This window comes from Macrobrachium nipponense, chromosome 4 (assembly GCF_015104395.2).
Source record: "Macrobrachium nipponense isolate FS-2020 chromosome 4, ASM1510439v2, whole genome shotgun sequence".
Classification (NCBI taxonomy): Eukaryota; Metazoa; Arthropoda; class Malacostraca; order Decapoda; family Palaemonidae; genus Macrobrachium; species Macrobrachium nipponense.
In genome coordinates this window covers 99,473,203-99,605,702 of record NC_061100.1, presented here as the reverse complement: position 1 = coordinate 99,605,702, position 132,500 = coordinate 99,473,203, and the positions used below count along the sequence as shown (strand labels likewise).

The following is a 132,500-nucleotide window of genomic DNA, read 5'->3' as shown; positions in this document are numbered from 1 at the left end:
ATATATATATATATATATAATCTACGTATGTATGTATGTACATTCACCGACATATATTGGAATTCTCTAAGTCCCTACTTGTTCCATGATCTGTACAATCTCCAATGCCATACTTAATCAAGAAGGTACCTATAGATTTTTCCAAATTTGTTTTCCTTTTTTCTTTTTTCTTTTTTTTCTTTTTTTTTTTGTAATCAAGCTGGTTCCAAATAAGTATATTACCTCTTATGTATCAGTGACCTGTGTTTTAAATTACTATTTTTTTTTACAGAAATGATTTCACTAAGCAATTATTTCAAAGTTTCGAGAATGCTATGAAGAAGTTGGAAACTTACATAATAGCACCGTAGCAAAGGAAGCCATTCGTCCAATATATGTTTAATTATAATAACTGAATCTTTCAAGAACTGATTTCATTTTCCTGAACTGGAGAACGAATTGGATTCTGTCGAAGTGGTCCTCAGTAATTTCCACTTGAAGGTGTGGTAAATTAATCTTCATTGCAGGTAGAGCGAAAACTAATTACTGGGTAAACCTGATATTTTCTACACGAAGATGCTGGTCTATAACATTATTATTATTTACTATTATTATTGTTATTATTATCATTATTATTCATAAGAAGATGAACCCAATTCATATGGAACAATCCCACCAGAGGGGCCACTGACTTGAAATTCCAGCTTCCAAAGAATATTAAGATGTTCATTAAAAAGAAGCAACAGAAGGTACAGGGAATCACAGATAAATGAAGAAATTAATGACAAAATGAATAAAAATTTAAGTGAGGTATTAGAATAAAAGGAGAATTATATTAGGGTGGTTAAACGTTGCACCTTCCCAATTGCACGACATCTGTTAACTAATTTATTATTATGATTTGTTTTGTTTATGAGCGAGATCACTTTCTTTCTGCATTTCCCATTACCTCCTCTTACTTCTTCCTAATGAACACCTTATTAATATTCTTTGGAAGTTTGAATTTCAATTCAATAGCCCTTTTGTGGCGGGTTTGTTTCCATATGAACAGAGTTCATCTTCTGAATAATAATAATAATAATAATAATAATAATAATAATAATGGGGTAGGGTCCAGCTATGGGTTAAATAGCAAAACTCAGCAATGATGGAAAGAAATGATGGAATAAACGACAACGACGTAAATGGAACCTCTGGCAACAGAGGAGCTTCGTCCGGCAACCAGGTATTCAACCCAATTGTAGGGGAAGACGGTCAGGTACTTGGAGGTCGTCATCCAGCAACTGATCACCACAACGACAGTAATGAACAGCCTGAGATTGGAGCTACAGAGGCAAAAAGGAAGAAATGGACAAGAGAAGAAAATAAGGAAATATGGAGATGCTACATCAGAAGCAACCCGACGGGAGAGAGGATAGAAGAAGATTGGTCAACATCTGGAATGAGAGGAATACACCCCCCAAACAGAGCAGAGGCTGGCAGACCAAGTAAGGAACATAAAGAAAAAGAACTGGCTCTCCCCAACAGAAAGAGAAGAACTGGAAAGGGAAATGTCACACGACAACGAATTACACGAAGACGAACTGAGAGACGATGCCACAGAAGACGACAGGGAGGATGAGGTATCAAACAACGACACACGAAGAAACACCGACGAAGTAACAGAGAGGACGGAATGGGTAGAAAAGATTAGACAATGGATGGAGCCAGATACAGAGAGAACAAAGATCCCCTCCATGAAAGCCTACAACACCAAGAAATTAAGGGAGAAAACAAGTGAGGTCAATGAAATAATGGGCCTAATACACACCACCAGTATCACAGAAACAAATAACTTGACATATGCAGGAGCAAGATTAGTAGCAGAACTGATGGGGATTCGAACACCAACACCACCGTCACAACCAACCCAACAGAAACCAAAAGAGCAACCTCCTTGGAAAAGGCGCCTGGAAAAGCAAATCATGGTGATGAGATCTGACTTGAGTAAACTGAAAGAGATGGCAGAAAAAAGGCTAAGAAGCAAGAAAACAAGGGAGGACTCAACGAGAAATACAAAGTACAAGAGAGGGGACTAAAACAACACAGTAGAAGATGTAAAACAGAGGCTTAAGGCCAAAGCACACAAGATCCAACGGTACATGAACAGGAATAAGGGATACCAACAGAACAAACTATTCGGAACCAACCAGAAAAGACTATACAGCCAACTAAGAGGGGAAGACAACCACCCAGAAATTCCTGAAGCCGAATCAAGTAAGAGACTCTGGGAAAACATATGGAGCAATCCGGTATCACACAACAAACATGCAACATGGCTCCAGGAAGTCAAGGAAGAAGAAACAGGGAGAATAAAACAAAGATTCACAGACATCACGACAGACACAGTCAGATACCAACTAAAGAAAATGCCAAACTGGAAAGCCCAGGTCCCGATGAAGTCCATGGATACTGGCTCAAAAAACTTCAAGGCCCTACACCCACGAATAGCAGAACAACTCCAGCATTGTATCTCAAATCACCAAGCACCCAAATGGATGACCACAGGAAGAACATCCTTAGTACAAAAAGACAAGAGTAAGGGAAATATAGCCAGTAACTACAGGCCTATCACCTGCCTACCAATAATGTGGAAGTTACTAACAGGTATCATCAGTGAAAGGCTATACAACTACCTAGAGGAGAAAAACACCATCCCCCACCAACAGAAAGGCTGCAGAAGGAAGTGTAGGGGCACAAAAGACCAGCTCCTGATAGACAAAATGGTAATGAAGAACAGTAGGAGAAGGAAAACCAACCTAAGCATGTCATGGATAGACTATAAGAAAGCCTTCGACATGATACCACACACATGGCTAATAGAATGCCTGAAAATATATGGGGCAGAGGAAAATACCATCAGCTTCCTCAAAAATACAATGCGCAACTGGAATACAATACTTACAAGCTCTGGAAAAAGACTAGCAGAGGTTAATATCAGGAGAGGGATCTTCCAAGGGCGACTCACTGTCCCCACTACTCTTCGTAGTAGCCATGATTCCCATGACAAAAGTACTACAGAAGATGGATGCCGGGTACCAACTCAAGAAAAGAGGCAACAAAATCAACCATCTGATGTTCATGGACGACATCAAGCTGTATGGTAAGAGCATCAAGGAAATAGATACCCTAATCCAGACTGTAAGGATTGTATCTGGGGACATCAGGATGGAGTTTGGAATAGAAAAATGCGCCTTAGTCAACATACAAAAAGGCAAAGTAACGAGAACTGAAGGGATAAAGCTACCAGATGGGAGCAACATCAAACACATAGATGAGACAGGATACAAATACCTGGGAATAATGGAAGGAGGAGATATAAAACACCAAGAGATGAAGGACACGATCAGGAAAGAATATATGCAGAGACTCAAGGCGATACTCAAGTCAAAACTCAACGCCGGAAATATGATAAAAGTCCATAAACAACATGGGCAGTGCCAGTAATCAGATACAGCGCATGGAATAGTGGAATGGACGAAGGCAGAACTCCGCAGCATAGATCAGAAAAACCAGGAAACAAATGACAATACACAAAGCACTACACCCAAGAGCAAATACGGACAGACTATACATAACACGAAAGGAAGGAGGGAGAGGACTCTAAGTATAGAGGACTGCGTCAACATCGAAAACAGAGCACTGGGGCAATATCTGAAAACCAGTGAAGACGAGTGGCTAAAGAGTGCATGGGAAGAAGGACTAATAAAAGTAGACGAAGACCCAGAAATATCAGAGACAGGAGAAAGACAGAAGAACAGAGGACTGGCACAACAAACCAATGCACGGACAATACATGAGACAGACTAAAGAACTAGCCAGCGATGACAATTGGCAATGGCTACAGAGGGGAGAGCTAAAGAAGGAAACTGAAGGAATGATAACAGCGGCACAAGATCAGGCCCTAAGAACCAGATATGTTCAAAGTATGATAGACGGAAATAACATCTCTCCCATATGTAGGAAGTGCAATACGAAAAATGAAACCATAAACCACATAGCAAGTGAATGCCCGGCACTTGCACAGAACCAGTACAAAAAGAGGCATGACTCAGTGGCAAAAGCCCTCCACTGGAGCCTGTGCAAGAAACATCAGCTACCTTGCAGTAATAAGTGGTACGAGCACCAACCTGAAGGAGTGATAGAAAACGATCAGGCAAAGATCCTCTGGGACTATGGTATCAGAACGGATAGGGTGATACGTGCAAACAGACCAGACGTGACGTTGATTGACAAAGTCAAGAAGAAAGTATCACTCATTGATGTCGCAATACCATGGGACACCAGAGTTGAAGAGAAAGAGAGGGAAAAAATGGATAAGTATCAAGATCTGAAAATAGAAATAAGAAGGATATGGGATATGCCAGTGGAAATCGTACCCATAATCATAGGAGCACTAGGCACGATCCCAAGATCCCTGAAAAGGAATCTGGAAAAACTAGAGGCTGAAGTAGTTCCGGGCCTCATGCAGAAGAGTGTGATCCTAGAAACGGCACACATAGTAAGAAAAGTGATGGACTCCTAAGGAGGCAGGATGCAACCCGGAACCACACACTATAAATACCACCCAGTCGAATTGGAGGACTGTGATAGAGCAAAAAAAAAAAAAAAAATAAACTAATAAAAATAATAATAATTAATAATTAATAATAATTACAGTGAAAACTGTACCGATAATCATAGGGACACTAGGCACGATCCCAAGATCCCTGAAAAGGAACCTGAAAAAACTGGACGCCGAAGTATAGCTCCAGGACTCGTGCAGAAGAGTAGTGTGCTCCTGGAAACAGTGCACATAGTAAGAAAAGTGATGGACTCCTAAGGAGCCAGGATGGAACCCGGAACCAACACCCCCCACCCCCCCCCACCCAACACTATAACAACCACCAAGTCGAATAGGATGACTGTGATAGACCAAAAGAAAAAAATGTTAATAATACGATTAGAATTGCCTGAGGCGTCGTCTCTCATCTTTAAAAGAGAGAGAGAGAGAGAGAGAGAGAGAGAGAGAGAGAGAGAGAACCCAAACGACCCTCTTACGGGAGAAAGACGACCCATCTCAAGACACTCTCCCGAAAAATAAAAAAGGAGATAGAAATAAGTATCTGAGCATTTGGAAAAATGCGTTATAATAGCAGAGGTTCAGGGTATTCCAGAGCCATTCCAGTCGGCTCCTCCCTAACATTAGAGAGTCTCTGGAATGAGCCTTTGTGTGCATTAGGGGCCTCTGGATCCTAATGGGTCTGTGAGGGAGGGGAGGAGGCTGGGAGATCCCCAGATTCCAAGATTCCAAGGTTCCTAGATTCCCAGATTCCAGGATTCACAGATTCCAAGTTTTCCAGATTTCAAGATATCAAGATTACAAAATTACCAGATTCCAATATTTCCAGATTCAAAGATTCCCAGATTCCAAGATTCTAAGATTTCAAGATTCTCAGATTCCAAGATTCCCAGATTCCAAGATTCCAAGATTCCAAGATTCATTCCCGCTGCTTCTGCTGCTGCAATGGCGGAGTTGCTGTAGGAATCGTGCACATGCACACTTTTGTACTATATAACAATATACATCATGTGTGCAAGTGTAGATATGTATATCTTATCAAAAATAGAGTACGTTTTATAAACAGTTTTACACCTTAGGCATAATAACATGTGGTACAAACACACACACACACACACACACACTTTTGTATATAGCGTAATATACATCATGCGTAGGTATATATATGTATCTCATCAAAAATGGGAAAAAAATTTTATATGATTGTACTTCCTAGTCATTACAACATGTGGTACACATATATAACACATATACACAATTTTGCACATTGTGTGATATATGGTGTATAGTGTATGTGTCGTATATCTGCCTGTGTTATCAAAATTGGGAAAGAATTGGTTTTATGTACGAAATACCTTTCCTAGTAATAAATACCTACAAAGGTATAATTACAGACAATAAGCAAGGATGTGAGATGGCAAAGATTTAACGTAAATGCAAAATTATCTCGAATATAGAAAAAAATAAAAAGGTATTAAAAGCTTGAAAAGAAGAAAGAGAAAATGTGAGTAATGAACATTGGCTTAATATTGCTACTTTTTTTCTTTGGATTTTTTTTTCTTTTTTATCATTCTCCCACTCCTCTTTTTGTAGACCTGTTCAAGGAGCTACTTTTACCCTTCTGTCGTCAAGTTTTGGAAATGCCTCCCCCTCCGGGCCTGGGCTGGTAAAGGGCGTGAGGTGGGAAGCCCCCCTTCACTCGAGAGAGATCTCCCATCTCTTCTGGAGACGAAGGTGAAGGCGTTGCAACTCCTTACGAGTTCCAAAACTTTTCAAGATGCTCAAACTCGCAAGAGAGTCATTGATACTTCTAAAGAACATCGTTTGCGCTTTTTGACTCGACTGTTAATGTCTTTGTTTATGTATTGTTTCTGGATATTAACTTACGTTTATTTTAGTCTACGTAGGTCTCACTCCTTCTCAAGAAGTTTGTCTTGCCTTTAGTTAAAATCTGACACTCTTTTAGTGTCGTGAAACCGTCCGTGCAATGAAAACATACAGTGACTATTAACGGTAATAGACGAAGCAGAAGGAATAAACATAATACGAAAATCCTACGTAGAAGCAGAGAATAGCAAACAACTAATGGTGATTTCTAATCTTTCCCACTTATTCCCGCATCCTCAGATCCTTCCCACCCTCCCTCTCATATACTGAGTGTCCTTAATCTCTCTCTTTCTTTTTTTGTTGTTGTTTTTTTAATTCAGCCCCTTTATTATCCTCTTTACCTGAATTTTCCTTATTCCGAATAATCCTTAAATGTGACAACTGAAAATATGTTTACGTTTTACAAGTCTCTTTTGAATTCTGTTTAAGTCTGTTCAAGTCTTAAGTCTGTCTTTCCTTAATCTCACTTTGGTTCTGTGGTGTCTTCAGAGGCTTAACACGAAATGCTCTGCTAATTAATTGTTTTTTTATCATTCATTATATAAGGGGTCGGTCTTAGGAAAAATTAACTTTTATATTATTATTATTATTATTATTATTATTATTATTATTATTATTATTATTATTCAGGGGATGAACTTTTTCCACAGAGACCAAATCCGCCACAGGGCCCACTGACTTGAAATTCCAGCTTCCAAAGATTTTTTTTTTTTTTTTTTTTTTTTTTTTTTTGCTCTATCACAGTCCTCCAATTCGGCTTGGTGGTATTTATATTAGTGTGGGGTCCTGGGTTGCATCCTGCCTCCTTAGGAGTCCATCACTTTTCTTACTATGTGCGCCGTTTCTAGGGTCACACTCTTCTGTATGAGTCCTGGAGCTACTTCAGCCTCTAGTTTTTCCAGATTCCTTTTCAGGGGTCTTGGGATCGTGCCTAGTGCTCTTATGATTATGGGTACAATTTCCACTGGCATATCCCATATCCTTCTTATTTCTATTTTCAGATCTTGATACTTATCCATTTTTTCTCTCTCTTTCTCTTCAACTCTGGTGTCCCATGGTATTGCGACATCAATGAGTGATACTTTCTTCTTGACTTTGTCAATCAACGTCACGTCTGGTCTATTTGCACGTATCACCCTATCTGTTCTGATACCATAGTCCCAGAGGAACTTTGCCTGATAGTTTTCTATCACTCCTTCAGGTTGGTGTTCGTACCACTTATTACTGCAAGGTAGCTGGTGTTTCTTGCACAGGCTCAGTGGAGGGCTTTTGCCACTGAATCATGCCTCTTTTTGTACTGGTTCTGTGCAAGTGCCGGGCATTCGCTTGCTATGTGGTTTATGGTTTCATTTTTCGTATTGCACTTCCTACATATGGGAGAGATGTTATTTCCGTCTATCGTTCTTTGAACATATCTGCTTCTTAGGGCCTGATCTTGTGCCGCTGTTATCATTCCTTCAGTTTCCTTCTTTAGATCTCCCCTCTGTAGCCATTGCCACGTGTCATCGCTGGCTAGTTCTTTAGGCTGTCTCATGTATTGTCCGTACATTGGTTTGTTGTGCCAGTCCTCTGTTCTGTTTGTCGTTCTCCTGTCTCTGTATATTTCTGGGTCTTCGTCTACTTTTATTGGTCCTTCTTCCCATGCACTCTTTAGCCGCTCGTCTCCACTGGTTTGCAGATATTGCCCCAGTGCACTGTTCTCGATGTTGACGCAGTCCTCTATACTTAGTAGTCCTCTCCCTCCTTCCTTTCGTGTTTGCTCTTGGGTGTAGTGCTTTGTGCATTGTCATATGTTTCCTGGTTTTCTGATCTATGCTGCGGAGATCTGCCTTCGTCCATTCCACTATTCCTGCGCTGTATCTGATTACTGGCACTGCCCATGTGTTTATGGCTTTTATCATATTTCCAGGGTTGAGTTTTGACTTGAGTATCGCCTTGAGTCTCTGCATATATTCTTTCCTGATCGTGTCCTTCATCTCTTGGTGTTTTATCCCCTCCTTCCATTATTCCCAGGTATTTGTATCCAGTCTCATCTATTGTTTGATGTTGTTCCCATCTGGTAGCTTCATCCCTTCAGTTCTTGTTACTTTGCCCTTTTGTATGTTGACTAAGGCGCATTTTTCTATTCCCAACTCCATCCTGATGTCCCCCAGATACAATTCTTACAGTATGAATTAGGGTATCTATTTCCTTGATGCTCTTACCATACAGCTTGATGTCGTCCATGAACATCAGATGATTAATTCTGTTGCCTCTTTTCTTGAGTTGGTACCCAGCATCCATCTTCTGTAGTACTTTTGTCATGGGAATCATGTTTGGTATGTGATACCGGATTGCTCCATATGTTTTCCCAGAGTCTCTTACTTGGTTCGGCTTCAGGAATTTCTTGGTGGTTGTCTTCCCCTCTTAGTTGGCTGTATAGTCTTTTCTGGTTAGTTCCGAATAGTTTGTTCTGTTGGTATCCCTTATTCCTTTTATATTATTATTATTATTATTATTATTATATTATTATTTTTTATTATTATTATTATTATTATTATTAATCAGAAGACGAACCTATTCCAGATGAAATAAACCCACCACAGGAGCCATCGACTTGAAATTCCAGCTTCCAAAGAACATGGATCAAAATTCCTGGAAGATAGCTGGAATCAATTTCACTATAGTGAACTCGAAAGGGTCTGTGAATTTGGGGGTATTTTTATTGTTTTTTCGTTTTTAATTCATTGTAGAGGAGATTTTATTTATATTTTTGTATTAGCATATATATATATATATATATGTATATATATATATATATATATATATTATATATATATATATATATATATATCATATATATAGTATATATACGTTTTCTTTCCCGGCGTTGCCAATAAACTACCAAAATGAACCCATAAACACAAAGGGTCAATAGCACCCAATGTAATGAGTCAGGTCGGACCTGGGATCTTATCTCGGTGGTAAATGGGCGACTTTGCGTTCGTGGTTTGCAAACTCGACAGCTAAGCGACTTTCTGATGGCCTGACGTTATAAAAAAAAAGCGTCTAAAGTTAGTCCCAACGACTTGACGGTTTTGTATAATCGCTCTGGGGCGAAATTTGGGAATTGCGATAAACTGCAGAGATTAACTGCACTGCTATCAAAATTAAAACTTTTTTATTATCATTATAAACTGCAGAAACTAAGTGCATTGCTATAAAAATTAACAGATCTTTTATTGTCATCATAAACTGCAGAAACTAACTGCATTGCTTTCAAAATTAAAACTTTTTTATTATCATTATAAACTGCAGAAACTAAGTGCATTGCTATAAAAATTAACAGTTCTTTTATTGTCATTATAAACTGCAAAGATTAGCTGCATTGCTATCAAAATTAAAACATTTTATTATCATTATAAACTGCAGAGACTAACTGCATTGCTTTCAAAATTAACATTTTTTTTTATTATTATAATTATAAACTGCAGAGACTAACTGCATTGCTATCAAAATTAAGAGTTTTCTCATTATCATTGTAAACATTAAAAGTTTTTTATTATCATTATAAACTGCAAAGATTAACTGCATTGCTATCAAAATTAAAAGTTTTTTATTATCATTATAAACATTAAAAGTTTTTTATTATCATTATAAACTGCACAGAGACTGCGGGCATTGCTATCATAATTAACAGTTTTTTTATTATCATTATAAACTGTAGAGACTACCTGCATTGCTATCAACATTATCAGCTTTTTTATTATCATTATAAACCGCAGAGACTACGTGCATTGCTATCAAAATATTAACAGTTTTTTTATTATCATTGTACACTGCAGGCTAACTGCATTGCTACCACAACTGACACTTTCGCTATTATCATTTCTGGAATTGAAAGTGAAACTCTTAGAATAACAGATGTTTTTATGTATGTTTTTCGAAAGTCCTTCAAACTGTTTTTTTTTTTTTTTGTGGATTTGAATCTTTCTCTTCTCGAAAGCATCATTGTCTTGGCTTTCTTTTCTTATTAATCCCTCAAATGTCGTTTATTCATGCAGATTTAATTCATCTATACTTGTTTCTGAATTTTTACATGCGTTTTGATATACTTTTATGGACTTTCAATTTTTCCTTTGAAGCGAATCTGTATTCTGTTCGGGGGAAGTTTGTGTTAACGAGATGTTTGGGCTGCATATAAGATTATTTAAGCAATGAGGAATAATAACAGTTAAAACTCACCCTGAGAGGATTAAACCACGGCAGCAACCAGTCGTTAAAACCTGGGGATTATTTCTCTTGTAAAGCTGACAGACCTGTTAAGGAGGAGTTGTTTAGTTAAACCACGAACGTATAAACCTTCTGTTTACAACCAAGATACGAGGAAGGGGGCGTTGTGTGGGGTTTTGGGGGGGTCAAGTCCCACACACTTCTGATAATGGATGTTCATAACCCTTTCTGTTTACGGGGCCATTTCGCCCGCCGGAAGTGGCACTCGAGTGCCCAAAAAAGGTCGAGTAACGGCTCTCTTTTTTTGGGGGGGTGGTCTCCTTTTGGCCCAAGTCTGCATTCCGTCCCGCTGAGTCTCCAGGGAGAGGTCGACGGGAGGGGGAATCTCGTGTCTTATATGCGCCCAGGCCAGAGGGAGACGAGATGAGGAATGGAATTGTCGGGGAAAGGGTTGGGAGCCAAAGGAATCAATGGAAGCGAGGGAACACAGGGGAAAGAAACCTTCCCAGAGCGTGATTTCTGAGGATATTCGAGGAATGCTCATTTAGGAATACACTTCATTTGTCTACTTTTTTTTGTATATTTTTCTTTATGCAGTTCCCGTGTAATGAACACTATTTTTTTAATTCATGATATTCAAGTCTATGGCCTCTGTGGTGAGCTAGTGCCGTATGAATAGGGTTCATTATCTGGATAATAATAATAATAATAATAATAATAATAATAATAATAATAATAATAATAATAATAATAATAATAATAATAATAATAATAATAATAATAATAATAATAATAATAATAAGTGTACTTAGGAAGCAGACCCTCTCTCAAGCATCTTTATTAAAAGTATAATGGCTACCTCAGCAGCGTTACTACGCTTGTAGAGATTCTTCTCTCTATTTTTACGATTAGCGGCTTTTTCCGTGCTACTTAATTAAACAGGCTAGTAGAGCGTCAGTTATTATTATTATTATTATTATTTTTATTTTGTTCTAAGGGGTCGACCCCTTAGATTATATACTCTCGCGATAGAGAATTTTTCCCAACTAATCGTTATTATTATTATTATTTTTGCACGAGGATAAAGATTTCCTTTTTTTAGTTCCTTTGCATGAAGTGAGAAATTCAACAATTTTCCTCTGAGCCACCGCCCGCCACCCACCCCCCCCTACCCCCCCCTCCTCTCTCTCTCTCTGTGTCCATTAAATGAAGCAATCCCCATTCTATCACGCTCTTCTTTTACGAAGTAGAGCATTATCTTTTCCCTGAAGTCTTTGCCAAATCCTCTTTGGTAGACAAAAATGGAAACATCACCTCTCCTTTCAAGGTAAAGCATTTATTTACTTGAATCTATTTGTCACTACCTCTTCACTCTCATCTTCCATCATCAACATTTCTCTTCGCACGAGAAACATTACTTCTACCTTGAGATGAAGCAAAACCTTTCCTTGTGGGTACTTCGTGAGCTATCTAGTCATGAGATGCAACATTCACCTTTTTTCGTTTGAGTAATTCGTCATAAAGTCTCTCTTTGATTCAGGTGGAATATTGCAATTTTTAATGTGAGATATTCGTTCGTACCCAACCTTCGAATGTGGGAGAAACATTACTTTTTCCTTGGAGCTCTATGTCATTCGAGAGACATTATGTTTTCCTTGGAACTCTGCCTCGTTATCTCTCTTTGCTTTAGGTGGAATTTTGTCTCCTTGAGATCTAATCATTAACTCTCTTTGAGTTGAGTGGAAACATTATACATAATGTGAGACTTTCGTTCATAGCCTCTCTTTGTATAGGGGAAGAAACATTACTTTTTCTTTGAGGATGGGGAACCATTATTTTTTATTTTTTTATTTATTTTTTTTTTTTTTATTGATGTCGGGAGAAACATTATTTTTTCTTCGAGGTTAGAGAACCATTACTTTTCCTTGAAGTTGGAGAAACATTACTTTACCCTTGAGGATGTAGAACCATTACTTTTTCTTTGAAACATTATTTTTTCTTTGAAGCTGGAGAAACATTACTTTTTTTGATGTTGGGAGAAACATTATTTTTCCGTGGAGGTTAGAGAACATTACTTTGCCTTTGAAGTTGGAGAAACATTACTTTTCCTTTCAGGTTAGAGAACCATTACTTTTCCCTTGTGGTTGAAGAAACATTATTTTTCTTTTGAAGTTGGAGAGGCATTACTTTTTTTTTTTTTTTTTTTTTGAGGTTGGAGAACCATTACTTTGTTGAGGTGGGAGAAACACTACTTATCATCTGAGCTCTGCGTCATAATCTCTGCTTCTCTTCCTCTTCCTCTTCCTATTCATCTTCATCTTTTTCTTCTTCTTCTTCTTCTGAAAAGCAACAGCGAACCGAGAATAAAGCCCCCAAAAAAAAAGCTTTTCCCTCTCTATGTTTCCCCTCGCCTTCCTTTCTCGCGCATTTGTTGCTCGCTTCTTCCTCTTCTTTTTTTTCATTGCAATTCCCTCAGTCTCTCCCCTCTCTCATTGTTTGCCTCTCCCAACATCAATTAATTCCTTACCCAACAATGCTTGGGCGTGATTCCCCCTTCGGATGCAACAAGCAGGGAGCAGGCAGGATGTATATATACTATTATATACTTCTTCGATCCTTTGTTGCTCCCACAACCCAGTTTGGGCTTCACGTCGCATTTGCTGCAACCCTCGCTATCGTCCTCTGTTATGGTTCTCCTTTAGCTTTTCATGAAGTCTACAGGACCTTTTACTCTGTGTTTGTGTAAGTGCATGTGGAGTTCTTGTTATTTAACCCTTCTTTTTTTGCACTTTCTGTTTACAAAGTATTTTCGTCTAACTTCTTGTGGATATGAGCCAATTTGTTTTGCTTGTAAGTTATAATTCCCAATCTTACATTTTTATTTATAGTGGTATGTGTGTATGTGTGTATTCCTTGTTATTTAACCCTCCTCTTTTGGACTTTCTGTTCACAAAGTATTTTCGACTAACTTCTTATGGATATGAGCCCATTTGTTTTGCTTGTAAGTTATAATTCCCAGTCTTTCATTTTTATTTTCATTGGTGTGTGTGTGTGTGTGTGTGTGTGTGTGTGTGTATTCCTTGTTATTAAACCTTCCTTTTTTATTTTCTTTTTTTGCACTTTCTGTTTACAAAGTATTTTTGTCCTACTTCTTGTGGATAAGCGCCAATTTCTTTTGGTTACAGTTGTAATTCCCAGTCTTTCATTTTTATTTTCAGTGGTGTGTGTGTGTGTGTATGTGTGTGTACGTGTGTGTATATGTGTATGCATAAAGATATAATACAACACGGCTGTTCCATCCTTGAGTAAAATTGGTATGAGGTTTTTCTGTCCTGAGTTGAGGAAACAGAATTTTTTCTTTGATTTTCTAACAAACGAATACAAAAAATAGTGTTATTTTTTCTGGCTTGAGTAGAGAAAATGAATATTTATATAAAAAAACACACATTTTTATCTGTCCAGACGATAAAAGAAATAATGTTTTGTCTCTTGCTTTCCTGTCGCTGGTTAAAAATCCCGTGTCTTCTTTGAGTTTTTCTTGGCGATGCAAATAAAAATAAAAAGCGGGCTCTCTCTCTCTCTCTCTCTCTCTCTCTCTCTCTCTCTCTCTCTCTCGACGTCTTCTTCAAACGTCTTCTATAAACGTCTTATCTGACGCGAGAAACGACTGCATTTTTATCAGACTCAAGTCGTGGTCTCATCATCTTCTTCTTCTTCTTCTTCATCTTCTTTTCATTCTTCGTGGGACAAAATAAACCTTGCACATGAAAAGCAAGGACTTCAATAACATCTCCCCTTAACGTGGAGGTTTCTCTCATTATATTCCGACGGGAATGTGAGTTGCAAATGTGGTTGCTTTTTTTAAGATTTCAGTGCATTCTTGTATGTATTTGAGTTTCTTGAGTGTTTTTCTATTTTCTTTAATCGTTTTATTTTTATTTTTTTAAGGAAACTGACTTTTCTTCAGAATCTGTGTCGATCTTAGGAAATTCGCACATACATAAGCATTGCCCACCCTGTGAATTTCTGAATCCTTGCATTTCTTAGAAATTTCTGCCTTTCTTAAATATCTCTGTATCTCTTGAATATCTCAACATTTCTAAGATATTTATGCATTTCATAGAAATTTTTTCATTTCATAGACTTTTCTGCATTCTTTAGAAATCTCTGCATTTCTTAGAAATCTTTGAATATCTAAGGAATCTTTGGATCTCTGGGACATCTTTTTATTTCGTAGAAATCTCTGCATTGCTTAGAGATCTCTGCATTTGTTAAACATCTCTACATTTCTAAGAAACTTCTGCATTTCTTAGAAATCTATGCCTTTCTAAGAAATCTATGCATTTCCTAGAAATCTCTGTATTTCTTAGAGATCTCTGCATTTCTTAGAGATCTCTGGATTGCTTGTAGATCTCTGCATTTGTTAAACATCTCTGCATTACTAAGAAATCTCTACATTTCCTAGAAATCTCTGCATTTCTTAGAGATCTCTGCATTTGTTAAACATCTGCATTTGTAAGAAAACTGCATTTCTTAAACAATTCTGCCTTCTAAGAAGTTTTTGCATTTCTTAGAAATCTCTGCATTTTCTAGAAATCTCTGAACTTCCACGTAAGCTTTGCTTATCCCAGGAATCTTTCCATCGCTTCAGAATGTCTGAATTCCCTGCACTTCTCGCCTACCCTTATCGGGTCTCAATTCCAGCCGCCTGGAACAACGTATCTCATTCCAGTCCGGTCCTCCCAGTCGGTTCCAGTACACCTCACCTCCGCACCCAATCTCCATCCAATTACCGGGAAATGAAGGAGATGAGAGAAAAAGAAAGGGAAAAAAGAGTTGTTTTGTAATACTGGCCCCGAAATGAGAACCGGAGCTGGAATCTCGTGAAATTACGGCGTGAAAATAGCTGTCACTCATTGGAACACGGGATCTAATTCCAGTCTTCTTTCCGGGGTCATAATAACTTTTCGCCTGGAATGTATCGTCCGCCCATTCCGGCGTGTAATGAATTTGCAGTCTCTCTCTCTCTCTCTCTCTCTCTCTCTCTCTCTCTCTTTTAGGCAATTGAAATGTTTTAGGAACTAACCGCCTCTCTCTCTCTCTCTCTCTCTCTCTCTCTCTCTCTCTCTCTCTCTCTCTCTCTAGACGAATTGAAAAGTTTTAGGGACTAACACTATCTCTCTCTCTCTCTCTCTCTCTCTCTCTCTCTCTCTCTCTCTCTCTCTCTCGAATAATATCAGTAAACTGAAACCTTTTCTTCTTAAGTAATAATAAATAATAATAATAATAATAATAATAATAATAATAATAATATAATAATAATAATAATAATAATAAATTTTTGCTTACGTAATATAAAAAGAAAAATTCAAGCCTCGCAAGAAAAAAAATTTAAAAAAGGAAATAGACTTAAAAACAGATGGTAATCACGTGACGGAATCTCTGTTTTTAGAAGGCCATAACCAGTGTTGGGTTTCGGTAATCGGGCCACACTTGGGCCAGGCCAAATATTTTGGTAGCACCGCCCTACGGGTCCTTAGCTGAGAGGAGAGACACGTCGTCTCCGTCCGCTTTGCTCTCTTTGGTTACCTCTGGAGAGAGAGAGAGAGAGAGAGAGAGAGGTGGGGAAGGGAAAAACAAAGAGGGGAAAGAGAGAGATTTGGTAGTTAAGACAGGGAAGTAGGGAGACAACAGAGAGAGAGAGAATAAGAGAGAAATAGAGAGAGAGAGAGTGAGTGAGAGAGAAGGAGGAGAGACACAAAGAGGAGAGTGAGAGAGAGATTGGGGGAAAGGCAGGGAAGTAGGGAGACAACAGAGAGAGACAGAGACAGAGAATTAGAGAGAAAGAGAGAGAGAGAGAAGGAGGGGAGAGACAAAGAGAGGAGAGAGAGATTGGGGGGGGAAAGGTAGGGTAGTAGGGAGACAACAGAGAGAGAGAGAGAAATAAAAAAAAGAGAATTACACACACAGGAAAGAAGAAAGGGGAGAACCCAAAGAGGGGACACAGATAGAGAAGGAGGGAGAAAGGCGGGGTAAAGGAAAGGGACAGGTAAGTAGAGAGATCAACGAGAGAGAGGAGAAGAATTATCCAGAGAATGAATATCCATGGGTAAACTTTTGCCTTATCTTTTCCAATAGCGATCTACTCTTTTATTATTATTATTATCATTCCATTCTTGTAAATAATTTCGTACAAAGACGTTTTAGAACGAGAAAGAAACATAGATAATAGAGCGTTTAGGAGAATAACATTAAATAAAAGAATAAACAGCAAATAATAAACAAATAAAACGTCCTGGGAAATATTAGAGGAAAATAAAAAAAATTTTCGTTGATAACTGAAGCAAAGCTTCTTCCTAAATTAAAAGGCTCATGAAGACATGATTAACAGAAAACGGTCAAAATATTTGGATCGTGTCAAAATTGGTTGTGGACTATTTTTTTTTTTTTTTCATATGATGCTGTTGGATTGCAACATAATGACAGAATATATATATATATATATATATATATATATATATATATATATATATATATATATATATATATATCGGTAGTAAGAAAGCAAGAAACTATCAACCAATGCGATGATGACTAATGCAAGATCAAATCCGTGAAAAAGTTGCATGTCGGGTGTAACGAGGTCACCTGATCGGAGGAGGAGGAGGAAGAGGAAGGAGAGGGGGGTGTTGGTTGAGGGGTAAGGGGTGGAACTCCCTCCTTCAGATTTATGTCCGTGTCCAAAGCATAAACCCTCAGGAAAGGGATCTGAAGAGGTATACAGAGAACTGGAAGAGAGGGTAGTACCTCACCTTGAGGCAATACGCACCCACATATAATTTCTCATATTTCCGTCCTTGAGACAAACTTTTTTTTTTTTCTTTTTTTTTTTCTGTCTGGAAGAGGACCAAGGAGATGAGACGTCGAGGAGGACGAGTAATTAACCGTCCTGCTTGTCTGCTCTCAAGTGCTACATCTGTCTGGAGGAATTCTTCAAGGTTTTCCGTAATAATAAAGATTTCTTGTGTGTTCCATCACATTTTCAACTTTAAAATTTGTAGCTTGACGTTTGTGAATACGACAAATATGTCACGGCGATTATATATATATATATTAGATCTATATATTATAATATAATTATATTTTTTTTTATATATATATAATTATATATTATATACATATATATATATATATATATAGATATAAATAATCTATATATATATATATATATATATATATATAAACTATTATATAATATATATTTATAATATATATATATACTATAATATATATATATATATATATATATATATATATATATATCATATATATATATATATATATATATATATATATATACAATATATATTATCTGAATATATATATAATAATAAAATATATGTAAAGCCAATACATACATACTGACATACATATATGTGTGTGTGTAATTGTAATAACCACAATGGCCTCTTACACAAGTATCTGGTAAAAATGACCAGTAGATTCTCTAGAGAGAGAGAGAGAGAGAGAGAGACCATTTCTGACACACCGTATCCCATTTAAACGTCAAAATGCGTTGCATCTCAAACAAAGAGTGGCCAAGAACAAGAAAAACAAGAGAAGAATGCTAGGAAACGAAGAATAACAGCCCAAGAAATAATGCCGAAGAAAGGCTGTAACCTGATATATATTACGCCAGAAACTTTGCTTAATGCTGCGACAGAGAAAATATATATAACACATGTCTAGACACACGGTCGAATGACGCGTGGCTTCTCTGAGAGCAGAACAGGAATTACACTCGAGACTGACACTTGAAGAATTTTGAATCAGGGTGTTACAGTATTTATTCACTCTTTAAGATGTTGCTGTATAAATAGTCACTGACGAAGGTGTCCATTGATTAGTGAAAGAGGTGTCTGAGATGACATGGAATTATATAGATTCTCCTACTCAAGTGGTTCTTTTTATATAGATATATTTATTCATATGTTGTTATAATAGAAACATTTAGAATACTGAAAGGCATACCAAAGTAGACAGTAACCTATTTACATTAGACGAAACCCAGACAAGAAATAATGGATGGAAACTAGAACTGAAGAGATACAACACTTCCCATTGTGGGAATTTATTTACATACAAGATATGTGAAACATGGAATAAACTGCCACCAGAAGTTGTAAACAGCAACAGTGTGGAAGAGTTTAAAAGAAAGCTAAACAAAATCATTAGGACACTGTGAATGCACAGTAAAATCTGCTTCTACAGTGAGCACACGATGTCTCCTCTTAGGATGAACTAACGACTCTTTGAGACATCCTAATCCTTGTAACTCCTTGTAAATCCTCGTAACATGATGATGGAACATAGTATATATAAATATATATATGTAATATAAAAAGAGGAATGTATTAAGACAATATGTTTCAGACACCGTTGTAATGTGAATTGCTATGACATTTCTTAGAATGTAGAAGTCATCGATTTAGCTTCTCCTTGGAGATAGTGCTCGAAGTGACAAGCTTAAGGAATGCTGACATATCTTGTTGGGTGGCGTGATGCCGTGTCTCTATGGGCGCTTGATACAGAGGTGCCTTATGAAACTGGTTATGAGTAGTTATGGACAGTTTCTGGGCGTGAACAATGTGTGTGAGTTCGTGCGTGTGTCCGAGCTTTTTCCCTACATAACGAGATGTAAGGTAACCAAGGTGAGAGATCATTACTGAGGCAGCAGAAGCCATTTTGCAAAAGTACTTTTTGATAGTGTTGTGAATACTGCGTTGAATGGGTAAGCATACTTATTTTTGGCCAAAAGTGTGGCTTGTCTGTATTTTGAATATTTATTTCAGAGATGTTCTATTTCATATGATCTTATGATTTTAATTTATAATCGTGTGCTTATCGAGGTGTTCTCTTGTCTTTTTATAGGCGATTCTGAGAAAGGGGAACTGATCTGAGAAAGGGGAACTGACTTAATTGATATGGGAACTTAACTAATGTTCCATGGTGTACTAGACTGTTGTGACTTTTCCAGTTAATGTAGGAGAAATGTGGAGTGGGTTATTTGAGTTCAATCTTTCACTTAATCATTTTGTTAAGAACCTGAGTTTATTTAGTTAATACTTTGCTTTTAAATAAATGTTATTTTTGTAAGTTCACGAGTCTGACTTAATGGCCTTAGGTAATGGAGTAGGGGGGGGGGTGTGTTGTGTAGTGAGAGAGAGAGACCTTACAAACCTTACAGACCTTACATCTTGTTCGGATTGCCCCAGGTCCCTCAGTGTGAGGCACCTCTAATGTCTACCAGAGAGATGCTAGTGCATCTTCCGGTATATTTTGCATCTTCCAATCTTGGATGGTCTGGGACACAGCTGAGATATTTGTCGAGCTTATTCTTAAACACATCTACGCTCACTCCTGATATATTCCTCAGATGAGCTGGCAACGCATTGAATAGACGCTGCATTGTCGATGCTGGTGCGTAGTGGATTAATGTCCTGTGTGCTTCCCTTATTTTTCCTGTTATAGCTTTGGGCACTATTAATCTACCTCTGCTTGCTCTTTCTGATATTTTTAGCTCCATGATGCTTTCGGCAATTCCTTCTATCTGTTTCCATGCCTGGATTATCATGTAGCATTCTCTTCTCCTTTCTAGACTATATAATTTTAAGGATTGTAGTCTTTCCCAGTAGTCAAGATCCTTAACTTCTTCTATTCTAGCTGTAAAGGACCTTTGTACACTCTCTATTTGTGCAATATCCTTTTGATAGTGTGGGTACCATATCATATTGCAATATTCAAGTGGACTACGAACATATGTTTTATAAAGCATAATCATGTGTTCAGCTTTTCTTGTTTTGAAGTGCCATAACAACATTCCCTTTTTTGCTTTACATTTTGCCAATAGAATTGCTATTTGATCATTGCATAACATGTTCCTATTCAACATCACACCAAGGTCTTTAACTGCTTCCTTATTTGTGATTGTCTCATTATTAGGTCCCCTATATGCATATAGCTTTCCTTCTCGGTCTCCATAATTTAGTGATTCAAATTTATCAGAGTTAAGGTCTGTTTGTAGTGCGTTCTTATCTTCATCACAAGTAATTTCTCTACTTATTCTTGTGTCATCGGCGAAACTACTCACTACCGAGTCCTTAACATTACTATCTATGTCTTCAATCATAATAACACACAGTAATGCAGCTAACACCGTACCTTGTGGCACACCAGATAATACCTCAGCTTCAATGATTTCTCATCGTTTGCAATAACTATCTGTTTTCTTATGTAAAAATTCTTTTAACCATCTTCCTACTTTATCCACTATATTATGTTTTCTAATTTTCTTCGCTAGTATATTATGATCTACCTTGTAAAAAGCTTTTGCAAAGTCTAGATAAACCACATCTGTTTCATTTTCGCTTCTCATATTTTTGTATATGTTCTCACGATGGACTAACACTTGGGTTTGTGTATTTTTTCCGGGTACAAAACCATGTTGTCCTATGTTAAACAAATTATTTTTTATTAAATGTTTCATAATATTTTTCTTCATTACCTTTTCATACACTTCCATAATATGTGATGTTAGACTCACAGGCCTATAATTACTTGCCTCTAGTCTTGATCCACTTTTGAAAGTAGGGATAACATATGCTAATTTGTGCTCATCATAAATCTTGCCTGTATCTACACTTTGTCTTAATAATATTGCAAGTGGCTTTGCAATAGAATGAACTACTTTCTTTAACAAAATAGCAGGGACACCACCAGGCCCAGCTGCAGCACTATTTTTAATTTCATTAATAGCCTGCACAATATCAGTTTCATTAATATCTATGTATGCTAAATATTCACTATTTTCATCCCTTACTTCTATATCATTATCTTCATTATCAATTCTAGGGGTGAATTCTCTCTTATATCGTTCTGCCAATATGTTGCATATTTCCTTTTTTTCATTCGTTAATCTCCCTTCAATTCTTAGAAGGCCTATTTCTATTCTTCTTTTATTCATCTTTTTTGCATACGAGTACAATAGTTTGGGGTTTTGCTTGATATTTACGGGGGTTTTTTCTTCCAAGTCCCGTTTTTCATTTTCTTATGATTGTATAATCTTTTGTTCTGCATTCTCTATCTTACTTTTTAGTTCGATCACTTTCCATGCATTTTTTCTTTAGGCAAGACCTTTTTTCCACTTTCTGATTTTCTGGAACAAGATCCTTCTGTCTCTTGGTATACATGACTGATGTTTACTTTTCTTCTTCGGTATATATTTATCCACTATTTTCTCTAATGTTTTATATAATATCTCCGTATTGACCTTTATGTCATCACTTACGAAAATGTTATCCCAATCTTTGTTTAATTCTTCATTTATTTCTGACCATTTTATATGTTTACTGTAGAAGTTGTATTTTCCATATCCCTCCCACTTTTTCATTTCTTGTTTATCTCTGTTTTCACTTGCTTTGGAATGGACTTTTAATTCTATGACATTATGGTCTGAAATACTCGCATATTAACTATTATTTCTTTTACATAATTCACCTCGTTCACAAATATTAGGTCTAAAGTATTTTCCTTTCTTGTTGGCAGGTGATTTATTTGTTGAATGTTGTATTCTAGTAGCATATCTAATAGCTTTTCGAATTGCCTCTTATCTTCTGCACTACTATTACTCTCTTTTTTATATGTATAAATACAACCACAATCTCCTATTCATTCTTTCCAGTCTACGAAAGGAAAGTTAAAGTCTCCAGATAGGAGAATAGTCCAGTCCTTGTGATTTCTACATATATCATCCAATTTTTCTATCATTGTGTCAAACTCTTTAGTATTAGGGGGTCTATATATTACTATGTTCATTAATTTTTCAGATTCAAATTCTACCGCTATTAGTTCACATTCTGAGTTACTATATTTCTCATATATTTTTCCTTGTTTTTTGTCTTTCCCATATATCGTAGTTCCCCCTTGATTCCTATTTTCTCTATCTGATCTATAAGTTTGGAACCCTTTTATTTGATCGTCATTACCAGTATCTTGGGAATACCAGGTTTCACTTATATTCATTATATCTATTTTCTTTTCAATTTGGGTTAGTTCTTCTAATTACTCTATTTTCCTTTTTGAGTTACTCGTAACTAAACCCTGTGCATTCATCACTATGATGGTTTGCATGTTATCTCCTTCATTTAATATGGGTAATAATAAGGATTTTCCCATGTCTCTTTCCTGTTCTGGTATGTTGTTCTTTTCTTCATTTCCAGAAATTCTGACATTGAAAAATCCAACTTTTCCATAATATTTGATCTTCCTTCATCATAATTATTCATTTTGTGTCTGAATCTGCAATTTCCTCCATATCTGCAATATCCCCTAGCATCATACATACAGTATTTATCTCTTGAGCTGTAATATCTTGGAGCTGATGCTTGGAAATTCTTTGCTGACACTCCATATCGTGGTGATAGCTTGCTTTTTTCCTACACCTCATGTTCTTTGTTCCTCTCTTTATTTGTTTCTTTCCTATTTTGGATTATATTATTTAATTGATTATTTAATTGATTTTGATTCATGGCTACAGAGAGAGAGAGATGTGGAGAGAGAGAGAGAGAGAGAGAGAGAGAGAGAGAGAGAGAGAGATGGATGAAGAGAGAGAGAGAGAGAGAGAGGGGGGTGCTGGTTTTGGTGTTGGAGTGAGAGGAAATGGATGTTGGATATTGCCAGTGTCTTAGACGCACGATCCATTGCTACCTTTTTTAAAATAGAAGAACCGAGATTTAGAATCTACGGTTAAAGTTTGGTGGGTAGTGGTGTTTGAACCATATTATGCCTTTTGTGAGATTAATGGCAGCTTAAAGAGGCTATTTTGAGAGATTGGTTGTGGAAATGGGCTAAGATTTCATATGTTAGGTGACAGGGGATAAGAATTTTTGAGCTTTTGATCTGGTACTGAGAGGGAAAATTCAATTAGCGTCAGCATTCTTCTATCATGAGGTGCCCTCAAGGGTCTGTCTCGCTCAGTTGATATCTTGTGAGTGCGCGTTTACCAAGTGTTTTCTTGTTCGAGTATCGAGTCGTTTTCTGTGATAGCCCTAGAGTTTTCCTTTTTTTATTGGTTCAGTAGATAATTGCTTGGAGTCTACGTGAGTCGCAGATGTTACAGCTGTCACGGGAACAGTAAACAGTGCCATTGACTTTTTTTACCCCTTTTGGACGTTAGCCATCGCTAACGTAAGTTTTATTTTTATCATGGGCGAATTTGAATTTATTTTTTTTCTCCAGACAGTTTGTGTAGATTTTTTATTATCTCAGTTCATGACTTGGAATCATTGTTAGGGAATGCATTTATAATTTCAGCCGTTTGGTGCTGCAGAGAGATTTAGGGGAGAATTTTTGCCTCTTTTGGATGTCTACATGATGGTACTACATTTTTTTTTCTTTATATTTATGTTCCAGAAATTGTTGGCCTCTTGCACAGTACCTTTGTTGTATTTGTGGCAAGTTTGCCAGAGATAGGAAACTTGATTAAGTTTCTGGTGCCCAGTGCCATAGTAGATATGGGGAAGCCTTTGTTTAGACACTTCGGATTTGTAGTTTTGTTGTGATGAGTTACGCCACATTGATGATGTTTTTCTAGAATTTTCTGGGCAATTTTATTTGCCAAGTTTTTGCCCTTCTCAGCAGTTATGCTAAACAGCGAGTTTATAGTTTCTGACTGTAACATTGAGCTCTTTAGAGATGCTTTTCGAGGTTATTTTGCTGGAGAATTAGAGATATAATATTTTGGCCATATGATATTTTATTTTGTTGGAGATAGTTCAGAGTTTAGGCCTCTGGTGGTAAGAGCTATGTTTAGTTCAATTATTTTTGCAGTTATTTTGGTGCAAATGGAAACCCTTTTGAGAGGAGAAATGTGGTAACGTTTTCAAGTGTATCAGCGAGATCCTTTGAGTGCATTTCTCGGGGAAGGAGTTTCATTTTTGATTACCCTGCTGGGAGTGTAATAATATGTTTTTTTTTATACATGGTTTTTATTCCACATGTGGTTATTGGTGAAATAGGGGGGAATATGGTGATGTGTGATTATTGGTGAAATAGAGGGGAATATTTTTATTGCCTGGGTGCTATTATTAAGTGGGTGGCATTAATCTTTGGTGGTGAATTTTTTGGTGGTTATAATTTTTGGTGATGATATGGGGTTTTACAAGCCAAAAGAGGGGTATTGGGGTTCTTTTGGTGTGGTGGCTCATAAGGGGCGAGTGGCACTAGTACATTATGGTTTTATGGAGGTGTTGCATTTTTATATTCACCTGTGGTTATTTTTGGCGGCATATAATTGCTGAATTGTGGTTTACTGTGGTTTATCCCGTATAGGTGATAATTTGTTTTATTTAATTGAGTAATGTCATGGGGGAGTTATGTCTTTTAAGACAATTTTTGGGCAACCTTGGTGATATCCTGGAGATAATTTTGTGAAATGTGCTTATATGGTGTTAGTATAAAATATTTGGAGAATAATGGTTAGTATAAAATAATTGGAGAATAATGGTTTTCTGAAGCTGCAAGTCTGACTAGACAAATCTATACTGCCGTTCAAAGCACCTGAGGTGTTCACAGGTGGATTTTTGCTGATTATGCTGTGATGAGTCCGGTTGCTGACTTTTTTCCTATGGTGTTGATTACTTGGAGTTTTGCACTATTCTGGGAGAAGTTGATTTTGGCATTCCATGGAGATGTACTATTTAAGGGGTTTCCCGGTCGTTTCTGATCAATGAAATTGTTGCGATATCAAATTCTGTAATGATACATACTGCATTTAGTGGGTAAAACGTTGGATTATATATATTATATATATTATGTGGATTCTGTAATGAGGAAAAAAGTTCACTTATTATTATTGTTTTTTTTTTCCTACGAGATTTGTCGTAATTGGGGTTGAGCTTCATAGCGTTTCTATTTTAGACAGGAGATATAATTTGTTGGGGTATGTAAGTTAGATGGAAGGGTGTTTGGCATTATATTTCATGGAGATTAATTATGTAAACAGTAAAAGGGTTTTGCTGTTAGGCAGTAAAAGGGTTCTTACTGATTTTGTGGGTTACTGAAATGTCAGAGCTTAAGAGAACATTTTTGGTGATAATTTGGGGCTAGTTCTGTTTCGCTTTTTTTTTCAGGCTCATTTTTCTTTTTCTTTTTTTTCTGTACTTGTGAAAGTGGTGAGTTTGAAATGTGATGACAGTAGTCTGTAGAGTTTTTGTGCTGATATATGTATGGGGGTTGGCGAGCTTTTTTTTAATATTATTGGAGAATTTAATGTTTTCTTTACAGGGTTATAATAGTGATTTATGATTTAGCGATCTTATGAAGTTCCTTCGCGAGTTGTAGTTAGAAATTAATTCAGTGGTTATATTAATGGGGTTGGTTGGAAAACTTTCAGTTAGTATTTCTTAGAATTGTGAGGTCATTATTTGAGAGATGTATGTCTAGGGTTAATTCTTTATCAATTAGCCGATGACATGACTGACATTCTGAAACACCATAAACATCGTTCCCCTACACCTTCAGCAAGACGTCCTTCAACTACTACAAAGGTATATGTTGGCCACATGCGAGAGTTTCTACGAGTCTACGGGGTTCTACGGCGCTTTTGGACTACGGAAGTCGTCAGTTTTCTTCCACTGGGAGACATTTTGCCTTTCTACAGCGTGTTTCACGAGTCTGTGCAGTTGCAGTTGCAGACACACGGGCGAATCGAAAATTCAAGATGAAAAAATGTTTCTACATTCAACTGTTATTATAGCCCGGATACAGGCTGTTCAAGATAATGTGTGATAGACATTGTACTGCCAAAGACGTGCAGTTATTTTTTTATTATGGTGTTTTTTGAGCCGGCCAATGTGTTTTTTTATGCATATGAGCTGTTTTGTGTAAGCTATGGCTAGGCAGGTGCTAGCATTCTTGGGTGGCCGAGCATCTGTTATATAAAAAGAGGAATGTATTAAGACAATATGTTTCAGACACCATAGTAATGTGATGTGCTGTGACATTTCTTAGAATGTAAAAGTCATCAATTGAGCTTCTCCTTAGAGACAGTGCTCTAGGTGACAAGCTTAAGGAATGCTGACATATCTTGTTGGGTGGTGTGATGTCCTGTCGCTATGGGCGCTTGATACAGAGGTGCCTTATGAAACTGGTTATGGGCAGTTTCTGGGCGTGAACAATGTGTGTGAGTTTGTGCGTGTGTGTGCGAACTTTTTCCCTACATAACGAGATGTAAGGTAACCAAGGTGAGAGATCATTACTGAAGCGGCAGAAGATGGCTTCTGCAGAAGTACTTTTTGATAGTGTTGTGAATACTGCGTTGAATGGGTAAGCATACTTATTTTTGGCCAAAAGTGTGGCTTGTCTGTATTTTGAATATTTATTTCAGAGATGTTCTATTTCATATGATCTTATGATTTTAATTTATAATCTTGTGCTTATAGAGGTGTTCTCTTGTCTTTTTATAGGCGATTCTGAGAAAAGAAACTGATCTGAGAAAGGGGAACTGACTTAATTGATATGGGAACTTAACAAATTTTCCATGGTGTACTAGACTGTTGTGACTTTTCCAGTTTCATGACTAAGATAATGTTGGTTATTGTAGGAGAAATATGGAGTGGGTTATTTGAGTTCAATCTTTCACTTAATCATTTTGTTAAGAACCTGAGTTTATTTAGTTAATACTTTGCTTTTAAATAAATGATATTTTTGTCATTTCACGAGTCTGATTTAATGGCCTTAGGTAATGGAGGGGTGTGTGTGTTCTGTAGTAAGAGAGAGAAGAGAGAGAGAGATGGATGAAAAGAGAGAGAGAGAGAGAGAGAGAGAGAGAGAGAGAGAGAGAGAGAGGGTGTTGGTGTTGGTGTTGGAGTGAGAAGAAATGGGTGTTGGATATTGCCAGTGTCTTAGACGCACAATCCATTGCTACCTTTTCTAAAATAGAAGAACCGAGATTTAGAATCTACGGTTAAATAAATATCTTTATGAATGCATGAATTTTAGCACATCATCATGATTCATATACGAGCATTATGCTTCAAATAGTCCATTAATATCCAATTCGCTCTGCCTCAAAAATAATAATAACTTTTTTTTATTTGATAATGTGTCGTCTTGTGGGCTAGAACCACGGAAGACAAGAACTCATGACTCCGGTGATGTGCTTTAGTCCTCACAGCCATGAAGGGAGGTATTATATATATATATCAAATTACCATGACATCTTTTGTACTCACAAATGTTAAGATACAAATCTCTTTGGACATCCAAGGTGCTCTGCCTCAGGAACAACACCAAAGGGGAATTATAACTGACTAGCGATTCGCCACCTGGGAGATTCGAACTCCAAACAGTGACAACCTCCAACATCGGTAAACGAGTACTTTTACCACTTGGCCGTCAAGAGACTTGTGAATTATATGATGCTGGATTATAGAGGGTGAATAGTTGAAGAAGAGGATGTCGGAAAGAATTTCATGGACACGGCCCGAAAAGTACACAAGAAACAGAAAGTAGGGAGATCTTCAGCTACTTTTTGTAGGTTCTTTTGAAAAGAGAGGAAGGGGAAAGCAATGGAAAGTATGAATAGCTGTTACTACGAGTCAACACTTTCGCCCTGAGAAATTAAGATCCTTCCCCGTCGCTGAATAACCACTGGTTCCGTGCAACGTAAAAACACCATACAAGCAAGACAAACAAACAAACCAGAGCAAAAAGGGAGGGCGAGAGATAGAGAAACAGATCCAACATCTTGGTTTCTGAGGGAAATAAGAAGAAGGAGAAGGAGAAGAAGAAGAAGAAGGAGAAGGAGAAGGAGAAGGAGAAGGAGAAGAAGAAGGAGAAGGAGAAGAAGAAGAAGAAGAAGGAGAAGGAGAAGGACAAGGAGAAGTAGGAGAAAGAGGAGAAGTAGGAGAAGGAGAAGGAGAACGACAAGAAGAAGAAGAAGGACAAGAAGAAGGAGAAGGAAAAGAATGAGAAGAAGAAGAAGAAGGAGAAAGACAAGAAGAAGGAGAAGGAGAAGAAGAAGAAATGACAAAAAGACCCAACTTTGGAAAAGAGGCACTGACCACCATTTGAGAGGAAGATGAAAGAGAGAAATAAAGAGAAAAAAAGAAGAAAGAGATACTACCCCAACACACAGACGTCGGGAGTAGGGTGGGCTGTTTGAAGCCATTGTCGAAGGAGTGCAATAAAAAGCTACCTCAACAATCCCTCAGGAGTCCTTCAGCGACAAAGGATTCCTTCCTTCCGGAGAAGGAGTGTTTGTTTTCAGGATCCCCCCTCCCCCATCCCCCACACCCCAAAGAATAGAGGGGAAACATGGCGGCTCTCAGCGTTTGTTTTTTTTTCTGTGTTCTGGATTACTTATAGGAGCACTAGAGAGAGAGAGAGAGAGAAATAACCGTAACTATAGAATCTTAAAAGCTGTAATAGTCTCCACATACAATTAAAAAAAAACTCGTATACATCATTTTATCGATAAAAGCAGTTTTAGCAGTAGTGAGAGGTTATTTTTATAAATAGGAATAGAAAATACTTATATATGATTTTTATCAATCACAGAAATTTTAGCATATACTTCTATATAGGAATAAAAAATACTTATACCAGTTTTATCAGTAATAGAAATTGTAAAGTTATTGAGAGACTATTTCCTTATAGGAATAGAAAATACTTATATATCAATTTTATCAAGCAGTATTGAGAGACTATAGCCATATAGGCGTAGAAAATATTTGATAGTTTTATCCACCACAGAAATTTTATTAGTAGTGAGAAACTTTTTTTCATATACGAATAGAAAATACTTATAAATCAGTTTTATCAAGCACAGCAGTTTTAGCAGTATTGAGAAACCATTTTCATATAGAAGTAGAAAATACTTATCAGTTTTATCAATAATAAAAATGTTATTAGTGGTGAGAGACTATTTTCGTATAGGAGTATAAAATGTTTATATCAATTTTATCAGTTTTAGCAGTATTAAGAAACTACTTTCATAAATGCGTAGGTGTAACCTTTTACAAAAACATTCATTTAGATATTGAAAAACCATAATTGTTGCTGAAATAGGGCTGGATATTTTCATTTTCCATTTTGAATAAAACAAAAACAGAAATCCAGTTGGTTTTTTCATCCGGGTGAATACCAAAATTCGATGATAATTCCAGCTAGATTCCAAGTCTCCATTCCCATTGGACGTACTCAAACGTGATTCTCATTATGTCGAATGAATTATTCCAACTTTCCCGTCAACCATGGAGGTAGTTTTCTCATCTAGGTGAATATAGAAATATGATGGCAGTTCCAGATAGATTCCAAGCAACCATTCCCGTGGAACATGCTCAAACGTGATTCCCACTACGTCGAATGAATTATTCCAACATTTCAGTTGACCATGGAAATAATTTTCTCATCAAGGTGAATATAAAAATATGAAGGTAATTCAAGATAGATTCCAAGTATATATTCCCATTTAACGTACTCAAACCTGATTCCCATTACGTCGAATAAATTATTCCAACATTCCCGTCAACTATAGAGGTAGTTTTCTCATATGGATTAATACCAAAATATGATGGTAATTCCAGATAGATTCCAAGTATTCCGACTGAAAGTACTCAAACGTGATTCCCATTACGTTGACCAGATTATTCCAACATTCCCGTCAACTATGGAGGTAGTTTTTTCATATGGATGGATATCAAAATATGATGGTGATTCCAGATAGATTCCAAGTCTCCATTCCCACTGAGCGTACTCAGACGGGATTCCCATTACGCCGAGTAGATTATTCCAACATTCCCGTCAACTATGGAGACGGTTTTCTCATCTACGTGAATATAAAAATATGATGGTAATTCCAGATTGATTCCAAGTATCCATTGAAGGGACTCAAACGTGATTCCCACTACGTCGAAATGAATTGTTCCAACATTCCCGTCGACCATGAAGGTAGATTTTTCATCTAGGTGAATATAAAAATATGATGGTAGTTCCAGATAGATTCCAAGTCTCCATTCCCACTGAGCGTACTCTAACGGGATTCCAATTACGTCGAATAGATTATTCCAACATTCCCGTCAACTATGGAGGTAGTTTTCTCATATGGATTAATACCAAAATATGATGGTAATTCCAGACAGATTCCAAGTATCCATTCCAATTGAGTGTACTCAGACGTGATTCCCATTACGTCGAATGTATTATTCCAACATTCCCGTCGACTATGGAGGCAGTTTTTTAATCTAGATGAATATGGAAATATGATGGTAATTCCAGATAGACTCCAAGTATACATTCCCATTGACTGTATTCAAACGTGGTTCCTATTACGTAGAATAAGTTATTCCAGCATTCCCGTTGACCATGGAGACAGCTTCTCATCTACGTGAATATAAAAATATGACGGTAATTCCAGATAGATTCTAAGTTATCTGGCGTCGCAACTACCTGGGTCCCTGACGCCGAGAAATTTATGTAAAAAAAAAAAATTTTAAGCAGTTTTTCCATATACTTTCCCCAGGGGTTCGTCGGGGGGGGGGCCCGGTCTTGGGGGAGTCTCGAACATCAACACAACTTCCTCCGATCGTCTGAAGCGTCGAGGACACAACTATTCCGAACAAACAGAGACACGATTCGTTTTCGATTCGACGAGTTCATCGGCAAACTCTCCATCATAGCGCCAAAAAAAAAAAAAAAAAATCTCTTTCCATCATTCCTACATCATCTAAGTCAACACCCTTCCTCGCCTGTCAGAGATTGTGCCTATTTACTAACGCGCGAAGGGGGGCGAATTTCCCCCTTATCCCTCAACAGCCCCCCACGTCCATCTACCCGTCTTTCCAGAGCCCGAGAGACCTTTATATATCCGTCCGTCTTTCAATCGCTTTCCGATGCTGCGACGCAAGATAATCAAGGCACTCAATCACCTTCTGATGGGAAGTGGTGAAAACAATCTAGGTAGACGTTTCTTCTTCTTGTTTCCTATAATGATCGAAGGTCTTCTTCTGTCTAGAATAGCTGCCATATTCGATATTATTCCTTCGCGGGATTTGGGAAATTATCTTTTTTTTTTTTTAGCCTAGTAATCCAACTGTAATGTCTCGGCTGATATCATTATTCATGAGATGAAGAACCCATATTATTATTATTATTATTATTATTATTATTATTATTATTATTATTATTATTATTATTCACAAGATCAATGTGATTAAACTTCAGTGATCTGTCTCTGTAAAAGAAGGGTCCTGGAAAATCAAATCCCACGCTATTCCAGTCATCCATTGAACCATGGAAAAAGGAATTGCTTTCCGGCAAACGCCGCGAAGCTAGGAATATTCCAGGTTCCAAAAATAAATTTTGATAAATGTCCATTTCCTGTGACTTAGCTCTAGAATGGGCGTAATTTATTCCATGGCCCTTACACGGTTATACCTGATATTCGTCTTGCAGAGCGGGAAAAGAAATGGGTACCATTCGTCTCTCTCTCTCTCTCTCTCTCTCTCTCTTCTCTCTCTCTCTCTTCGCTGTTGTCTGTTTTTCTCTTTTTCTCTCTCTATTACTCTCTTCATGTTTTCTCATGTCTACTTATTACTACTCTCTCTCTCTTTCTATCTCTCTCTCTCATTTTCTTTGTCTCTCCCTCTGTCTGTCAGTCTGTCTACCTGTTTGTTCTGACTATCTCTCTCTCCTCTCTCTCTCTCTCTCTCTCTCTCTCTCTCTCTCTCTCTCTCTTCGCTGTCTGTCTGTATATCTGTCTCTCTCTCTCCTTCTCTTTTTCTCTTTTTCTCTCTCTATTACCTCTCTGTTTCTATGTCTCATTATACTCTCTCTCTCTCTCTCTCTCTCTCTCGCTCTCTCTCTCTCTCTCTCTCTCTCGTAGTAGCCATCTTGCTTGGTGAGACGTTCCCGCGTGAAGTCAGATTAATCAACAGATATCACAAGTTTAACATACGACTAGAATTTGAGAAATATCTAGAAGTGTTCGTGAACTATCGGTGATAAGATTAGTGTGAAAATAGTAGGATAAAGCGTCTTATAAGTTAGTTTATCAAGTGTAATACTGTAAATCAGAACAAGATGGCAGTAAGTTCCAACTGCGGGAAGAAATGGCGTAATTTAGCTTGCTTGGCGGATTCGCAATACGATGAGGTAGCAGGAAGGGAAACTGGCATTTCTCATCTATGAAATCAGCAACAGTCCTAACCAAAAAGATACAAAAAGCATTGATAGATATATTAGAAGGATATAATCCTTCAAACTGGAACAAATCTAAAATGAAAAACAAAAACATCTTGAAAATAATTGAAGAAGTTCCAAATAAAATCCAAGTGGTCAAGAGACTCATAAAGAAAATATACATAAACCAACATATTCCGACAAAGAAAATGAATAAGGTGAATCTTGTGAATATCCTAATTGATGCATTAGGAAAAAGAATGCCAAAAGCATGCAAACTGTGTAAGGTTGGTATAGCATAGTCAGTCCACAAAACCTAATCAGAAAAATGTGCTGCATGCAACATTCCAACCCATCCACAGTGTGCTGAGGTAATGCAAGATTTGAGAAAAGATACAAGAATTTTTTGTTCAACATGTCTATCATGGATAGACAATGTTATTAAATCAAGATTGAATGTACAAATAGCTTTTGAGAGAAGAAGAAAGAGAGGAAGAAGAAGAAAGAAGAAGAAGAGGAAAACGGAAGAGAAGTAAACAAAAATGAAATGACAGAAAAAAAATAAGGAAAACAAAGAACAAGATAAAAGTATGGATGCAGAGATACTCATTGATACTACATATGAGGCAATAAAGCAGCATACCTACGAAGAATAAATTACGATATGACAACAGAAAAGCAAATCCCGAAGAGGCTCTACCCAGATCTACACAATGACGGGAAAAGAGGAAAAAATAGACAAGAAAGACAAAATCTGCAACCTTTTGAAAAGAGGGAATTGCAGATTTGGAGAAAGATAGTTACTACAAACATCCTAAGGTATGTCACAACTATGAAATATATGGTAAATGTGCATACCTAGATGGCTATGGGGATGATTGCAGAGATCTAGCATCCAAAATATGCAAAAACCTAAAAGAAGGAAAAGGATGTAAGTTCGACAAAAAATGCAAATATATGCACCCTGTAGCCATGAATCATAATCAAATAAATAACCAACCAAGTAATAAAATCCAAAATAAGAAAGAAACAAATAAAGAGAGAAATCAAGAATATCAGGTAAAAGAGAAAAGCAAACCACCAATGAGATATGCAGAGGTGTCAGCAAAAAAATTTCAAAGCATCAGCTCCGAAATTCTACTCAAGAGATAATAACTGTATTTATTATGCAAGAGGATATTGCAGAAACGGAGAAAAATTGCAGATTCAGACACAAAATGAATAATTATATGATGAAGAACGATCAAAATATTATGAAAAGTTGGATTTTTTAATGTCAGAATTTCTGGAAATGGAAAAAAAAAGAACAACATACCAGAACAGGAAAGAGACATGGGAAAATCCTTATTACTACCATTATTAAATGAAGGAGAAAAACACGCAAACTATCATAGTGATGAATGCGCAGGGTTTAGTTACGAGTAACTCAAAAAGAAAAATAGAGTACTTAGAAGAACTTAATAACCAACCCAAATTGAAAAGAAAATAGATATAATGAATATAAGTGAAACTGGTATTCCCAAGAGACTGGAATGATGATCAAATAAAAGGGTTCCAAACTTATAGATCAGATAGAAAAAATAGGAATCAAGAGGGGGGGAACCGCAATATATGGGAAAGACAAAAAACAAGAAGGAAAAATATATGAGAAATATAGTAACTCAGAATGTGAACTAATAGCGGTTAGAATTTGAATCTGAAAAATTAATGAACATAGTAATATATAGACCTCCTAATACTAAAGAGTTTGACTTAATAATTGAAAAATTGGATGATATATGTAGAAATCACAAGGACTGGACTATTCTTCTATCTGGTGACTTCAACTTTCCTTTCGTAGAATGGAAAAGAACGAATAGGAGATTGTGGTTGTACTTATACATATAAAAAAGAGAGTAATAGTAGTGCAGAAGATAAGAGGCAATTTGAAAAGCTATTAGAATATGCTACTAGAATACAACATTCAACAAATAAATCACCTGCCAACAAGAAAGGAAAATACTTTAGACCTAGTATTTGTGAACGAGATGAAATATGTTAAAGAAATAATAGTTTATAATGCGAGTATTTCAGACCATAATGTCATAGAATTAACAGTTCATTCCAAAGCAAGTGAAATCAGAGTTAAGCAAGAAATGAAAAAGTGGGAAGGATATGGAAAATACAACTTCTACAGTAAAAATATAAAATGGTCAGAAATAAATGAAGAATTAAACAAAGATTGGGATAACATTTTCGTAAAAAGTGAAGTGAGACATATAGGGTAAATACGGAGATATTATATAAAATATTGGAGAAAATAGTGGATAAATATATACCGAAGAAGAAAAGTAAACATCATTCATGCATACCAAGAGACAGAAGGATCTTGTTCCAGAAAATCAGAAAGTGGAAAAAAGGTCTTGCAAAAGAAAAAAATGCATGGAAAGTTATTAGAACTAAAAAGTAAGATAGAAAATGCAGAACAAAAGATTATACAATCAAAAGAAAATGAAAAACGGGACTTGGAAGAAAAAACCCTATTAAATATCAAGCAAAACCCCAAACTATTATACTCATATGCGAAGAAGATGAATAAAAGAAGAATAGAAATAGGCCCTCTGAGAATTGAAGGGAGATTAACGAATGAAAAAAAGGAAATTTGCAACATACTGGCAGAACGATATAAGAGAGAATTCACCCCTAGAATAGATAATGAAGATAATGATATAGAAGTAAGGGACGAAAATAGTGAATATTTAGCTGACATAGAAATTAATGAAGCTGATATTGTGCAGGCAATTAATGAAATTAAAAATGGAGCTGCTGCAAGGGAGCCGGATGGAGTCCCTGCTATTTTGTTAAAGAAAGTAGTTCATTCTATCGCAAAGCCACTTGCAATATTATTAAGACAAAGTGTAGATACAGGCAAGATTTATGATGAGCAACAAATTAGCATATATCACCCCTACTTTCAAAAGTGGATCAAGACTAGAGGCAAGTAATTATTAGGCCTGTGAGTCTAACATCACATATTATGAAAGTGTATGAAAGGGTAATGAAGAAAAATATTATGAAACATTTAATAAAAAATAATTTGTTTAATATAGGACAACACGGTTTCGTACCCGGAAAAAGTACACAAACCCAACTGTTAGTCCACCGTGAGAACATATTCAAAAATATGAAAAGCGGAAATGAAACAGATGTGGTTTATCTAGACTTTGCAAAAGCTTTTGACAAAGTAGACCATAATATATTAGCAAAGAAAATTAGAAAACACATATCGTAGATAAAGTAGGAAGATGGTTAAAAGAATTTTTACACAACAGAAACAGATAGTTATTGCAAACGATGAGAAAATCGGATGAAACCAAGGTAATATCCGGTGTGCCACAGGTACGGTGTTAGCTGCAATACTGTTTGTTATTATGATTGAAGACATAGACAGTAATGTTAAGGATTCGGTAGTGAGTAGTTTCGCTGATGACACAAGAATAAGTAGAGAAATTACATTGTGATGAAGATAGGAACGCTCTACAAAGAGACCTTAACAAAGTATATGATTGGGCAGAGGAAAATAGGATGGTATTTAACTCTGATAAATTTGAATCAATAAATTATGGAGACAGAGAAGGAAAGCTATATGCATATAGGGGACCTAATAATGAGACAATCACAAATAAGGAAGCAGTTAAAGACCTTGGTGTGATGATGAATAGGAACATGTTATGCAATGATCAAATAGCAATTCTTTTGGCAAAATGTAAAGCAAAAACTGGGAATGTTGTTACGGCACTTCAAAACAAGAAAAGCTGACATGATTATGCTTTATAAAACATATGTTCGTAGTCCACTTGAATATTGCAATATGATATGGTACCCACACTATCAAAAGGATATTGCAACAATAGAGAGTACAAAAGGTCCTTTACAGCTAGAATAGAAGAAGTTAAGGACTTAGACTACTGGGAAAGACTACAATCCTTAAAATTATATAGTCTAGAAAGGAGAAGAGAACGCTACATGATAATTCAGGCATGGAAACAGATAGAAGGAATAACAGAAAATATCATGGAACTAAAAATATCAGAAAGAGCAAGCAGAGGTAGATTAATAGTGCCCAAACTATACCAGGAAAAATAAAAAGGAAAGACACAGGGACATTAATCCACTACGCACCAGCATCGATAAGCAGCGTCTATTCAATGCGTTGCCAGCTCATCTGAGGACTATATCAGGAGTGAGCGTAGATGTGTTTAAGAATAAGCTCGACAAATATCTAAACTGCATCCCAGACCATCCAAGATTGGAAGATGCAAAATATACCGGAAGATGTACTAGCAACTCTCTGGTAGACATTAGAGGTGCCTCACACTGAGGGACCTGGGGCAACCCGAACGAACTGTAAGGTCTGTAAGGTGTAAGGTAAGGTAAGGTCTCTCTCTCTCTTCCTTCGCTGTCTGTCTGTATATCTGTGTGTGTGTGTGTCTCTCTCTTTCTCTCTCTCTCTCTCTCTCTCTCTCTCTCTCTCTCCCTTCGCTGTCAGTTTGTATATCTGTCTCTCTCTTCCTTCGCTGCCTGTCTGTATATCTGTGTGTGTGTGTGTCTCTCTCTCCTTCTCTTTCTCTCTCTCTCTCTCTCTCTCCCCCTCCCTCCCTTCGCTGTCAATTTGTATATCTGTCTCTCTCTCCCTCCCTCCCTTCGCTGTCAGTTTGTATATCTGTCTTTCTGTCTCTCTCTCCTTATCTCTCTCTCTCTCCCTCCCTCCCTTCGCTGTCAGTTTGTATATCTGTCTCTCTCTCTCTCTCTCTCCTTTTCTCTCTCTCTCTCCCTCCCTCCCTTCGCTGTCAGTATATCTCTCTGTCTCTTCTCTCTCTCTCTCTCTCTCCCTCCCTCCCTTCGCTGTCAGTTTGTCTCTCTCTCTCTCTCTCTCTCTCTCTCTCTCCTGCCACACGATCCGCAAAAGAATATTCATACCTGGAACCTTCCAGAAGGAAGTAGAATTTGTCATTTGTTTTTCGCTTTATTTTTCATTTTTTTCTCTCTCTCTCTCTCTTTCTGTGTCCCCACTGGAACTTGATCCAGTTTCCCCAATTTGCGCCGCTTCCCACAAAGCCCTGGAGGGTCGTTTTCCAGGCTCGGATTTTGATCCGTCCCCAGGACCTGTCCTTACGACACAGACTTGTTGAGATTTTCACAGCAAACAGCAGCGCTGCAACAGTGGAACATAATTACGGATTGTATACAGACACACATACATACATACATTATATATATATATATATATATATATATATATATATCATATATATATATATATATATATATATATATAATATATAATACTTCAGGGGCGGGGGTACCATGATAACATTAGTAGATTGCCATAGTTTATTAAAAAAACGTTTAGCACACAATTCTCGGTGCATCATCAGTCTGTGAACAATATAAGTAAATACATTATAAAAAGGAATTCACAAAATTACAAGGTAATTAAAAATTAATGGTTAAAAAGAAAGCAGAAGTTAAAAGTTAAAAAAAATACGTTTAAAACACAGTAAAAAAAGAGAGAGAGAACTAAGACACCAAACCATCCAAGGCAAAAGACGAAGAAGGAATAGCAAAAACCTGACGTCCCAAACAAAAAGTCAAGTTATGCCAATACAGAGGGGATAAGCCGTGGTGTGATTGTTCAAAGAGGGAAACTAGCCTTTTGATAAGTAATGACTCCAGAGTAGTTAGATGATCTGGTCCTTTGTATATCCAATAATAGAGAAGTGCTGTTTCAAGACTCTTATTTGCATATAGCAGCATGATTTTTAATGTTAGAAAAAAACTCTGGTTGCTTAATTCTCTGGCCTGTACGAAAACTGAAACCCATGTGGCTGCAATATCTCACTTGCAATAGCCTACGAGTAGATCCGATGTAAGAGCCCGGACATCCAGGGCATGTGAATTGTATACAACATTAGATCTCATGAAGGATTGCAAGCGATCTTTCCAGCTGACGAAATGAACCTATCCTGCATGGATTATTAGAAATAAGTTTTAACTGAAGACAGGGAATTTCTTAGTTCAATGATCTGTTTTAGTCTGCGTGAGAATTGTATCAAACACAAAAGGGATGGAAGCAAAGAACAGTTTCTTAGGAACATCAACAAAAAGTTGGGCAACGGTGGCTGGAGAAATTTGGTTTAAAAGTTTATTGATAACTCTAAGTACTACGTCTTTGGGATAGGAATTTTTCTGAAAAAAACCTAATAAAAATTCTATTTCATTATGGAAAGTTGGCCAGTTAGACGAATATTTAATTTAAGCTCTATGGACAAGAGTATAAATGGTATTTAATTTGAAGGTTCTTTGGCATGAACTATAATAGTTGTTAGCTAAAACCTGTATAGGTCTTTTTTCTATAGACAGCTGTGGTGAATTCAGAATTACTTCTTGTAATATTGATATCAAGAAATGGCAAACTGTCTCTGTTCTCCACCTCCATCGTAAATTGAATATTTGGGTGCTGCTGATTAATTATATTCCAGAAACTGTGTGCTTTGCCAAGGGTACTTAAAAAAAGAGCAAAAGTGTCGTCTACATATCTCCTGTAGTATGCTGGTTTAAAGAAGGACTCACATTGATTTAAAAATTTTGTTTACCAAGTCACACATAAAAAAATTTGCAAAAATGGGGCCTAGAGGGGATCCCATAGCAACTCCATCGACCTGCGAATAGAGTTGCTGGTTAAAAACAAACATGGAGTCTTGCACAGCAAGTTCCAGAAATTGTTTAAAAATAGGCCCTATTAAAACCGTAAAACAGAGTGTCATTGCTGATCAAAAACTTGTTTAAAATAATATCAATTGTTTCATTTAATGGTACATTAGTGAAAAGTGATTCAACATCGTAAACTGACCATAAAATAGTCACTATCCTGGTTGATAATTTGTTGTTGAAAGTCGTACCGTTTTTGTTTTTTTAATGTATATTCATTAATACTACATTCAGAGAGTAAACCAGCTAAATACTTAGAGATCGAGAACGATGGGCTATTGTAGGCGGCCATAATAGGTCTGACAGGGGTATTGGTTTATGTATTTTTGGTAGACCATATAAAATACTAAAGGAAGAACCCGTTACAAAAAGTTTTTGATAGGTAGCATCTCATCTATAATATTATCATTTTTTATTTTTCTTAGGAATCTATTAATTCTATCTTCTCGTTTATATACTATATCCAGAAAGTTAGGATCACCATGGGATTGGAATTTGGTAGTGTCAGTTAAAATGTTTTCAATTTTGCCGATATAATCATTCTTATTCAGTATAACTACTCCCTTGCCTTTGTCAGGCTTGCAAATCACTATGTCATCTCGTTTTCAGGGCGGGCCAAGAGTATCTCCAAATCGTTTTTTCTAAAAAAATAGTGTCCAGGTTGTTCTTAAATTGGAATAAGTTTTATGTATCAGAGCAGACATTTTCTGTTGTAAGTTACCTGTATCTTTACCACATCAAGTTTAATAAGTCTTTGAACAGCACCTCAAATGGAAGGAAAATCTGGCATAGTTCGGTCTAAAAGAAGGTAAACAAAAATCTAAACCAAACGAAAGTAAGAACTCCTCTCTCTTAGATAAAATGTAATTGGACATGTTAAAAATGCAGTAATTTCTTTGATAAAAATCAGGAATGACAACGCCAAGGTTTTGAAGTTTGTTTTGATGCCGTTCACATACAGACGAGATAAAATCATTGACAAATTTATAAAAGAGTCTTTGGTACAATAATCGATCCAAGAGCGATAAATCAGCAAACAGTGCTTTCTTAAGTTGTTCGACTGTTGACGTAAGTCTTCGAATGGACGCATTCTTGGTGTCAATTTCATTCCTAAGTAAGGTCTTCAATGCTTCTTTGTAAAATTCGGTGTTGTAGAGGGAAGATCTATAGAGCCTGAATCTAACGAACTTCGGGACGACATCATTCAATTCGCAATACTGAAGAAAATCAAGGTCACATTTCGCTTTCTCAAGCCGAAGGGTCGCCTTCTCCAGTCTGCGAGAAGTAGTTAAGGTAACAGCTGGATATCGATGTCTCAGTAGTTGGGCAAAGTGGTGAATTCCTCGAAGGCGAAGGCGAAAGGCGAACAGAAGGACGAAGAAAAGTTGCTGTATCATCTTCGGTGGAATATGGAGTCTCCAGTCGGCGTAGATAACAATACTTCAGGGGGTACCATGATACATTAGTAGATTGCCATAGTTTATTAAAAAACGTTTCGCACACAATTCTCGGTGCATCATCAGTCTGTGAACAATATAAGTAAATACATTATAAAAAGGAATCTATTAATTCTATCTTCTCGTTTATATATATCCAGAAAGTTAGGATCACCATGGGATTGGAATTTGGTAGTGTCAGTTAAAATGTTTTCAATTTTGCCGATATAATCATTCTTATTCAGTATAACTACTCCCTTGCCTTTGTCAGGCTTGCAAATCACTATGTCATCTCGTTTTTTCAGGGCCAAGAGTATCTCCAAATCGTTTTTTCTAAAAAATGGTGTCCAGGTTGTTCTTAAATTGGAATAAGTTTTATGTATCAGAGCAGAGAATTAAGCAACCAGAGTTTTCTAACATTAAAAATCATGCTGCTATATGCAAAATAGAGGTCTTGAAACAGCACTTCTCTATTATTGGATATACAAAGGACCCAGATCATCTAACTACTCTGGAGTCATTACTTATCAAAAGGCTAGTTCCCTCTTTGAACAATCACACCACGGCTTCCCCTCTGTATTTGGCATAACTGACTTTTTGTTTGGGACGTCAGGTTTTGCTATTCCTTCTTCGTCTTTTGTCTTGGATGGTTGGTGTCTTAGTTCTCTCTCTCTTTTTTTACTGTGTTTTAACGTATTTTTTTAACTCAACTTCTGCTTTTCTTTTTAACCATTAATTTTTAATTACCTTGTAATTTTGTGAATTCTTTTTATAATGTATTACTTATATTTGTTCACAGACTGATGATGCACCGAGAATTGTGTGCGAAACGTTTTTTAATAAATTATGGCAATCTACTAATGTATCATTGGTACCCCCTGAAGTATTGTTATCTACGCCGACTGGAGACTCTATATATATATATATATATATATATTATATATATATAAATATATATATATTTGCCCTACTCTTCAGCAAAAGATATTCTCATTCATCTCAGCTTCAACTAGGTAGTGATAAGATATACCTCCAGCTACTCTTATTTATGATTAAAACTATACAGGATTACGGGCAGTGAAATAAAAATCTACGATTTGCTTCTTAATGCAGTCTTTAATAATACTATTTTTTTTTGGGGGGGGGAAGTGGGGTGGGAGCCATATTGTATCTGAACATCCTACGCTAAAAAAGACAATAAGAATTAATTATTTTTTTAGTTTTTTCAGAAAGTTAGATATCTTTTTTTTCTGCATTTCCCTTCACCTCCTCTACTTCTTTTTAATGAACACCTCATTAATATTCTTTGGAAGCTTGAATTTCGAGTCAATGGCCCCTTTGGTGGTCTTATTCCATATGAATAGGGTCCTCAATAATAATAATAATAATAATAATAATAACAATAATAATAAGTCCTATTGAAGGAGATTGCAGCAATCTCCTTCAATAGAACATGTTTGAAAGAGGGTCTTCTACCTAAATACAATAATAATAATAATAATAATAATAATAATAATAATAATAATAATAATAATAATAATAATATGTGGCGCCGTGGCAGAGTGGGTTAGGCCGTCAATTGACTGGTTGAGCAACATTAGGGCTGGTCAGTCGTTGGACGGGTGACCGCTCTCCTCAGTCTACTCAGCTGTAAATGAGTACCTATACGTGATGGGGTAGGGTCCAGCTATGGGTTAAATAGCAAAACTCAGCAATGATGGAAAGAAATGAAGGATTAAACGACAACGACGTAAAAGGAACCTTTGGCATCAGAGGAGCTTCGTCCGGCAGCCAGGTATTCAACCCAATTGAAGGGGAAGACGGTCAGGTACTTGGAGGTCGTCATCCAGCAACTGACCACCACAACGACAGTAACCAGCAACCAGAGACTGGAGCTACAGAAGCAAACCAGAGGAAGAAATGGACAAGAGAAGAAAATAAGGAAATATGGAGATGCTACGGAGAGAGGATATAGAAGAAGGTTGGTCAACATCTGGAATGAGAGAAATAACACCCCCCAAACAGAGCAGAGGCTGGCAGACCAAGTAAGGAACATAAAGAAAAAGAACTGGCTCTCTCCAACAGAAAGAGAGGAATTGGAAAGGGAACAATGCACGGACAATACATGAGACAGACTAAAGAACTAGCCAGCGATGACACATGGCAATGGCTACTGAGGGGAGAGCTCAAGAAGGAAACTGAAGGAATGATAACAGCGGCACAAGATCAGGCCCTAAGAACCAGATATGTTCAAAGAACGATAAATGGAAATAACATCTCTCCCATATGTAGGAAGCGCAATACGAAAAATGAAACCATAAACCACATAGCAAGCGAATGTCTGGCATTTGCACAGAACCAGTACAAAAAGAGGCATGATTCAGTAGCAAAAGCCTTCCGCTTGAGCCTGTGCAAGAAACATCAGCTACCTTGCAGTAATAAGTGGTACGAACACCAACCTGAGGGAGTGATAGAAAACGATCAGGCAAAGTTCTTCTGGGACTGTGGTATCAGAACAGATAGGGTGATAAAGTCAAGAAGAAAGTATCACTCATTGATGTCGGTCGCAATACCATGGGACACCAGAGTTGAAGAGAAAGAGAGGGAAAAAATGGATAAGTATCAAGATCTGAAAATAGAAATAAGAAGGATATGGGATATGCCAGTGGAAATTGTACCCATAATCATAAGAGCACTAGGCACGATCCCAAGACCCCTGAAAAGGAATCTGGAAAAACTAGAGGCTGAAGTAGCTCCAGGACTCATACAGAAGAGTGTGATCCTAGAAACGGCGCACATAATAAGAAAAGTGATGGACTCCTAAGGAGGCAGGATGCAACACGGAACCCCACACTATAAATATCACGCAGTCGAATTAGAGGACTGTGATAGAGCAAAAAAAATAAATAAATAATAATAATAATAATAATAATAATAATAATAATAATATAATAATAATAATAATAATAATAATAATAATAATATAACTGTTGAATAAAATGGCAGAATTCAGCGAATTAATCTTTAATATTATCTTTTCTATTGTTCTTATTACTCGCTCCTCTGACTCAGTAATAAGAATTAAAAATTAGAAAAGGTAATATAAGATTAATTCGCTGAATTCAGCCATTTCATTCAACAGAATTTGTTTAAAAGAGGGTCTTCTTCCAATAATAATAATAATAATAATAATAATAATAATAATAATAATAATAATGAATTTATCTCATAAAACTAATGCAATATTTATGTTCCTCTATTTCTCCTGGTATAGGATAACGCATCCTTGCACTCCTGTGATCCACGTGACACCTCCTTCGTTATATCCACGCCCCTCGGTTACGTCCGTCTGTCAAGGAGGAGCGGGAGAGTCGGGGGGGGGGGGGGGGGGGGGGGGGGGAATGGAGACACGACTCCTCAGGACCTCGTTAGCGTTTATTTTGATTCCCGATTCTTCTTCTTGTCTCCCAGTGATGGGAAAAAAACTGACTCGAAACTTGGACTTCTCTCTGACTTGTGGCAATTACCTGCCTGTCTTGACAATTCTCAATGTATTTACATGCGTTTTTACATACATTTTTATTCCTTATTTATAAATTCCTTAATTTATCTTCTTCTGAAAACTGGCATGTGGCCATTGGCATCTGTTCTTAACAATTTCTCAATGTATTGACCATACGATTACATACATATTTATTCATTTATTTAATAAGTTCCCTGATTTATCTGTTTTCTCATAACTGGCATTGTGGCAACTGGGCATCTGTCTTGACAATTCGCTTTGTAATTCAATCATTTACTTACAATTTTATTTATCTATTAAGTCATTTTTAATTTACCCGCTTTCCGGTCTTCTAATGGATGACCTCTACCTGTGTTTCCTATGACTTTTTGTTAATTCTTTCGAATGAGCGCCTTAATATTCTTTGGAAGCTTGAATTTCGAGTCAATGGTCCCTTTGGTGGGCTTGTTCCATATGAATGGGTCATCTGAATAATACTAATAATAATAATAATAATAATAATAATAATAATAATAATAATAATAATAATAATATGATCGGCGGGCTTGTTCCATAAGAATGTGATCCTTTATCTTCTGAATAATAATAAAAATAATAATAATAATAATAATATAATAATGATAATAACTAATCATAATAATAAATAATAATAATAAAATAAAATAATAATAATAATAATAATAATAATAATAATAAATAAATAAATAAATAAATATATAACTGATAATAATAATAATAATAATAATAATAATAATAATAATAATAATAATAATAATAATAATAGAGTCTTCCAATTTGAATAGTTTATATCATCTTCTGAATAATAATAATAATAATTATTCATATGAATAGGGTTCATCTTCTGAATAATAATAATAATAATAATAATAATAATAATAATAATAATAATAATAATAATAATAATAATAATAATATCGGCGGGCTTGTTCCATAAGAATGTGATCCTTTATTCTTCTGAATAATAATAAAAATAATTAATAATAATAATAATAATAATTGAATAAGAATAACTCATAATAATAAATAATAAAATAATAATTAATAATAATAATTAATAATAATAATAATAATAATAATAAATAAATAAATAAATATATAATGATAATAACTAATAATAATAATAATAATTAATAATAATAATAATAATAATAATAATAATAATAATAGAGTCTTCCATTTGAATAGTTTATATCATCTTCTGAATAATAATAATAATAATAATAATAATAATAATAATAATAATAATAATAATAATAATGATAATAATAATAATAATAATAGAGGCTTCCATTTGAATAGGGTTTATCATCTTCTGAATAATAATAATAATAATAATAATAATAATAATAATAATAATAATAATAATAATGATAGGGGCTTCCTTTTGAATAGGGTTCATCTGAATATGAATAACTAATAATAAGAAAATAATAATAATAATAATAATAGAGTTCTTCATCTGAATAAAAATGACTGCTGAGACATTATTTCTGTAAGCAGTTTCACTACAGTTGGATTACTAAGCTGAAAAAAAAAATAATAATTTCCCTAATCCCACGAAGGAAATATCGAATATCGCCGCCATTCTAGACAAGCGAAGACCGTCGATCATTATAGCAAACAAGAAGAAGAAATGTCTACATAGATTGCTTTCACCACTTCCCATCAGAAGGTGATTGAGTGCCTTGATGATCTGGCGTCGCAGCGTCGGGCAAGCGACGGAAAGACAGACGGACGGATATGTAAAGGTCTCTTGGTGTCTGACAAGACGGGTGGATGGGCGTGTGGGGGCGCTGTTGTTGGAGGGGGAGAGGGGGGGGGGGGAAGGGGGGGGGGGGGAAGTTCGTCCCCCTCCCCTCGTTAGTAGATAGGCACAATCTCTGACAGGCGAGGAAGGGTGTTGACTCAGATGATGTGGGAATGATGGAGATTTTTTTTTATGGCGCTATGATGGAGTTTGCCGATGAACTTTTCGAATAGAAAACGAATCGTGTCTGTTTGTTCGGAATAGTTATGTCCTCGACATCAGATGCACGGTTGAAGTGATTCTACTATAGATAAACTATCGAAGGTATTCATCCTCGAGAATTCCAGCCATTTCTCTCCTGTATAAAAAGACGTTTTCTGCAGAGTATGTCACCTTGGGGATTTCAAAGAAGTTATCTTTGATAATAATGAGAATTCATAGAGTTCCAAGATTCCGGAACTGTCCCCACCCCCCCCCACAACCACCTTCCCTCCAACCCCCCTCCCACAGGATATTGAAGACATCAAATTCCAAGATTCCAGGAATGACGACGAGTTTGAGATGTAACGTTCACAACTCTTCAGTGACGATGGCAAACTATCTCAGGTGAGAAAGGGACTGGAAAATGATCTTTTTTTCATATATACGAAAATTCTAGTTATTCATTAGGTTACTCGATTGTTTATTTGTTTATACATATGTATACATATATATATAGATACACATACATATAAATATATGCTCATTAAATATCTATCAGCTTGCTTTAATTTCTAGTGTCATAGAAAAAAACTACTACGGTTCACTTTTCACAAAGGAAAAACCACCCGTCCCTGTCAACCGTATCCCAGGTCATATACGCACATACGCATGCACAAACCCCCACCCACCTACAGGGCACCCAGCTACACAAACACGCAGAATCACACACATGCACAAACACAAAACCTCACTCATTTTTACAGGACCATTCTCTCAGTTTACACAAACGTACATAATCACTCACATACTCACACACACACAAGCACACCTATAGGATCATCCTCTTGGTTTGCACAAACATACACAATCACACATGCCCACACAAACCCTCGCCCATCTACAGGACCATCAAGACAGTTTAGACAAACGTACACAATCACACATACACACAAGAACCCTCGAATGCCTACAGGACCGCGTAACATTCTCAGTGGGTCCTCCAAATGCGCCTCTCCATGCTCGTTAAGTACTAGAAGTGAATAATACGTCATAAAACGTGGAGAATTTACACAAATTGAAAAAAAAAATGGTTTTATCAGAGCTGCGTTCAAGCCAGTTTACACAAACGTACACAATCACACATGCATACAAACAAGCACGACCCAAAAGCAAGAGTTTTTAGTGATTCGTGTAAGTTAGCTCCTCTGTCGCTAGAGGGTTTTCCTTAAAGTAAACACTCTCGTCCTTTCTCTTTTTCCTCTCCCTCCTTCAGCGTCCTTTGTTGGGCAGAGGACTCCTCTAGGAGGAAGAGGAGGAGGAGCAAATAGAAGCGTCCCCAAAGGACCTCCTTAGGGAACGCCTTTCAAAGGCGTCTCTGTGACCCTTTTGGATAAACGTCTCTCTCTTTGAAGATGGTCTCCGAAGTCCATCTGTTCTTTCTGAAGACGTCAATGTTATTTTTTTTACTTTTATCGATTGCTCGGGGAGTAAGCCTGAAAACTACTTTGTTGTTGTTGTTGTTGTTGTCGTTGTTGTTGTTATGCTCGTTGGTGGGGGTAGGAAGGCCCTATGGAAGGGTCTAAAATGGTCTGAAAAAGGTGTTTCGCGTTATGTTAAAGATACAGAAATTATAGGATACGATAATTATGATTTATTTATTAGAATGAAAATGTAATAGATAAATAATGTGTATGCTAAACAGTACAAAACAATTATTTCTAATAAAATATAGCATATTTATTTTAATTCACGTGCCCCGATTAAGCAGGAGGACAGATCATGCCTTGTTTTTGTACATATTAGTTTTCATATTTTCATAGAATTTTTCCATATCGTTGACTTGAAAATTCCTATCTTTGTCATCATGGTAAATCTTAATCCCTTTTCTAGGAAAAATACTTGTAAATTGTGACCATTGAAGTTTAAAGGTTGTGAAATGAAACTATAACGAAATTCATAACCCATAGGTTGTAAACAAGGTAAACAGATGGGGAAAAAAAGTTGTGAAAAATGCAAAACACCGAAATAAATATGGATTTTTATGAACAAGACACTGAAAAAAACATAAGTGATTTGAAACATGAGTTGATTTTTGGTAATAATAATAATAATAATAATAATAATAATAATAATAATAATAATAATAATAATAATAATAATAATAATAATAATAATAATAATAATAATAATAATAATAAAACTTCAAGGCCCTATACCCACGAATAGCAGAAAACTCCAGCATTGTATCTCAAATCACCATGCACCCAAATGGATGACCAAAGGAAGAACATCCTTAGTGCAAAAAGACAAGAGTAAGGGAAATATAGCCAGTAACTATAGGCCTATCACCTGCCTACCAATAATGTGGAAGCTACTAACAGGTATCATCAGTGAAAGGCTATACAACTACCTAGAGGAGACAAACACCATCCCCCACCAACAGAAAGGCTGCAGAAGGAAGTGTAGGGGCACAAAAGACCAGCTCCTGATAGACAAAATGGTAATGAAGAACAGTAGGAGAAGGAAAACCAACCTAAGCATGGCATGGACAGACTATAAGAAAGCCTTCGACATGATACCACACATGCTAATAAATGCCTGAAAATATATGGGGGCAAAGGAAAACCTCAAAAATACAATGCGAACTGGAATACAATACTTACAAGCTCTGGAATAAGACTAGCAGAGGTTAATATCGGGAGAGGGATCTTCCAGGGTGACTCACTGTCCCCACTACTCTTCGTAGTAGCCATGATTCCCATGACAAAAGTACTACAGAAGATGGATGCCGGGTACCAACTCGAAAAAAGAGGCAACAGAATCAACCATCTGATGTTCATGGACGGCATCAAGCTGTATGGTAAGAGCATCAAGGAAATAGATACCCTAATCCAGACTGTAAGGATTGTATCTGGGGACATCAGGATGGAGTTTGGAATAGAAAAATGCGCCTTAGTCAACATACAAAAAGGCAAAGTAACAAGAACTGAAGGGATAAAGCTACCAGATGGGAGCAACATCAAACACATAGATGAGACTGGATACAAATACCTGGGAATAATGGAAGGAGGGGATATAAAACACCAAGAGATGAAGGTCACGATCAGGAAAGAATATATGCAGAGACTCAAGGCGATAGTCAAGTTAAAACTCAACGCCGGAAATATGGCAAAAGCCATAAACACATGGGCAGTGCCAGTAATCAGATACAGCGCAGGAATAGTGGAATGGACGAAGGCAGAACTTCGCAGCATAGATCAGAAAACCAGGAAACATATGACAATACACAAAGCACTACATCCAAGAGCAAATACGGATAGACTATACATAACACTAAAGAAAGGAGGGAGAGGACTACTAAGCATAGAGGATTGCGTCAACATCGAGAACAGAGCCCTGGGGCAATATATGAAAACCAGTGAAGACGAGTGGCTAAAGAGTGCATGGGAAGAAGGACTAATAAAAGTAGACGAAGACCCATAAATATACAGAGACAGGAGAATGACAAACAGGACAGAGGACTGGCACAACAAACCAATGCACGGACAATATATGAGACAGACAAAGGAACTACCCAGCGATGACACATGGCAATGGCTACAGAGGGGAGAGCTAAAGAAGGAAACTGAAGGAATGATAACAGCGGCACAAGATCAGGCCCTAAGAACCAGATATGTTCAAAGAACGATAGACGGAAATAACATCTCTCCCATATGTAGGAAGTGCAATACGAAAAATGAAACCATAAACCACATAGCAAGCGAATGCCCGGCACTTGCACAGAACCAGTACAAAAAGAGGCATGATTCAGTGGCAAAAGCCCTCCGCTGGAGCCTGTGCAAGAAACACCAGCTACCTTGCAGTAATAAGTGGTACGAACACCAACCTGAGGGAGTGATAAAAAACGATCAGGCAAAGATCCTCTGGGACTATGGTATCAGAACAGATAGGGTGATACGTGCAAACAGACCAGACCTGACGTTGATTGACAAGGTCAAGAAAAAAGTATCACTCATTGATGTCGCAATACCATGGGACACCAGAGTTGAAGAGAAAGAGAGGGAAAAAATGGATAAGTATCAAGATCTGAAAATAGAAATAAGAAGGATATGGGATATGCCAGTGGAAATTGTACCCATAATCATAGGAGCACTAGGCACGATCCCAAGATCCCTGAAAAGAAATCTAGAAAAACTAGAGGCTGAAGTAGCTCCAGGACTCATGCAGAAGAGTGTGATCCTAGAAACGGCACACATAGTAAGAAAAGTGATGGACTCCTAAGGAGGCAGGTTGCAACCTGGAACCCCACACTATAAATATCACCCAGTCGAATTGGAGGACTGTGATAGAGCAAAAAAAATATACATATATAAAAAGAATAAAATGAAATAAAAATAATAATAATAACAAATAAATAGATAAATAAAAATATAATATAGTATATAATATAATAATAATGATAGCAATAATAATAATAATGAATAAATAAATAGATAAATAAAATAATATATATAATATAACATAATATATATAATATAATATAATATATAATAATAATAATAATAATAATATAATATATAATATAATATAATATATACTATGATGATAATAATAATAATAATAATAATAATAATAATAAACCTTCAGGCGTTTCGTAAACCCAATGTTCCTGTTTCACAAGTCCTTGTCAAAGATCGTATAACTCAAATGGCACTTTTATTCCACCAGTTGCGTCCCCTATACGTCGTCCAACTCCACACCCCCCTTATCCCCCTCCTTTCGCCACCAACCCCCCATCCCCACCCCCAGCCGTTTTTTTGGCAACGTATTGCCACAACAGCCATAGTGCTTTAAGTCTCTGCGTTTTTTTTATGTTTTTTTTTTTTAATCATCTGATGCGACATTCAGTGTTTAACTTCGTCGTAGCTTTGGTGGCCTGTCTACTGGTGAGGAAGTTTTTTTTCCTCACCTGCCAGCGAGAAAAACTTCAAACTTCCTTCCCCTTTCCCTCGAGTGATTCAGGAAGTTTTTTCCTCACCTGACGAAGAGGAGGAACCTATTACGTTTATAAGTCTTCGCGGGAAACAAAAAAATTACGAAGACGTCGGAATTTAATTAATGTTTCGTTAAAAATGAGAGAGCAACGTACTTACATCACCCTGCTCTCTCTCTCTCTCTCTCTCTCTCTCTCTCTCTCTCTCTCTCTCTCAGAGCTGTTCATTTTCCCTCCATTTTCGGGACTTGTAAAATCATTTACGTAGACTCCAAAGATAAACTTTTCCAATATTCCATCTCAGTAGGTGGAGAGAGAGAGAGAGAGAGAGAGAGAGTAGAGAGAGAGAGAGAGAGAGAGAGAGAGAGAGAGAGGCTGACTTAATCAACACTGAAAATCAACTTTCAATTCTCGTTTCCAGAGATAAACTTTTTTTTTAATTTTGTAACTGTGATGAGTCCTGGATAAAAAATAATTAGTTTTTGTCTTTCATTTTGTTTGGGTATGAATGTGTATGTATGTATATAATTATTAGTGTATATATATATTATATATATATATATATATATATATATAATATATATATATACATACTATATATATATATGATTATAATCACTTTAGCACGTGATTCATCTATCACACATATCCACAGGTGAAAAATAAGAGACAGGGTGTAGGTCCTGACCGGTTTCGGCTTTATTTTCAAGCCATTGACAAAGGACTGATACATAGTATTAGAATTCACGAGTATATATACTACAAAGACAGTACACGAACATGCACACAACCGTTGAGACTGCAGATCCTCCCACAGGCAGGTGTCAAGGTAGGAGTGGCTTTCAAAAAATCATTTGGCTAAAATTTACAATAAATTCTCAAGGGATACTACCGCTTAGGGTACAAGTCCACACCTGACAGGTGTCAGGGAGGCGGGGTTGAACATTTCATTACCACTACTGCCCCCTTTACTGTGTTTACAAATATAATAATCCTATTTTTCATATATCTCTACAGCCTACCTTAAAATTTAAGCAGTTTACAAATTTCTTTTGATATTAAAGGATCAAGTTTATACATTCCTTGACTGATGTTCATATTATTGTTGTAACTTTCTTTTATAAAACTAGATTCAATGATATTCCTTTCCAATGCATTATTAGAACACACCAGCTTTTTTGCCCCTTCCCAGTTAATAGCGTGATTGTTCTCACTAACATGTACAAATATACCACTATTTCCCTGTGCATATCTCACACATTGTTTATGTTGTTCTATTCCTTTTTCCAGTGCTTTCCCCGTTTGACCAATGTAAAAGTTGTCACAAGACTTACACGGGATTTTATATACACATCCTTTAGCATTGTCGGGGAAGTTCTTAATAAGTACCTGTTTCATTGTGTTATTGTTTTTAAAAACTACATTAACACCAAAATTCTTCAGTTGTGTGTATGTTCGTCAGTACTGTCTTTGTATATACTCGTGAATTCTAATACTATGTATCAGTCCTTTGTCAATGGCTTGAAAATAAAGCCGAAACCGGTCAGGACCTACACCCTGTCTCTTATTTTTCACCTGTGGATATGTTTGACATATATATATATATAAATGACAACACCGACCTACTAATGCTAAAAATACTCTCTTTATTACGAATTGTAAACCACAACCAATAATATATACCTTTATGAACAAACATTTTTAGATAGATATTTACAAGGCAGCCACTCTCTCTCTCTCTCTCTCTCTCTCTCTCTCTCTCTCTCTCTCTCTCTCTCTCTCTTCAAGAACTAATTTGGCTAAGGCTTATCTTGAGCCCACGTCAAAAACATATTCAAAACATGTTGAAAACATGTTTACTACTTGGGCAGGTCGTAAACATTGTCTACAATATTTTGTTCTTATTATTTATTTATTTATTTTGAAGATGTTTTGATAATAATAATAATAATAATAATAATAATAATAATAATAATAATAATAATAATAATAATAATAATAATAATATAATATAATAATAATAATAATTATTATATTAATAATAATAATAATATTGAAAAGTGTATATATATACGTATATATATATATATATATATATATATATATATATATATATACTGAATTAGGCATTTTTGAGACAACCCATTATCTACCACCGCTTTATAAATTATGGAGACGTGCAAGACTGGATTTACTTTGAAATATATTTAATTTGACGTCACGCTGGTTAAAGTGTTTATTTGACGGGTTATTTGTTAGTTTAGCAGAGAATTGGTTAATTACACAGCTTTATGTTAATATCCTAGTCCATTTGATAATTTCACAGTTCACCGGCTAATTTCAAAGCTTTGTGTTAGTATCAGAGTTTATTTGTTAATATCACAGCTTTTTGTTAATTTAGCAGTTTACTTGTTAATTTCATAGCTTTTTGTTGTTAATTTCACAGCATATTTGTTGATATCAAAGCTTATTTGTTAATTTCGCAGCTTTTTTATTAATATCACAGTTTATTTGTTAATTTCACAGCTTTTTGTTAATTTCGCAGCTCATTTGTTAATTTAACAGCTTTTGGTTAATATCACTGTTTATTTGTTAATTTCACAGGTTTTTGTTGTTAATTTACCGGCTTATTTGTTAATACCACAGTTTATTTGTTAATATCACAGCCTTTTTGTTAATATCACAGCTTTTTTGTTAATTTCACAGCTTATTTAAGCCTGTAACAAATTTAACACGAGAACGCCTTCTGGCATGTTATAAGTCTAGCCAGAGAAGTTACGGGCTACTTTGGAACAAGAGCCTGTGCTGGCACAAGGTTTACTGAAACTAGAAGAAAAAGATAGAAAATCCAATAAATTGGTTTTATTTATGTGAAATATCTCTCCAATTAGCTGACTTTCTCTTTAAACAAACATTAGGCTTAAAGAAACCTACTATACTCTGTTTTTTTCCATCTGTCCATACGCCTGTGGTGTCTTTGCATGGTAACACTGCGTCCCGGGCTTTAAATATTTACGCTATGTGTAAGTTTTAGGTAAATAAAAGGATATCTGGGTGTACATTTACAAATGAAAAGTGTTCTAATAATTTACTGTATGCGAATTACACAGTTAATATTCGAAATAGGATATTATTATTATTGTTGAGTGTAAACTGAATGTAACTATCTAAAGCAAAACACAGTGCTACCATACGCACACACCACAGGCGGATGGACAGATGGAAAAAAACAGAGTATAGTAGGTGTCTTTAGGCCTAAAGTATAGCTATACCTATTTAAGAAGATATAACTTCACAAAAAAGATTAATAGTCGTTTAAGAAGAATAATAGTCGTTTAAGACACAAGAAAAGCGACTAAATATACAGAGAATGATATTATTTTAACTTCTTTAACTTCTAATCAAGAAGATATAGTTTTATATATATACGTCGGTGTCCGGAGGAGATAATCGTAGTACTAGCAGTAAGTCTAAAAGGATCTAGTTCCTCTGCTTTCGAGGCTGTTAGAGAGAGAGAGAGAGAGATAGAGAGAGAGATTTAATAATAATAATACGCATTACCATTCGTGATTGTTATTCAGTCTTATGAAAGGGTTAAAGGAGCCTTAGGCCTAGCTCTGGCAGGCTTCCGCAGAGCAGACTGTCTAGAGGTGGAGAAAAAAAATATAAGCAATAAAGGAGAGAGAGAGAGAGAGAGAGAGAGAGAGAGAGAGAGAGATTATAACATTACCTCTGTTTTCTGCCCACCAAGATTATTTTCTCTTTCAGGCACATTATTATTATTATTATTATTATTATTATTATTATTATTATTATTATTATTATTATTATTATTATTATTATTATTATTAGATTGTTTCTTACACTTCCTCGTTTCTCCGGACAACAGGAGACAATTTCGGTTTTATTATTATCATTATTATTATTATTATTATTATTATGCATCCCAGGCCTAAGTACTAATACTATACTCTATTTTTTTTTCCATCTGTCCATCCGCCTGTGGTGTCTTTGCATGGTAACACTGCGTCCCGGGCTTTAAATATTTACGCTATGTGTAAGTTTTAGGTAAATAAAAGGATATCTGGGTGTACATTTGCAAATGAAAAGTGTTCTAATAATTTACTGTATGCGAATTACACAGTTAATATTCGAAATAGGATATTATTATTATTGTTGAGTGTACACTGAATGTAACTATCTAAAAGCAAAACACAGTGTTACCATACGCACACACCACAGGCGGGTGGACAGATGAAAAAAAAAACAGAGTATAGTGATATTTTTTGTGGACTATATATTTGTAGTACTAGTTTTACGTTGGCTCTCTCTCTCTCTCTCTCTCTCTCACACACACACACACACACACCACACACACACACAATATAATGCAGCTAAGGCACAAAGGAACATCTTACGGGTAAAAGATTCTCTCTCTCTCTCTCTCTCTCTCTCTCTCTCTCTTCTCTCCTTCAACCCAGGAATCGGGATATACTTAGTAACTGTATGTGTCTTGGTGCATGTAGTACATTTTTCTAACTGTGATTTCTGCCTACTCCCTTGCGAGCTTCTGTGTTTTATTCATATTAACTCTCTCTCTCTCTCTCTCTCTCTCTCTCTCTCTCTCTCCATATATGTAACTGACAGCTTGAATATGCGCTCGCCACAAAAACCGTTATTGCTAATGTTAGCAGTTTCCGCTCCGTCATATTATGAGCTGGTCGTAAAGTCCCCCCTAACTCTCTCTCTCTCTCTCTCTCTCTCTCTCTCTCTCTCTCTTGGATGCTGGGGGAATAAAGCTTGCCAAGGGAAGACGGGTCAAAGTTTATCGGCCTTTATGTCCCCCAATAAAAGGAGAGAAAGATGGTGAACACATTCGGATATTGTTCTTTCACTTCTAGTATTTTACTCTCTCTCTCTCTCTCTCTCTCTCTCTCTCTCTCTCTCTCTCTCTGACAGATAATGGTATGTTTAGATTTCTCTCTCTCTCTCTCTTCTCCAAATAAAATCCAAGTGGTCAAGAGACTCATAAAGAAAATATACTAAACCAACATATTCGACAAAGAAAATGAATAAGGTGAATCTGTGAATATCCTAATTGATGCATTAGGAAAAAGAATGCCAAAAGCATGCAAACTGTGGTAAGGTTTGGTATAGCATAGTCAATCCACAAAACCTAATCAGAAAATGTGCTGCATGCAACATTCCGACCCATCCACAGTGTGCTGAGGTAATACAAGATTTGAGAAAAGATACAAGAATTTTTTGTTCAACATGTCTATCATGGATAGACAATGTTATTAAATCAAGATTGAATGTACAAATAGTTGAGGATGAAGAAGAAGAGGAAGAGGAAGAAGAAGAAGAAAAAGAAGAAGAGGAAAACGAAGAGAAGTAAACAAAAATGAAATGACAGAAAAAAATAAGGAAAACAAAGAACAAGATAAAAGTATGGATGCAGAGATACTCATTGATACTACATATGAGGCAATAAAGCAGCATACCTACGAAGAAATAAATTACGATATGACAACAGAAAAGCAAATCCCGAAGAAGCTCTACCCAGATCTATACAATGACGGGAAAGAGGAAAAAATAGACAAGAAAGACAAAATCTGCAACCTTTTGAAAAGAGGGAATTGCAGATTTGGAGAAAGATGTTACTACAAACATCCTAAGATATGTCAAAACTATGAAATATATGGTAAATGTGCATACTTAGATGGATATGGGGATGATTGCAGAGATCTGCATCCAAAAAATATGTAAAAACCTAAAAGAAGGAAAAGGATGTAAGTTCGACAAAAAATGCAAATATAGCACCCTGTAGCCATGAATCATAATCAAATAAATAACCAACCAAGTAATAAAATCCAAAATAAGAAAGAAACAAATAAAGAGAGAAATCAAGAATATCAGGTAAAAGAGAAAAGCAAACCACCAATGAGATATGCAGAGGTGTCAGCAAAAAATTTCAAAGCATCAGCTCCGAAATTCTACTCAAGAGATAATACTGTATTATTATGCAAGAGGATATGCAGAAACGGAGAAAATTGCAGATTCAGACACAAAATGAATAATTATGATGAAGGAAGATCAAATATTATGGAAAAGTTGGATTTTTAATGTCAGAATTTCTGGAAATGAAAAAAAGAACAACATACCAGAACAGAAAGAGACATGGGAAAATCCTTATTACTACCAGTATTAAATGAAGGAGAAAACACGCAAACCATCATAGTGATGAATGCGCAGGGTTTAGTTACGAGTAACTCAAAAAGAAAAATAGAGTACTTAGAAGAACTAACCCAATGAAAAGAAAATAGATATAATGAATATAAGTGAAACCTGGTATTCCCAAGAGACTGGGAATGATGATCAAATAAAAGGGTTCCAAACTTATAGATCAGATAGAAAAAATAGGAATCAAGGGGGAACCGCAATATATGGGAAAGACAAAAAACAAGGAAAAATATATGAGAAATATAGTAACTCAGAATGTGAACTAATAGCGGTAGAATTTGAATCTGAAAAATTGATGAACATAGTAATATATAGACCTCCTAATACTAAAGAGTTTGACTTAACAATTGAAAAATTGGATGATATATGTAGGAAAATCACTAAGGACTGGACTATTCTCCTATCTGGTGACTTCAACTTTCCTTTCGTAGAATGGAAAGAACGAATAGGAGATTGTGGTTTGTACTTATACAATATAAAAAGAGAGTAATAGTAGTGCAGAAGATAAGAGGCAATTTGAAAAGCTATTAGATGTGCTACTAGAATACAACATTCAACAAATAAATCACCTGCCAACAAGAAAGGAAAATACTTTAGACTAGTATTGTGAACGAGATGAATTATGTTAAAGAAATAATAGTTTATAATGCGAATATTTCAGACCATAATGTCATAGAATTAACAGTTCATTCCAAAGCAAGTGAAAATAGAGATAAAGCAAGAAATGAAAAAAGTGGGAAGGATATGGAAAATACAACTTCTACAGTAAAAAATATAAAATGGTCAGAAATTAATGAAGAATTAAACAAAGATTGGGATAACATTTTCGTAAGTGATGACATAAGGGGTAAATACGGAGATATTATATAAAATATTGGAGAAAATAGTGGAAAAATATATACGAAGAAGAAAAGTAAAACATCATTTCATGCATACCAAGAGACAGAAGGATCTTGTTCCAGAAAATCAGAAAGTGGAAAAAGGTCTTGCAAAAGAAAAAATGCATGGAAAGTTATAGAAACTAAAAAAGTAAGATAGAAAATGCAGAACAAAAGATTATACAATCAAAAGAAAATGAAAAACGGGACTTGGAAGAAAAAAACCCTATTAAATATCAAGCAAAACCCCAAGCTATTATACTCATATGCGAAGAAGATGAATAAAAGAAGAATAGAAAAATAGGCCCTCTGAGAATTGAAGGGAGATTAACGAATGAAAAAAAGGAAATTTGCAACATACTGGCAGAACGATATAAGAGAGAATTCACCCCTAGAATAGATAATGAAGATAATGATATAGAAGTAAGGGATGAAAATAGTGAATATTTAGCTGACATAGATATTAATGAAGGCTGATATTGTGCAGGCTATTAATGAAATATTAAAAATGGAGCTGCTGCAGGGCCTGATGGAATTCCTGCTATTTTGTTAAAGAAAGTAGTTCATTCTATTCGCAAAGCCACTTGCAATATTATTAAGACAAAGTGTAGATACAGGCAAGATTTATGATGAGCACAAATTAGCATATATTACCCCTACTTTCAAAAGTGGATCAAGACTAGAGGCAAGTAATTATAGGCCTGTGAGTCTAACATCACATATTATGAAAGTGTATGAAAGGGTAATGAAGAAAAATATTATGAAACATTTAATAAAAAATAATTTGTTTAATAAAGGACAACATGGTTTTCGTACCCGGAAAAAAGTATCACAAACCCAACTGTTAGTCCACCGTGAGAACATATTCAAAAATATGAAAAGCGGAAATGAAACAGATGTGGTTTTATTTTAGACTTTGCAAAAGCTTTTGATAAAGTAGACCATAATATATTAGCGAAGAAAATTAGAAAACACAATATCGTGGATAAAGTAGGAAGATGGTTAAAAGAATTTTTACACAACAGAAAAAACAGATAGTTATTGCAAACGATGAGAAATCGGATGAAGTCAAGGTAATATCCGGTGTGCCGCAAGGTACGGTGTTAGCTGCAATACTGTTTGTTATTATGATTGAAGACATAGACAATAATGTGAAGGATTCGGTAGTGAGTAGTTTCGCAGATGACACAAGAATAAGTAGAGAAATTACTTGTGATGAAGATAGGAACGCTCTACAAAGAGACCTTAACAAAGTATATGATTGGGCAGAGGTAAATAGGATGGTATTTAACTCTGATAAATTTGAATCAATAAATTATGGAGACAGAGAAAGAAAGCTATGCATATAAGGGACCTAATAATGAGGACAATCACAAATAAGGAAGCAGTTAAAGACCTTGGTGATGATGATATAGGAACATGTTATGCAATGATCAAATAGCAACTCTGTTGGCAAAATGTAAAGCAAAAATGGGAATGTTGTACGGCACTCAAAACAAGAAAAGCTGAACACATGATTATGCTTTATAAAAACATAGTTCGTAGTCCACTTGAATATTGCAATATGATGTATGGTACCCACACTATCAAAAGGATATTGCACAAATAGAGAGTGTACAAAGGTCCTTTACAGCTAGAATAGAAGAAGTTAAGGACCTAGGACTACTGGGAAAGACTACAATTCTTAAAATTATATAGTCTAGAAAGGAGAAGAGAACGCTACATGATAATTCAGGCTATGGAAACAGATAGAAGGAATAGCAGAAAATATCATGGAACTAAAAATATCAGAAAGAGCAAGCAGAGGTAGATTAATAGTGCCCAAAACTATACCAGGAAAAATAAGGAAAGCACACAGGACATTAATCCACTACGCACCAGCATCGATAATGCAGCGTCTATTCAATGCGTTGCCAGCTCATCTGAGGAATATATCAGGAGTGAGCGTAGATGTGTTTAAGAATAAGCTCGACAAATATCTAAACTGCATCCAGACCATCCAAGATTGGAAGATGCAAAATATACCGGAAGATGTACTAGCAACTCTCTGGTAGACATTAGAGGTGCTCACACTGAGGGACCTGGGGCAACCCGAACAAGAGTAAGGTCTGTAAGGTAAGGTCTCTCTCTCTCAAAATCAGGCAACTTCTCAACAAGCATATAAATCACGCCGTGTAGCATAGGCCTACCCAAATCATAATAATAATTACTGTTGATGCTGTTGATATTGTATACAATTTTTTTTAAAAACCAGTTTCATATAATAAGTTATTTTATTAGAGTTAGTTTTATTTAACTCGTTTTCTTTTTCGTTGAATAAGAGAAAACGGTAAAATTTCTTTTGCGGTAACTGTAGTATATTCAAACTATCGAAAAAATTTTCACAGATAACTTACAAAATGTGAGGAGTTTTTGCTTCCGATTATGATAGTTATATCTTTTTTTCCATTTCAAATGTTGCTTCTGAATTATATTATCGTATTCGTATGGTGTGGGTTGTTGAAAACATGATGCAACCATTGGAGTGTCTTATCAATAACGATATAAAACTTAATTCTTGGAACACTCAAGCCAGAACTTTAAATTCAGGTTGAACTGAAGTGAACATGATATAAATTATTTATAAATAGTAGGCCTGCTTTTCTTTATATTTTCTTCGTTGGCCCATTGAAAATTATAGTTAGGTAAACTATCGTTCTATAGTCACACAGCAGACTAGAGATTGTTTAACTAATGAGCCTACTTAGCTGGAATAGACCTACTTCTGGTAGTAGCGTATCAGTATCTGCTTTGGGGAAATTAAAACTATAGACTATAGTGACAGAAGGAACCGAAATATATATATATATATATATATATATATATATATATATATATATATATATATATATATATATATATATATATATATATATATATATATATATACATTCTTTTAATCAACAACTTCTGGACACCAAACAGCAAAGAACTTGAAAAGTGGCAATAAAAGTATATGCTGCCATATAGTATTTGGCAATACGACTTGATGCATTTTCACGAGGAACCAGGAACTGGTGAGACTCTCTTGAGCCAACATATCCACCATGAGGTTAGTGAGACATCATCCCCATATTCAATTATTTATTCTATTGTGACTGTTTAAAGTTACATCGTGATTTCATAGAGCATAGTCAGTCAGATCATTAACTGTGCTTTGGTATAAGAGAATGCCAGATATATAACCCCTAAAAAAAATTACATATATTTTGCATACTTGTTCTGGCCTAGACTATGGGTCAGTGAAATAGCATTGGTAAGTGGGTATCTGGCCATACACGTACGCGACTGGTATGCTGATTTCATAGCGATTGACATGTACTATAGTAGATTCACATCAACCGTGCATCTGATGTCTAGGCCAGTCATTTACGACGCTCCTGATTGGCTGTTGATAAGCCAATCACAGGGCTGGAACATACATCTACTTATGTGAACATACATCCTGCTTATGTGAGCTCTCTCAAGAGACTGACAGTTTCCAGCCCTGTGACTGGCTTATCAACAGCCAATCAGGAGCGTTGTAAGGGACTGGTCTAGACATCAGATGCACAGTTGATGTGAATCTACTATAGTCTGTCTTTAATGTGTATAGCGGTTACTGCCTAACTGGACTGGAGCATGCACTAGTCAAGGCAGGACAAACCTGATGCCAGCTGCGTATGTTAGGACAACTTCTAGTGGATCAGCAGTCCAATATACGCTACACAGCCAAGGTCATCGGCAAAATATGGAAAAGCATAGGCTTCAGCCCAAAAAAGAACAGAATGAGGTGATTCGTCTAGAATGAAAGGTCCAGTCAATCAGGGGAAAAGGAAATAGAAAAAGATTCTCAAAACATTTTGGCAATACAGGAAAGAAACCTGAAATTTTAGCCAAAGAAATCAAGCACACAACCATCATCGTCGACCCTCGGTGAAAACGAACTTCTGTAGAACTGAAAACAATTCATCCACTAGCTTGTTCACAGTTGTCTCAGTGAAGTAGTCAGTGGCATAGGATACATTGTAAGTCGTTCTCCCTCGAAAAGTCACCACAGCATGTAAGCTGCTGTTGAGGGAATTATGTATACATGAAATTGAATCCACGGCCGTTATCTGAACATGGTCTCCATTGTGATGGAGTAGTGGGGTAAAGTCCCCATGATTTGTCAGACTGTAATCGTGAAGAGCTGGTCTAAATGAAGTTATGTAGTCGTAAGAAATTTGGTCAGCTTTTTCGACCATTTCTTGCACCACATATTGCTTCATCGTCAATTTGTCGTTCAGGGCGGAGCGCACGTCTTCATCAACTCTTCTGGAATAGTCCCAGAAGTTCTTTCTGCAAGAATCATCTACCACTGAAATGTAGGACATGGAAGATCTGAAAGGCCCCAGGTGAAATGTCTCAGTTGGTCTCATGTATCGACGGTAGTCTGTGTACAGGTTGCAAGATACCTCACAGACATCTTTAGCAAATCCTTTCTCCTCCACGAGGTTAACAATGGCTATGTTTAGGGCAGCCATTAAGGCGCTGTTAACTGTCACCTTTTCCAGCTTACACCTCTGAAGAAGCTGGTCAAGAAATTTGGACTCCATCACCCTCTGGATGTTCTTGGTAGAGGGTCCTGCTTCAGTCGGCCTTGGAAATGCCTGAAAGAAAAGTGGAACTTGATCAGGCTTGGGTCGAGTTCTCAAAATGGCTTCAGTGAGGTGCTTGTCACATGACGCACTGTCCTTAATCTGGGTGAGCAGCACAGAAACTTCATTGTTGTTGGTAATGGGAACAACCTCCTCATCGCTGACAGTTCTTCCAGCAGCTAAGTCGTCCAGTATCACAGCCATCCATTTTATGATGTAAGAAAAGCTCGAGCCATCGCATATTCCCATGTGACCCGAGACGACAAAATCATATTGGTGGGGGAAGTGTTTCTTGACCTCTGGAATGAGGCAAGGAGCACTGGGCTTGCGACAAATAACCCTGAATTTTCCTTGTGTAAGTCTAGAATCTTGAAAACCATCCTTTGTCGCCTGACTTATAACGTCAACCACATCGCCATCTTCCAGAACCTAGAACATTATAATTTTCAAGATTAGAACTTAAATAAGATATAAGAAAATATAAAGATTACTGTTGGAAGGGCAAATGAAACAGTTAGTCCTACTTACCTGGAAATTTAACTCCAAGTTCGGTGGCTGACAATACCACAGTTCTCCTTTGTAGGGAAGGAGGCAGACACCAAGCCATGGAATCTTCCTAAGTGAAATAAACATACCATGGGTTACCTATTAGATTATTATAGACATAAAGTCAATGCAATTCATTTCCAGAATAAACCTTCCTCAGCACTCTGTTTTGTCTTAACAATTCAGTCTCTTCATAAAAAAAAAGTTTATCCAAGTTACTAAGAGATCCATAATACATCATTTTACAGTGACCAAGTTTGCTTGAGCATTCTAAGTCTCTTCACAGTTATAAAAGAATTAATAGGAAGAGATATAAAAAAAATGTCATACTAACAACACACCATAAAAACAATAAGCAACTCTACAACCAAGTCGAACTGGCCTGGAATCTTCAAATGGAATGTGGCTTTTACAGTTTATGGTAGCTAAATGTTTTGTAAGTAGAGTTGCTTAGTGTTTTTCATGATGTGTTGTTGAATGATAAATTTCTTTCTCCTCTTCATTAAATGTCAGGTCTTAAGCCTAACTGTGTTCCATTGTATGTCACACCAGATCCTCCCCTACACAATACTGTTTGGCTCCATATCAGTCTAATCATCTATCGTCAATCTCCAGAGTCTATGGGTTCTTCAGGAGGTCGTTTTTCAATCATCCATTAAGTCTACCCACTGACATTCTCCCCACTGTACTTTCCACAACCAATTGCAGCAATCTGTCAATTTTCATCAGTCTTGAAGAGCCTCTGAAACGTAAAAATGAAAGCGTTTTTGGAAATGGACCACCAACCTGTGAAGGTGTTCCACAGCCTCTCTGAATAAGTCCTGACTCAGCGGTTTGGTGCTGTTAAAAGTCACACCGTAGCCCCCAACTCCATAACCCTTATCATTGGCTCTGTGTACCTCCTTGGTCCCATCACTGGCTCTCCACAACCACTTGATGTTGTCTGTACTCTTCCATCTGTCCAAACGTAAAGGAAGAATATTCATGTTTACTATCTGCTTAGCTATATGATAAGAATTCTTCATTGGAGACATTTTGAATACTGGGTATCCTGCCATTTGTGTTTAAGGAAAGGCATAAATTTAGCAGCCTTTGGTATCTTTATGGAATCAAGTGATAAGATCTTGCTGCTTTTATACATCAAGTTGGATGATACGCTTCTCACATTGTAGGCTTGTGCTATCTTTGCAAGTAAGCATCAAAAGTCTGGTTCTTTAGTGATAAAATGATAGATACGCATCAATTTTACATATTCTTATTTTTCCTACAGTGATTGAATGTGTCTAAAGATGGACAGAGAGTCTCGATAAACGTCAGCATTAGAATTCTAGTGGTTGCATATGTCAGACACAGACATACAGACAGAAAGCGCTCCTTACCTCGACAGACAAATGCTATGAGAAACTGAGGCAGAGCCAACCTTCCAGAGCTTTCCAGTTATTCTCTGGAATGTTGTACTTGCAAAGACTGCTGACATGGCAAATCAAGATACGTTTCCACACCAGACAAAGGGAATAAGATAACTGCAAGATTATTCTGAAATTAAATAGGAGTTTTGTCTGTATAGATTGAAGCAGCAGTTTGAATTGTCAAATGTTACATTTAGTCTTCATCAAATGCTTTGAACACCAAACATTTATCTATTTGTGCTAGTCGACAGTTGCCATTAAGTTTCAGACGAGTATTCAAAGCATGTACGTACACCCAGTTACAAAAGCGGTGTCGCCCCGCCAGGCCTGGCTCCGTGAAATCATGCCCTTCTTGCCCTGAAAGTGGCCCACGTTCAAACAACCAGTACATAGTTAGAATGGTTCGAAAGGGAAGAGGAGGGAAATTACGATAATCACGCAAGGAAATGCAATATTGAATGAAATACTATATATGGACAGAGAGAGAGAGAGAGAGAGAGAGAGAGAGAGAGAGCTTTTATTCCTGTTTAGTTATTAATCTGACGGATATACTCTTGAGACATGCTGCTTTAAGAAACGTTATCATATATTTTTTGGAAAATAATTATTATGAAATCTTATCACATCGTATTGTTTTTAATCGTTATCACATTTTCTAAATAAAAATGCCTAAGATATTGTTGGAACTAACTATTCATATTAATATAAAGTTCAGACGAAAATATCCTTTTTAATTATCCTATAAGCAGCTCTCTCTCTCTCTCTCTCTCTCTCTCATTCTGTCCTCCGTCTTATATCGCCTGGATTGACTATTTAAATAATGGTAGATGTTTGATATGTTATTTGGATGTGGCCAAGGATCACAAAACCGTAAACGGCTACTCTACCAACTTGTGCTAGGCTGTATCTATTTTTGCCCTAGATTGACTGGACTATAATTATATGTATTACCAATAATATACGAATCTGGTCACAAAGATGTTAAACACCAGGTTTTGTAACCGTGGGTTGTATAAGTCATCAAAGCATCAGTATTGCAAGGATATTATTTTATTAATTAATCTATGCTAAGAACACATTACTGGATATGCTAATCTAGTAGTACAGGATTTGTATTTATGGCATAACTTAATTGAGTTACCAGTATTTGAGTGTGATGGGCCACTTGCCTCCACCCCTCACAACCATCTAGGCTACTTATAGAGAGTATTTGAATTTGTTATATTTCTTATATTATTGAATGAAAATATTATAATTATTTCAGAAAACAAGCAATTTGGTGAAAATAAATTATGTGAAATGAAATGCAGTGAAATGTGTGCATCGGCGCATTAACATAATGATGGTGAGGTATAAAGTATGTAGGTGTTGCAAAACCATATACTACGTATCAACATATTATTTAGTGTCAAATTATTTCATGATAGTCTTTAGACCAGCCCGTATTTATCATAGCTCCTATGACATCTCATAAACATTCTCTCTTAAGTCACTCAATTACTCATAGTTAAGAGGAACTTCTAAGAGTGTTTTATCAACGCTCTGAGAGACTCTCTATGCTCTCTTAGCCATAGATATAAAAGCCTAGATGCCGCATCGGCCGGCCGGACATACGTCAACAAGTCCGCCATCTTGGCGCGGTAATTCAAACAATGCAGCAGGCTGCAGTATGTGACGTTTTTTTGCCACTATTCGCTTAATATTGCACGGATTTCTTGTCTGATGGCTCGTTACAAAGCTTACATAATTCCCTACAAGGATTTAATAAAATAAAGTTGTTCCTTATTGTTTGAAAGTTAACTTGCAATGACTTTGTTTTAGCAGGTAGGGGGAAGGAGGGGGCTAGTTGTACACAAATGTTAATATTTACCCATAACTATTGCTGTAAACAATAATTTGAAATGCTGTGATAAGACAGATGACTAAAGTAGGCCTACAGCTATGGATCTGTGCAACTTAAGTAAAATCTTTGTCTCTCGAAGTGCTCTGTTAAAAAATCCCCCAATATAATTTTTGGCACAGGCCTACAAGTTTAAGTCATAAAACTGTAGGGTTGAGCCTAAAATAAACTACAGTAGGCCCTAGAATAACTAGGATTTCTGTGTTATCTAGCCTTTGCATCTCTGCCTGCTCCTTTGAGCCTGGGTGGGGTGGGGGTTCTTCCATTTTTTTTGGAACGGGATGCTCCTCAGTGAATTCTGACCTCTAGACCTGGCTTTGGAAAATTTAGCGGGTATCAAGAGACCTCGTCTAGTGGCAAAAGTGACCTATCTCTAGACCTAATTTTATATGGTGAAATAATTATATAGAACTTAAACTTTTCACAATACTACCTTTAATTTGCTCAGACTAGGATATATCATTATGGCAAGCATTAACAGTTCAATATAGCTCATCTCTAGACCTGTGTTGTCAAGGACCCAAATTATTATACCTTATTTGGGATAAGGGCCTGGGCCATCTCTATACTTCTATAGACCAAAATTGCCAAAATGAGCCAATCCTGACGAGCAACCCTGTATACCCGGTCATAGTAACCGTCCCCCACCCCCCACCCCACCGAGCCTTTCAGCCTAGACCACAATCATAAGGCCAGTCTAATTTTTGTTCAGCTAACTGTTCATTGGTTTGGTCACACATGTATAAATTTAAAGCTGTGGGTGGCCTTATGGGTCATTAAGCCTATACTTTGAAGTAACAACTCTCAAAATGTATTGCACAACGATTTATTTTCATGATATTTGTTCTTACATTGAATGTATATATAACATTTATTGTACATCTGTGCATTTATTTATAAATATTCCCAGCAATTTAAACAAGTTTTTTTTTCATTGCTGTTTCCAACAGTTTAATGATACTACATTGTAATGATAATCTATATGCATTGATATGAAATCAGCAGGCTATATCAAAACATCAACAAAAACTCATTATGTGCCTTGCTTGGCCATTTAGTTCTTATTACAAGGACCAGATTAACACTAATATTACATAGCTATAATGCAGTGAAAGAAATCTAGAAACATCAAATTAGTGTCCAACATTTTACCCTATTGACCTAATGGCCCTTAAACAATATTGTTTTAACCATTTTTTTTCGTAGGCTGTCTTATCACAGCATTTCAAATTATTGTTTACAGCAATAGTTATGGGTAAATATTAACATTTGTGTACAACTAGCCCCCTTCCCCCTACCTGCTAAAACAAAGTCATTGTAAGTTAACTTTCAAACAATAAGGAACAACTTTATTTTATTAGATCCTTGTAGGGAATTATGTAAGCTTTGTAACGAGCCATCAGACAAGAAAATCCGTGCAATATTAAGCGAATAGTGGCGAAAAAACGTCATATACTGCAGCCTGCTGCATTGTTTGAATTACCGCCCCAAGATGGCGGGCCTGATGACGTGCGCCAGCCTATTCAGCTAGCGCCCGATGCGGCATCTAGGCTTTTATATCTATGCTCTTAGCTATGACAAACGGTATGTTTAGGAGAAACTTTTAAGCGAAGATCTCGCTAACAATAGCGGAAAATATAGCTACAATCCATGAATATACGATTTTCGCCATTATTTTAATAAAAAAAGTATTTTAAAAATTCAAAATATTCATTAATTATTACATTAACCTTGTGATCTGTATATTATTGTTGAATTCAAAAGTATTTATTTTCCGGGTACCTATATTTTGTTTTGTAATTTTGGCGGACGCTTCAAACAACAAACAGACCATAGGCATAGTTTCCGCCGGGCGTTCGCTCTGCTATAGCCTACTAGTTAGAAATGGATTCAACACCAACTGCAGTGCCTGTGAGTAGTAGTCCAAAACCCAAGAGGCAGAGGAAGGCAAATTGGAGGCAGGACGCTTGTCTTCGTCTGTTGCAGCTTATAGACGAAAACAGGGGCAGGGCTGTAATAAAAGAGAAAAAATTCAACACGGAGGTGACGGCCAAGATGAGACGAGACACATGGGAAGACGTCACCAAAAAACTTAATGCTTCTTTTCCCGAGTCGACCCGCATTCTGATGCTAAACCAACTAGAGCAACCCAACGTATTTCAATAAAAAGTATATACAGAAATAGGTATGTATTGCGTAAGTAATTTAAAAACATTTATTCTAATTTTACACGTAGTTACTTGGAATTTTATTATATACTACAGATAAATAGCTAGGTGAAATGAGTATATGTATATACAGTGTATATGTATGGGTATATGTATGTACACTCGGCAAGGAAAGTTAAGATACAGTTTTTTAAAATCTTCGGACATATATTGTTCAATAATGCCACACCTGGCAACTCTTGAAAGGGGGCGGAGCTTCAAAATCATAGCGTTTGTTGCTTTCTAGATTTCCATCAACTTTGCACCATAAAGATTCTGTTGAGATCCTGTAATCATTTATACTTGAATGGAGAAACAGGCTCTATATTATTCGTTAATATTGGTTTGGTAACGTCAGTTCAGGGTAGAATATCGATCATCCTTTTATAAAACCTACTGTGAAACCTTATTTATTAGTAATGTTTGAAGACGGATCTTAACAATGAGAGAACGGGTTTTAAAATTTGGGCAGTACTTGTGGAAATCGTGAGGAACAATACAATAAAGAATAAAATATTATGACGATAGAGAGAGAGCGTGCAAGCATAGACCTATCGATAGAGATACTTAATTCATTATATTTACTTTGAGAGATTAAGTGATAGTATTTTTTCAAATGTTTCAAAAGTGGGGAGAGAGAGAGAGAGAGAGCGCAAGCATAGGCCTATCTTTTGGGAATACTTAATTCATTATATTTACTTTGAGAGATTGAGTGATAATATTTTTTCAAATGTGTTTTAAAAGTGGAGAGAGAGAGAGAGGAGCAAAATCTGTTCATGTGAAAGCTTAGGCCTATTTATAACTACTTAATTTCATTATATTTTCTTTCGGAGATTGAGTGGTAATATAAATATTTTTAAAGTATGTTTTAGATGTGGAGAGAGAGAGAGAGAGAGAGAGAGAATTATAGTACTGGTGGCGGACTTGTGACGGGGAAAGGCAGAAGAAAATATAATGAATTAAGTATCTCTATCGATAGGCCTATGCTTGCGCGATATGATATGACTGCCAAGATCGTGCTGCACTATGCTAGATAAAATTTGAAGGATCATGATAATCAAGTTAATTCTCTAAGAAATTCATACCATAATCTTGATTACATTCGACAGTTGCCGTAGGTAGCATTCAAAGATTATAAAAAGACAGGGAAAATTTTAGACACAGGGTGCGGTCATTCTTGCTCTCTTGATAGTCTTTACTTTTGAAAATCGGGTTTCATCCACAAATCATTCACGAAAAAAGCTGTGTTAAGTAAAAATACTTATTACCACAAATAACTCAATATGTATTGCACAGGCAATTAAAGTTTTATATCGTGGGAGATCTTTCAGCCTCGCGGCAAAGAAATGCAGTCGTGTAGGGCTGTAGGTTACTACGAACTGCTTTGTAATGGGAGCATATAGCCAGAAAATCTTTGAGCTGACATGCTACTTTAACCTTGATTAAGATTTATGTTTAAAGACAGTAGCTTTGTAAACAGCAACTAGCATTCGATCCATGTCAACGTCAAAGTAATCAAAGTGTGAAATCCGTTACGTTAGCCAGTATCCAGTGACTTGCGCTTTCCCGCTCTAAGTTCTAGGGCTCCTCCTCACATCATAGAAAACGCTCTTGCGGATGCAACTAGATTTGTTCAACCCACCTTAGCCGTCGCAACATTGAGTGCCATTGACGTCAACTAACTTTAATCGCTTTGGAATACAAACATAAGTTTGTAGAAACTAAAATAATTGCATTCACCACTTACGATGATGCAATATATCCCCGTTCATGAAGCAAAACGAGTAAATATTGTCGTCGTGATACATAGTACTAAAATCAGAAATTCACATTCTATCTACCAGATCTCTATGAACGAATCTATCTGAGAAATTCCAATTACTTCGGACATATATCGTGGTTTTAAGTATCTGGACGGTTTTGTTTTGCAGTTTTAACTTATACGATATAATTTGCAGTATATTTTCATATTCTAGAGTAAATTTAGCGATATTATGTCTTTTCAGTAAAAACAAATGGGAAATTGGATGAACGAAAGCTAATGAAAACTGTATCTTCAGTTTTCTTGTCGAGTGTACGTACATAGTAAATTCAAGTATGTAATATAATTAAAATATAAAAAAAGATGTCTAGAATCTAAGCTGCTTATGTATTGTTACAAGAAAGACAATAATACTCTCATCAGATAAAATTCTGAATGTAATTCTGTTAAAACTGTAAAATATTGCATACTTTCTCTAATAAAGGATAAATAAAAACCCTTTGAAAACATTGGACATCCTTTGGAAGTGCTGGGTTTGGCTTTGATATTTTTTCTCCCAAAAACACAATAGGCAACAATCTTATAAGAAATAGTCCTTAATATGATGAAGGCATTTATAATATCAGATCCCATGTTCATGTAAGCAGTCGAAAAAGGAACTTGAGGTGCGAAAAAAAGTCAGCACAAATATAGTATCAGGAGAAATATATAGTACCAATGCTATTAATGTCCATATTCAATCATGTAATGACGCCATTTTTGTGGAATTGTTCCCGAGTACTGGGTGCAAACTAAGCAATGTTGTCCTTTCGCTAAGAACATATTTCAATTGTTAAATGAATTGTTTTAACACATATTTTTGGGTTTTGAAACCTTCGAATTGGTTGTAAATCTTTTAAAATAAATAGGTTATTACAAGCCACTGATTTTCCTGTATGTCAATGACCAATGTTTATCTAACTACTTATTTTTATTTTTCTGTTTCTTATATTTTACTTTGAATGTACTGTAAACAGCTACAAGGAATTTCTGCTTTTCTGTTCCCCTGTGGACTATAACCTCATATATCTATCTTCGTGAAAAAGGAATTTAAAACCTCACACGCACACACACACACACACACACACACACACACACACACATATATATATATATATATATATATATAATATATATATATACACACACACAATTATATGAGACATGAAAGAGGTGAAGCACTAGTACTATAGGCCTAGTGCTCCTCTCTCGCTGCTCACCAAAAAAAGCTCTAAGGACTTTCATTTTCATTCCATTCTTGACCCTTCGTGTCTAATCCTGCGCCAATATATGTGATCAAATTAATTAATCCATTAATTTTGAGAGAGAGAGACTGATATGTTAGAAACCGCAGAAAACCTCTCTGTGCGGTTGGCAATCGCCTCTCTGATAAATTCAGTCACATACATGAGGCCACTTTGATCAACTCTATATCTTTTTTTAAACTCACTGTCGTCATACACATCGAATATATCCAGTCTTGGACGAAAATTCCTCGGGCAGGCGAACGCGGTGTTCTTGTTCGTCTGCCATTTTTACAGTCTGTGACTACCGCCATGAGAAACTCCTAAGTACTTAGGAGGCCCCTCCACCACTCTTAAATCTCGGCCTGAGATATGAGTACTCATTGCGCGTAAGAGGCTTCGTAAAATTCTCTTAAGAATTTTTATAACTTTAAGAGTGTTTTAATGTGGTCAGCTCGGTCACGTCTTACCTAACCATTCCCCTTCCCCCTACCGCCAGCTCCCCTAACCCCACCCCCCGGCTAACACCTGCTCACTCACTCCGCCCTCTGTTCATTGCTTCAGCGGCTAATATCCAACACTAGTTGGTGTTCCCCCTCCAAGCTATTAAAAAACCACACCACTTTCGATATCTCCTGTTCATTAGTCTTTTACATAGCCATGTTTTTATTTTTTGTAATAAGATCATTGTAAACATTTGAAAAAAAAATGTCGTGTGAAATACTGTCATCTGAGTATTGTTACCTTCCAAAAAAATCCATCAGAACAATCTCATAATATATGTAAGACATTACAATCCCGAATACGAGGTGCGGAGATAAAAGGGTATTTATAACAAGGTGGGGGTTAAAGGTGATATGGACAGGTGACATTGGGTGACCTTAATTTAAGTCTTAAAGGGTTCGCTTATCAACATTTATTAGGTAATGATAGTAATACTTTTACTGATAGCAGTTAATAACCAATGATTCTAAGTCGCTATCACGACTGGCACATAACGTTATAGGGTTACTGAGATCATCTCTGTATATCTGGTTAATGTCTGTAACTATCGTTTTCGTTATGAATCCTGGTTTTCACGCGAGGTAATGTGCCACACACAGCCATGGACGAGCTGTATATAACGCCAGTGGTCTTGAAAGTCGTGTTTGCAGCCTTTGGGGTAGTATATGGTCAACAGAGTTGCCTTTGCTTGCTGCCGCCATCCCTACAAACGTTGCAATAGATAAGTATATAATACATAGATTATAGTGCACAACATTATGTTAGAACAGTTATTCCAAACGCATAGATAAACACAATGACCTCGACTAACACCTCCCTAAGTTTAGATAATCGTAATTACCAAATAAACCTCCACAAAGGCTGCAAACACGACTGTCAAGACCACTGGCGTTATATACAGCTCGTCCATGACTGTGTGTGGCAAGTTACCTCGTGTGAAAACCAGGATTCATAACATAAACGATAGTTACAGACATTAACCAGATATACAGAGATGATCTCAGTAACCCTATAACTTTATGCGCCAGTCGTGATGGCGACTTAGAATCATTGATATTAACCCTTAAACGCCGAATGGACGTATTAAACGTCGAGTCAAAATGTCCCCCGTATGCCGAATGGATGTACCATATGTCGACTCAAAAATTTTTAGAAAAAATTCGCGAAAAATACTTATAGGCCTACCAGCCGAAAACTTTTCAATCACGCGCCTTGGGGGGTGCTGGGAGTTCACGGATCAAGGCGTTGTTTTGTTTACAATCGTTAGGCACCCGCGCAAGCGCGAATTTCATTCTTATCGCACTAAAAAGTATCAGTGACACGTCTCTGAAATTATTTTGTCACTTTGACATAATTTTTGCACCATTTTAAATTATCCGTTACATGAAATATTATATATGAAAATGTGCACAATTTCATTTAGAATACAACAAAAAAATACTCATGATTGTAGCTTTTATTAGTTTTGAAATATTTCCATATAAATAACGATTAGTGCCAAAATTTAAAACCTTTGGTCAACTTTGACTCTACCGAAATGGTCAAAAAACGCAATTGTAAGCTAAAACGCTTATATTGTAGTAATATTCAACTATTTACCTTAATTTTGCAACAAATTGGAAGTCTCTAGCACAATATTTCGATTTATGGTGAATTTATGAAAAAACTTTTTCCTTATGTCCGTGCGGTAACTTCCGAAAAAAATCATACATGCGATTGTGGTAATGTTTGCACCATTTTAAAATTAGCCGTTACATAAAGTTTTATGTATGCAAATGTGCGCAATTTCATGCACAATACAACTAAAAACAACCCATGGTTGTAGCTTTTATCAGTTTTGAAATATTTTCATATAAAAATGATAAGTGACAAATTTTCAACCTTCAGTCAACTTTGACTCTACCGAAATGGTCGAAAAACGCAATTGTAAGCTAAAAATCTTATATTTTAGTAATATTCAATCATTTACCTTCCTTTTGTAACAAATTGGAAGTCTCTAGCACAATATTTCGATTTATGGGGAATTTATGAAAAAAATAACATTTTCCTTACGTCCGCGCGGTAACTCTTCCGAAAAAATCATACGTGCGATTGTGGTAATGTTTGCACCATTTTAAATTAGCCGTTACATAAAGTTTTATATATGAAAATGTGCGCAATTTCATGTGAAATAAAACGAAAAATAATTGAAGGTTGTAGCTTTTCTCATTTTTGAAATATTTGCATATAAATCACGATAAATAGAAAAAAAAACATGTTTGGTCAACTTTGACTCTACCGAAATGGTCGAAAAACGTAATTGTAAGCTAAAACTCTTATATTTTAGTAATATTCAATCATTTACCTTCATTTTTCAACAAATTGGAAGTCTCTAGCACAATATTTCGATTTATGGTGAATTTATGAAAAAAAAACTTTCCTTCCCTCCGCGCGCGGATTCTCCGCCATAAATCTCCGAATTGCGTACATCGCATTCTCGGAAAATTTGCTCCGTTTCATATTAGGCATTTCATAGAGTTTTATATATGAAAATGTGCGCAATTTCATTTAGAATAAAAGGAAAAATATTTGAAGGTTGTAGCTTTTCTAATTTCCGAAATAATTGCATATAAAAAAAAATTTATAAAATAATTTTGACATTCGGTCAACTTTAACTCGTCCGAAATGGTCGAAAACTGCAATTGTAAGCTAAAACTCTTACAGTATCGTAATATTCCATCATTTAACTTCATCTTGAAACAAATTCGAAGTCTCTATAACAATATTTAGATTTATGATGAATTTAAAAAAAAGAATATTTTTTTACGTCCGCGCGTTACTAATTCACGCATCATTTTGTGATAATATTTTCTCTGTGTTGCTTTTATCGTTTTACAATGTGTTATATACCAAAAAGATCACAATTTAGTTTAAATTACAACGAAAAAAAAGTAACTTGTTACCTTTAACCGTTTTGCGCACAGCGCGATTTGAATACAATTATATATGAAATTTCGTTTTTGTGCTATCATATATTGCATTATTTATATATGATAATGATAATTTTTATCATTTCTGATGGTTGCATACTAAACTTCAGGCAATGACAAAAAAAGGAGCTAAAAATGAACTCTTAATCTTGAAAACTAAGCGCGCTGTGATTTTTTGAAAAAATTATTTTTTCCGCTTCTGCGCTCACTCCAAACCGGCCCCGGCATTCGGGAGAGGTTTTGATTTTTACCGCTTCGGCGTTTAAGGGTTAACTGCTATCAGTAAAAAAGTTAAGTATATCTTAGTTTTACCAGACCACTGAGCTGATTAACAGCTCTCCTAGGGCTGGCCCGAAGGATTAGATATTTTTACGTGGCTAGGAACCAATTAGCCACCTAGCAACGGGACCTACAGCTTATTGTGGGATCCGAACCAGACTATATCGAGAAATTAATTTCTATCACCAGAAATAAATTCCTCTGATTCCGCGTTGGCCAAGTCAGGAATCGACCTTCAGACCACCGGATTGGCAGCCGAGCGCGAAAACCACTCGTCCAGTGAGGAACTTCTGCTATCAGTAAAGGTATTACTATCATTACCTTATAAATCTTAATAAGTGAACCCGTCAAGACTTAAATTAAGGTCACCCAATGTCACCTGTCCCCCATCACCTTTAACCCCCACCTTGTTATAAATATCCTTCTACCCCCGCACCTCCTCATATTCGGTATTTCAAGGTCTTACAGTTATTATGAGATTGTTCTGATGGATGTTTTTTGGAGGGTAAAATAATACTCGGATGACAGTATTTCATAGGCCATTTATTTTCCAGATGTTTACAATTTTTCATTGCAAAAAATAAAACCATAGCTATATAAAAGACTAATGAACAGGAGATATCGAAAGTGGCGGGTTTCTTGAATAGCTTGGAGGGGGAACACCAACAAGGTGTGTTGGACGTTACATCTGAAGCAACAAATAAAGGCGGAGTGAGTGAGCAAGCGTGAGCCTGAGGGCAGGGGGTGGCGGTGGGAGTTAGCTAAGACGTGACTGATCTGATATATAAATATGATATAATATAAGAAATATAGCAAATTGACATACTTTCTATAAGTGGCCTAGATGGTTGTGAGGGGTGGAGCAAAGTGGCCCATCACACTCAAATACTGGTAACTCATCTAAGTTATGCCATAAATACAAATCCTGTACTACTAGATTAGCATATCCAGTAATGTGTTCTTAGCATAGATTAATTAACCCTTAAACGCCGAAGCGGTAAAAAAAAGTCTCCCGTGTGCCGGAAGTGTTTCAGAGTGAGCGTGGAAGCGGAAAAAATCTTTTTTTCAAAAAATCACAGCGGGCTTAGTTTTCAAGATTAAGAGTTCATTTTTGGCTCCTTTTTTGTCATTGGCTGAAGTGTAGTATGCAACCATCAAAAATTTAAAAAATTATCATTATCATATATAAATAATGCGATATATGATAGCGCAAAAACGAAATTTCATATATAATTGTATTCAAATCGCGCTGTGCACAAAACGATTAAAGGTAACAAGTTACTTTTTTTTCGTTGTAATGTACACTAAATTGCAATTATTTTGGTATATAACACATTGTAAAACAATAAAAGCAACACAGAGAAAATATTATCACAAAATAATGCATGAATTCGTAACGCGCGGACGTAAACGAATATTTTTTTTCAAAAATTCACCATAAATCTAAATATTGTTCTAGAGACTTCCAATTTCTTTCAAAATTAAGACAAATGATTGAATATTACTATACTGTAAGAGTATTAGCTTACAAATGCAGTTTTCGACCATATCTGACGAGTTAAAGTTGACCAAATGTCAATTTTTTTTATATATATATATTTTTTATATGCAATTATTTCGGAAATAAGAAAAGCTACAACCTTCAAATATTTTTCATTTTATTTTACATGAAATTGCGCACATTTTCATATATAAAACTCTATGAAATGCCTAATATGAAACGGAGCAAATATTCCGAGAATGGGACGTACGCATTTCGGAGATTTGAGGCGGAGAATCCGCGCGCGGAGGGAAGGAAAGTTTTTTTTTAAATTCACCATAAATCGAAATATTGTGCTAGAGACTTCAAATTTGTTTCAAGATGAAGATAACTTACTGAATATTACTAGAATGTAAGAGTTTTAGCTTAAAATTGCGTTTTTCGACCATTTCGGTAGAGTCAAAGTTGACCGAACGTGGGTTTTTTTCTATTTATCGTGATTTATATGCAAATATTTCGAAAATGAGAAAAGCTACAACCTTCAATTATTTTTCGTTGTATTCTACATGAAATTGCGCACATTTTCATATATAAAACTTTATGTAACGGCTAATTTAAAATGGTGCAAACATTACCACAATCGCACGTATGATTTTTTCGGAAGAGTTACTGCGCGGACGTAAGGAAAATGTTATTTTTTTCATAAATTCACCATAAATCGAAATATTGTGCTAGAGACTTCCAATTTGTTGCAAAATGTAGTTAAATGCTTGAATATTACTATAATATATGCGTTTTAGCTTACAATTGCGTTTTTCGACCATTTCGGTAGAGTCAAAGTTGACTGAAGGTTGAAAATTTGTCACTTATCATTTTTTATGTGAAAATATTTCAAAATTGATAAAAGCTACAACCATGGGTTGTTTTTAGTTGTATTGTGCGTGAAATTGCGCACATTTCCATACATAAAACTTTATGTAACGGCTAATTTTAAAATGGTGCGAACATCACAATCGCATGTATGATTTTTTTCGGAAGAGTTACCGCACGGACGTAAGGAAAACGTTTTTTCATAAATTCACCATAAATCGAAATATTGTGCTAGAGACTTTCAATTAGTTGCAAAATTAAGGTAAATGATTGAATATTACTAAAATATAAGAGTTTTAGCTTACAATTGCGTTTTTCGACCATTTCGGTAGAGTCAAAGTTGACCGAAGGTTGAAATTTTGGCACTTATCGTTATTTATATAAAAATATCTCAAAACTGATAAAAGCTACAATCATGAGTATTTTTTAGTTGTATTCTACATAAAAATGCGCACATTTTCATATGTAATACTCCATGTAACGGCTAATTTAAAATGGTACAAAAATTATGTCAAAGTGACGAAATAATTTCCGAGATGTGTCACAGATACTTTTTAGTGCGGCAAGAAAGAAATTCGCGTTTGCGCGCCTGCGTAACGATTGTAAACAAAACAACACCTCGATCCGTAAACTCCCAGCATCCCCCAAGGCGCGTGATTCAAAAGTTTTCGGCTGGTAGGCCTATAAGTATTTTTCCGCGAATTTTAAAAAATAAATTTTGAGTCGACGTATGGTAGTCAATCTAGGGCAAAAATGGATACAGCCTAGCACAAGTTGGTAGAGTAGCCATTTACGGTTTTGTGATCCTTGGCCACATCCAAAAAAACATATCAAACATCCACCCTTATTTAAATAATCATTCCAGGCGATAGAAGACGGGGGACAGAGAGAGAGAGAGAGCTGTTTATAGGATAATTAAAAAGGATTTTTCGTCTGAATAATTTTTATTTGGAAAATGTGATAACGATTAAAAACAATTCGATGTGATAAGATTTCATAATAACTATTTTCCAAAAAATATATGATATGTTTCTTAAAGCAGAAGGTCTCAAGTATATCCGTCAGATTAATAACCAAACAGGAATAAAAGCTCTCTTTCTCTCTCTCTGTCCAAATACATTTCATTCAATATTGCATTTTTTTGTGTGATTACCGTAATTTTCCTCCTCCTCCCTTTCGAACCATTCTAACTATGTACTGGTTGTTTGAACGTGGGCCACTTTCAGGGCAAGAAGGGCATGATTTCACCAAGCCGGCCCGGCGGGGCGACACCGCTTTTGTAACTGGGTGTACATCAAATCCACCTCCAAGTTCCTCGTATCTCTTGTTATGGGTGTAGGTCCACAATCAGCTAGGATGAAGTTGGTGCTTAAGATGCTGGTTCGACAGACAATGTTTAACTGAATTCCATCAATAAATACATCACAAAAATATGAATATTAATTAATTTTAAACTAAAATCATAATTATTTTCATATGACTAGAAGTGACTAGCCATTGGGACTCAGGTCTTGGTGAATTTTTGGAAAAAAAAAAAGTGAAAGCTTTATTATACAGATTGGTTGTAACATTTTCTGGGCTAGGTCTTTGGTTGTTTTGCTCGGCATACATAATTTTCGTCTAGTATCTCACTCTGTATAATCATAAACCCTAATAACCCTGATAAGTTGAGATCCAACTTATCAGACATTTGGCCAGCCCAAACTTCGAGGAAAAGTATCAGCTTTCAAATGTGAAAAACAAGCAAATTGGACAAGAATTGCCAGCGCAGTAGCAGTCTGAATGCCATTTTAGAAAACATGAAGGTCCAGGAAACGCATGTCAGAGTTTTCCACGTGTTTTCAATACTCCACACTAGAAGCGCTGGCCATTATTGATAATATTGCCCACAGAATGATAGATTATTCATTTGTTTCACTTCTGCTGTACCTCAAGATGTCTCACCTCTTGTGTTTTCTCAGAACAGTATAATGTCAGAGAGGGAATACGTTTTACCAAGTATGGGCCACTTTCCAACCTTCAGCACTGTTTCTAGACTACATCATCCATTATCACAGTGCCCCTGGAACATTCTTGGTGCTCTCGCTCTGCTCCTACTCTCATCTGGATGCAATCAAGCTTGTTTGCATAATGAACAAAATTACATTGCGCAGATTAACCTACATGTTTCTGGAGTTTTCTACCATAATTTGAGTTATTTTTCTTCTGTGTTTTACCCACTATCGTTTGCTGACTGCCTTTTTGTCAAAAACTGCACAATTTTCTTTGGTGGCTGTTCAAGACACCATCGAGCATGCTTAAGTAAACTATCTTCAAGGTGGATGAGTAGTAATGCTGATTTTTCCCCTCTCTCAAATGTTGTAATTCCACTTCAACAATTGATAAAGACTGACAAACTTCCTTCTCTTTTTGGCACTAATTTTCTACATCTAACTTTCACTCACTCTCACTAAACTCCACGGCTTCCTGCACCAGACTTCTCTCAGTCTCCAAGTTCCCCTGTTGAGTGATGCATCTCTCAAGTTATTTATTTTCAGTTTCCTCCACTCCCAATTCTCATAGATCTCTTTCCACATCTTTCCATCCTCATCATCCTCTGTCTCTCCCAACTGGTCTTCTCCCTTCTGTTAACCCTTCCATAACCATTTTTTAGAAGTTCTTCCCTCTTCCATTCTAGCACATGTCCTGCTAAACGTATCCTCTGCGATTTTATGAATGTAGCCAGTTATGTATTAGCGGTTGTCTGCTTAGAATATCTTACTTCTTCGTCGTGTCTTCTCCAGATACCTTTCATTTCCATCGTAGATGAGGCCTGTTATACTACGCATAAAGTAGTTATAGATAAAAAAAACAGTAGTCTCTGTACATTTTCAAATAATCTTTTCTTCTTCTTATAATTACGTCAGCTGACCTTGGGATCATGGAGCTTTTGTTGTGGTGGTCGATCAGCTTATCGAGGCTAGTTTGTCTCTTTTTTTCTGTTTTTCTACTTATTTCTAGCTATTCCTCCTTTCCTGGTCTTCTCTAAAAACTCAATAATACTCTTGCTTTTCCTTGGCATTTTCACGGTAAAATGGCCGAAGATTAACAGTGAGAATTCGTAAAAACAAAGAAGAAATCGGTAGATAGGTGGGAGCAGCCAAGCGTCTTGCAACTATAGGCAACGTCCGCATACGACTAGTACGTATCAGTGTTGCCAACTGTAAGGTACTTGTCCTACGCGTAGGGGAATCTGTGCAAAATCTTAGACAGCAGGGCAATATTTTCAAGCGTAGGGTGATTGCAACAAAGTAGGTTTAGATCAATATGATTATAAGTATTCATGATATTTCATATAGACATAATCTAAAGATTTATTTATTATCATAGCCGCAGAATGTCGGGTCATTTTCAGTTATGTAGGGTAATTTCTCGTCTCCTGTAGGGGGGGAGGGCGGAAGGGGGGTCAGAGGGGTTGGCATCACTGGTACACGTATTGTCAACAGTGAGTCTTATTTCAAGGATAATTTTCTGTAGTTGCCATGTTACTACCAGTTTTCTGCCTGGGATAAAATGCTATCGTAAAATAAGGATTAATTGGACAAATTCTATAAAAAAAAAGAAAAAAAATACATACTGACTACTTGTTAAGTCGTCACACGCAAACAAAAATTCTCAATTCTTAAATATACTATTTTTTGGAATATTTATGAAAAATATTTTTAAAATCTCCTGTGATGCCAACATTTCAGTGGAGTGTTGCCGACACTTTTAGACATTTTGTATTTTTTTATTCATTTATTTGTGTATTTATTTATTTACTTTTCCATTTACTCATTTGCATATTGTAGATATTTCTCAAAAATGTATCTCATTTTTGGGACTAAGAGCCACACCCGCTTTTTTACAGGTGTAATTTTTTTTTTTTATTTGATTAAGCGCAAACTACCTTGCTATACGGTTTGATATCGTATATCGCACTAAATCATAATAATGTTAGATGACCTTATTATAGGTCTTAGATATTGTTCATTTCATGAAACTGGACTATCGTACTAATGCGTACGATACCTACTACAGCAGATATCGAATATCGTACTAAATCATGATCATAACAGATACATCTATCATAGGCCCCTAATTATATATATATATAGACAATAGATCAATATATATATATATATATATACATAATATATAATATCCACAGAATTATCATCCTATACATATATCGTATATCGTACCAGACCCAATTATCACCGTACGTGGACTGCAACTTCAATTCGTAGCTTCTCGGGGGAAACTCTTTCAGATTTCACAAAACAGACGTAAGCTCGTTTTTTTTGTTTGTGTGTATGCTTACCGTGGTGTATGTTCATGAGATAGATAGTGGTCCACACGAGTTTGAACCCGGTGAATATCCACCTTTGCGGTGTGTTTAGTACAAGCCCGTTAGGGAGTTTACCGTAAATTTTTTTACACGAACAAAAGACTGCAAATACCATAATGAAAAATAATGGCCTCCAAGAAATATTTGTCTTAATAACGGTCACTATCTAGGAAAGGTCCGTTTGATACAGAGTTTTAAGATAATCGCGATAGAGTTCTGTTATCTTCTGAAAACTATAGTGGAACCGGTTGGTAAAACTCAGTTACACCACCAAGCCTTTTCTTTTTAAGTTATCTCCTTTATCAGCGATAAAGAGATTTCCCTGTCTTTTATAGAACTCACTACATACATACATACATACATACATACATACATACATACATACATACATACATACATACATACATACATACATACATACATAAGAGCTCGTTTGTCATGAATGGTTGAACTTGTCTCTCAATATCGGTCTATTTTTTTCGAAATATTTTTATCGGTCTAATTTTTTTCAGTTGTTATTTTCATCTGCAATTTGCTACATCTTTCCTTCCATCGGTTGTCCATCGCAAAGATATGCGTAACAGCTGATGAATTGCCAGAAGAGAGAGAGAGAGAGAAGTTCTGAAAGTAAATGAACCTTAAGAATTCACTCGTAACGTTGCTCAGGATAATCCGCAAGAACTCAGCGCATGCTTTCAAGAAGGGATTACGTGGGATTACACAGGATTAGAGACGAGTCTCGTATAGAGGGATTATCGCCGCCACTGAAATCCCTGAAAGGAAAATTTACCTCGAAATTGTAAACCAAGGATTGTTGTAGGCTATTCACCGCGAGAGACTTACAAGCTATGATAGGCCTATCAGGATGGCAGTGAGCGATAAAGTTTAGGATTTCACTGACAGATAACCTGATGTTTTCGCAGCAGACGCAATTCAGGACATCAGATATAATCCTTCAGGAATCGTCTTCCTTCCTTGAAATATAGTTACAGTGCTTCGTGGTAAAAGAAGCATGAGTAAGCCTAACAGCAGCGGAAGAAGCCATGATGGCTAATAGTCAAGTTCAACGGCTGAGGAGGATTGGAGGACAAACTAGGAATCAGAAGGAGGAAAAGATTATAATATAGTAAAATATATACTATATATTTTACTCTAATAAATATGGATATTTTAGTAAAAGTATAAGGACTGAAAACAAAAGGAGTAGAATGGCTATCTTTTTAAAAAAGAGACAAGTAGGCCTACAAGAAATGGAAGCAGATAGAGAATGCAATATTTAACGCAGCTGGGTTCAGAGGACGTGGTTCTTGGAAGGGACTCTCTCTCTCTCTCTTCTCTCTCTCTCTCTCTCTCTCTCTCTCTCTCTCTCTCTCTCTTCAGAACAACAATGGTCAAAATAACACGAAAATTAAATTTCAGTGTGACTTCACAGTGGAAACGGAGACAATAATAGCCATTGAAGGATCACAAACATTAGCCAACTATGCTTGAGAGAGAGAGAGAGAGATAAAGGTGTTCTGTTCATCAGAACATCCTTGAATTTGTTATTGATTATATTTAAATGTAACTCGACATCCAAGCCCACATCTGCCGCTAGTATTTTTTGGCACCAGAGAAATGACCGATAAGAAGACACTTGACTGATAAGAATATCTCAAGTAGAGGGGAGAGAGAGAGGTGATGGAAGTGAAAAATATATCTAGAACCCTAAAACAAGTTAGTGCACTATCTCATTTACCTATAGACCTAGCATTTCTGGCAAAGACAATTGTGCAATTATACTATCAAGAGAGAGGGTGGGGGGGGGGGGTGTTTGGAAAGCATAGAGAGAGAGAGAGAGAGAGAGAGAAGTGACACACCAACAGTCTACCATCCAATCACAGGTTTTATTTTATATCAAATTACGTTGAAGTTTGCAAATTGTAACAAAATTTGCTCATAAACAGCAATTAGTCACCGAATCACAAAAGATTCAATCTTAAAGCAAAACCACCTTTTTTATATAGTTTACTTAATTACTTCACCTGTGTTCCTAGAGAAATAAAATCACCATGAATTTAAAGGATAAACAAACTTAAATCATTAATAATAGAATGTTCCATAGTACCATATGGTATATGCAAGAAGTGCAGAAGAGAAGAGGGGTTTCTAAGTATTCCAGTGCGTGCAAAATGCTAATGAAAAGCAGTAGAATGCTCTAAATTCCTTGCCAAATCTTACCTGATATATGCGAACGTAGACCAAGATATATTCTTTAGAATACGCAGGAGTAAGAACAGTATAAAGTCAAAATAACGCCAATAAAAAGTTTTAAAAACCCCTATTTCTGTACGACTCCAAAAGATGTTTCACTCTAGACCAATTCAAATGTACTCAAAATTCCTTGTCAAATCCTGCCTGGCTTACGCTAACATTACACCAAGATATATTCTATAGAATACACAGAAGTATACATAGTATAAAGTCAACTTAAAGTAAAGACAAAACTTATTTCTGCTCTGGATATTAAAGTGACAATGTTTCCTTCTAGACCGATGCACGATGGTATACCAGAACCATATAGGCCTAGTTAGGTATAACACTGGTCACAACACATTCACGTGAATCTAACCGGTTTTATATATAATTGATTCACTGTTTCATTCACGAAAACTCTTTCTTATTAAATCTATACGGCAGTGAAATTAATAATAGCAATATTAATTTCCAAGCAGATAATTTTCAGCATACTTTATACAAAAGTGTGATTACTTTTTTCATATCAAAGTTTTTGTCACTAATACACACGTGACGTTTTTTTATATATATCCACAGATATTAATCCACAGATGTTGCTTAATATAGATATATATATATATCTATATATATATATAATAGATATATTATATATCAAAATAAAGCTGTAGTCCTGTTCGGTGTCTCACGAGAGAATATCAAGACAATGTTCACTGATACAGTCATATTCTAATTAATCAATTACGAATGGAAAAATGACCAATAACCTTCCACAATACTATATACTTATGACAAGCGCACGGAGGAGCTCACTAAATTGAAAAATATTATTTAAATAATGTTATAAAACACCATTAAATGTCTCCCTCCCCGTCCCCTTGCTCTTTTTAGTACGAGCGAACTCTGATTTTGAGTCTAACGTTCGCTTTTTCAATTTTCCTTTTCTATCTTTATCCTGTCACTTGTGTTAGTCTTTCTGATTGAAGATGTTTCCCTTTACTCTTTATATACACCACCAGGTTGCGTTTTACTTCCCACACTGAAGAATTTCAGACGGTTTTATAACACACCAAGGACATTGTGCACATAAATCTAACGTCTGGCAACCATGAGTGGTGCAATAGGAGCGTTTTATCTTAGTTTGTAAAGCTCTTCACTGTATAGCGTCGTCTAAGTTTTTATTTTGTATTTATTACTTTTTTTCATGTTATGGCCAATCCAGAGCTGAAATAAATGACCACAATATAAAATAGAACTCGTCAACTTCGCAAGAACAATGGACATTCCCTCTCGAAGGATGGACAATCGTCATGAACCTGATGTTTTTTTCTTCTTCTTCTTCTTCTTCTTCTTCTTTTTCTTCTTCTTCTTCTTCTTCTTCTTCTTCCTTGCGTTTCCTTCTTCCTTTCTTTGTCGAGCACATTCGGACGGTTGGTTTGGGGAAGTGCCATTAGTGACTATATCAAACATTTTTTTTATTGCATTTGTATTTTTTTTTTCTAATAAATCAAGTCATATTAAAGGTTTTATTCGGCTCAAATCCGATAAACGAGAAGACTCAATGAATGACGATGACAAATGCTAGTTTGGTCTAATATTTGTCATCGTCTTTCATTTTGCAAATGACTGAAATGAGACAGAAGTTCACAAGCTCATTTTTATTGCTTTCTGTTCGGAGACAAAATTGAATTTGTTTATTGAATTTTAAACAAATTCTTCGATATTATGTCATTCATTAATACATCAGCCTGTTTTGCGGTCGGTTATTTGTCATTCTTTTAAGTAATAGAACCCACAGTCTCGTGCTCTTACTTGTAATTTCAGAGTAAAAGGAATTGTATGTAAAGTAGGCCTATATGGGGTAAAAAAATAATAGGCCTATATGAAATCCCAGCGTGGACAATTTTATACAATAGTCGTCGAAAGGAAGTTGGCTCTCTCTCTCTCTCTCTCTCTCTCTCTCTCTCTCTCTCTCTCTCTCTCTCTCTCTCGTCTTACTCTCTCTCTATCCTCTCTTCTCTCTCTCTCTCTCTCTCAGTACACTACAAGGAATACGAAGGATCTAGGAACATGGCGTAGGCCTAGCAAAAGACATATGCCCAGACATTCCCTTGTCGAGAGGCTTGACAAATTTCTTCCTTAATTTTTCTCTTGATTTTTCTTTCACCTTCACTTTCTAATTTCTGGTTTTCACCGCCTCCCTGGAATTTGTCTGTATGTGCGATCTACTGTTATAATATTTATTTGAGAGATGATAGGCCTATATGACCATTATTCTCAAGAGCAGGCACCTAGACTCAAGAACATGCATCTAGACCCAAGAGCAGGCACCTAGGCTCAAGAGCTTGTACTTAGACCCAAGAGCTTGCACCTAAATTGAAGCGCATTCACCTAGGCTCAAGAGCATAAACCTAGACTGAAGAGCATGCATCTTGACTCAAGAGCTTGCACCTAGGCTCAAAAGCATGCACCTAGACTCAAGAGCATACACTTAGACTCAAGAGCACGCAACTTAAAATAAAGGGGGGGTGGGGGGTTACTTACACCAGTTCATCAAAACAGAGGGCGATATATTGAAGGCATCGTTTTCTTGCCAACGGTTGCCATTGTCTTGTGTTCAGTTGATCTTGGTGTGAACCTGACAACACCAGGTACTGGGTTCCACCTTATATACTTGGGTATCGCAAGATCATCAGGTATGTGGGTTCATCTAACAGCACTTCAAGGGCTTAGCAACTTCTGAAATGGACACAGGTCTTGTCTTAACAGTGTGTACAATATAAAGTTGCGGCATATTTTGGATGGAATCCAATTTTATTATTATTATATTATTCACATCATGAACCCTTGTTCATATGGAACAAGCCCACCACAGGGTCGTAGAGCATTGCATCTACGTTTGAACTTTTTGGCTTACACAAAAGCAGCCTTGCTCTGAGAAAGTTCAATCTAAACACTATGATAACAAATGGAACAGGAATGAGGCATAGGGCGAGATACTACCTGAAAAAAAAGAAGTTATTATTTAGACTTTCTACACCACAAAACCTTCGAGGGCATAAAAGATCAGCATTTTCAGGATACCAAAGAATTTGCAAAAAGGTAAGCATCAACGAATTTAAGACCTACCGATGAGGATGTTCATCATGGCCTACTTTGGCACTATTATTTGATGAATTTCATGAGGAACCAGGAATTGAAGAGGCTTTCTTGCTCCAGCATAGGCGCAATGAGGTTAGCGAGACATTATCCTCATATTAAATCACTTATTCATTTATGACTTTTTAAAGTTACATTTTGATGTAGATCGTAGTCATTCTAGCCATTAACAGTGCTCTGGTAAGAGAATACTAGATATATAACCTCAAGAAAAATTATTGCATGTAGTTTGCATACCTTTTCTGGCCAAGACTATGGGTTAGTCAGGTAGCATTGGTAGCTTGGGTTAGACCTTGTCCAGGACAAGAGAACTTTAATTGGAACTGTAAAACTACTGTTTTCCATATTTTCTACTTATTACATTACAGAACACAGACAATGAAATAGGAGATTCAAACAGATTTAGATTGAAATAGTAACATTTTTAATGCAGAACCATCTTTTACTGTAAAAGACAGCGGATCAACAGCATATCCAAGATCATCGACAAAACATAGGATTCAGAGCATACAGAACAGAATGAGGTGCTTCTTGAAGAATGGAAGGTACAGTCAATCAGGGGAAAAGGAAATAGAAAAGGGATTCCCAAATCTTTTTGGCAGTACAGGAAGGAAACCTGTAATTTTCACCTCAGAAATCAAACATTCAAACATCATCAACCCTTACTGAAAATAGACTTCTGTAGAACTGAAAACAGTTCGTCCAGCAGCGCATTCACTGTCGTCTCTGTGAAGTAGTCAGTGGCATAAAATACATTATAAGTCATTCTCCCTCGAAAAGTCACTACAGCATGTAAACTGCTGTTGAGGGAATTATGTATACATGCAATCGCATCCACGGCCGTTATCTGAACATGGTCTCCATTGTTATGGAGTAGTGGGGTAAAGTCCCCAAGATTTGTCAGACTGTAATCATGGAGTGCTGGTCTGACCGTAGTGACGTAGTCATAACAGATTTTATCAGCATTTTCGACCATTTCTCGCGCAACATATTGCTTCATCGTCAACTTATTGTTCAGGGCGGAGCGCACGCCTCCGTCAACTCTTCTGGAATAGTCCCAGAAGTTCTTTCTGCAAGAATCATCTACTGCGGAGATGTAGGACATGGAAGATCTGAAAGGCCCCAGGTGAAATGTCTCAGTTGGTCTCATGTACCGACGGTAGTCTGTGTACAGGTTGCAAGATACCTCACAGACATCTTTAGCAAATCCTTTCTCCTCCACGAGGTTAACAATGGCTATGTTCAGAGCAGCCATCAGGGCACTATTGACTGTCACTTTTTCCATCTTACACCTCTGAAGAAGCGGGTCAAGAAATTTGGATTCCATCACTCTCCGTATGTTCTTGGTACATTGTCCTGCTTTAGTCGGCCTTGGAAACACCTGGAAGAAAAGTGGGACTTGATCAGGCTTGGGTCGAGTTCTCAAAATGGCTTCAGTGAGGTGCTTGTCATGTACCAGACTGTCCTTAATCTGGGTGAGCAGCACAGAAACTTCATCGTTGTTGGTGATGGGAACAACCTCCTCATCGCTGACAGTTCTTCCAGCAGCTAAGTCGTCCAGTATCACAGCCATCCATTTTATGATGTACGATAAACTCATGCCATCGCATACTCCCATGTGCTCCGAGATGACAAAATCATATTGGTGAGGAAAGTGCTTCTTGACCTCTGGAATGAGGCAGGGGGCACTGGGCTTGCGACAAATAACCGTGAAAGTTCCTTGTGTATTTCCAGGATCTTTAAAACCATCTTTTGTCGCCTGACTCAAAACATTAGCCACATCTCCATCTTCCAGAACCTAGAACATTATAATTTTCAAGATAAGAACTTTAGAAAGACATATGAAAAATATAGATATTATTATTAGGAGAGCAAATGAAACACTTAGCACTACTTACCTTGAAATTTAACTCCAAGTTCAGTGGCTGACAATACCACAGCTCTCCTTTGTAGGGCTGGAGGCAAACACCAAGCCATGGAATCTTCCTAAGTGAAATAAACACACCATGGGTGACTGTCTTACTTTATTCATCTTGAAGGAATGTCATCATGATTATAGATATCATTCATATAAGCTCGTTATCAATCATACATCTCTCATCAGTATTTGGTGGGTGTTAACAGATATTTGTGGAGGGATTGGTATTTTTGAAATACCTATTAAATTATTGTCGACATAAAGTCGATGCAATTCATTTCCAGAATAAACATTTCTCTGCATTTTCTATTTTGTCCTTACAATTCAGTCTGTCATTATAAAAAGGTTTATCCAAGTTATGAACAGATGTATGATGCATCATTTTTTGCAGTGACCAAGTTTGCTTGAGCAGTCATGCCCAACTGAGTCTCTTCACAGTTACAAAAGAATTATTAGGAAGAGACAAAAAGATATTAATCTAACAACACTCAGCAACTCTACAACTAAGTCTGGCCAGGAATCTTCAGATGTGGTGCAACAACTACAGATCATGGTAGCTAACTGTTTTATACTACATACGTATACAATGTTCACTAAAAGCCTAACTGCGTTCCATTGTCTGTCACACCAGATCCTCCCACTACACATTACTGTTTGGTTCCATATCAGTCTAATCATCTATTGTCAATCTCCAGAGTCTATAGGTTCTTCAGGAGGTCGTTTTTCAATCATCCATTAAGTCTACCCACCAATATTCTTTCCACTTTACTTCCACAGCTAAATATGGCAATCTATCACTTTCCTTCAGTCTCAGAGAGCCTCTGATATGTAAAAATCAAAACTTTTTGGAAATGGACCACCAACCTGTGAAGGTGTTCCACAGCCTCTCTGAATAAGTCCTGACTCAGCGGTTTGGTGCTGTTAAAAGTCACACCGTAGCCCCCAACTCCATAACCCTTATCATTGGCTCTGTGTACCTCCTTGATCCCATCACTGGCTCTCCACAGCCACTTGATGTTGCCTGTGCTCTTGCATCTGTCCAAACGTAAAGGAAGAGTATTTAAGTTTGCTATCTGCTTAGCTATATGATAAGATGTGATCAATGAGGGGATTTTGAATACTGGATATCCTGCCATTTCTATTCAAGTAAGGGCATAAATGTAACAACATTTAGAATGAGGAGGACCTGCAGAGAAGGGTTGGAGAGTTCCAGGAGTATTTAGAGAGGGGTGGCTTAAAGGTGAATGTGAATAAAACAGAGGTTTTGCAGAGCAGTAGCGAAGATAGAGAGAGAATAGTAATACAAGAAAGATTATAAAACAGGCAGAAAAGTTTAAATACTTTGGATATACTTTAAGCCAAGAGGGGGGATGTGAGGTTGAAGTTGACAGTAGGATCAAAGATGCATGGGGGAAGTGGAGAGAGGTAGCTGGAGTGGTGTGTGATAAGAAAATGCCAATCAAGATAAAAGTCAAGATCTATTACACGGTGATAAGACTAGGTTAATATATGGAGCAGAAACATGGGCTCTAAGAGGAAAAGAGGAAGTAAAGTCTGAGAGAACAGAGATGAGATGCTGAGGTGGATTATGGAAATATCACTGCCTGAGAGATTGGAAAATGGTGAAATAAGAAGGGCAGGTTTAGTAAAGATTACAGAGAGGATAAGAGAGTCACGATTGAGATGGTATGGGCATGTGTTGAGGATGGATGATGAGGAGGGAGTGAAGAGGGCTTAGGAAGAACCTGTTAGAGAAAGAAGATCGAGAGGGAGTCAGAGAATTAGATGGCAAGATAAAGTGAAGGAAAATATGGAGAGAAGATGTTTGGTGGTGGATGATGCCTTTGATAGAAGGCAATGGAGGAGAAGGCGCATCAGGCAACCGACCCCTTAATGTAGGGATGACGGTGGGAAAGCTGAATTTAGCAGTATTTGGTGTATTGATGTATTGGTGTACATTAAGTTAGAGGATTAAATAATACGCTTATCACATTGCAAGTAAACATCAAAAGTCTGGTTCTTTAGTGATACAATATTTTTAATAACTGAATTGGTAGGTAAGCATCAATTTTACATATTCTTATGTTTCCTACAGTTATTGAATCTGACTGAAAGTTAGACAGAGTCTCGACAAACGTCAGCATTAGAATTCTAGTGATTGCATACTTCAGACACAGACATACAGACAGAAAGCGCTCCTTACCTCGACAGACAAATATTAGAAGAAACTGAGGCAGAGCCAACCTTCCAGAGCTTTCCAGTTATTCTCTGGAATGTTGTACTTGCAAAGACTGCTGACATGGCAAATCAAGATACGTTTCCACACCAGTCGAAGGGAATAAGATAACTCCAAGATTATTCTGAAAGTGAATGTGAGTTTGTCTGTATAGATAGAAGAAGCAGTTTGAACTGTAAAAAAGTGCATTTAATCTTCATCAAATGCTTTGTACACCAAACATTTATTTATAACATGAATCAATCATAAAGTTCACTATTCATTTTCTAGCGAATAATACTACATACGTACTTTATATAGAAGTGTGATTATATCTATAAATATACAAATTATTTTCACTTACAAGCACATTACAGTTTTTACATATAAAGATATTAAGCCACAAATTTTAAGTATTATCTATATATATATTATATATTACAGTTTTTTATCATATAAAGATGTTATATATATATTATATATATATATATTATATAATGCGCATTTTAAGTATATATATATATATATAGATATATATATATATGCATCCATCTCCTTCGCATATATATATATATATATATCGTATATAGATATTATATATATATATATATAAATATATATATATATATATCAATATATATATATATATATATTATATATATATATATATATATATAATATATATATAAACGTATATAAATATATATATATATTTATATATATATATATATATATCGTATAATATATCGTATATATATATATATATTATATATATATATATATATATAACTATATATATTATTCAAGGTTAAGCTATTCTCCTGTTCGGTGACTCACGAGAAAAAATAAGACAGTACTAACTGATACAGTCATATTCAAATTCATGAATTACGAATGAAAGATGCTCAATAAACCTCCACAATACTATACTTATAACAAACACACGGAGGAGTTCACCAGATTAAGAAATGCGTATTATATTATGAAAAATTATTCTAGAACGCCGTAAGACGTCCCCCTTTGCACTTTTTAGTACGAGCGAACTCTGATTTTAAGTCTAACGTTCGCTTTTTTCAATTTTCCTTTTCTTTCTTTATCCTGTCACTTGTGTTAGTTTTTCTGATTGAATATGTTTTCATTTACTCTCTATAATCACCACCAAGTTACGTTTTACCTTCCACACTGAAGAATTTAAGACTGTTTTTTTATAAACACCCCAAGGACATTGTACTGAATGATCTATACGTCTGGCAGCCATGAGTGGTGCAATGAGGACGTTTTATCGTACTTTGATTATAAGGTTCTTAACTTTATAGCGTTATTTTAGCTTTTATTTTGTTATCATTACTTACCTTTTTTGTTATGCCCAATCCAGAGCTGAAATTAAATTATTAAACTGAGTAAAAATATAAAATAGATCTCGTCAACTTCGCAAGAACAATGGACATTCTTCTCGAAGGATGGAAAATCATCGTGAATCGTTTTTTTTTTTTTTAATTCGTGCATAGTACTATATCAAGGATGTTTATTGTATTTCTGTTTTTCCTAAATCAAGTAATATGAAAGGTTTTCTTCAGCTCTAATCTGATAAACACGAAGACTCGGTGAAGGACGATGACAGATGTAGACCGAACTCTCTTGCAATGTCTGAAATGAGATACAAAATTCACAAACTCACTTTAGTTGCGTTCTGTTCGGTGATAAAACTGAATTTTAAATAAGTTTTCGATATTAAATCATTCACTAGCTGAACAGCCCTGCGCTGGTTGGGAAAACTCTGAATGACGACTGATTAACGCTCTCTCTCTCTCTCTCTCTTTCTTGTTAAGATAGTTGCTTCAGTTACATTACCCAGCTCTTTTGAAATTTTATATTTCACCACTTCTCACCCCTATTCCTATCAGGGCTGAACTTGGACTTAAAGGGTATCGGAAGTGTCACTATTCATTTCAGCGATCTCAAAAACTAGGGATTAGCTACTAATATCCATCGTTTTCGGTTATTTTTACTTTCACCCCTTTCTGACCCCCTGCCCCACAAGCCCCCTTTAGTGCTAGTGATGTCTTACCCCCATAGTATTCTTTCTCCAATGCTAATTTATATGTATACCAAGTTTGGCTGAAATGGCTCAGTGCATGTAAAAGTGTATGTGACACAAACAAACACTTCCATTTTCATATGCATAGATTAACACATCAGCCTGTTTTGTGGTCGATAGTATCTGTCATACTTTCATTTTCTTTCAGATTAAAAGGAATTGTATGCAAAGTAGGCCTATATGGAATAATGAAAAATAGGCCTATATGAACCACGCCACGCCTCCTTTGTAGTAGCGTTTACCAGCGGTTACCAGCGGTAAAATACAGAAATAAAATGTAAAACACGCTTTGGTAGTAGAAATAGGCATTACATTCTTAGAACATTCTTGAGGCTTGTATGCGTGGAGTTATTATAAGTGTGTGTACATGTTTTCCAATTATTTTTGGCGAACTTCCAAAGGGGACGTTGGTCCCTAACGGTTTTTCTTATTAAGCGTCCAGTGGAAATTCCAGCGTGGACATTTTTATACAATAATCGTTGTAAAGTTGGTTTTTCATTTGAATCGTCTCTCTCTCTCTCTACACATACACACACACATTCAGTCAGGTCAACCTTTCCTTGATACCTGCGCCAAGGCTTACAATTCTCAGTCATCTGGACTTTGGTTTCAACATTCTATACACTGTAAAACAGTTAATATAAGAGTTGTGATTTCAGTTATAGCTACAGTTATCCTTCCTGTTATTCATTGCAGATTCTTATCCTGAAACTATCAAATCACTCAACAGAGCAGTTTCAGGTCTTAAAATCATTGTAGTACTAGGTTTTTTAGACCGATACACAAAGTATTGGCAACACGAATCATCACTGAGCATCAAGAGAATTATCACATTCCCTTCACCCGAAATTCGACGACACTGGAGGAAAATCTTTTATGTGAAATTAACTGGAATTGTAATATAAAATTTATGCCAAAGGCCAAGCTATGGGACCTTTGAGGAGCGTTCCTTAACAACAACCAAATGATAGTACCATAGACTATGCACCTAATACTCTCACGGAAGGAAATGAACCAAACAAGACAAACCGACGTATTTATTCCAAAATTATAAGGATGTTCCATACAAGAAATACGACTACGCGATAATATCCTGTTTCCGTGTACAGCATAGCACCATTGGCCACCTCTCTCAGCTCAGTGGCTTTTACAACCGCACCACAGTCCTCAATCCTCACATAGGCCTACGGTCGTGGACCTTCACACCTGCCACATAGACCTCGATTATGTTACGATCGTCGCCGTTGAGTAGAAATCTCTGGATCCTGTCCTCGAGTGAATCCTGTAGGAGTAGAACGAATTATGTTAATTGTTATTATTAGCACTCTAAACATGCGTCTAATGCAAGCCTATAAACTCAGGTCAACTTTCCAGAACAAATTCTACACGATATGTCTGTTATTTACGTATCATTTATCGCTTCTTGCCCCCATTTTAAAGTTATTGTATGGTCATCTGTGCTGTAATATGGTAGTAATATAACCATCTACGTGAATGTTTAAGTATTTTGAATAATAATACTGTAATAATATTCACCATTTAACATGAAAAGTATCTACATGCCTTCAAAATTTCCATTAAATAAAACAACATATCGAAGTGGCATACAAAAGACACTTTTAATATCATTACTTATAATAACTATTTATTCATCAAGTGTAAAAAGATTCAATCTTCCTCAAAAATGCCACAGCACCAAAACTAACACCCAAAACACAGGATGAAAATTCTACTTGAATGAAAAGGAGAAACGCCCTACCTGGTCTTCGCAGTCAACTGGTGAATCTGCAACCCTCAGGTCGATGAGCAGAGCGTCAAATTCCTTGCCTACTTCAAAGTTGCCAATCTTGTCATCCATGGCCACCACTGCAATGTAGAACAAGTCTTGTAATTTAGAACAAGTCTTGGATAGCCTACGGCTTATTTATGATCATCATAAAAGGTTTCTTTTGGCCTTGGGGGCCTGTCTGGCTTATCTCGTGACTAGAATATATGAAAAAATGGTATACCAAGATTTTAGGACCATAAGAGTAGGAGAAATAAGATAATTAATCAATAATATACAAAGAATATAGAAGATGCTTCAGGTTGGAAAAGACAAGTTAGATTGCTTGGGCCTGCTTTGAAAATACAGCAGAAAGTGCATCAGGATTCTTGTTACAGAAACTGTAGAAATAGAGGCAGCCTTATAATACAGCAGAACAAAATGAAATACCAGTAGAAAGAGCAAGTGATATTACATATATTAGTGGATCCTGAAACAGCATTGACAGAGTACAGACAGACCATTTTGCTGGACAGTACAGAAGAAAGTGGTGAGAGATTCATTAAGCTAGAGATATTACTGTATCAAGAACAAGATGGACAGTTGCAGGGGTACGACTAAAAAGAACATAGTATTATTGTGGATGCTGTAGAAGATATGTACTGGAACATCTTAAAGGAGTACTGAGTGCATAAAGGATTTAAAGGTTGTCCAGTAAAACGACTGAAACGGGTTGCATCTGGTAGTCAATGGGACGTTCCAAAGAACCTATAGCAGTGCTAACTGTGCACTGCATGAGGTGCAATGACGGCCCTACTCACGCACGGGGGAAGGTGTGTAGGGTGTCAGACTAGTCCTGTGTATGGAATGGCTGTAAAATGCAAATGGAATAGCTGATTTCCAGCGCACAAACTGTAGAAGAAGAAAAAGTGGAGAAGACAGCTGGCCTTAAAGTAAACATACTTTTAATATCAAGTGAAATCTACACATACTCAAGAATTACAATTTTGGTGTTGTTTACCGTAACCTCTAGTTTTATCAAAAGAACTGGCTGCATGTTTCAGAACTAATGATAATAATGATATGAAAAAGGTCTACTTTCAGCAGATATGAGCACTGAAGAAAAGAGGGTATTAAGAAGAAATTAAAAGACTTTGTATAATAATATAATAATAATAATTACAATGATACAGTTGCATCCAAGGCACCCATATCTGCTATGAACATCGGCCTACTTTTAGCAGATGTGAGCACTAAAGACAAGAGACTACTACTAGGAGAGATTTGAATAGACTGTAATAATAATAATAATAATAATAATAATAATAATAATAATAATAATAATAATAATAATAATAATAATACACTGACCCTGAGCTCCTCCTAGCGTAGCCAGCCGAAAGATCTCAGACAGAGGAAGGTGTTGATGCTTGCTATCGAAAATCGTCAAGGTATTGGAAGTCTGAACCGCCTGACGAATACTGTCTAGTATTGAGGAGCTGTAACCGCCTGAACAATCTGTTAGAAGAGAGAGAGAGAGAGAGTCATTAATGTGACTGGAAACCTTGGGGGACTGGCAGCAACTCAATTTTCAGAAGCCTGCTTGTCTTTCTGTAAATATAGTCCCTTAAAGTTACTTACTTCGTCTTTATCTTCTTTGTTGATCCCTGGTAAGAACTTCATCTGATGCCAAAGAAATTTCAGAAATTGCAGACAATATAGAAAGACATTTCCCTAAGTAAAGAACTACTTGCATTTATATCTAAAACATTTTAACGGAAGGTAAGACAACTAGAAGGAACATTGTGTGGTTTGCAGTTGCTCAAGATCCCTGCGAGGTAGCCCTATTGAAGAATAGGTCTTTGGGCTGAAGGAGTATTTGAGGGTGGCTAGCTAAGGTCCCCTGTGACTGGTAGCTTCCCTGGTTATTACATAGGGTTTTAAGTAAGGGGAGGATTGCTGGTAGGTTAACCAGTTTTCAAAACAATCTGGGCATATTTTCAATCTCATACAGATAGTGTACCTACATTCCTCATTTATTTGGTTAAACCTACATTCCTCTTACTTTAAACAACATCTGCAGTACTTTAATTAGTCATGAAATTCTAAACAACAAATAATGAACCTGATACTCACCTGTCCCAAGTTCCAAGTTGACAATTCTAAATAACAAATCACTAGGCCAATGCTCACCCGTCCCAAGTCCCACTTTGATTCCGCTGTCCAGCAACCGTCTGACGTTGCAGAGTCCAGATCGTATCGAGATGTTGGAATTTGGACAGTGAGAGATTCCTACGCCGCTCTCCTTCAGTGTCCTGACTTCGGCATCATCCAGCCAAACGCCATGGGCCATAATTGTCTTTGGGTGTACAATCTCGTTATAAGCTATACTATCTTAAACCCTTACTCTACTGTATCATTAGGAAGTACAATCTTGTTATATGCTATTCAGTCTTAAACTCTCACGGTTTCATGTTTCCAACATATTGCAAAATTTAAAATATACGCATATTAGTAGCACCTCAGCTCAGCAGATGCTTTGGGAGTCAGGCATCTCCATTAAGTAACAAAGTCCCTGTGTTATAGCTGCACTTGAATATTTTCTAGATATCTTACAATTAAGAACATTTACAAATAGTTCCTAGCCTAAACTGACCTGCGCTTTGCCCTTAACATACAATTTAAGACATATAACTAAGAATGCACTGCATCTAAAATGGCAGCATAAGAGAAAATTATCATAGTGTGGTAGCTGATAAGTACAGAAGTCTGTTAAGGTCTTAAGCTGAGGTTTTTTGTTTGTTTGTTTGTTTGTATGGTTTTTTCACATTGCATGGAACCAGTGGTTATTCAGCAACGGGACCAACGGCTTTACGTGACTTCCAAACCATGTCTAAAGCTGAGGTGTTACTGTATAACATCAATATAAACGTATTAACTAATAAAGTATGATGCACCTTACCTTAGGGCCTAACAGTTCGCACTTGTGATAAACGTCTGTATACGATTCCGACCAGGGAAACAGCTCTTTGACCCAAGATAACTCTGGCCTGGTCTCACTCAAGTGGCTCTGAACGTGACACTGGTACTTTTTGGCTAGCTGACCCAGAGCCTTCAGCTGTTCTGCATGACAAGTAGGAGCAAATCGAGGAGTGACAATTGGGAGTACCAGCGGAGTCTGTAAGTCATTTTGCATGCTAAGCTGAATTACGAAGTTTTGTTACGTTTTATAAAGTGCATGGAACAATCTAGAAGCCTATTTTATACAAATCTAGGTAATTCCCCATTAATCTTTAAAAATATGCTATTCCTTACATTACAATATCACTTTGATGATGCACCAAAGTTCAGATGAGGTAACATAACAGACCTCCTTTGGAAAATAGTATGATTTGTGGGTAGAAGACCCTTTTTCCAACAGGTTAAATTCAATACGACTGATGCATCAGCTGCATTCAACTTGTATATATATCTATTTTCCATCTCATGACTGTTCTTTCTCTTTTACTGCATTCCTCTGGTGACTCTCCTATATTTGTCATTCTTTCCTGAATGGGGAGGTAACATTTGATGGTGGGAATTTAATAAAATCAATACAAAAAGTCCAAGTTGCAGAGTAACACCGACCCAGGTTTTTTTAATCTGTACCATGTTCCCTGGGTAAGTCATTTGAGTTTCTGTGCCACCTTCTACTCAGGATCTAATAAGCCTGATCACTCCAAAAGACAGGCGTAGACTGATCTGCAGTGGTGAGTCCGACTCCTTATTTACTAGGTGATCACTGGGAGTCAGGATGCTGATTGGTCACTGACTGACTGAGAATATAATCTCGCACTCTGATTGGCTGGCAAGGTTTTCTGACAAGCCAATGTAGCTTGAATGGTTACAGTGTTGCAGCCTTGTTGAACATTAGGGACAGTGCTGGCAGTATTACAGTACGACTTCATGGCTGCTTACAGCTGTTACACCACCAGTCCAATGCACATCGTGTTTCCTTTTTGACCTGCATTATTGGTGGGTATCCTGCCACGAGGAACAGCTTTGATAGTAGTCCTCTTATATCTGGATGGGCACTTGTAGTCTCCCTGTTAAGGCACAGGCCGTGGGTGGTTTGAATGAGTGAGTGTAGGTATGTAAACATGTTTTCAAACCACCAAGTGTGGGAGACAATGACAAGGAAATGTGAGCTGGCTACTGCTGCTGCTATCAACTTTGTAGGCCAGACAATTATATTCTTGAAGCACAGTAACAAGGATAGAGCAATCATGAGAAAGATCAAAACATACGAACTGAAAGCAGCAGATGCCACAGTCATATTCAGTTTCACTGATATTTCTATCATTACCATTATAAAAAAAAAAAAATGCTCGCCCAAACTACTGAGTCACATTCCTAGGTTCACAGAGAGCTGAACTTCAAGAATTGTTCTTAAACTGAATGCAAATTTGAGCAAGACAGAGTTGAAGAAGCTGCACAGCTAGGCAGAAAGAGAGCAGAGGGAATGGGTGAGCTAAAACAGAAAGAATGAAGTTGTATGCTGGAATAAGTGCGAAAGAACATGCTATGTAGATTAACATCAACCATGCATCTGATGTCTAGGCCCTTCCCTTACGACGCTCCTGATTGGCTGTTGATAAGCCAATCACAAAGGCTAAAAACTCTCAGTCTCTCGAGAGTTCACATAGGCAGGATGCATGTTCCTCTTCTCCTGAGGGATATGTCTTTCAAAAGTATTCCTCAGGAGAGGTAGAACATACATCCTGCCTATGTGAACTTTCTCCAGAGACTGAGGTTTTCCTTACAGCCCTGTGAGTGGCTTATCAACAGCCAATCAGGAGCGTCGTAAGGGACTGGCCTAGACATCAGATGCACGTCTGGAAACTTACATTCAGGCTCCTGACGTAGAGTATGAATTCTTCATTTTCCTTGACGCACTCTTCCAAGGAGTTTTCCCTGTAGTAATCTGGAGAGTTCATCAGCATGCTGACTTTCCCCACCAGGCCTCGCTGACCTTTCTCTCTCACCGTGTCAGCCAATATTTTGGTCGCCGGTAAATGCAGAGAGGCAAAATAGGACGCAGTTGTTGTGCCGTTACGAAGTAGGCGGTCCTGCAGAGGAAGAGGGATTGTTACTGAAAGTGTAAGATCAACATTGGGTCACAAAATAAAGCTTGGGGTTGTCACACATTATGGCCTCACTTGTCACAACAAATCTTGAATCCGAATGGGGGAATAAATGAAGAACCTTTTCCTTTCATTGGAGATTAGAACTCACTTACATCATGTTAGAGAGAACCTGGCCTAATACACCATGCAGCAACAAGGATATACGTCAACTTTTTTAAGTTTTCTTCTGGATATTGAAAAAGAGACCCACAAAATTACTGTGTATAACATGTTCACTTATAATTATTATTTTACTCCACACTCGAGTACTTTCAGGCCCTATCTGTGTCTTTTTTTCAAGAGATGTGTAGGTTGTCAGCCTGGGTCGAGACTGCTGGGCCTTAACCCAGGGTGAACAACCTACACATCTCTTGAAAAAGGGCCACAGGTAGGGCCTGAAAGTACTCGAGTTGAGAAAAGTACAATGTAAATACTTATAAGTAAGCACGTTATACACAGTCATTTTGCGGGTTTCTTTTTCAAGGATATACATGTTTATCAGCCTGTACTACCTCAGGTATCTTCTGATTTCAGATCCTTTTCACTACAGCTGGAATAGACCCAAACTCATGATCCTAACAGAACTATGGAGGAAAGGGAACCTTCTTCATTCATTCTTAGAGATCCACATAAAATAATCCGTGAGGGAATAGAGCAATTAATATATTAATATATATTTGTGTGTGCATCTGTGCTAGTTATAGATTAGTGTGATGTGTGTGTACGTTCAAAACCCACCATGGAACATAGAGTTTAACTGAATAGAGAATTCAGGCTAAAGGCCAAGCACTGGGACCTAAGAGGTCATTCAGGAAATAGTAACAAGGAGGAAAATCTCGCAGTTGCACTTTGGACATTCAGGACAGTAATACCTGGATAAATGGGACAGTTACCACAGTAGTATTTGGATAAAAAGGGGCAGTCACCACAGTAATACCTGGATAAATCATTTGTTAGGATAGGGTGTGGAAAGTAAGATGGCAGAAAGAGACTATGAAAGGAGGTGCAGTAAAGGGAACCTTAGATTCAAGGCTTGCAGTGATGTAAGAATAACCAAAAATGTGTGAGGAAACTGAGAAGCCAAGCTGTTATGGCTATTAAAATTCCACGTACAGTATAGTAACCCTATTGCAAACTGAAGTGTTGAACTGCCTTGCTGTCAGCATAAACTAACTTGTGGGTCATTGTATCTGCTTCACAAACCTCATATTTCCATTTAGGAGAAAGAAATATACCTACTACGACTCTCGGGTAGAGCTGCTTCGCATAATTCTCGTCTGAAAGTCTAGCCTCAGTCGGGAAAGTGTAGTTCTGCAGCCAATCCAAAAGTGGAAGGTTCAGTTTCAGCCCGTTGTTGGGGAACTGGGGGGCGTGGATGTGGGTGTCGATGAACCCGGGAATCATAAACTGGCTGAAAGCGGTCAAAAGGTTAAAATTAACTTAGGACTGAAAAGCATACAGTATATAATGCTTACAGGACATCAAAGGGTGTACAGTTCCTGGATGGAACTAAAATGATGAAAATCTTTACACACAGACTCACACTTGTCACCTGTCACTGAATAGGGAGGCAGTGTAATGTTCACAGGACATCAAAGGGTGTACAGTTTCAGGATGGAGCGAAGCCAATGAAAATCTTTACACATAGACTCACACATCACTGAATAGGTGAAGCAAGGGAGGTAGCAGGGTATTTGTTAAATAATGCTAAGAGACTTGGAATGTCTATGGAAAATCAACTGTGATGGGGACTGTTGAACCAACTGAGCTTTATGGAAGTGAGGTATGCATGGTGAATTCTGATTGTAAAAATGGCTGCAGATGATGAGATGATGTTTTTAGGGGAGTATATTTGCTGAGTAAAGCATTGAAAGGGAAAAATGCTGCGATACCCTGATGCGGGGTAAATCCTTAGGATATGTGAAAGGATAAATCAGTGTGTGCTTAGATAGTGTGGCCATGTTGAAAGAACTGATGAGCTTTTTGTGTAGGTGTAGAAACTGGGTAATGCTGAGTAGGTTTTCTTCTGCGCGGAGGTGCAACAGTTAAAATGTGATTATTTAAACATGAATATGACAAAAACAGGATGCCTGTGGTGTTGTCTCTCTCTCTCTCTCTCTCTCTCTCTCTCTCTCTCTCTCTCTCTCTCTCTCTCTCTCTCTAAACACCATTTCCTCTTTATAAAAGATGATATCGAAGTTGTCCGAGATAATAATATGTTCTGATTCCTATACTGCTTATAGATAAAAATTCCAAGTTGCAATGATTATATCTAGAAAAATATGTCACTATTTTTTTTCAAGCTAAACCATTCTCTTGAGTACTTTTAATAAAGATAGAATTGTACTTTAAGAGCACCTTTCAGCATCATTGCTCTAAGAAGCCAAAGTTATTTTTGTATTAGTACAAAATTCATGTGCCAAACTCTGTTAAGAAAGCATCGCATACGAACACTAAAACTATTTCAGTTCTAGTTTTGTAATGTGCCTGCTTGGGGCAAGATCTGCCAGAAGACACTATAAAAGATGGCTGGAAATGTGTTTGTATGATGGCACTCTGAGTCTTAAGCAATGGACGAGGTGGTGAAACTCTTGGTCCAATCAGCCTCATAATATGTTTGCATGACGCTGTGGTTCTAGTAGAATCAAATGAAATACCATTACCTGTCAGGCATGAGAGTAACATTTGAATCAGGAACCTTGTACATTTCCTTGATCTCCTCCAACTTCTCCATGGGCTCCAGAAACGCGATCTGAAAAGAGGATGTTTTATCCTAAAGGCCAATTCGAAGGGTTGAACTAATGCCCACATCTATCTCAGCCGTAGTTTAAAAGGTTTCTGTGGCATAGTACAAGTGATATACGCACAAGGTTTTTGTTGTGCAGGAGGAACTGCGCAACAAAAACCATATGCCTAGGTCACTTGGCACCAAGGGTTATCCATGTCAAGTAATACCCAAAAGTTGGAATGCAGTAGTGGAATAACTGTAAATGAAGTTCTGCAAACTTAATATATGTCTCACCATTTAAGGAAACAGAGAAGAAATTTGAAATTTAAATACAGCTGACTCAGCAATTGTTCTTAGTACCACAGCACTAGCTGAGCGTCTCCTGTTACAATTAAATCTGTGCCATTAACATGTTACAAATGGATAGAACTAAACAGATTAAAAAGTTACATCAAAATACTTACATGCTGTGAAGAAACCCCCAGAATGGTATTCGTCAGCATGACCATCGGGTCATCTTTGGTCGCGTGTATGAAGCTCCCCACGAAGAGGCGCAGATCTGAGGCCTTGCCCTGGAAGATATGAATTTAAGCAAAAAATACTAGCTCACCCAGCTTTTCTAGTCAGTTAAACCAGAGTCCTGGTCTTGCAGCTAGTTTACACACATAGAAACATGCATACTTGCATATACATATATATATATATATATATATATATATATATATATATATTATATATATATATACACACATCAATGTATGAAGACATGTGGACTTTGAGCTATACATCTTAAAATCTGGTTTATCTACACTAACAGACAATTTCACTCCCCAATATGTATGTGTAAGGTAATGCTCAAACCCCTTAAATGTATGTCTAGACATACATGCACACATGTGTGTGCATGTACTGCGTACACCGGTATGAGCACGTACGCAGAACAGATTTACCAAACAGGGAACTGAACTTACATTCTGAAGCCTTCTTCTGGCGCTTCTTGGAACTTCGCCGGAGCTGGAGCGATCCATGAGTCCCGGTTGAGGTCTTCGGAGGCGAACAGCGAACAGCCGCCTTCCCTGTGAAATATTACAGAAATACTAAACAAAAATTATATGTAACTGACAAATCCACATTGTGTCACACAAACAGCACGATTTTGGTCTCACAAGTTCACAACATCAATGTATGAAGACAAAATAAGAAGATATAAACAATGCACAAGCACGAGTCTTCAACTGGAACGTGGTTTTTATGGTGTGGGGTTCTGGGTTGCATCCTGCCTCCTTAGGAGTCAGTCACTTTTCTCAATATGTGCGCTGTTTCCAGGAGCACACTCTTCCGCGTGAGTCCTGGAGCTATTTCGGCAACTATAGTTTTTCCAGGTTCCTTTCCAGGGATCTTGGGATCGTGCCTAGTGTTCCTATGATTATGGGTATACAATTTTCACTGGCATATCCCATATCCTCATTTCTATTTTCAGGTCTTGATACTTATCAATTTTTCCTCTTTCTTTCTCATCTACTCTGGTGTCCCATGGTATTGTGACATCAATGAGTGATACATAAGTCTTTTATTATTATTATTATTATTATTATTATTATTATTATTATTATTATTATTATTATTATTATTATTTTATTATTATTATTATTATTCAAAAGATGAAACCTATTTATATGGAACAAACCCACAGAGGTCATTGACGTGGAATTCAAGCTTCCAAAAAATATGGTGTCCATTAGGAAGAAGTTTCCATGCAACGTAAAAACACCATACGTACAAACAAAAACAAAACAAACAATTAGGAAGAAGTAAGAGGAAGTAAAGGGAAATTCAATACAAGTTAGACATACAGAAGGTGGGCCAATATTTTGAAAACAATTTCGACTACCAAATACAATAAATAAATAAATAAATCGATTTGATAAAGAAATCTTACTGAAACATCTTGCCTTTTTTCCACTTTTCTGTTATCAGTTATCCGCAGAAAGGTAGCTTTTCTTATCCGAGTACTTTCTCGTGTCGGTGACACTTTCTACGAGAGAAATCTTTAACCTTTCAATCACCAGGCAGTGCTTTTATGTTGAACTTTTGAGTTGAAGTCAAAGCTTCATTTGATGATAACTCGGTATAGCCTGTAACCTCCGTACACAATGTGACATGCGACAACAATTAGGTTTGTTTTATTAATTGCAAATAACTTTTTTACTTGAATTGTCGAGAGATGTAGAGTATACTAACCTCTATATAGCTCAAGATGCTTAAGATGTTAAGGTGTCAGCTATGCCTTGGTATATTTCAATAGTTTACGTGTAAGATTATGCCAGACAGAGAATCGATGACTAGACCATGTAACTCATATTTACTTAATATATTTATCTGGTGAAGCCGAGATCAGCTGTCACCTTGAAAACTCAAGTACTCACAGAGTGATAAGTGGAGTCTCAGGGGATATTATGTTTATAATATGTATGTGTGTGCATGTGTGTGTGACAGAGTTCTGCAAGGCTCTTTGACTTCTTGTCCTTGACTTAGGACAAGAAGTCTTATCTCTTTCCTTCGTGGATCTTCTCTTTATTCATATAATACTCATCAAGTTCCATTTTTTCGTGATTCAGGCGTCCCATTTTCTATCTAGCCACAAAAATATGGGTAAACATAGGCCTATCCAATTAAAGTAAGAATACTAACGCTAATCTTACGCTAGTCCCATAGACCAAGAACCCAAACTGCAATTTCGATAGAGGCCCGAATAAAAGGAAGCCATAGGCCTATCCCTCAAAGTAAGAATAATTCCATTCATTATAAGCTAGTCCCATTGGCTACCTGGGCTTAAAAAGAAGAAAAAAAAAACGGGAAAGCCATAGGTCTACCCCAGAAAGTACTATGTATTAACGTTGTTAAACTAGACACATAAACCAGGAGCCCAAGACTATTAATATTAATTATACATAGGCCGGGAACCCATCTACATTTCTACCGGGGCTCGAAAAAAAGAAGCTATAGGCCTATCCAATAAAGTAAGAATACTAACGTTAATTTCACGCTAGTCCTATAGACCATTTTCTACCTAACTCAAACAATAAAACGGGAAAACTATAGGCCTACGCCTTAAAGTATTAATAACTAAAGTTCACGAGTATATACACATGCAAGAACAGTCTGTCACGACCACCACAAATTCGACAATAGCGCACGTAGCCCACCTCAGACCACTTTACATTCTTTATCATCTTACGCAACCAGGATGACATCCCCTTAACAAGTGGATATGGTTGCGTAAACGATGAACACCCTACCGCGCTCTGCCAAAATTATTCTTATGGCTAAATTATTCATACATTTCCCTCGAGAAGTTCACTTCCGGGAGTGATTTTAACCACTAGTAATTGAATAGCTTCTCAGATAAATTGAGCGACGGTATATACTTAGTTTTTGAAGGACCAAATTCGGCCTTTCCAGACATTGCGTCACACTCTCATATGGCAACACGCGTCTCGCTCGTGGGACGAAAACTCGTTTTACATCAGCTAAGCGTGTTTCTCTCTCTCTCTCTCTCTCTCTCTCTCTCTCTCTCTCTCTCTCTCTCTCTCTCTCTCTCTCTCTCTCTTACACACACATATATTTACATATGTGCGTATATATATAACGAAACAGAAGAGCTTCGCCCAATCAACTTGGTATGTATATAGGCCTAAACGAAACCTATATAAATATGACAATAAAATACAACAAAAAATTAATTCTATAGTAAAATACTGTTTATCAATTAAGTCGTTATCGAGAGAGAGAGAGAGAGAGAGAGAGAGAGAGAGAGAGAAAATGCGGTCGCTTTTTTTTTATCAGATGTTATTGAAATAGTCACAGTGTCATCTTAACTTCTCTATATTTTCAGGCTTTCTTTAGACACATCGTCACTACAAGACCTAAGATCGATATAGGGACGACATTCTAACGGCCGCGCATGGATTCGAATCCCTTTTCCGGGTCATTTTAAAAACGTAATTTAAAAGGGAAAAAAAAGTGAAACGAGTATTTGACGTCAGCTAAATCCAGAAACTGAACCTTTTTGTATTATTAGTATTTAGACTCAATATTCACGGAGAATTGTTATTAGCAACAATTAAACACTGTAAATTATATATTTTTGTAATGGGATAAATATCAATTAGTCGAACTCGAATCACTTTTATCTAGAGGATATTTATACTGACTTACATCATAATCTGCCGAGGATAGGCCTATGTCCTCGTGCAGTTTGGGATGCAATGGCTACCCAATCAAAAAGCTAGAATAATGTTATGAAATATATATTATGTCTCATCAAGCAACAAAACCGAACGTCCAAAGCATAAAAGATATATTTTACGCACATTACTTGACAACGAATCATATAAACGTAACAATAGCTACAGATAGACCGATGTTATCCAAGCCACGCATTTTGAATATGAGATTTTAAAACTTTCAGATTTGCAGCCCCGAATATATATAGGTAGAAAGATTCCACTTGATTATTTAGATATTAATATAATATCAGACTTTTATTTCTTAGCAGAGTACGATGTATAATTCTTCGGAAGTCTCCCTGCTCACGTAATCATTGGTGCAGGTGGTCCGTTAAGAGTCAAACAGGACTAGATAAGAAGTTCACTGATAAGGCCGGGAGCATATTGAGATGCAGGCGACACAGGCAACGCAGCGCAGAGCAGGGCAGAAAACTGATTTCACTATTTTAAATGGAAGCGCACACATTGTCAAGCAGGACAGCACAGCTTAGGGGCAGACCTGCTTCGGCCTGCGTCACGCAATGTTTGAAACGCAGTTTTCTGCGCACATGCGGCACAGGAGGTAACTTGCTCAGTAATCCACATGATATCATCCTCTGACTAACAACGAGAGCGTACGGACATTTGATGATGATAGTAGTTCGGTCGAAGAAGGGAACCAACAACTCATCACTGCTCTGCTCTGCTCAAGGAATCAATCTTAATAAATCATGAAGAGAGAGTTAAACAGAGAGCACTTGATAGGAAAAAAAAATTATGAAAAATTTAGACAGGAAGAAAGAGATCCCCTTTACCATTTTCCTGACCATCGACGGCAAAAATGCCACCAGCCTTCTGACAGACGTTCGGCTCCGTGGACATAGAAACAAAATTATATATATATATATATATTTCACTGATTTCTTAATCCTATTCTGTCCCGTAACGTTGAAATATGACCAATTAATGCCACAGATTTTAATAATGTTGATAAGAGATCAAATACAAACTACCAATTCTCTCACTGTCAGTCGTATATCTAAAGTTTGTAGTTAACTTCATTTTTAATGCATTATCAATTCATTATCATCATTGTTGTTATATTATATACTTGGTGTTCATACGAATAGTTACATCACTTGGTGATTATAGGCATATCTTAACGACGAACCAGGAAATCTATCACTTAAGAGGACGTCACTTTCACTTAAACAAGACGAGTTATAATACCCGATGCGTATTTGTGAAATACATATATTCGTGTTAGTGTGAGTACGTAGTGTTCGTGCACATGCCTGTGTGTGCGATTGTTTTATTTATTTATTTTTTTTTTTACTTGAAGCGCAGGTAATATTTTTCATTCATTGTTTCAGGAGCGTAGAACATACCATGATAAGCATTTCAATACTAATTTAATTTCTCAAAAGTATCAGGTCACACTTGACGTTTACTTATGCTGCTACGAACGAGGTTAAATCGAAATTAAACTTAATTTTGAAAATTTGTAAGTGCACTTAAGCCTGGATAACTCGCTCCATTTTGAGTTGAAAGAAACATATCCGTCCTTCCTTACGGATTTTACCTTAATCCTTATAATAACTCATTCTTAGACTATTAAGTTGTACAAATAAAATAAAAACTTTGATTTGTTAATACTCACTCTCCCGGAAATAAACTCCAGTCACAAAAACAACTATATAACAAGTAACGTAGGTCTTGAAAATGTCGCAAACAGCACTAGAAGGTCTTCCTAATATTCTCACGACCACAGAAGTATAGTCCCCACTGACTGCAGCCTGTCTGAATACTGACGGTAAGCCTGACGCAGTCACTGTCTGTGTCTGTAAAAGACTGTAAACTGCAAAGGCTTAGAGGCAGCAGCAGCAGCCAACCCCCCTAAGGTTTTAAGTACTGAACAAGGGAGAGAGAGAGAGAGTGGGAGAAGGATGTTGAACCACTTATCCGTCCTCAAGATACTACGTATACCTAGACCCACCAGGGCGAACTCGAACCTGAAAATAGGTTTTGTCAATCCCCAATTTCCCCCCCACATTCTCTCTCCAACAACCCCTCCTTCGCCCCCACCTTTTATGAATGTTTACCAGCCATCACACACCCACCCCCCACAATCCCCCCACCACAAGTTTTTGCTCCCACCGCTACCTCCCACTTATCTTCGATGGTGGATTCCACGTCTGGCAGCCTCGTCTTAAAATGCATCGGCTTTTCTTCGTTTATTTCCGGCCTTCTGTCGGCAGCGACTGTCCAATATACTTAAAATAGTATATTTGCTCTTATCTAACACACCTGTCGGCATTTAAATGTGCCTTTTTGCGGCAATATCTTTACCCAAACGAGACCATGAAACATGTGCATACTGCATATCGCCGTGACGTTGCCGTCCTAAGATTTACAAAATCCGGTTCTGTTTTAACAGAGCTACGAGGAACCTAACATATATATATATATATATATATATATATATATATATATATATATATATATATATATATGTGTGTGTGTGTGTGTGTGTGTGTGTGTTGTGTGTGTGTATACACGAAGGGTTTTACTGCATTTAACTGTAACATGAATCGATTATAAATTTTGTAACCAGATTTAAGACATTTAATTTTAATTTAAAGCTGGATTATTCAAATTATTCATTTTGTCGTGAGCGAAATATAACGTAAAGAGATATCTTGTGGCTTGAGGCAATGTTGGTTCAAAGACCTGCGAGGTACTCTACTGGGGTGGGTTCGTTTTTCCCCAAACAATGGAGCTTTACTTCTATAAATGTCATAGCATATATAGGTACAATATACAAGATGAAATACTGGAAAATGTTATTTCAGTTATATTAAGAAGACAAATTGTGTATGCGATCTATGTCCTGCTACCCGATTAGATGTTACTAATTTTATTCACATGTCTCATTTCTTTGCAATTCCTGGTGTACTTCACGTATAACAATCATTCTACCACCTTGTTACTATTCCTACGTAGTAATTATTGTTCTTTTACTAATCACTCCTACTTATTCCTAATGTTTAGATTCGATAATGATACCGGTAACTCAGAATCTTATGAACTACGTAAATCCACATTTTCACTTTTACATTTTATACTTAAAAACTGGTATATAAGTGTTTAAACGCAAACAACGGTAGAGGGGATACCTCACTTATCAAAAAATGATAAATACATCGATAGAGAGAGAGAGAGAAAAATGTATTAAGATGCAAAGAGAACTCAATTAGTAGACTGAAAACACTTTTTAACAGTGTCAGTTCCTCTCCCAATTTACACAGCTGTTTTTCAAACTAAAATAATTTTTCAAACTAAAATAATTTTTTCATTGTTGTGTAGTACAGCTCTCTCCGCAGACCACGCACGGCAGAGTTTTAATTGTTTACAAAGACTGTGATGAAAAAACCAAGGCAGAGAGAGAGAGAGAGAGAGAGAGAGAGAGAGAGAGAGAGAGAGAGAGAGAGCTAAGAACTAATAGTACTTGACAGAGAGAGAGAGAGATAATAGTATTTGAGAGAGAGAGAGAGAGAGAGAGAGAGAGAGAGAGAGAGAGAGAGAGAGAGAGAGAGAGAGAGTTAGCTAAGAACTAATAGTATTTAACAGAGAGAGCGAAGAGAGAGAGATAGAGTGAAAACTAAGTTAATAGTATTTAAGAGAGAGAGAGAGAGAGAGAGAGAGAGAGAGAGAGAGAGAGAGAACTATAGTCGATTCATTTAAGGTAGATTCTTGCGCCTACGAGACGTTTGTTTGGCGGCCTCTGATTGGCTGGTACCGGGAGGTAGGCCGCTCGCTCATTGTGTCATATTTTCGTCTGTGACTTAGAAAACATGCAGTATGTTTATATTTCTTCATTTATCTCACGTTTTCCCAAAGATAATAAAGTTTTGGTCATCCCAAAGGGTTCGGTATTAATTGTACAACTAAATAATCTTTTCCTGAAACCAATTAGATAAAACACAAAGGAATTACAACAAGTAAAAGTGAAGAGAAAAATTTTCAATCTTTACACCTGTTTTTATTTATCATCGGATTTTTAATAAGTCATACGATCAAGATGAGTTAAAACTTGTATTTTCATACAATAAAATCACCCTGAATACGCTGGTGCTTTCAGATTTTGGATGCGTCTAATATGTGAAGAGAAAATGAAGAATATGTCTTATTATGTTGCAGCCGTACTTGACTCAGCCTGATAGGAAGTCAATCTTTCTTAATTATTTGTGGTTTATTACTTCACTGAGATTATTTATTATTTCATATCACTCAAGTAGGTCTCTGATGTCTCTTTCATTTGAAGATATATTCATAAAATAAAATTAGAAACAATATCTTGAAACAACCTGATTAAAGTTTGGGCTGAGTTGAAGAGTGTGAAGTCGTCTTTCCACAGATTTCAACTTCTTTGCTGGATTGAATTCGCGCCCGCATGGGTCTGAGCTAACGGTACCAGATGCATCCATCTGATTATTATTATTTTTTTCCTTATCAGATATGCCCAGACATACTATATGATATTGGATTTAAAATGTTCGACAGTTATAATGGAAATTCTGTGTATCTATTTTCAGAAAATGTAATAATATAACATGGTAAATATTGTCGAAACTGCAACCTTTTATATCGCTAATTGGCAACTCAAATCTCTCGCTGAGGAGACAAACGCAACGACGACGCCTTGCAGATCTCATTCTCTCAGCAATACCGTCAAACTTGAATGATTGAATCATTTACTGATGCAACATAATAAGACATATTCTTCATTTTCTCCTCACATTTTACACGCATCCAAAATCTGAAAGCACCAGCGTATCCAGGGTGAATTTGTTGTATGAAAACACAAGTTTTATTTTATCTTAATCGCGTTAATGATGCGAAATCCGATGATAAATAAAAACAGGTATAAAGAATCAAATGCTTCTCTATTCACTTTTACTCGTTGTAATTCCTTTGTGTTTTATCTTATTGATTTCAGGAAAAGATGACTTAGTTGCACAATTAATACCGAATCCTATGGTATGAGCAAAATTTTCCTATCTTGAGCAAAGCGTGAGTTGATTGAAGAAATATAAACATAATATTGCTAGTTTTCTAAGCCACAGTAGAAAATAATGAGACTGAGTGAGCGGCCTACCTCCCGGTACCAGCCAATCAGAGGCCGCCAAACAAACGTCTCGTAGGCGCAAGAATCTACCTTAAATGAATTGACTATAATATTATTTGAGAGAGAACTAATAGTACTTGAGAGAGAGAGAGAGAGAGAGAGAGAGAGAGAGTGTGTGTGTGTGTGTGTGTGTGTGTGTGTGTGTGTGTGAGCTAAGAACTAATAGTACTTGACAGAGAGAGAGAGAGAGATAATAGTATTTGGGAGAGAGAGAGAGAGAGAGAGAGAGAGAGAGAGAGAGAGAGAGAGAGAGCAAAATTAATAGTATTTGAGAGAGAGAGAGAGAGAGAGAGAGAGAGAGAGCTAAGAACTAATAGTACTTGACAGAGAGAGAGAGAGAGAGAGGAGAAAGATAAAAGTATTTGAGAGAGAGAGAGAGCTAAGTTAATAGTATTTGTGTGAGAGAGAGAGAGAGAGAGAGAGAGAGAGAGAGACGAGAGAGCTAAGATAACAGTACTTGACAGAGAGAGAGAGAGAGAGAGAGAGAGAGAGAGAGAGAGAGAGAGAGAGATAATAGTATTGGGGGGGAGAGAGAGAGAGAGAGCGAGCTACGAACTAATAGTACTTGAGAGAGAGAGAGAGAGAGAGAGAGAGAGAGAGAGAGAGAGAGAGAGAGAGATAAAGTTAGCTAAGAACTAATAGTATCTAACAGAGAGAGCGAAGAGATGAGAGAGATAGAGAGTGAAAACTAAGTTAATAGTATTTGTGATGAGAGAGAGAGAGAGAGAGAGAGAGAGAGAGAGAGAGAGAGAGAGAGAGAGAAACCCTATAGTTCGAATCCTGGCAGGAGCAGAAGCCGATTAGTTATAACTCCCTTTGGGTATAAGTTATTATTATTATTATTATTATTATTATTATTATTATTATTATTATTATTATTATTAAGGAATCTTACAACATAAACAATAAAACCCCACCTTTCATAGCAAGACGCCGAATAGCTCAAAAAATCAAACTTTAGGCGCATGTGGGGACGAGCAAATCTAGTTTACAAATATCTTTAATCATTTTTCGGGGTTATTGTTGCTGGAAAGTGTAACCGACGAGAATTTGAGTAAATATTTAGAAGTACTTTAAAGTAAAGTAAAACTAAAGACGATTAGAATTGTAATAAACTAGGGAAGAAAGCTTTGAACGTCACTCGAACAGTGTACTGTGCCCGCAACTGTGTTTGTGTAGTGACTGAGCGCTATAGGAACCAAGAACAATGGCGCCTAATGATTGGATTACACCTTCACCAGCAAACTGCAGATTCCCAGGCGATAATGATGAAGCACGAACTAAAGGCTTTCATTCTCCTTGTTAAAGGCCACCTCTAGCGTTCAGATACGACTGCGCGGCTGCGCCTGAACGTTAATGTGAAATGCCTGCGCAGTTTTGTTCTCCCTGAGCAGGCGACCCTGTAGCACAAGTATTTTTGCTCTGCTCAGTGTGGTTAAAGCTAAATTAATGATGTAACAATATTTATTTATTTATTTATTAATAACTGATGCGGATCTCGGATTACTATTCGTTTATTATAATTTTGGATTTTTTTCCCACAGGATACATAATTTTTTTTAACGAAGGTGGCACCATATCATTCCTGGATGTCTTGAAGATTTCTTAGAAGTCTGTGAGATTAGGTGTTATATTGGGTGACTAAAATCCAAAAACTATCATAGCTGATTAACAAATAAAAGGGAGTTTCGCATTGTAGACTGAAATATGGTTATTACACCTTAAATACAGCGAATATTCAACATAGCAAAGTTAAGCGAAACAAGACCATAGGCCTATGGTCTATGAACGAGAATACGATACGTACGTATTTCACTTTTAAAACATTATAATCATAATTTACCATGAAGTGTTCTTCAAAATTGTTACTCATACTGACAACAAGGATCAAATATTCTGTTAAAAAAGTGGTAACGTATACCCACAGATAAGCCATTGTTTTACCAACGAAAATGAAAAACATACGATATATTCTATTAGAAATAATTTTTCTTTACTGTTTAATAAGCACATTATTAATTATTTTACATTTTCATTCTAATAAATAAATCATGATATCCTATCCTAAAATTCCTGTATATTCAACTCAACGAGAAAGCACTCCCACCCCCCCCACAACAACAACAGTGTAGTTAGTAGGCTTACTCCCCGAGTATGCGGAAACCGTATTGTTAGTGGTGGAGGCAAGCCCATAAGAATGATAGGTCTAGGGCTGTTTAATAATAAAAAAAAAAACAAATTACTGTCAACAGAATATATATAAGCAATGTGACCATTTTCTTGTCCCAAGTTTAACACTCGGCAATAAAAAACATTAAATTTTTTCAGCTGAGCATATATGTAATACTGACTTAAAAGGATACACTTGTATAAAAACACACTTAATCATTACTCACAAATATAACATTCAGCTCGTTCGGAGACTAATTATTCAGTCTCTATAGAAAAGAAGGTTAATCTGATATTTTAAGTCAAGGTTATGATTCACAACGAACTGTTCCACACGTGATAAGGATTTTTAATTGACTTTGGATAAAAGGATTTCTCTCTCTCTCTCTCTCTCTCTCTCTCTCTCTCTCTCTCTCTCTCTCTCTCTCTCTCTCTCTCTCTCTCAGTATCTGCTATTGTGTGCCTTATTAATTTAAATAATCCACCCCATACAATTTATTTATAGAGAATCTCTCTCTCTCTCTCTCTCTCTCTCTCTCTCTCTCTCTCTCTCTCTCTCTCTCTCTCTCTCTCTCTCTCTCTCTCTCTAATTGTCCTCAGAATTTCACCAGCGAAAGATTGATGATGTTAGCAAGGTTACTAAAAAAAGTAGTTGTTTATAATAATAAAAAAAACCTACTGTGCTATATAACTTCAGCCTACATCTTCCTGATCCCAAGAAGTTAAGTAATGTGTCTCAAATCCTCTCACGGCTTTTTTCTTCATTTAGTGTCGCTGTATTTTATTTATGACAATGAAATCCTGCTGTTACTTCGTAGATACTGAATGATCTATGAATTAATATAATCAAGCTTATTGTTGTCACTTGTTACATCTCTGAACAACAATTAGCAATACTATAGTTCAAAATGTTTTAAATATCAAATCCTTCTAAACTTGTTTCGAAGTCCACCCATCGATTATCCCACTCAGAAATAGTCTTTTTTAGTTAATTTTCTGAAAAAAATTATATTTACTCAGTAATTTTATATATATGTATATCCGTTTTCGATTATCTAAAGACTGGAGGAGATAATACTAAAATATGCTACACAGTCAACATTACAAATGGTGGAATGATAGCTATAAGGGACGTACAAAATTTAAAATGTATCAGTCAAACTATTCTACGTGTATTTTATCATCCTTCATGAAAAATAATCGCATTTGATTATTATATTATCTTTTTTAAAAATAAAACTTCTTCTTCTTCTTCCTAGCTTAAACCCATTTTTATATGGGGTCGCCATTGCGAATGAGTCGTCTCCATCGATTTCTGCCCTGTGCCTCGTTCTCATTTATACCTTTCAATTCCATATCTTCCCCTACACAATCACGCCATCTCTCTCTTGGTCTTCCCTTCTTCCTTCTAATAATAAATAAAGCTTAAGAGAAGTAATACAAAATCGTAATAATGTTCCTGGCTACGAATGGTGGAGATAAGAACCGAGGGAAATCAAAAGTGTTTTTAGTATGAATATTATATTTGATTAATTATATTGAGTTTTTAAGAAATAATGACATTTATTCAATATATCTATTTTGAATGTAAATATTAGGAGAACTAATATCCTAATTCACTATTCATATTATGAACAGTGGAAACAGTCGGCGAGTGTTGCCATGATGACGTTTGCCGTACAAATTTAACATGGAATCACTTATATTATTCGATAATTATATATTAAAATCAAGCTCCATATAAATTAGAAGTTTATTCTCTACTTATTCCCGATCTACAACTAAATATAAGGAGAAATAAAGACGAAATAAGTATACCTCATCACGGACGGTGTAACCAAGCGACGGAGGGAAATTATGAAAAGTGTTATGAAATTTGTAAACAAACCATCGTGACAGTTACTACATACGACCGAAAAGTGACTTAAATCACTTAAGATAAAGGGATTACTTGAGTGATTCCCACTCTGGAGTGAAGTTTGAGTGCTGTTGAATACATGGAGTAACTTTAAAACCGGCGCAAAGCTTTAAATAGCTTTTAAATAAGGTATGCCTCTGTGCGAGTGGGTCTTCAAATTAGTACCTAGCTAGGTAATTTAGGGCCTTAGGTAATTAGCTACCTAACCAGGCCTACGAAAGCGTTGCCTATTTAATATTTAAACTAAACAATTAACCTATTTTAAATTAACTCTTTAAGCTTTAATTAGTGTTTCATAAGGTAGGCCTAAGTGTGAATTGGATAGCTACTATTTCTTTAATTTGCCGCAGGTTTACCTATGGTCGGGATTAACTAGGCCTACGGTAGCATATCATATTTCATGATTAAAATGACAATTAATCTCTTCAAAATTAACCTTTACAGGTTTATAAAGGCTAGCACTGTGGGAAAGTAGGCTTAGATACTACTACCTAGGTATAGCCTATGCATGATTACCTAGTAGTAACAAATTAACCAAGCCTACAGTAGCATAGTTTATCTACTAGGGTAAAACACCGCATGGTACAGGGGTGGACCATGTACGATCAATGTGTACCACCCCAAAAAATGTACATTATAATGCGTCCTGACACCGGAGATGGGCATCAGTCGCGACTTGTTGTTGGTGAGAAACAGAGCTAAAGACCTCTACTCTCCTTTCGAAGTACCTAAGTATTTTCTCCAAAGTTAGAAATTAAGGCCAAATTTTAAGATTTAAACAGGGTAGTGAAAAGGGTGTACACGGCAGTCCAAATCTCACCAAAACGCTTTCAACATTTTTAGTTAGCCTACAATTCGAAAAACTATTTAGAAGATTGACGCCATCTTGATGTTTACGGAGTCGCTTGTGTCAATAAACTTCCCATTTCCTGTGATAAATCCGCACACCACTTTTACCCACAGACGCTGGGGCACTTTCATCACAACAACAGTTACTGGCCATGACGTTTTTAAGTAAACAACTTTTTTGGTAGAAGACGACGACGAAGCGTGCACTAGGCTAGATAATTATTTAAATAAATAGTAAAACATCAATATTTTACATATTTATGATGATTAATTTGAAAATATTCGTTATTGAAAAAGTAACTCTATTCTGACTCAAATTTAAGTAATTATTTTTCGGAATTAGAACGTTCTTTTAAGTCCTGTATTGTGACGTCACGACATCTTGACTTTTGTACCTATTGTGGATGAATTGCTATACTCAACTTTTTTGCAGAACAGTTTACCAGTTATTCATGCAGATTTTTATCAGCTATTCATGTAATTGTTATAATCGTAATGCGCATATATATCTATTATTTACTTTTTGGATATATGAAGATGTTTTACTGCCGGATTACCACTGTAGTGTGACGCAATCTCTTTCGGTCCCTGGGCCTCTGTCTGTTTTTGCACCATAAGAAATTAATGGGGCCGAATTTGCAATGACCAGAAAGTTGTTAAAAGAGGAAAGTTAGCATTGAGGGGCATATGTTTTGATTGAGAAAAATACAAATTTATACAATAGCTAGCTTGTAAAAAATACTTGATTACAAAAAACTTGATTGACAACTAAGCAGCATACCTACTATGGGTTTCAGAGACAGTGCAAGCACGTTTTATGGCAATACGTATTTCTGTAACGAACACTTGCATCAGAACGAGATTTTGCTATACTAGTGCATTACACCCAGTGCCGTAATTTATAAGAGTATCGTGAATCACTAATCATAAAGAATAACGACACTTGTCCTTGTACCAAGAGACAAAAAGCCCATTATCCAGAAATGGATATGAACTTGCGTAAAAAGCTCCACCTACCCTCTCCCCCCCTCCACTGCCACCCCTGTCCTTCTTCCTTCCTTCGCCTTCCTTTCTCTCTCTCTCTCTCTCTCTCTCTCTCTCTCTCTCTCTCTCTCTCTCTCTCTCTCTCTCTCTCTGTTGCCAATTGGTATGTGTTCACCCTCCAAACTGGGTATAAGACTCACACAAAATGTGGAAATTGGTGAAATTAGCCTATGTATTGAAAGTATATACATAAATATTAAAGCAATTTTATCATTATTGCATTACTATAACAACTAGAATTCATGGAAACAGTTTATAATAATGCATTGACGTATGTGTGAAGCTCCACTAATGTGGCAACAATGATTTTGCCATTCTTTGCATGCAAACATTAAAGGTTACATTTATTTCTGGCATACAGTTATTTAAAAAATCAAAATACTAATATAGACTTAAATCAATGAAAAGTGCTAGCAAAAAAAAAATTATAATCCACTTATCCATAGTCTGTTCCGCTATGGTTTTCAGCAGCCAGATGTACGACAAGGTTAGAAACATTGGATTGTATCTAATTCAGAAATATCTGTAATTTTTAGGATAATTTGGTTGCAAAAAAGGGGTAATAGACATGAATTAAACTAACATTTTTAAATAACAAAGTAAAGTTGAACTAAATAATGAGTAAAGTAAACAATTAAGGGAATAAAACTTTGCAGCAGCAGCGTCTGCTGCTCGTAACTGTGTTTGTGGAGTGAGCGCTTAGGAACCAGGAACAGCAGCATGGTTTAAGTGCAATGTGGAGTGAATTAAGACCAAAATATGTATAATAACAATCAAATAAACACTGTGGAGTTTCAGTTGTGATGGCAGTAAGGATAAAACCACCGATTACAAGGTAAAAATGAATTGTTCCGATACGAATACAAACCATCGGTCCTTTACAATAGGAAGGTAACTAGCAACAGCTGGAACAGTCATAAGCTTCAAGTAAGGGAGTTCGGTAGTTAACTGCTTGTCCGACAGTGCGCTCACGTGCGACTGGGAGGTGAAGAACCACTTTGCTTTCGGCCGCCGACGGAGACAGACGTGTTGTTCGCTCTCTGCCCACTTTCGTCGTACGCTTTGTATCTTCTTCAAACTTGGTTTGCTTTGTGTGTGTTTGATAAAATACTGTAAGTACACATGCTTTGTATTTGTTCCGATACGTAATACAAACCATCGGTCCTTTAACAATAGGAAGTAGCTAGTGGCAGCTGGAATGGTCGTAAGCTTCGAACAAGGGGAGAACGGTAGTTAACTGCTTGTCGCGCGACTGGGAGGTAAACAAATCCCTTGTTCCGATACGTAATACAAACCCTCGGTCCTTTAACAATAGGAAGGTAACTAGCGGCAGCTGGGACGGTCATAAGCTTCGAACAAGGGGAGAACGGTAGTTTGTTTACTGCTTGTCCGACGTGGCGCGCGCCTGCCGCCCCGAGAGGTGAAGAATCACTTTTGCTTTAGGCCCATGCAAAAAAGTTGCAGAGTGAGGGTGGCATGAGGTGGGACTATATGTAAAGGACCTCAGGTTGTATAGTTAGGAAAAAATGCAATTTTCGACAAAATTGTCATTTGTTCCGATACATAATACAAAACACGGTCCTTTAACAATAGGAAGGTAACTAGCGGCAGCTGGGGCGGTCGTAAGCTTCGAACAAGGGAAGAACGGTAGTTAACTGCTTGTCCGATCGTGCGCGCGCCCGCGCGCCCGAGAGGTGAAGAATCACTTTTGCTTTCGGCCAGGGTGGGTGTGAAGGACGTTGTTCGTCATCGCTCTCTGCCCGTTTCATCGTCGTATGCTTTGTTTATATTGTGTTTTCTACTAATGGTTTGTTTGATCTTGAAAATGAAACTGTAAGTACACTGTTTTCATTTTCATTACTTAATTATGATCAACATGGAGCAATCGCCGTAGAGGCGGCGATTTCCGCTCTTTTCATGAAATTGACTTTGAATTATGTCTCGGTGCCGAGGGCGGGCGCACTCACGCCGAGTCATGTATTTTGGGCGAAAGTGTGTAATTGAAAGATGTAAGTACTCTTTGTTCCGATACGTAAATTACAAACCCTCGCGGTTCCTTTAAACAATTAGGAAGGTAACTAGCGGCAGCTGGGGACGGTCGTAAGCTTCGAACAAGGGGAGAACGGTAGTTAACTGCTTGTCCGATCGTGCGCGCGCCCGCGCGCCCGAGAGGTGAAGAATCACTTTTGCTTTCGGCCGCGGGTGTGAAGGACGTGTTCGTCATCGCTCTCTGCCCGCTTCATCGTCGTATGCTTTGTTTATATTGTGTTTTTTACTAATGGTTTGGTTTGACTTGAAAATGAAACTGTAAGTACACTGTTTTCATTTTCATTACTTAAATTATGATCAACATGGAACTATCGCCGTAGAGACGGCGATTTCCGCTCTTTTCATGAATGGAACCCTCGAATTATGTCTCGTGCGAGGGCGGCGGGGCACTCGCGCCGAGTCATGTATTTTGGGCGAAAGTGTGTAATTGAAAGATGTAAGTACACTTTTTCATTATATTTTTTGCCCTGTGCGTTCGTTGCCGAGAGCTTGATTGCGCTCGGCAAGAGCCTCTTATTTTGTATGAATAGAATGCAATGAAAGTGGATTCGCAATGCAGTTTTCTTTTCATTTTCATTTATTAATTGCATCAAATTTAATTTTGGATCAATTTCCGCTCTTACCCGGGAATTAATCCTTACGATTTATTGCTGTGAAAGTGAAAATAGCAAGTGCAGTATTGTTCATTTTCATATATATTTATGATAGCATCATATTATTATGGATCAATTTTATACATTCAACTTCCCTGCCAGATATATACTTAGCTAGACTCCGTCGTCTCCGACAGAATTTCAAATTTCGCGGCACACGCTGACCGGTAGGTCAGGTGATCTACCGCCCTGCCCTGGGTGGCAGGACTAGGAACCATTCCCGTTTTCTAATCAGAATTCTTTCTGTCGCCGGACATCAACATTGTTGTGGGTTTCCTCCCGATTGGTTTTCTTTTTTCGCCGGCAATTGATCTTCTTGACCGACTTTTGGTGACGTATCTGGATTGTTGGATTGGCATACGCTTTGTGGACTGTTTTGTGGACTTGATTTTGGATTTTTCTTTAAAGTTTATGTCCTGACTCTGGTATGGTTGTGAGACGTTTGTATGAAGTAGGCTGTAAGGTGAGGTTGCCGAAAGCTTCGGTAGACCCTCACACGGTATGCAAGAGGTGCAGGGAGTATGAATGTTCTTTTACTAATACTTGTAAAGAATGTAGAATTTGAGTGAGAACGAATGGAAGAATCTAACTAATTATTTGAAAAAGTTAGAAAGAGAGAGAGCGAGGAAGGCTTCTCATAGAAGTTTAAGTAGTTCTAGATCTGAACTAATTCCAAGCTTGGGATCTTCCCCAAGGGTTAAGTATTGCTACTTCTCCTTCCATTGCAGCCCCTTCTCCTATTGCAGAACCTGTAGATCCAGCGAAAGAACTTGCAGATCTAAAAGCAGCCTTCAAAAATAATGGAAAACAAAACAAAATGGCTGCCATACAAGTAAGGCTAGTGATTTGTCATTAGACAGTGATATAAGTGTCCCCCCAGTGTAGTAGGGAGGGGCATCTGGTCGGCTCAGCAACGCTCCTAGGTCTAGACCTCTTCCAAGCTCACATGCCAGAGGTGAGAGGAATGTCGAAAGCCGAAAGGAGGTTTGTGGAGAATCCCCACCGATCAGGTGTCCCTTCGGCGGTTTCTGTGACACCCCAGACTGCCAAGGACCGCTATTGTAAAAGCGTCCCTACGTGAGTGTTTCTCGTCGTCGGGATCTTCATCACCGAGACGTGATTGGAGAGATTCCGATCGATCTCGGCCTCTCAAGAGGAGTTGGAGGGCCGACTATTGACTCGAGCCCGGAAACTTCCCTGAGGAGTCTCCATCGGGAGTTAAGAAGGCGAGAAGAGCCATTCTTCCAACCAGAGTGAGAAGGAGGCAGGAGGTGGAGGCTATGGACTCCTCCCCTCCATCCTTCCCTCCCCTCCTCCCGAAGAGGATAAAGAGGAGGCTACAAAGAGGTTCATGATGGCGATGCAGGAACAGATTTCGTCATTTGTAGGAGTCCTGTCAAAGGAGCCTCCTAGAAGGAAAGACACTTCCCTTCCTATTAAAAGATCCTCCAGACGTATGGAGGTATCTACCTCCAGGATCGATACTCCTACACGAGGTGAGGTTTCCTGTACGAACCTGGATGAAACAATCACACGTCTGGCACCGGCCAGGAGTGAGGAGTCACCCAGAGGCGAGGAGCCAAGAGCCAGGAGTGAGGATGTCAACCAGGAGGCGAGAGCCAAGAGCCAAGAGTGTGGAGGCATCCAGGCAAAGGCAGCAGGCAAGAGCCAGCAGGCTAGAGCCATTGGAGGCAAGAGCCAGGAGGCAAGAGCCGGAGGAGCAAGAGCCAGGAGCAAGAGGCAGGAGTCAGAGGCAGGAGCTAGGAGTCCGGAGTCCGGAGTTCAGGAGGCAGGAGTCCGGAGTCAGGAGGCAGGAGTCAGGAGTCAGGAGTCAGGAGGCAGGAGTCAGGAGGCAAGAGTCAAGAGCCAGGAGTCAAGAGTTCGGGGACTCGTTCCTATAGGTTATGACTCTTCGCCAAATGGAAGCTCCTCTCCTTCAGAACATAGGAGGTCTTGGAAGGACTCTTCCTCAAAACGAGAACGTTCTCCTTCGTCGGATCGAGGGTTAGACGAGTTTGTCTGACGACGATCCTCCTGCTAATGAGGGAACTTTCGAGTACAAAGTCTTGGCCTCTTTACTACTACAAAAGAGTTTGGAGATTCTCTTAGTCCTGCAGCTCCTCCTTCTCCTCGTTCGCTCTTTCGAGCTCAGCTACGGCTAAATCGTCGGCATTCTTGAAAATGAAGCCTGCGATATCAATGAAGAAGGCACTCCATTCTTTAGATTCGTGGATGGACAAGAAGAAGGAGTTAGGAAAGACGGTATTCTGCATGCCTCCTTCCAGATTGCACGGGAAGAGAGGTATTTGGTATGGGACAGGAGAGACTATGGGTCTTTCTTTACCCGCCTCTGCAGATGCCGACTTTGCCAGTTTAGTGGAGGCCTCTAGACGTCACTCCTTAGGATCGGTCAGAGCGACGTGGAGCACTTCAGAGTTGAACCACTTTCTAAAGGGACTTTTTGTCACTTTAGAAGTGTTCAATTTTCTGATTGGTCGCTCGGAGTTCTGGCCAATAAATCTAAGGATCGGAGTTTCTGAAGAACCCAGAAATTCTCCATAGCGTTCTGTCCTGCATGGACAAGGCAGTACAGGACGGTTCAGGTGAAGTGGCTTCACTTTTCGGTGCTGGTCTCCTGAAAAAGAGATCAGTGGTATGGTTCCCTTTTATCGAAAGGGGTTTTTCTCCGAGCCAGAGGACTGCCTTACTGTTCGCCCCGCTATCAGATCATCTGTTTCCTTCTCAGTTAGTCAAGGATATATCTCGCTCACTAAACTGAGAAAAGCAACACAAGACCTACTTACTCAAACGTCCAAGAAGGACGACGCCGTAAGTGGCGACGGTTAAGAAGGAACCTCGTCTACTCAGCAGCCCTTTCGTGGAGGTGCAACGGCTCGTCCCCTGCCAGAAAGAAGAGCTCTGAAAAGAGAGGAAGGTCTTCATTTAGACCATTCAAAAAATCTAAGTGACTTGTTGCTCCTCCAAGCACCAGTGGGCGCCAGACTCCTGAACTTTGCAGGAGTATGGGAACAAAGGGGAGCCGACCCTTGGTCAGTGTCGGTCCTGAAGAAGGGATATGTAATCCCTTCGACGACAAACCGCCCTAACATCTACGCCTCGGGAAACTGTCAGCGAGGTACAGAGACCCGTTAATGCGAAAGACTTCTTCAGATGGTGGAAGCAAATGTGGGAAAAAGAGGCCATCGAACTGGTACAAGATCCACACTCCCCGGGATTTTACAATCGCCTTTTTCTAGTACCAAAGGCATCGGGGGGGGTGGAGGCCAGTTCTTTGGACGTAAGCGCTCGAATCGCTTCGTACAGAAAAAGAGTTTCGTATGGAAACGTCCGCCTCTGTCATGTCGGCGCTTCGGCCAGGAGATTGATGGTCCTCTCTGGACCTACAAGACGCCTATTTCACGTTCCCATTCACCATCAGTTCAAAGAAATATCTTCGCTTTGTGATAGGAGACAAGATCTTTCAATTCAGGGCTCTGTGCTTCGGTCTGTCTACAGCCCCACAAGTATTCACCAACCTCATGGCGAATGTAGCAAGATGGCTTCACCTAGAAGGGATAAACATCTCCCTCTACTTGGACGACTGGCTGATCAGGGCCAAGTCGAGGAGTCAGTGCTTGGAGGACTTGGAAGTAACAAGGAACATGATAGATTCGCTAGGGTTGCTCGTCAACCTCGAGAAGTCACAACTGATCCCCAGCCAGAACTTGGTCTATCTGGGGATTCAGATGGATTCTCGGGGTTTTCGGGTATATCCTTCGCGAGAAAGAATTTGCTCGAGGTTTGTCGAGAATCTCGAGCTTCTTAGAAAGAAAGGACAGCTCAGCGAGGTGGGATTACCTGAGCCTTTTAGGGACCCTGTCCTCATTGGAGAAGTTCTTCTCGCTAGGGAGACTTCACCTTCGCCTCTTCAGTTTTTCCTCAAAGAGGTGTGGAGCTGGAAGACGGGTCAACTCTCGGACATCTTCCAACTTCCACAAGAAGTAAAAGAGCATCTGAGGTGGTGGATCCCTCAGCTTCAAAAGAACGAAGGCTTATCGCTTGCTCTGCAGAACCAGACCAAGTGTTGTTTACCGACGCTTCGGAGTCGGGATGGGGAGCGACGATGGGAGCAAGGGATGGTGTCAGGCACTGGACAAAGGAACAGGTGTCCTGGCACATCAATTGCAAGGAACTTGTGGCCATACACCTAGCCTTAAAGTCCTTCGAAAAGATAGTCAGAGACGGGGTAATACAGATCAACTCAGACAACACCACGGCTCTGGCTTACATAAGAAAGCAAGGAGGCACGCACTCGTTCTCCTCTATCAGTTGACAAAACACCCTGTTAACCTGGACGGAAGAAAGAGGCATAACTCTCCTCACAAGGTTTGTTCAAGGGATCAAAAATGTGAGAGCGGGACAGACTGAGCAGGAGTAAACCAGGTCCTTCCCACAGAATGGACTCTTCACGAAGAAGTGTGTCCGAAGTCTTGGTCCCTGTGGGGGAGACCTCACATAGACCTGTTTGCGACGTTCCTATCCAAAAGAATAGAGACCTTTTGCTCTCTAGTAGAGGATCCGAGAGCCTTCGCTATAGACGCGTTTCTCATGGATTGGTCGGGTGTGGACGCTTACGCCTTTCCCCCGTTCAAAATCCTGGGGGAAGTGCTCAGGAAGTTTGTAGCTTCGAAGAGCACGAAGTTGATACTCATAGCCCCATTTTGGCCAGCCCAGGAATGGTTCACGGAGGTACTGGAGTGGATAGTGGACTTCCCAGATCGCTTCCAAACAGACACGATCTACTCAGACAACCCCACTTCGAGAGGTTTTCATCACAACCTCCCAGGTCTCGCTCTGACTGCCTTTCGACTATCGAAAGACTTGTCAGAGCGAGAGGCTTTTCTCGCGAGGCTGCGGGCTCTATCGCTAGAACCCGCAGAGCTTCGATGAGAAGAGTATACCAGTCGAAGTGGGAAGTCTTTAGGAGGTGGTGTAAGGTTCAGAAGCTGTCCTCCTCCAGTACCTCTATAGTGAATATTGCCGATTTCCTCCTCTTTCTGAGAAAGGAGTCACACCTATCTGTCTCGACAATAAAAGGATACCGAAGCATGCTGTCTTCGGTTTTCAGGAATCGAGGCCTAGACATTGCTAACGACAAAGATCTACACGATCTAATTAGATCTTTTGAGACGTCGAAAGCGGCTACTCCTAGAACACCTAGTTGGAATCTAGACGTGGTCCTGAAATTCCTTTCATCGGTACAAATTCGAACCTTTACATCTGCGGTCCTTCCGCGACGTCACTAGGAAATGCTTGTTCCTGGTGGCTCTCGCTACAGCCAAGAGGACGAGCGAATTACACGCTCTGGATTCCACGGTGGGGTTCAAAGGAGATGCTGCCATCTGTTCTTTCCAGACAATGTTTCTGGCAAAGAACGAAAACCCATCAAAACCTTGGCCCAGAAGTTTTGAGGTAAAAGGCCTATCTAACCTGGTAGGCAGAGAGATAGAGAGATCTCTCTGTCCAGTGAGAGCTCTTAAATTCTATTTAGAGAGGAAGAGACAGATGGGAGCTTGTCAACAAGGTCTTTGGTGTGCAGTGAAGAACCCAAACGACTCATGTCCAAGAACGCCTTAGCTTTCTTTGTGAGAAGCGTTATTACAGACGCTCACAAGAACTGCTCTGAGGCATCCTTCGGTCTTCTAAAGGTCAAGACGCATGAAGTAAGAGCAGTAGCAACGTCTTTGGCGTTCCAAAAGAACATGTCTCTGAAAAATATCATCGAGACTACATATTGGAGGTGCAATTCAGTGTTTGCATCTCATTATCTGAAGGACGTGAGAGTGACCTATGAGAAGTGCTTCTCACTAGGTCCTTTTGTATCAGCAGATACAGTACTGGGTCTTGGAGCAAAGACTGATCCTTAATTTTGTGTTTTTATCGTACATAAACCCTCTTGTCAGATATGTGCTTGGTTTTCTAGTAGCAAGCTCACTACTGTCGCACGGGAGCAGAGTGTCATTGCTGGTAGGCGATCAAGGGTATGTATGACTAGTAGGGGAGTACAAAATTTTTTTTGTATATTTTGTAATGAAAGTGTAATTATGTTTCGAGTTTTTTGGTTGTTTGTGAGGAGTTCGGGGATGACTCCTTACAATCTTAGAACTAACATGGATGTTAGGATCAGGTGATCGGGATCGGTTTTGTGCTCCTTGAACAAGGTGTATTGTCATGTAAGTGGAATAGCACCCAATGACAAAGGCCTTTAGGCTCTGCCGAGTAAGTGGGATAAGACCCATTGCAGACCCACAAGAACTCTTAGCCATAGATCATTATCTCGCTGAGGCTCTTGAGGCTAAGCAGACTACAAGGCAGTAGCCGCGAAGTCTTCAGCCTAATAAGGTAGGAACCAAGGTTTATAAATACCTACAACATATGTTGTTTACCTGTCTATTTCAGTAGTTAGCTGTCTCTTACCCACCACCAATGGGTGCTAATCAGCTAAGTATATATCTGGCAGGGAAGTTGAATGTATAAAAATGATATTGTCATGTTACAATAAAGTTTTATACATTCAACTTCCCTGCCAGATATATACTTAGCTATAGACTCCGTCGTCTCCGACAGAATTTCAAATTTCGCGGCACACGCTACAGGTAGGTCAGGTGATCTACCGCCCTGCCCTGGGTGGGCAGGACTAGGAACCATCCCCGTTTTCTAAACAGAATTCTTCTGTCGCCGGACCATCAACATTGTTGTTGGTCCTCTCGATTGGTTTTTCTTTTTTCACCGGCAATTGATCTTCTTGACCGACTTTTGGTGACGTATCTGGATTGTTGGATTGGCATACGCTTTTGTGGACTGTTTTGTGGACTTGATTTTGGAATTTTCTTTAATAATGTCTGACTCTGGTATGGTTGTGAGACGTTGTGTGAATGTAGGCTGTAAGGTGAGGTTGCCGAAAGCTTCGGTAGACCCTCACACGGTATGCAAGAGGTGCAGGGAGTATGAATGTTCTTTTACTAATACTTGTAAAGAATGTGAGAACTTGAGTGAGAACGAATGGAAGAATCTAACTAATTATTTAAAAAAGTTAGAAAGAGAAAGAGTGAGGAAGGCTTCTCATAGAAGTTTAAGTAGTTCTAGATCTGAACTAATTCCAAGCTTGGGATCTTCCCCAAGGGTAAGTATTGCTACTTCTCCTTCCATTGCAGCCCCTTCTCCTATTGCAGAACCTGTAGATCCAGCAAAAGAACTTGCGGATCTAAAAGCAGCCTTCAAGTTGATGGAAAACAAAATGGCTGCCATACAAGGTAAGGCTAGTGATTTTTCAGTGGACAGTGATATGAGTGTCCCCAGTGTAGTGGGAGGGGGCATCTGGTCGGCTCAGCAAACGCTCCTAGGTCTAGACCTCTTCCAAGCTCACATGCCCAGAGGAGAAGGAATGTCGAAAGCCGAAAGGAGGTTGTGGAGAATCCCCACCGATCAGGTGTCCTTCGGCGGTTTCGTGACACCCCAGACTGCCAAGGACCGCTATTGTAAAAGCGTCCTACGTGAGTGTTTCTCGTCGTCGGGATCTTCATCACCGAGACGTGATTGGAGAGATCAGATCGATCTCGGCCTCTCAAGAGGAGTTGGAAGGCTCCGAATATTGACTCGAGCCCTGAAAACTCCTGAGGAGTCTCCATCGGGAGTGAAGAAGGCAAGAAGAGCCATTCTTTCAACCAGAGTGAGAAGGAGGCAGGAGGTGGAGACTATGGACTCCTCCCCTCCTCCTTCCCCTCCTCCCGAAGAGGATAAAGAGGAGGCTACAAAGAGGTTCATGATGGCGATGCAGGAACAGATTTCGTCGTTTGTAGGAGTCCTGTCAAAAGAGCCTCCTAGAAGGAAAGACACTTCCCTTCCTATTAAAAGATCCTCCAGACGTATGGAGGTATCTGCCTCCAGGATCGATACTCCTACTCGAGGTGAGGTTTCCGGTACGATCCTGGATGAAACGATCAGACGTTCTTGGCAACCGGCCAGGAGTGAGGGAGTCACCCAGGAGGCAGGAACCAAGAGCCAGGAGTGAGGAGTCAACCAGGAGGCAGGAGCCCAGAGCCAGGAGTGTAGAGGCATCCAGGCAAGAGGCAAGAGCCAGGAGGCAAGAGCCAGGAGGCAAGAGGCAGGAGGCAGGAGCCAAGAGGCAGGAGCCAGGAGCCAAGAGGCAGAGTCAGAGGCAGGAGCCAGGAGTCCGGAGTCAGGAGGCAGGAGTCCGGAGTCCGGAGTCAGGAGGCAGGAGTCAGGAGGCAGGAGTCAGGAGCCAGGAGGCAGGAGTCAGGAGGCAAGAGTCAAGAGCCAGGAGGCAAGAGTCGGGGACTCGTTCCTGGAGGTTATGACTCTTCTCCAAATAGGAGCTCCTCTCCTTCAGAACATAGGAGGTCTGGAAGGACTCTCCCTCCAAACGTGAAACTTCTCCTTCGTCTGATCGAGGGTTAGACGGAGTTGTCTGATGACGAACCTCCTCGCTAATGAGGGACTTTCTAGTTATAAAGTCTTAGCCTCATTACTACTTCAGAGTTTGTTTGAGATTCTCTTAGTCCGGCGGCTCTTCTCTCCTGTTCGCTCTTTTCGAGCTCAGCTACGGCTAAATCGTCGGCCTTTTAAAAAATGAAGCCTGCGATATCTATGAAGAAGGCACTCCATTCTTTAGATTCTGGATGGACAGAAGAAGGAGTTAGGAAAGACGGTATTCTGCATGCCTCCTTCAGATTGCACGGGAAGAGAGGTATTTGGTATGGGACAGGAGAGACTATGGTCTTTCTCTACCTGCCTCTGCAGATGCCGACTTTCCAATTTAGTGGAGGCCTCTAGACGTCACTCCTTAGGATCGGTCAGAGCGACGTGGAGCACTTCAGAGTGAACCACTTTCTAAAGGGACTTTTTGTCACTTTAGAGGTGTTCAATTTTCTGGATTGGGTCACTCGGAGTTCTGGCCAACAAATCTAAGGATCCGGAGTTTCTGAAAAAACCAGAAATTCTCCATAGCGTCTGTCCTGCATAGGACAAGGCAGTACAGGGACGGTTCGGGTGAAGTGGCTTCCTTTTGGTGCTGGTCTCCTGAAAAAGAGATCAGTTTATGGATCCCTATTATCGAAAGGGGTTTCTCGAGCCAGAGGACTGCCTTACTGTTCGCCCTCTATCAGATCATCTGTTTCCTTCTCAGTTAGTGAAGGATATATCTCGCTCGCTAACTGAGAAGGCGACACAAGACCTACTAACGCAAACGTCCAAAGAAAGGACGCCCTGTAGTGTCGACGATTAAGAAGGAATCTCGTCCTCCTCAGCAGCCCTTTCGTGGAGGTGCAGCGGCTCGTCCCCCTGCCAAAAAGAAGAGCTCTGAAAAGAGAGGAAGGTATTCATTTAGGCCCTTCAAGAAATCAAAGTGACTTGTTGCTCCTCCAAGCACAGTGGGCGCAGTGGGCGCCAGACTCCTGAACTTTGCAGGAGTATGGGCAAAAAGGGGAGCCGACCCTTGGTCAGTGTCGGTCCTGAAGAAGGGATATGTAATCCCCTTCGACGACAGCCCGCTCCCAACATCTACGCCTCGGGAACTGTCAGCGAGGTACAGAGACCCGTTAATGAGAAAGACTCTCCTTCAAATGGTGGAGCAAATGTGGAAAAAGAGGCCATCGAACTTGTGCAGGATCCACACTCCCCGGGATTTTACAATCGCCTTTTTCTAGTACCAAAGGCATCGGGGGGGTGGAGGCCAGTCTGGACGTAAGCGCTCTGGAATCGCTCGTACAGAAAAAGAAGTTTTCGCATGGAAACGTCCGCCTCTGTAATGTCGGCTCTTCGTACAGGATTGGATGGTCTCTCTGGACCTGCAAGACGCATATTTCCACGTTCCCATTCACCATTTGTCAAAGAAATATCTTCGCTTTGTGATAGGAGACAAGATCTTTCAGTTCAGGGCTCTGTGCTTCGGTCTGTCTACAGCCCCACAAGTATTCACCAACCTGATGGCGAAGTAGCAAGATGGCTTCACCTAGAGGGATAAACATCTCCCTCTACTTGGACGGACTGGCTGATCAGGGCCAAGTCGAAGATTCAGTGCTTGGAGGACTTAGAAGTAACAAGGAACATGATAGA

At 37.5% G+C, this 132,500-nt stretch overlaps 3 protein-coding genes across 25 annotated transcripts; all 3 read right to left on the bottom strand.

Moving 5' to 3' along the window:
• Positions 1 to 61,817: 61,817 nt before the first annotated feature.
• Positions 61,818 to 86,324, bottom strand: LOC135211041 (uncharacterized). Of its 19 annotated transcripts, none has more exons than XM_064244082.1 (7): positions 86,181 to 86,210; positions 79,730 to 79,927; positions 69,005 to 69,233; positions 65,293 to 65,449; positions 64,700 to 64,870; positions 63,896 to 63,983; positions 61,818 to 63,796 (listed from the first exon to the last, which is right to left on the bottom strand). In XM_064244082.1, the coding sequence occupies exons 4-7, from the start codon at positions 65,388 to 65,390 to the stop codon at positions 62,648 to 62,650; spliced, it is 1,506 nt and encodes a 501-aa protein (XP_064100152.1). In that variant the 5' UTR covers positions 65,391 to 65,449; positions 69,005 to 69,233; positions 79,730 to 79,927; positions 86,181 to 86,210; the 3' UTR covers positions 61,818 to 62,647. The 19 variants fall into 19 exon arrangements, with proteins under 19 accessions (XP_064100152.1, XP_064100150.1, XP_064100162.1 ...); XM_064244080.1 differs by lacking the exon at positions 86,181 to 86,210 and adding an exon at positions 85,948 to 86,072; XM_064244092.1 differs by lacking the exon at positions 86,181 to 86,210 and adding an exon at positions 85,948 to 86,072 and having other exon boundaries at positions 69,124 to 69,233.
• Positions 86,325 to 88,740: 2,416 nt separating this feature from the next.
• On the bottom strand, positions 88,741 to 93,733 carry LOC135211039 (uncharacterized). Of its 3 annotated transcripts, none has more exons than XM_064244075.1 (5): positions 93,647 to 93,733; positions 92,461 to 92,617; positions 91,122 to 91,292; positions 90,238 to 90,325; positions 88,741 to 90,137 (listed from the first exon to the last, which is right to left on the bottom strand). In XM_064244075.1, the coding sequence occupies exons 2-5, from the start codon at positions 92,556 to 92,558 to the stop codon at positions 88,995 to 88,997; spliced, it is 1,500 nt and encodes a 499-aa protein (XP_064100145.1). In that variant the 5' UTR covers positions 92,559 to 92,617; positions 93,647 to 93,733; the 3' UTR covers positions 88,741 to 88,994. The 3 variants fall into 3 exon arrangements, with proteins under 3 accessions (XP_064100145.1, XP_064100143.1, XP_064100144.1); XM_064244073.1 differs by having other exon boundaries at positions 93,616 to 93,671; XM_064244074.1 differs by having other exon boundaries at positions 93,629 to 93,663.
• Positions 93,734 to 95,593: 1,860 nt separating this feature from the next.
• Positions 95,594 to 110,519, bottom strand: LOC135211040 (guanine deaminase-like). 3 transcript variants are annotated; one of them, XM_064244076.1, is made up of 11 exons: positions 110,157 to 110,511; positions 105,200 to 105,304; positions 104,693 to 104,800; positions 104,164 to 104,252; positions 102,740 to 102,911; positions 101,222 to 101,443; positions 99,298 to 99,513; positions 98,529 to 98,694; positions 97,707 to 97,853; positions 96,330 to 96,436; positions 95,594 to 95,852 (listed from the first exon to the last, which is right to left on the bottom strand). In XM_064244076.1, the coding sequence occupies exons 2-11, from the start codon at positions 105,254 to 105,256 to the stop codon at positions 95,745 to 95,747; spliced, it is 1,392 nt and encodes a 463-aa protein (XP_064100146.1). In that variant the 5' UTR covers positions 105,257 to 105,304; positions 110,157 to 110,511; the 3' UTR covers positions 95,594 to 95,744. The 3 variants fall into 3 exon arrangements, with proteins under 3 accessions (XP_064100146.1, XP_064100147.1, XP_064100148.1); XM_064244077.1 differs by lacking the exon at positions 95,594 to 95,852 and adding an exon at positions 97,157 to 97,247 and having other exon boundaries at positions 110,157 to 110,519; XM_064244078.1 differs by lacking the exon at positions 95,594 to 95,852 and adding an exon at positions 97,161 to 97,247 and having other exon boundaries at positions 96,341 to 96,436; positions 110,157 to 110,519.
• Between the last annotated feature and the right edge of the window lie 21,981 nt (positions 110,520 to 132,500).

What these genes read in the sequence shown, in the direction of transcription:
- LOC135211040 (XM_064244076.1), bottom strand. Translation starts at nt 105,256, where the DNA reads ATGGATCGCTCCAGCTCCGGCGAAGTTCCAAGAAGCGCCAGAAGAAGG. An exon ending in GCGAACTGTTAGGCCCTAAG is followed by an intron (nt 98,695 to 99,297) that starts GTAAGGTGCATC and finishes GTACACCCAAAG; the next exon opens with ACAATTATGGCCCATGGCGT. An exon ending in TACGCTAGGAGGAGCTCAGG is followed by an intron (nt 96,437 to 97,706) that starts GTCAGTGTATTA and finishes TCTACATTGCAG; the next exon opens with TGGTGGCCATGGATGACAAG.
- LOC135211039 (XM_064244075.1), bottom strand. Translation starts at nt 92,558, where the DNA reads ATGTCAGCAGTCTTTGCAAGTACAACATTCCAGAGAATAACTGGAAAG. An exon ending in TCTAATATTTGTCTGTCGAG is followed by an intron (nt 91,293 to 92,460) that starts GTAAGGAGCGCT and finishes ACGTTTGGACAG; the next exon opens with ATGCAAGAGCACAGGCAACA. An exon ending in ACTTGGAGTTAAATTTCAAG is followed by an intron (nt 90,138 to 90,237) that starts GTAAGTAGTGCT and finishes ATAATGTTCTAG; the next exon opens with GTTCTGGAAGATGGAGATGT.
- LOC135211041 (XM_064244097.1), bottom strand. Translation starts at nt 65,390, where the DNA reads ATGTCAGCAGTCTTTGCAAGTACAACATTCCAGAGAATAACTGGAAAG. An exon ending in GCTGTGGAACACCTTCACAG is followed by an intron (nt 63,984 to 64,699) that starts GTTGGTGGTCCA and finishes TATTTCACTTAG; the next exon opens with GAAGATTCCATGGCTTGGTG. An exon ending in ACTTGGAGTTAAATTTCCAG is followed by an intron (nt 63,797 to 63,895) that starts GTAAGTAGGACT and finishes ATAATGTTCTAG; the next exon opens with GTTCTGGAAGATGGCGATGT.